At 46.1% G+C, this 140140-nt stretch overlaps 8 protein-coding genes across 13 annotated transcripts; 4 read left to right on the top strand and 4 right to left on the bottom strand.

The window, feature by feature from the left end:
* Positions 1–21737: 21737 nt before the first annotated feature.
* lcorl (ligand dependent nuclear receptor corepressor-like) lies at positions 21738–53808 on the top strand. Of its 2 annotated transcripts, XM_066718079.1 has the most exons (8): positions 21738–21909; positions 34298–34363; positions 34837–34916; positions 35616–35748; positions 36789–37019; positions 37240–37330; positions 45923–50673; positions 52353–53808. In XM_066718079.1, exons 1-8 carry the CDS (start codon positions 21813–21815, stop codon positions 52364–52366), a joined length of 5463 nt encoding a protein of 1820 aa, XP_066574176.1. In that variant the 5' UTR covers positions 21738–21812; the 3' UTR covers positions 52367–53808. The 2 variants fall into 2 exon arrangements, with proteins under 2 accessions (XP_066574176.1, XP_066574177.1); XM_066718080.1 differs by lacking the exons at positions 45923–50673; positions 52353–53808 and adding an exon at positions 38200–45892 and having other exon boundaries at positions 21751–21909.
* A 2182-nt stretch (positions 53809–55990) lies between these two features.
* Positions 55991–67721, bottom strand: ncapg (non-SMC condensin I complex, subunit G). Of its 3 annotated transcripts, none has more exons than XM_066718086.1 (22): positions 67569–67721; positions 64703–64820; positions 63716–63931; positions 63362–63590; positions 62750–62895; positions 62408–62492; positions 61983–62175; positions 61645–61794; positions 61424–61564; positions 61194–61317; positions 60553–60642; positions 60244–60423; positions 59945–60055; positions 59576–59695; positions 59178–59378; positions 58669–58850; positions 58409–58580; positions 58159–58323; positions 57921–58068; positions 57665–57712; positions 56376–56451; positions 55991–56206 (listed from the first exon to the last, which is right to left on the bottom strand). In XM_066718086.1, the coding sequence occupies exons 2-22, from the start codon at positions 64808–64810 to the stop codon at positions 56089–56091; spliced, it is 3003 nt and encodes a 1000-aa protein (XP_066574183.1). In that variant the 5' UTR covers positions 64811–64820; positions 67569–67721; the 3' UTR covers positions 55991–56088. The 3 variants fall into 3 exon arrangements, with proteins under 3 accessions (XP_066574183.1, XP_066574184.1, XP_066574182.1); XM_066718087.1 differs by having other exon boundaries at positions 67562–67687; XM_066718085.1 differs by lacking the exon at positions 67569–67721 and adding an exon at positions 67360–67511.
* Positions 67722–68349: 628 nt separating this feature from the next.
* Positions 68350–94177, top strand: fam184b (family with sequence similarity 184 member B). The gene is made up of 18 exons (XM_066718084.1): positions 68350–68919; positions 81234–82049; positions 83416–83551; positions 85036–85202; positions 85583–85789; positions 85966–86076; positions 86505–86612; positions 89025–89143; positions 89508–89658; positions 90579–90758; positions 90859–91012; positions 91453–91583; positions 91756–91940; positions 92203–92349; positions 92483–92600; positions 92699–92803; positions 92942–93144; positions 93890–94177. The coding sequence occupies exons 1-18, from the start codon at positions 68755–68757 to the stop codon at positions 93978–93980; spliced, it is 3294 nt and encodes a 1097-aa protein (XP_066574181.1). The 5' UTR covers positions 68350–68754; the 3' UTR covers positions 93981–94177.
* Positions 94178–94304: 127 nt separating this feature from the next.
* haspin (histone H3 associated protein kinase) lies at positions 94305–105284 on the bottom strand. Of its 2 annotated transcripts, XM_066718081.1 has the most exons (18): positions 105126–105284; positions 104002–104202; positions 103627–103779; positions 102895–103056; positions 102632–102793; positions 102061–102181; positions 100214–101755; positions 99492–99648; positions 97162–97304; positions 96703–96894; positions 96381–96466; positions 96218–96280; positions 96045–96136; positions 95868–95947; positions 95657–95745; positions 95357–95499; positions 95017–95119; positions 94305–94746 (listed from the first exon to the last, which is right to left on the bottom strand). In XM_066718081.1, the coding sequence occupies exons 2-18, from the start codon at positions 104184–104186 to the stop codon at positions 94542–94544; spliced, it is 3678 nt and encodes a 1225-aa protein (XP_066574178.1). In that variant the 5' UTR covers positions 104187–104202; positions 105126–105284; the 3' UTR covers positions 94305–94541. The 2 variants fall into 2 exon arrangements, with proteins under 2 accessions (XP_066574178.1, XP_066574179.1); XM_066718082.1 differs by lacking the exon at positions 102895–103056.
* A 4134-nt stretch (positions 105285–109418) lies between these two features.
* med28 (mediator complex subunit 28) lies at positions 109419–111632 on the bottom strand. The gene is made up of 4 exons (XM_066718078.1): positions 111447–111632; positions 110769–110835; positions 110485–110597; positions 109419–110204 (listed from the first exon to the last, which is right to left on the bottom strand). The coding sequence occupies exons 1-4, from the start codon at positions 111606–111608 to the stop codon at positions 110007–110009; spliced, it is 540 nt and encodes a 179-aa protein (XP_066574175.1). The 5' UTR covers positions 111609–111632; the 3' UTR covers positions 109419–110006.
* A 460-nt stretch (positions 111633–112092) lies between these two features.
* On the bottom strand, positions 112093–118165 carry LOC136764221 (dihydropteridine reductase). Of its 2 annotated transcripts, none has more exons than XM_066718075.1 (7): positions 117986–118165; positions 117474–117566; positions 116927–117023; positions 116385–116525; positions 114088–114196; positions 113216–113299; positions 112093–112713 (listed from the first exon to the last, which is right to left on the bottom strand). In XM_066718075.1, exons 1-7 carry the CDS (start codon positions 118076–118078, stop codon positions 112608–112610), a joined length of 723 nt encoding a protein of 240 aa, XP_066574172.1. In that variant the 5' UTR covers positions 118079–118165; the 3' UTR covers positions 112093–112607. The 2 variants fall into 2 exon arrangements, with proteins under 2 accessions (XP_066574172.1, XP_066574173.1); XM_066718076.1 differs by lacking the exon at positions 117986–118165 and adding an exon at positions 117858–117968.
* Positions 118166–121072: 2907 nt separating this feature from the next.
* On the top strand, positions 121073–125089 carry clrn2 (clarin 2). The gene is made up of 3 exons (XM_066718077.1): positions 121073–121617; positions 124004–124183; positions 124525–125089. The coding sequence occupies exons 1-3, from the start codon at positions 121365–121367 to the stop codon at positions 124791–124793; spliced, it is 702 nt and encodes a 233-aa protein (XP_066574174.1). The 5' UTR covers positions 121073–121364; the 3' UTR covers positions 124794–125089.
* Positions 125090–125208: 119 nt separating this feature from the next.
* Positions 125209–130496, top strand: lap3 (leucine aminopeptidase 3). The gene is made up of 13 exons (XM_066718074.1): positions 125209–125703; positions 125855–125970; positions 126103–126157; positions 126277–126382; positions 127071–127230; positions 127452–127616; positions 127817–127975; positions 128115–128239; positions 128539–128627; positions 128826–128928; positions 129217–129296; positions 129404–129516; positions 130100–130496. Exons 1-13 carry the CDS (start codon positions 125611–125613, stop codon positions 130284–130286), a joined length of 1551 nt encoding a protein of 516 aa, XP_066574171.1. The 5' UTR covers positions 125209–125610; the 3' UTR covers positions 130287–130496.
* The last annotated feature ends 9644 nt before the right edge of the window (positions 130497–140140 follow it).

Below are 140140 nucleotides of genomic sequence, written 5' to 3'. Positions count from 1 at the left end.
TCAGTGTCGTAATCGTGTGAAATAAATGCACGTCTCTGTACCAACACTTCAATACTGCATCAGTGGTTCACTGCATTACAAGCACCGTTAGAACAGAAATTAGATCTAAGCATATCGGTTTTATCCACAAAATACTGATGCATCTCCCTCCTTTTTCAAGACAATTCCCAGTGTGTCTGAATAAATGTCCAAATTGATACAAGTCTTTGGCTGTTCGGCTGGATAATTCATTCGCATTCATCCGGAGAAATACGCAAGACCGAACAGGATTTATACTGGTCACAGTTAATGTGTGTCTTTCACTTAAAAGGTCTTAAACTTGGATTCTCGACATATGTCAGGAATTAATATTCATCTACATGGAGAACAAAAAGTCTGGTAGAAAATGTAAGTGATTCTACAGCAAATTCTGTCTGGTCATTTTGGCAGCGGAAATCCACTGTCCAATCAGTGCCACAAAAAAAAAGGAAAATGGAAACCGCGGTGAATGGCGACGTCTCGTGAATGAAGCGACGACAGCCTCGGGGATCCTGTCCACTTCACAGGGAAATGTAGAGTCAGTGCCTGTGATCAAACTCAACGCTCACGGATGGTTTAGCCGCAGATGAAAGACTTGAATTCTGCAAGTTTGATCTTCTGAAGATTTAGTTTTTTAAGTCTTAAATTGAGAAGAACTTCAAAATACTGAACAGCAAATCTTATCTGTTATAAAAAAGATCTGAAAAAAGATGTCTGCAGATGAATTCCTACAGTACAACCTCATTACTCCCCGATGATTACTCATAACATGTTATATGTTATTAAGAAAACAGAACGGGACATGCCAACCATTGTCACGTGAAACACACACAGATATAATTCCCTTCCAGCTCCACTTACTCACAACTACAAGATCTGTAGTGTGATTACAGTTCAGTTTCACATCAGTCATTCTTTGAAAAGACACGCATTCATACTGATCCATTTCCACAAGGCAACTGATATTAATTACCACAAAGCCATTCCCCTCCCCCTCCCAGTCCTCCCTCTAACGTTCATGAACACATCGGCAGTGCATCACCTAAATTGGTGTCATGTGACTCAGTGGTGAGCCTGACTTCCCTGCATGAAACCCTCGATAGGATCTGGACCACAGCATCCTTCTACACAATGATCCAAACCTATCCTAACCTACCAAACCTTGCTACTTTGACCACAAGGCAAAGAAATATGAAAGAAAATAATACATAACTTTAAATATCTTTTTTTTTTTACAGAACGCTCTCCATTCAGTTAAAATGGGGCACCACAGAAACTTCAGGAAAATAGGAAACGCATTTATAAACGGCTCTCCTTTCAGAGCTACTGATCGTTTTTAATTGTACGCCACTACTGCTTATTACACTATTCATTATTTTGGCAAGAACAATAATTACACATGGAAAACAAGGACGTACTATAGCCTGGATGCAATAAAGAACCAGTGAAGAGCACAGGCACATTAAAACAGGGCATGCGATGTGACCTGCAGATGCAGCACAGAACGTTTCTATGAGAAAGAGCTATGCATGAAAAACAGAAGGATGTTTTGGGCCCGTTACCTCAGTGAGTGACTCTGAGAAAAGATTTATTGCGCTGAGATACAGCTAATAAAAAATTATGTATCTAAATTTACACACTGGGAATCACAGAAACATTGGGGTCACATGGACTCACAAACTTCCACTGTGAAACGTGGAGGAAATGAACGTCTACAAAACAGCAGCTGCACATATATACTCTGTTTAAAGTGAGCTGTGTATAAAATAATATAGAAAGAACAGATTACAAATGTGTATAAGACTATTAAGGCAATAGCAACGAAGAGCTGTGCAGCTTTATCTCTGCTCCTTGCTGCGAGAGCATCTTTATTCACCCTCTCACTCCTTCTGTCAGTCCTCTTCCCCTTTACCACTCCTGGCAAGCGTTTAAACGGGAGCATCTGCCGTGGTATGCGTTACGTCCTCGACTCTGTTCTGCGAGTTCTGACCCGGCACGGAGGCCTGCATGTTCACAGCGAGGAGGCGGTCCCGTGCTAAACACTTCTCCCAAGAGCCCCGGCGAGAATGATTACCAAGGCATCCCACCGAATCGCTGGCGTGTCATTCACAGATCTGCGGTTTGTGCCAGCGGAAAGGTCAATTAAATTAAAGAGGTGCTAATTATACTTGTTTAATTATTGCCTTTCCTCCCTTGTACGTCTGAAATAAACACCAACAGAGCTGTCAGGACCCAATCTTTAATAAAACAGAGACTTTATCACTGCTTTGAATATATGCGCTTTTGTTCTACTTGTTTATCTTGAACATGCATGCTGACTAACCAAAACAAATCCTAAAAACCCAGACGGGGACACTCTCATTCTTGTCTCCTCAGCACATTCTCAGTTTCTGTTTTCTGCTATTCTCAGTTTCTATCCCCACGGTGCCTGGATACCTGTCGTAGCGTGTGTCTGTTGGACTCCAGAGCTCTTGATTTATATTTTTTCTGCCCCTCCGCACTGTGTAGACAGCGGAGTGTGATTTGGGCCACTGCCGCCACTTATTGATCGTCCCTGTGGATTAGTCACTCGGCTCGGGGAGAGTCTCAGGAGGAGACTCCCTAATGGCGACACCAGCAAGCCATCACTGCACGACAATGAAGTTTCTTTAGTTTTCCCTGAAGCATCTGAAGCTGAAGAGGGGAAAATGAATTTTCCTAAGAGACTTAATGGCCCTCACTTTGCAGATGGGTCGGCGGCCAGGTCTGCATAAAGACAATAGCCGGGCTCAGCTCTGGTTTGCAGACCGGTTTGCCAATCAGGCCTGCAGGCGCATCGGGGTCGGGTGTGACTCCTATTTGCTTGCTCAGAGAAATAACAAAAGATCCCCGAAAACAAAAGGGGTCCTGCTATGTTAGGAATGTGACATCTGCCTGAGAAAATGGTCAACCAAGGCACGGAGCAGGGGAGGGGTTATAAAAAGGTTTCAAAGGCATTGGATATCCCTTGGAGCTCAGCGGATCATTGATGGGAGAAACAAGACATATACATACAGATATAAACTCACACACACACACATTGGCTTCTCATCTTAATGCAACCCCTTCAGTATGGTTTCAGGGTCAAGGCATGGAAAGGACAGTCTATTAAAGCTCAGGGGTGCAGAACAGCTGGAGTGAATACGTCTCACTTCACCTGCTCGGGTCTGACGCCTGGTCTCCACATCCCCGTCCCTCACCTGAGGATCAACTGCGGGGCCGAGGAGCACTGAAGCCCCCATGTGGGATCTCTCCACGGCCAGCGGGGCTCGGTCTCGGTCTGCCACAGTACCATCCGCCGAGTGACCATCACACCCCTCTGTCCCCACCGCACACTTCACTCGGCTGCTGGGAGGAAATGGAGTCACCACAGGGGTTCCAGAATAATGACCTGAATTTCAATCTCACCAGGGGACGATCTATCTATCTATATATATATATATATATATATATATATAAGGCAGGCTTTTATTTGCATAGAATAGGTTTTTTTTTTTTTGCAAGCTGTTCAGTGCATCTAATTGTTTTGAAAGATGGGATTTTGAGGTTTGAGTTTATGCAGTAAAAAAAGAGAGAAGATGTGTGTATCACTATGCTGCGATTCAGTGGTATGGACTCTCAAACATTAGATACACCTCATAAAGTGAAAAAGAACAGTCAATTTCTTAGGTTTGCGATGCATGTCAGCTGTTGCAGTATATTTTGTTCAAACATGAGTTAAAAAAAAAATTATACACATACAAATTCTATAGCGCCCTGTGCAACACAATTTATCAAAATCACTGTCACAAACAGTGTCTTGGCCTCTAGTTAAAATGTGTCTTGGGCCGCACTTATGACCATGTGACCATGAGAAAGAAATCAGTATCAACCAAGACCTCTTTACAACACTTCTTTAAAAATCCTTTAAAATGTCTGATAAGTTAGGTTTCTTATGTGTCACTATTGTACAAGTTACCATAATGATTAAATGTGATTTTTTTAAAGAAGATTATAGATTAAGAGTACCTTTTGATACACATGCATTTAAAATGAGTCACCGTTTTTTATATGAAAACTGTCATTGCCACAACAATTGAATGTGTTACAGCAGGACAGTACTGTTACAGTAGTGATATTTTTTTTCTTTAAATTCAAGGAAATACAGATTTACAATTCAATATGTTCTGGCAAAGAAATTGAAATTAATGTATTCTGTGTTGACATAGAGCAGCAAAAAAGCACAGATGAAATGCCTCAGAATAGTGCTGACATTTCAGAGAAATTAAGACAAGATCCAGAGAAATACAGAGAGAATCTAACAGGAAAGGGAAATAAATGCTTAAAGAAAAGGCAGGTATTGGGGGGAGCAAAGTGAGCATCTACACCCCCGGGTACACCTGGCGATGGTGACAGTGGTACAAGAAGTTGAGATTAAAGTGAAAGCAGATGAATAAAAAAAAACAACTTCAGAGGCTGGCAGTGAACTTGTAAAATGCAGTGTCCCCAAAATCAAAAACAGCAAATGAATTTCTTAGTCAGTTTGTCGTGTTTAGAAAGACCCATGTATATATATATATATATATATATATATGGATGTATATTAAAGAAAGAGAGAAATACATACAAGAATAATGATGCTATTAGCAATTCAAAAACCTGTGATGTGCTCTCTCTTGTACAGATGCATATGTAGTGAATGTGTCCTTTCTGCTCTAACTACGGTTTCCATCTGGACCCAAGAACTGAAGTGACTCGAAGTCTCGACTACAAAGGCAGTGGGAGAAGTTGTGCAACACGACGGTTTAGATCAAATTCAGCGTTTAATGTGATAAAGTTAACTTAACTGGCCTAAATTAACTTTACTTCTCAGACAGAAGCGGCCTGCAAAGGAAGCAAATTAAAGCCACTGTTAATGTCATAAACATTTCAGTAAATCGCATTTGCTGGAGACGGAGAGGGCACAGAGCTTGTGTTTAAATGTCCACCTGGATCTACTTACAGGTGTTTTATTAATTTTGGTTTTATTTCATAGCATACTTTTTGATGATGCTAATTTGGACAGAACAGAAAAAAAGTAAAATAAATGATATGCGTCTAAAACCATCACCAAAGACCTTTCAGTGATGTGTTTTATATATTGAGTCGGGCTCTGGGGGTTTGTGGTTCACAGATTACAGAACCCTTCCTTGTTTTCTGTGCAAGGCAGGACCGGACTGTTCATTGTGCAGCTATGCCATGATCTCCAAAGACAGAAATCATCTCCCATCATTTGTTCTGAACAAACAATCACAACTAAACATAAGTGCAATATTGTCAGGTGGGATTAGTGGATTGTGGATTAAATCTGGTCATGACAGTATTGCAAAGACAAAAATAAGCAGCGTTTGAGAATCCTGAACTAGTGTACATAAAGTGATTGTGTACGTTTAAAATCATACATTAATCTCTGGATTGTAAAATCGTTGACGAGAGACTTGAATATGAATATTGTTTTAACCATGCATGAGACTTATCACAATACTACGGTCATCTTTGAAGTCTAAGCAAATGTGTATGAATTTTAGAAAGTCCTCACTGACATGTATGTATAGAAACACATCCGTGCAGAAGAGCCAAGGCGAATCAGTTGTGTAATACTTTCTACCAGGTTTTGGTTGTGTGTGAAGCAGGTCTGGCTGCCCAATTTGTGATGCAATATCATGATATCTCCCAAAAGGGGTTCATTGCATTGATCCCTGTCCTCTTACAACAGTTAACATGATACATTTCAAAGAATGGAAATTGCAACAAAGACACCAATATGCGTCTGTCTTGCGCTTTATACTGAGACCAAGATTATTTTTTAAGTAGCCTAAGCTTTTACGACATACTTATGTTTTAAATCCAAACATCGAAGTCCAGCTGATTGCTTCTTCAAAAGCATTTAATCGATTTATTTGGGGGTTCTGATTCGATGTGTTTTTAGAAGCATTTTTGCACCAGATTTACTTCTGGGAGGAAGTTTGTATTGAATGCATTTGAGATGCTTTTCCAGAGCATTATCTTTATATTGGGAAACCACACTGTGTAGAGACAATAGAGAATGATTTTGGGAAAAAGCCATAAAGCAGATTACAGTTGCATAATCTTAAATCCGTGTGTGGAGGACAAACAATATCCTCATGACATTGGTTGTACATTTAAATATATTTTATTTCGAAACTATGAATTACTCTTATTAGTCATGATATTTTTGAGAGCATAAAAACTCGACACATCCTTTGATATTTTAAATCAGTTCACTTACCTTTTGTAGTCATGAACTTCCTTACTGGAAAACACGTGAGCTAATTACACTGATTGGTGGCGCATGTATTTATAGTCGTGGGCGCATCCAATTTTAGACACGGTGAGTTAAAAGAATGTAATAGCAAATGTTATTCGACCTTAATTTGATATCATATAAATATACAGGTTATTGAATTGAATGTGATGACGTGCGTGATGTGTCCGTTCTGTTAAAAGGGTACAATGACAGACTGAAACTTTCGATTTTTCTTTTTCTTTCCCTCTTTCTCTCTGAATGGTTTGTTCCGATGGGTGGGGCCAGGCGTGACGTAGTCAGCACTATGAGTGCGCATGCTCAGTGACCTGTTTTAATAGCAGGCTGTTCAACTATCTTGGTTGTTTCTGCAAAATTGATAATTTATATTTGGGGGTGATTATCCTTAGTGGTTTTAAAATAATGTATTCTGGATGCACACTGGACATTGCATTTCTGTGTGTAGAAGCTCCTGTTGAAACAGATGTCAACCAGATGTCTACACCTCAGCATGCAATCCACGTTATAGAAACATTGTGCCGTTAAAATAATAAACTCTTTGGCAGGTTTGCCGAAATTAGAACATAAAGGTAAATCTGTTTAAAGGAATAGGTTTTGGAGTATCATTTTCCAGGGCTGTTTCTGGTTATTTAATCCATACTACCCTACCCCCTTATAAGGCCCCCCTCTTTAATGTTTTAAATGTTAAAAAAAAATCACATCTAATACTTTTGAATTCATTATAACGATCTTCGACCCCAGAGCCACAACCCTGGTTTTATTTCTCCACTTAACAAAGGTTTGTGAAGACTGTCGAATGCACTTGCGCTCCAGGGTATTCAATCACTTAAACAGATGTATTTTCCCTTAATGTCACATTATCTTAATTTGCACCCCACCCTTCACATTCCCTGTCACAATGGCTGAATAAGAAACAAGGACTAACAGAGGTAGGAAGAGTAAACAAGATGTGACAGCACTGCATACACTCAAGACTTGAAAGAAGAATAGCCACGATCACCTAGTTGCTTGGAGACATTTCAAGTTACTGTTTCCATAGTACCTGTGCATTATTTTAAATCATTTTGAATGGGTACTTATGTGGATGGAAGGATGGATGTATATTTCTGGCACAGTAAAGTGTATATTCTGCTTTATGCAGGGCCAGATTGAACTTCTGCCAACAACCCCCATTGCAAATTTGCAAACCCATGTGCTTCTCTGTTGGGAAGAAGTAAGCAAACTAAAAGTCAGATTTTGTATTTAATTTGAACCTAAACTGCATTTTGTTTGGGCATTACTTCAACTTTAATTACTTGTATACTATTAGAGTTTGCATTGATTGTAACCTGAATTCAAAGGACAGATTTTCGGTCTTCAGTCTTTTATTTTTGTTGTTGTATGTATATGCAAATATACTCCAGCTCTTTTTCAAATGAAGTTGTTGCAGTGCCATTCTTCCTGCTGGTTCTAATTTAAAGAGCTTTCTTTTCATATGGAATCCACTTTTTCCCCTTTAATGCCCAGTTTGCAAGCACCAATCACTCACTCGGCTCCTTCGTTAGCAGGGGCACATATGCTCCACAACCCCCAATGTCAAAGCCATCTACAGCCATACTATTTTTCACCAAAGCCCTGCTAGGACATCGTTCAGCGGATGTAATGTGTCTGGAAACTGCCATTATGGAGAACTGAGGATCACCCAGCCGACTTCTCCTCAACCCCTTGCCTGTCATGGGACCTCTTCTCATGAGCCAGCTTTAAGAGAACCAGGAATGGGGTAAAGACAAAGAGCTGAGCTGAACAGATCTGAAGGAAGACACATCTCACTCTCTCTGAGATTGTGTGGTGGTTTCCCTTTTGCTGTTTTTTTGAGTGTACGCAGGAAAGGACTGCAGCTCGGCGAGGAATATCAAAGCTCCTGGAACAACGTTCTCCTTCAACTCGGCTTCAGTGCTGAGCTCCCACTTTACAATAATGACAGCGAACCCATAATGAATCAGTGGATGAAACGCACAGGAATAACACCTGACTACCTCAGACACTTCCCCTGAGCTCTAGTGTTGATCGTATGCACAACCGTTCAGGTGAGGACCAGGGTGAGTGATGGGGTTGCTGACTAGGTTTGGGGTCAGGGCTTACACACGTGATCAGCATCACAGCACGGAGGAAGTGTGTGACATTCAGGTGTCATTCCTTCGCTGTACATACCTTGGGTCATTAGACATTGGCATACTGTCGAGTCTTTCCATGTCAACATTTCTCTACATGTCTTACTCTTATCTAAACCAGTTTAATAAAATCATGTAATGCACATTGATTACAGTACAGACACTGTTGTTTGCAAAGCAAAGATTTTATGAGAAGCTGCCTCTCCGCACAATAAAGAGTCTTTTATCCTTCAGCCGAGTAACATTAATGTCTTGTCTTGAGAGATACTCAGACCTGAAACCTTCAGAACCATTGTATGAAACACGGCAAATGAATCGGAATTTAAATTATTTAAAATATTTTAAAGCAGCTGTTCAGCTATAGACCAGGATGTCTGGTATTGTTTCTTCAACACATTACACCACCACACAAATAAGCCCTGTCCAACAATCTGAGGGGCTTGTTTATTCACCTTTTTGGCTAAAATTGTTTCCTGAAAGCTGTCAAGTGTAACACAGTGTCTTAATTTTACTAGATTTCTCAGGATAACGGGGTTAATAAGAACATAAGAACATAAGAAAGTGTCCAATGGAGAGGAGGCCATTCACCCCATCGTGCTCGTTTGGTGTCCATTAATAACTCAGTCATCAAGGATCCTATCCAGTCTATTTTTAAATGTTCCCAAATTGTCTCTTCAGCCTCATCGCTGGGGAGTTTGTTCGGATTGTGACGCCTCTCTGTGTGAAGAAGTGTCTCCTGTTTTCTGTCTCGAATGCCTTGAAGCCCAATTTCCATTTGTGTCCCCGGGTGCGTGTGTCCCTGCTGATCTGGAAAAGCTCCTCTGGTTTGATGTGGTCAATGCCCTTCATAATTTTGAAGACTTGGATCAAGTCCCCACGTAGTCTCCTCTGTTCCAGGGTGAAAAGGTTCAGGTCCTCAGTCTCTCAGTAGGACGTTCCCTTCAGACCTGGAATAAGTCTGGTTGCTCTCCTCTGAACTGCCTCTAGAGCAGCGATATCTTTCTTGAAGTGTGGAGCCCAGAACTGTTCACAGTACACAGATGAGCTCTAACTAGTGCATTGTACAGTCTGAACATCACGGCCCTTGTTCTCAATTCTACACTTTTGACAATATACCCTAGCATTGTGTTTGCCTTTTTTATTGCTTCCCCACATTGTTTGGATGGAGAAAGTGAGGAGTCCACATAGACTCCTAGGTCTTTCTCATGTGTTACTTCATCTAGTTCTGTTCCTCCCATAGTCTAATTATAGTGGACATTTTTGTTACCTGCATGTAATACCTTGCACTTGTCCACATTGAATTTCATCTGCCAGGTGTCAAACTGAATATTATCTAAAGAGAGTTTGAATAGCAAGGAATAAGCTAGAGATAACACCTATGTGGAAATTTGAAAACAAGTAATTATTTCTAATGATGGCAGCTCAAAACATAAGCATAGAAGTAGAGTAGAGAGATATTGGACTAATTCTGGAAATGTACTGGCCTTTAAAAACACATGTGCCTGGGTGTATCATATTTTAAACTGAAATGACATTGTTAGTCACCTGTAAAAGGAAGCGGACCTTTAACAGAAATTCTGTCTGGTTAAAATGATCTGATTCGTCTTCAAATGGAAAGCCCTGATAAGACGACACGGGCAGGAATGCGCAGAACATCCACTGCAGAGACGGTTTTATTATTTCACCAATAATAAAAGGGCAATGTCCTGTGCAGATAAGAGCCGCTCTGTTTGAGATCCACATCTAAAGTCTATTCTGCTCAAGCCAGAGGCAAAGCAATATCACCGCCTGTTCTGACACAAACCCAAAATAACCTGAGAAGATTGATTTAGGTGGTATTTATATAATTGCTTTCTACACATGACTGTGGACACATGACTAAAGCAGCTGAATGAGAGAAACAGCCCTTTTGTTTGAACTCCTTCCTTGTCCGAACTGGGACTGTAAATGTGCCCTCCTGTGCCAAACCACAACTCGGTTATTTTAGGTTCATTCTCTGAGCTATAATCTTTCTATTTCTTATCTTTATTAGTTTTGCGGCAGGGTTGGATCCAGTCTTTCTAGGCTGAACCCTTCTCTGAATTCTTCCAGCTACACTGAAGGTCCTTCTGTGATCAACTTCCATGAAGCACAGCCGTGGTGTTGTGTTGTTTGTAGGTCACACACTCATTGCATTCATATTGGTACTTAATTTGAAACTAACAATAAAAACATTCTGATTATCAATGGGGAGGTGGGTGGGTTCGACCAGTTCATCTGAACCAATCTGAACTGGTCTAAGTCCACACCTGCAGAATCACGGCTTCTTTGGAAGATCAGATTTGCCAGCAAACAAAAACACAAGTTTTGAGAAGTAACCTTTACTTTGAGTGAGCAGATCTGACATTGAAGGAATGAACTCTCTGAACCTTTTGAGAAGGCCATCTGAACTTGTTTAGCTGTCGCAGTTCAGTGTCTTGTTGTCATTGAGGTTTTGCAGCCCTCTGACTGAGTATAGAGAGAAAGATGTTTACCCTCACTGCTGCAGACCCCGTGTTCGTGGACTTGTTTTCAGAGCCATTGTTGTGGAAAAGCTGTGAGTCTAGCTGCTCAAATTTGACCATGGGAAGAATAATATCCACTTAAGAAATCGACAGTGTGAAAAAGCAAATGGATCCGGCGAATTAAAAACATGGGGAAAGATGAAAGAGAAATAGGCTTCAAGGTGAGCCAGGAAGAAGCAGCATTTAATAAGCCATTCTTTTACTGCTATGTATAAAAGAACGACAACACGACTGTCCCATAATCTGTTTGTGTAAGGAAGTCTGGAAGCCTTTAAAACTGAACTGCAGTTTGATTTGGGTACTCAAAGCTCTCTGAGTGTTCGGTAACTACTTTTCTACACATATTGTAATTATATGTAAAAAGAGCAGAGAAAGGATGTGTTTAAATGTCAAGGATTATATGTTGTACACTATAGTAAATATTATGTTAAATCTAAAGTTGTTTTCTCTCCATTATTCAAATTTGTAAAAAGGTTGCAGTGCAAGGAGAACGGTTGCCCAAAAGCGGATGGCGTTTCAAATCTGCATGTCTTCCCGTTTGAGTTTCTCCATCCTCCGTGTATTCGATACCAAATACATTAGGATTCGCCAGTAATTTAATTCCAAGTAAGAAAAATCATTTAATTATTATATCTTGAAAGAACAGCAGGACTGTAATAACCCATAATCAAATAAAAAAAAATGGCTCTGTTGGGAATACATGGGCAATTAATTTGTCCAAGCACAGCAGCACTGTTTTACAAGGAGCTTTTGTGTTTGTTTTCGCTTTTCCACAGCTCTCGAACAATGCATGCTTTTTTTATTTTCAACAAAGGAACCTGCACAGATAAAGCACAGATGCACAGTGGTAGCTTTCATTCATATCATAAATGTGAGGAGAGAATTCGTGTTTGGCTGGAGTTCAGCAGAACAGAAGCCCCCTCTAGATGAACCAAAATAGAGGATTTTGGCATCTCAATGGTTTGTGTGTTTGTTTGGGATCATTCCTTAGTGCGATCCTGTGCAACACTAAACCGATTTGATTTCGAATTACGCTAGAGGACTGTGTGTGCGATCATTAAAATGGGTCAAGACGTCCTCTAATCACTGGGCAGCATTTAGCAAAGCAGACAGGAGACCCTATGGTGTCGTTTATGTGTGAGTTTCTGTCGTGGCGAATATCGTGCTTCAGCTCACAAATGTAAGTAGGTACGGTCTGCACAACTGTGGAGTAACGCAGACAGGTCCTTAACATTTGTGTCCAGATGGGCCGACTGATTAAAATACAGCAGTCTTCATTTTCCCTTCTACGTTGCTCAGAGCAGTACGGCAAGCCCAAGCAGACAAAAGCAGTTGTCTATTGTTGTAATTCAACCATACTAATTTAAATTTGTCAGTTCAAGCACGACCGAAACCCGGTATAAAACACGGCCTTTATTTGTCTTCAGCCTTCAAAAATAGGTGGTCATGAAACAATGGACAGAAATCGAGAAAATGAAAAGCAGAAACATGCCCCAGGCACTGCTGAGCCACATTGGGGTGACCCTTCCATCTGTGAGGCGAAGATCGATCTTACAGGGATTTTGCGTTGGCGAGAAGCTGGCAAATGTCACAGTCAGGTCGTTTCAGCCACGTCTCTCTGAAAGGCCTCCATCTTCCGGGAGCTCGAGATTTAGATTCACGAGGAACTAGGCGGTGATGTGACGTGCCAAGTGTGAGATCTGTTAGTGTACTTTATGTTTCTTTAAAACGTTCCACTGTTAACAGGCAACCTGGGCCGGGAGCAGAGCCAACAGATAGACCGTTCATTACTATTCATGACAGTTCGCCACCATTCATTATGCACTCCAAGTGATCGAGGTGTGCGTGTGAGCAATTCAATATCACGCAGAGTGCGACTGTGTTCCTCAGGGAATACAGTGCTTTAGGATCTGTCAGTGTTGGGATGCAACCAGACCGTTAAGTTAGCCTTGTGGTGATTGTTACAGGGCAACGGAGACACCTCGGTACACAGACACAGCTTCTCCTGGGACAGTTCTCCAGAGGGTTGAGATTTAACAAGGGTGACGTCATGGGAAAGGATGCAGATGAGTTACTATTCAGCTTTCCACTTGCATTAATTATACAGGTATGTTCAAGAGCATCCAGACGAGAAACAAAGTCTAATTTAGCTCTTTGCTTCAGCCACGGTGAATAAGAAATTGTTCATTTCAAGAATCATTGGTACCACGGGTTAAAAAGATGCATATTGAACAAGGGACGGGATGCTGCATGGGGAGGGGGGTGTAAATTAAGTAAATTATTACATTATTTAATTTAACAAATTCTACTAAGTGAGTTGATCTTCACTTTTGGCACACACTTTCCCTAAAACCGTTTTAAGTTTACTTATTTACGAATTTGGCAATGGCATATTAGCCTAAAAGTGTTTCCTAAAACTTTATGGTGCCAAAGTCTAAAAGCCATCAGACAAAGTATTTACCTTCAGGGCTGGCCAATGAGCACAAACACAAGTGCCCTGGTGCATTGTGAGAGGTAGAAAACGAACAGCTGTAAAACTTCGTTAAGGGCGTTTCTGAACAGGACGTGCCAACTAAACCAAGGCACGTTGGAGTGAACTACATGAGACTAAAAGCACATGCAACACATAAGGTAAATATGCATGCTATATGAAAGAAATCAGTGCACAAAAACCGAAGGACCAATTCTGAGTCTGCCTTGTCCACTGACAAATCGTTTTAAGTAGAACATATCTCCATATCCCGTACAGCACAGTAAGTCTATTTTTCTTTGTTGTTTATAATAAGCTGTTTTTAATGTAAGGCTAAGGCATTCTCTCTTACATGTCTAATTGGAAACTAATGACTTTCTCCATGCTCCCTCCGCTTGATACAGGAACTGGAAATGTTGTGTTGTGTCTCTTAACTATCTTAACAATTGTGAATCCATCTGTAGCCTATTACTCTATTATTTTTGTTGTAAATTACACCGGCACCAATACAGTTTCTGTTTGATGTTTTCAAGATCAGATTTCAGAGTTTTAGAAACATATTTTCCTCCCCTATCTCTAGCAAACCTTAGAAACTGGTTTATGTTAGTGTTTTGGGGAGAGCTCATTCTGATTGTGCAGTCGAACCAGATTTATGATGTCGAACTTTGAGCTCACCCCTCCTTTGCTAAACAGCCTTCCTGTGAAACGTTATTGAACCTAATTATCATCGCAAATATGTCACGAAGCACAAACCGTAATATAGTCCACATATTAGATGATATATCCAAAGATGGGGAAAGATGTGTATAATACAATGCAACGTCTAACATAAAAGGGTTAGAAGCTACTTCAGATGTCTTTGAACAAAGTCGGTGGACAATGGGCCGCTGGTATTTCATGTACGTCGAGTGCGTCGGCCGGGAGGCGAGCTGCTCTGTGTTTTATGGAGAGAGACACATTTTTATTTGGGTGGGGGTAGTAGCTTATGAAAAAGGGAAGTCTGAATATTATCGCATGTTTTGATATATTATTATCTTAGGCCATAAATATTTATTTCGATTTCTTCTCCATCCTCTTCTTATTTATCTAATTATTATTATATTAATTAGTAGTTGTAGTAGTAAAAGTATTTAGTTTACTTTCCTTCCTGTATCACAAAATTATATATTTTAGAGAGAGAGAGAGTTTGTGTATACATACACATGCGAGACACTGATAGCTAGGGACAGGACAGAGTGGCTAATCTCTTTGACCTGTGAGCTTCTCCATTAGGGAAAGCATCACCAGACCAAAAGACTGGATCTTGTTGTTGTTATTAATATAATTATTGTGCTCGTTTGGTGTCCATTAATAACTAAGTGATCAAGGATCCTATCCAGTCTGTTTTTAAATGTTCCCAAATTGTCTCTTCAGCCACATCACTGGGGAGTTTGTACAGATTGTGACGCTTCTCTGTGTGAAGAAGTGTCTCCTGTTTTCTGTCTTGAATGCCTTGAAGCCCAATTTCCATGTGTGTCCCCGGGTGCGTGTGTCCCTGCTGATCTGGAAAAGCTCCTCTGGTTTGATGTGGTTGATGCCTTTCATGATTTTGAAGACTTGAACCAAGTCCCCACGTAGTCTCCTCTGTTCCAGGGTGAGAAGGATCAGTTCCTCAGTCTCTTTGAGTTTGACTTAGCTCAGTTTGATTTTGATTAAGTAACTAATGCCAGAGGTGGAATAAAACCCAGGATCCCTGTTGACCCTCATGGACTGAGACTGCCCTGTCTTGTATGTAAGTGATCTGCTCTATGATCTACACGCAGAAATGCACAATCACTTATTTCTCCAGACAACCCCAGGAAGGGTCTTTTGTCTATTTTGAAAGCAGGGGTGACACAATTCTTTCTGCTCTCTCCCTGCGCACTTGACCGAGACCTGAGACTCGTACCAGCGTGACTCTCTGCAGATCCACACAGGTACCATCGACCTCACAGCAGGCTGACACCAAGGAGAAAAGTTTACCCTACCATCTTTCCTAATCATTGGAGCAATATAAATGTTATTATTTGTCTAATTATAATATAATAGTTATTTCAAGTTCATTCTTTCCAGTTCCAATCAGGCAACGTTGTGTGAGGTTGTTGTCCCTGACCATATAGTGTCGTTAATGTCCTCGGATGTCTGCTGAGTTCATAGGTCCATGTCTGGGAGTACACTTTATATCAAGCGCGTTTCTATAATTTTTCTTTCATATATACTGTATGAATATGTGATTTAATTCATTTAATGTTCTCTGCACTTAGTTTCACTGCAATGTTGTTTATAACTTTCTAACTCTGGAGAGAATCCCCTGAAGTTTACAGATTTGTTTTCCCACAAATTCCACAATGTCATATTGTTCCTAGTTCACTTAATTAGCTAACCAAAAAAACACAATGTAATTTGGTTTCCTGGGTTGTTACAGAGACTGGAAGGTAGGCAATGACCTAGGCATATCTTTACATCCTCAACATTTCTATTACAATCTATTACATCCTCACAAGGTGGCAATCCACTGCTATCAGGTCTGAGTCACCACATTGGTCTCCAGTTTCTGTCATTATGTTAAACGTGAATGGACTGTTTTACCAAATTCACCTTTGGTAATTAACAGCAACACTGACAGCAACACTGACTGTATCTGTGAACGGTGCAGGCGGATTACCAGTCCAACAGCGAAGTCTTTAACACCGAGTTCATAAAACACAATTCTCAACAGTGAATCACTGAGGGGAAATAAATGCCTGTTTTAAAATATTTTTCTCACAGGCAGGGAAATGCGTCCACGGGCTTTAGGAAGATCAAACAAGAAGAAAAAAGAGAAACAATACATACATTACAATATTAAATAGGAAGAAGACATGGCGTAGCAATTTGAGACTGGGGTAGCATTCTCATTATTTTGCTCGAGAGGTTTATTTAATGAGGTTTTGTTTTTCTGCATGTGAGGAACATGTCAAAGCAGTCTTGAGTGCTGTCAGAGACCGAGAGCATGCATATGAATAAACACACACACACATATACATACATACATATTTACAAACAGAGTTAATCTATTTTCTTATTGTAATTTGCTTACATCTAGAAGTGTGGCATCAGAATATGAGTTTTCTGTCGTATGATCTTCTAAAACATCTGGTTGGTGCCACATCCACATTAACAACTAAATTTCTAACTGTAGGCAATACGTGCCAATGAGTAGAAATTACAGATGAATACAACTGTTAGTAAAATATATATACTATATGACAGTTGGGTAAGCATGTTTTTATAGTTTCTGTATTTGTTTGAGATTTCTGAATGTATTTTTTGCCATGAGATTTTGATCACATGGATTTTGTAGCGAGGAATAATAATGAATTTTCTTATAAATCAGGTTTGTGTTCCATCTTCCCAGTGTCACCATGAACATATTTTGAACCATTGGTGTTAATGAAAGGCTTTGGTTTTATATAAAATGTTCAGAAACAGTATTAAATCGAAAACAAAAATACCTTTCCCATTGGTATTTACTTTTTTTTATTTATTTGTATACAAAACCTTTGGTGTTGAAATACCAGGGTCTGGCGCCGTGATTTCCTGTAGTCAACTGGGATAAATTAGCTGTTTTCTCTGTGTTTCTTCCTGCACTAATAGCTAATAAGCATTATTAGCAGAGAGAGAGAGTGAATGAATTGCTTTAATTCCTCTGTGCTAATGTATGTCTTCATTGTTTACATCCTACATCCTTCTAACCAATTATGCTGCCATCAGTAGACTCCCTCGCAAACTGTCAGTTAAAAATGTTTTTGTTTGTGTTGCTGTTTTATCATGACTACTGTTCCTTATTAATTCAGTAGTAGTAGTAGAAGTAGTAGTATAAGTAGAAGTAGTAGTAGTGCCATATTCCAAATGTATTTAAATTGCTCACAATTAATCTAATGGGTTGCAATGAAGACTAACTGACATGTAGGTTACTTTCTATCTTTAATGCTTCTATGTTGCCTAAAATTAATGCATTTCATATCATCGCACTCTTGAAATAATGTCCGACTGCATATGCCATACAAACAGGCATTGCGTCTGCACAACCATTGTGTGTTATCAGTAACCGAACTAAATGCTAGAAATCGTGCACATTAAACGGGGGTTGCATATCACAGCGTCAGTCTAGGCACAGACATTTATTATTCAAGTAAAACATACTGTAGAAATACTGAACCGCGCCATTTTACACAAGAGGGTGGCAATGTATGTTTTGCAGTGTTTTGTAGGCCTAGTGCATTCAGATGGAACAAACTGAACTGTTGTTGCAACATTATCCCCTTCGGCATTTCTAAGCTCTCTTAACAGTAATCAGACAGAAATTCAAAATGAAACTAGCTTAACCTTGAGGCTAAAATATGTGCATTTTGTTGATCTTAGAAATAAAGAAAGGGGTTGAATCTATTAATACTTCAGTCCTGATATATTTCCTTTCATACTGTGTGCGTATGAATAACGGCTTTATATATATAGTGTACACACACACACACACACACACACACACACACACACATCAAATCCGATTACTTATGTTTTTAAAACGAATATGGCCCATCTCTATTATACCCCAGCAGCTCGTTATGTATTTTCCACCAGCGATGCTTGTTTTAAGACATTATGGGGGTTATCTACCAAATATTTGATGAGAAGTGTAATTATAGTCTCAAAAATGATGCCCGTTAAAAGCACATCTGCCACTTGCATTGGGTGCTTTTATGCTTGTCAGTCATTTATTAGTTTCTTAAATAACACAGAATACGCTTAGTCAGATGGCATTTTCCAGTGTTTTAATTGCCTGCTGTGACATAATTATTGTGACATTTCAGGATCTTTTTAACATCCGGAATTAACTATTCTGGCATCCCACGGAGTTCCAAATGAGGGGCCTCAAACTCGCCTGGACTGCACTCGCTGCTCTTAAATTAAAAACACTTTGGATCGGATCGATAGCAAAGCCTGCGCTTCAGAAACCGGTGCGTTTTCAATGATCGGTCAGCAGGCGTAGGCCTTCTGTGTCTTTTCTTCTCTCCTCCCGAAGTACATATCTATACCTGCTGGTATTAAATCAGCTGAAATCAAAATAGTAAAATAATAAAATTTTAAAAAATCTGTCTGAAAATTGCAGTTTCAAACCAGTTTTATATTTTTGGCTCTTCCATTAATAATTTATTTATGAAATTATGACCCAACTAAATTCTGGTAATGCAAGCTGACCTGGAGTGCAATGTCAAGTCGTCCACAAAGTGTACAGCTCAGGTGTCCCTAGATATCGAAGTCACTGTCTGACTCGAATTAGAAACGGTTTATCGTGAAATAACCATACATATTAACATTTAACCCTCAATAATAATATGTATGTGAAATTCTATTAAACAATGATACTAAAAATAATGATATCAATAAATAATTAAACAACAATATAGTGGGGTCAGACTGGGGTCATTGTGTTGTTTGTGTAACAGCTGATAATGTCACAAATGACGATTACCCCAGATATACCCACGAAACAAACAAAACAATCTGCAGAGAAGTTCTAAATCCGTCCCGTTAACCTTGCAATGAATGAATGGAGAGTTGGGAAGGAACAAGAACCAGAAGACCCCCGGCCCCCCAGGGCAGCAGTCTGACCGCCGACTGAGGTGTTTCAGTAACCTGATGAATCTCAATTGATTGTTAATAGTGCTTTAAGTAAAGAAAATCCCTAGATGCTTGTTTTCAGTTGAAGAAGGCTGTTGCACTGATAGGCTACACTGTTTCTTAATCTTATTCAATGCAGCTAGAAATGCTATGTTGATATACAGACGAGTGACAAATTAAAGGAAACTCCTGAATTAATAAGTGCAGGAACATAACAAATGCACATGCCTCCAAACAGGTGTACTGCATGATACAATTAAGCAATTAACATCCCATCATGCTCTGTGGCATGTATGCAAATGCTGAGCAGGCCAGTTGACCTCGATTTTGGATCAAGATGGCAAGAGGAAAGGATCTAAGTGACTGTGAAAAAGGGGGCATTATTGGGGCACGAATGGCAGGAGCTTCAGACACACAGACACTCAACTGGCAAGTGTTTCAATAGGAACAGTGATTAAAGTTACACCTGTATTTAGATCTATGGGAAAGACATTTCCCATTTCTCTTGGAAGAATGGTGTTCATCCCTCCAGTAGAGTCCAGAGACTCTACAATCTGTGCCAAGAGCATTGAAGCTGTTCTGGGGCTCGTGGTGCCCAACACCTCACTGAGACACTTTATGTTGGTTTTTTCTTTAATTTGTCACCTGTCTGTATGTGTGTGTGTCTGTACAATATAACTGTACTAATTAAAAAGTAGAAAATTGTGCTTAATTGGATGACAATGTGCAGAAATGGTACATGAAGCACCTATTAAGCCTTTTCTGAATGTTAAACAATTGTACAAAGTCGGTTTGGTGGGCTTTGTGTGTTTATCCTCAAATATTTTGCCCTCAAGAAAAATAGGCTCCCAAGACTGGCATTTGAGATTGTCTGTGCGATATTAATTAGGGTTTCTAATAATGTAGTGGCTCTACATTACATTTTTAATGAGCCTGAAATGACAAAATTAATCTTTATTAATGTGGTTGAAACATGACAATAAAAGCATAACAAGAACACTACCAGTCTTGTAAACCATACAACACATAATAGAAAGAAACCGAGCATTGCTTCCCTGTTTATGTCTTTTCCTCTTCCTTTCCCACTCCCTCCCCCCGCCCAACATCCAGTAATACAAGTGAACGAGCTGTCATGAGAGAGGACAGCACCTCGCCCACAGAGAGAGGAATCAAAACTGTGATCAGGCGGCGTACTTTTCTTTGCCACCAATGGGAGGGTTGGATGCAGGGGAAGGCACTGAGCATAGTGACACGTGTGCCATGAACACTATTTTCACAACAGCCAATTGTGCACCAACCAACCCTCCCCCTCCATAATGGTTGATCCATATTGTGTCGTTGGTGTAGATATGTAAAGGGACCATTGTGCCCTATCCCTGGAGTATGTTGCCTTCTGAGTCACTGGGTATCCATACAGAACATTATATATATATATATATATATATATATATATATATAAACACATATAAATGAACCTCATCTGATATTTCATATTATTAAATGCACATACAGGAATACAGACTAAAATATATTTCAAATATGTCATATTTTAAATTTACAAAAGGGACACGATTTTCCAGGAGATCCTTGGGTTGACCTATCGCGATACTCACTTTGAATACGCCGATCCCGATATCATGCTTTCCCCAGGGAAAAGGACAGCTTAGTGCTTCCAAAGCAAAGGAAGATCCTCGTCATGATTTATACGTATATACCCTACTCATTATTTTAAATGTATTCATACATGTCCATTTAATTGAGGCAACCTGCTTAAAAAATGTATATAGTTATTGAACTTTCTGATTGCTATGGGATTGTATATTTTGGTATATTGTCAATATATTCTATACTGCTTTAAATATGACTATGTGAAACAGTAGAATATGTTTTTCTCTTTAAAAGTCAAGGTCGATTATAACCACCAATTACATAAGATCAGAGAATCAAGATTGCACTAGTATGTGTCTTGTGAATGCAAACTACATTAAACCCCAAATGGCGATTGTTTTATTTAATGCATCTTAATTCTCCTGGATTATACGTAGGCCTATATATCTTTAGTTTATCCAACCAACAACCGGCACACACACACAAATAAAAAATGCACGGCAATATTTGATTATAGTTTATTAATCTCTACAGGGAAAATAGTAATTAATTTCGATAAGCATGCAAAAAACCAAAGGCTTAAAATAAATCTATGCCCATGCAATAACACAAGCGCTGCTCTGCAACTGTGCATTATTAGGTGCAAAGTACCAGGAAATCCTGCCTGCAGCTCTGTGGCTGTGCAGCTGTTTGTACCAAAACAACAACACAGAAGGCAGCGCTTGGGGGGTGGCACCCATTTCTCTCTGCGCTGCTGCTCCGTTCATTTATTTGGGCAGAGAGAAATGGATGCCACCCCTAGCCCTGCTCCAATGGATGCCACCCCTAGCCCTGCTCCAATGGATGCCACCCCTAGCCCTGCTCCTGTATCACCTCGCCGCCCTAATGGGCTGAACCGCAGCGCCCGCCCCCTCGCGCGCCGCCCGTCCTGACACGTGTCAATCAAGGCCCCTGCGTCGCCCTCGCGCTATGTAAATGACGCCGGGTGACGTCACACGCAGAGCGAGAGAAGGACCGACAGAATGGCTACCCAGTGCCGTAGCTCCAAATGCACGGCGGAGAGGAAGGGATTCCGGCGGGAACTCGATTCCTGGCGGCACAAGCTGATCCACTGCGTAGGTAAGCGAAAGCCGACCCCCGTCCGCCCCGCTCTGGACGCGCCGGCCCGGGCGGAGGCGGGCTGGGGGGCCGGAGCGGGTCCGGGCAGCGGCTCGGCGGCGCCGTCCAAGTTCGCCGTGCCGAAGTTCAATTGGAAGAGGTACCTTTTTCCGTCTCCATTTTCTTTTGTCTTGACTGGGCGGCTGCTCCGGTGGGCGGCCCGGCGGCCCTCGGGGCTCGGCGGCGCTGCGGTGCGTGTCCCGGGGCTGCGTGCGGGGCTGCGGCTCGGCGGGGGGGGGTGCGCGCTGCCGGCGGCCGTTGGTCCCGCGCGGGGGTTCTGGAACCCGAACCCGGCTGCCATGGCGACGGGGGGGGGGACTGTAACGGCCGTCCCGTGCGGGGGGGGGGTGGGTCACGTGACGGGTTTGTTTTCTAAACATCACCCCCCCGTTACAGCCCCCGAAAGAGAGTGTGTGTGTGTGTGTGTGTGTGTGTGTGTGTGTGTGTGTGTGTGTGCACACAGTGTAGTGTGTGTGTGTGTGTGTGTGTGTGTGTGTGTGTGTGTGCACACAGTGTAGTGTGTGTGTGTGTGTGTGTGTGTGTGTGTGTGTGTGTGCACACAGTGTAGTGTGTGTGTGTGTGTGTGTGTGTGTGTGTGTGTGTGTGTGCACACAGTGTAGTGTGTGTGTGTGTGTGTGTGTGTGTGTGTGTGTGTGTGTGTGTGTGTGTGTGCACACACAGTGTAGTGTGTGTGTGTGTGTGTGTGTGTGTGTGTGTGTGTGCACACACAGTGTAGTGTGTGTGTGTGTGTGTGTGTGTGTGTGTGTGTGTGTGTGCGTGCGTGCGCACACAGTGTAGTGTGTGTGTGTGTGTGTGTGTGTGTGTGTGTGTGTGTGTGCACACAGTGTAGTGTGTGTGTGTGTGTGTGTGTGTGTGTGCACACAGTGTAGTGTGTGTGTGTGTGTGTGTGTGCACACAGTGTAGTGTGTGTGTGTGTGTGTGTGTGTGTGCACACAGTGTAGTGTGTGTGTGTGTGTGTGTGTGTGTGTGTGCACACAGTGTAGTGTGTGTGTGTGTGTGTGTGTGCGCACACAGTGTAGTGTGTGTGTGTGTGTGTGTGTGTGTGTGTGTGTGCACACAGTGTAGTGTGTGTGTGTGTGTGTGTGTGTGTGTGTGCGCACACAGTGTAGTGTGTGTGTGTGTGTGTGTGTGTGTGTGTGTGTGTGTGCACACAGTGTAGTGTGTGTGTGTGTGTGTGTGTGTGTGTGTGTGTGTGCACACAGTGTAGTGTGTGTGTGTGTGTGTGTGTGTGTGTGTGTGTGTGTGCACACAGTGTAGTGTGTGTGTGTGTGTGTGTGTGTGTGTGTGTGTGCACACAGTGTAGTGTGTGTGTGTGTGTGTGTGTGCACACAGTGTAGTGTGTGTGTGTGTGTGTGTGTGTGCACACAGTGTAGTGTGTGTGTGTGTGTGTGTGTGTGTGTAGTGTGTGTGCACACAGTGTAGTGTGTGTGTGTAGTGTGTGCACACAGTGTAGTGTGTGTGTGTGTGTGTGTGTAGTGTGTGTGTGTGTGTGTGTGTGTAGTGTGTGTGCACACAGTGTAGTGTGTGTGTGTGTGTGTGTGTGCACACAGTGTAGTGTGTGTGTGTGTGTGTGTGTGTGTGTGTGTGCACACAGTGTAGTGTGTGTGTGTGTGTGTGTGTGCGTGCACACAGTGTAGTGTGTGTGTGTGTGTGTGTGTGTGTAGTGTGTGTGCACACAGTGTAGTGTGTGTGTAGTGTGTGTGCACACAGTGTAGTGTGTGTGTGTAGTGTGTGCACACAGTGTAGTGTGTGTGTGTGTGTGTGTGTGTGTGTAGTGTGTGTGCACACAGTGTAGTGTGTGTGTGTGTGTGTGTGTGCACACAGTGTAGTGTGTGTGTGTGTGTGCACACAGTGTAGTGTGTGTGTGTGTGTGCACACAGTGTAGTGTGTGTGTGTGTGTGTGTGCGCACACAGTGTAGTGTGTGTGCACAGTGTGTGTGTGTGCACAGTGTGTGTGTGTGTGCACAGTGTAGTGTGTGTGTGTGTTTACAGTGTAGTGTGTGTGTGTGTTTACAGTGTAGTGTGTGTGTGTGTTTACAGTGTGTGTGTGCACAGTGTGTGTGTGTTTACAGTGTAGTGTGTGTGTGTTTACAGTGTAGTGTGTGTGCACAGTGTGTGTGTGTGTGCACAGTGTGTGTGTGCACAGTGTGTGTGTGTGTGTTTACAGTGTTGTGTGTGTGTGTGTGTGTGTGCACAGTGTGTGTGCACAGTGTGTGTGTGTGTGTTTACAGTGTTGTGTGTGTGTGTGTGTGTGTTTACAGTGTAGTGTGTGTGTGTGTGTTTACAGTGTAGTGTGTGTGTGTGTTTACAGTGTAGTGTGTGTGTGCACAGTGTGTGTGCACAGTGTGTGTGTGTTTACAGTGTAGTGTGTGTGTGTTTACAGTGTAGTGTGTGTGTGTTTACAGTGTAGTGTGTGTGTGTGTGTGTTTACAGTGTAGTGTGTGTGTGTGTGTGTTTACAGTGTAGTGTGTGTGTGTGTGTGTTTACAGTGTAGTGTGTGTGTGTGTGTTTACAGTGTAGTGTAGTGTGTGTGTGTGTTTAGTGTAGTGTGTGTTTACAGTGTGTGTGTGTGTTTACAGTGTAGTGTGTGTGTGCACAGTGTAGTGTGTGTGTGCACAGTGTAGTGTGTGTGTTTACAGTGTGTGTGCACAGTGTGTGTGTGTGTGCACAGTGTAGTGTGTGTGTGTGTGTGTGTTTACAGTGTAGTGTGTGTGTTTACAGTGTAGTGTGTGTGTGCACAGTGTGTGTGCACAGTGTGTGTGCACAGTGTGTGTGCACAGTGTGTGTGCACAGTGTGTGTGTGTTTACAGTGTAGTGTGTGTGTGTTTACAGTGTAGTGTGTGTGTGTTTACAGTGTAGTGTGTGTGTGTGTGTGTTTACAGTGTAGTGTGTGTGTGTGTTTACAGTGTAGTGTGTGTGTGTGTTTAGTGTAGTGTGTGTTTACAGTGTGTGTGTGTGTTTACAGTGTGTGTGTGTTTACAGTGTAGTGTGTGTGTGCACAGTGTAGTGTGTGTGTGCACAGTGTAGTGTGTGTGTTTACAGTGTGTGTGCACAGTGTAGTGTGTGTGCGCGTGTGCACAGTGTGTGTGTGTGTGCACAGTGTAGTGTGTGTGTGTGTGCACAGTGTAGTGTGTGTGTTTACAGTGTAGTGTGTGTGCACAGTACACGTCAGTGTGCACGCAGTGTGTATTTAGTGTGTGCACAGCGTTTATATAGTGTATCGACAGTATGTACAGTAAGTGTACAGTGAATTTAGTGTATATGGTGTACAGTGTGTTTAGTTTGTGCACAGTGAGTGTGTACACAGTGTATTTAGTGTGTAGTGTGTGTGTATGTAACGGGTACAGTGTGTAGTGTGTATAGACAGTGTACATTGTGTGTCTACAGTGAGTGTGTGCAGTGTGCATTTAGTGTATTTACAGTGTATGTGTCCACAGTGTGTATCTACAGTGTATTTAGTGTGTACACATTGAGTGTGTCCACAGTGTGTATTAAGTGTATTTACATTGTATGTGTGTGTGTAATGTGTGTTTTGTGTGTGTAGTGTGCATTGTGTATTTACAGTATGTATGTGTAGTGTGTATGTAGTCAAGTGTAGTGTATTTACATTGTGTATGTGTAAAGCGAGTGAGTAGTGTATTTAGTGTGTTTAGTGTACACTGTGTAGACTGTACAGTGTGTACAGTGTATTTACAGTATTTAGTGTATGTACACACAGTGTGTACACTGTGTGTGTGTGTGTGTACACAGTGTCTTGACGGTATACACACAGTAGGTGTGTATATACAAGGAGTGTGTGCGTGCAGTGGGGGTGTGTGTACGTACAGTGTGAATACAGTGTGTGTGTTGTGTGTATACAATGCCAGGCTTTGTTGGTTATTGCTTTGGTGCCGGTTTGCAAAACTGTGACAAAGTGAAGTGATTGTATCGTGCGTGTTACTGTTGTGCTCGGCTGCAGAGCGTCTGCCATCCTCGGAGCTCGGAGTGATGGTGCAGGTGAGATAGTGTAATCTCTGGGTTGAGGAGTATGTTAATATCGACACAGTGAAACGCAAAGCATGTCGAGCCTCGGATTATATTGTACGCATTAAAATCGAGCTTCAGTATTAAGCCTCCGTGTGGGTACCTTGCTCTGTTGTGCAGCTTTGCTCAGTAATGCCCCGGCCGATGCCTCGGAGCCCCGGGGGCTCGGTTTTATCGGACCGATTTCATTTGCCTCGCTGTACAGCAAAAACACGATTACATCTGAGCTGGGGTTTGGGCTGGTGTTTGTCTGACTGTAGCGTAGCCTGTAAACGGGTCAAGAAATACAGCATTGCATTGCTGGCACTAGTCAGTGTTTAGTACCATTTTATTTGTGTTTATTAAAGGAACAATGACAAGTACCCCCCCCCCCTTATTTTTCTAATGCTGATTAGATGTCCCTTTTCTGTGAATTTAAGTGCCATCTGCCAGTGCCTCTCCACAGGTTACAACTAAGGAGCTTACAGTCCCTGTCCCTGAGAGAGCCTGCGTCTCAGGTGGAGCCTTTCTTACCTGATACTTGATTATTTTAATGCCTCGTAAACAATTTTAAGTTATACCTTGTGGAATATGACAAAAAGCTGTTTTCAAATTGTGTGTGTGTGTGTGCGCTCCTTCGTCCCACTGCTGTCCCATGCTGGTGTATTCTGTAACGATCCTCTTCTACACAACATTTCAACACCCTGATTTGTAGCAGTGACAACCCCCCCCACACACACACAACGACCTTCAGCTGTTGTGATTTCTAAAGCTTTTTATATGTATAATATATTGCATGATATGAAGAATAAGCACTCGATCTGACAGTGTGTATCTAGTGCACATTTCCTGTCATCTGTGCTGTGATTGTTGGAATCTTATTACAAACTGTAAAATCAGGCAGGTTTTCAAGGCTGGCAGCCGTTTCATAAAGATGACATACTATATCTATATATATCTATATATTTTTTTAAAATTATTAAGATAAAAAATTGTACCTTTCCTTTTCTTGCCCAGTAGCTTTGTTGGAAAGTCTAGATATGGATGGCAGTCATACATCAATGGTCATACTATACCTGGAGTGATAAATTATTCATGTAAATTATACATTTTCTTTGTGGTCGAGTGCCGAATGGAAACCGCCTGCTGTACATTCTGTAGCCCCCCGTGTGATCAGCTTCTCCGTATGCACCCTGCGTGCATAAGCTTACGGGAAACCAAATCTATAGCGGTGTGGGGGGTGCTCTGAGTGGATCTTGCAAATATACCCTTCATACACTAGTAACCACTTGTTATTTCTGCAGTGACTGAGCATTCAGCCTTAAAAGGTTCACTGTAACCTTTTATTAATTAAAACAATATTTTGCTGTCCTGTCGCGGACACAAAGAGGGGGTTTAACGTTCTTGCCTGGCGTTCCGGGAGGCGCGTGCGATTGCGGTCTGAACGGTGTCCTGCTGGCCTCGCACCCGTTTCACTACCCATGGGTAACCTTGGAGCGCGGAACACGCCGTGCTTATGCTCCGAAAAGCAGAAACAATGCGTTGCATCAAACCCCTGTTCAAGGCCTCGGCGTGCGTTTTCAACTATATTCCTCTGTTGCAGACTCTGAATGGATTAATCTGCCTGCTGGAGTTAGAGCCCGTCCTTCTGCATTGTCTCCCGTGTGTGTGACTATAGTACAATATTTTCTAGTTTGCTGTAAAACAGCCAGATTTGCAAATGTGAAATTTTATCTTCTTCAGTTTCAACTCGGGAGACATAGTTATCCAGCTAGGTGTGGGAGTATTCTCTGCAATACATCTAGTCCAACACCGATCACTTGTTTAACTGTAGGCCACGTGAGTGAATGAAGCTGACCTTGAGATTTTAAGGCTGCTTTCTGAGGTGCTGATCTTCCTAGCTTTTGCTGGCTAGGGATTTAAATCTATTTGGAAACCATCAGAAGGCCGTGGCACAGTTTGTGGTAGGCAGTGCTTGTCAAATTTTTCCGATCAGTATACTTTATTCTGTTTTTTGTTTTTTGTTTTTTAAGTGTTAAAAGCACATGCACTTTAAAATAACTCTTGACTGGAGTATCAGAGTGCAGTGTTCTCTGGTCCATCAAGACCGGAGTTGGACCCAAAGCCATGGACCACCCATGAGTTCGCACTTCAGCTCCGCAAGGCCTTACATACGGAAGAGCAGCCTATTGACGGTTTATTCCGATTCCTTTCCAGTTATTACGTTACATCTGGTTAATGTGATAGGTGGTTAAATAGGAAAGTTACAGACCTTTGCTCTCCGCAGATGCGCAGTATTCATATGTGCTGCGTTCAGAGCGGTCACTGCAGAAGATTAAATTGTTACCTTGATGTGGATCCATCACTGGCACATTTTTTCCAGTGTAACCAGTTTTGTTTATGTGATGGATATGAAAACAAGCTCACTGTCTTTCTAACAAATATATTGTGCATGTACTGACCGATGTCACCGATTGGTTTCCACACACATTCAATTGTACACATTCAAAGATGCAGGGTACCACACATCTATATACAGAGCGGTTCCCTGTGTTTTGTACTATGAATATTCCTGTTGAGCCAAGGATTTGAGATCAGTTTTGCATATGAAATGGATATGGACACAAATGGAAATTGGTCTTCAAGGCATTCAAGACAGGAGACGCTTCTTCACACAGAGAGGCGTCACAATCTGAACAAACTCCCCAGCGATGTGGCTGAATTTTGGACGATTTGGGAACATTCAAAAACAGACTGGATAGGATCCTTGATCACTTAGTTATTAATGGACACCAAACGAGCACGAGGGGGCGAATGGCCTCCTCTTGTTTCTGAACATATGTTTCTTATGTATAACATAATGGTGATGAAAGGCACAGAAACTGCTAGTCATTAAACCTTTAAACTAGGCGATGTGAGGTGAGCCCATTCGTTTTGAAAATGAGCAGGATATATTATCTCTACAAAGCTGTGCCCTGGAAGCTTCTTGTAATGTTTATGAGCCATTATGGGTACGACACAGAGGAAAACTGTCATCCTAGGTAGTCGGCATATTTTTCCATGTCAGACAGTTGTCTGGTGTGTTAAGACTTTTCCAGCAGAGTAGTACAGTCAGTTGTTCCTCTTTTTGCCTTCAATATCCATTTGCTTTTGTAGGTGAAATCTTGACGGGAATGTAGGTGAATTGTCACCGATGCAGAAACTGCTGTTTAGAAATGTAATGCATGTGACAGAATCAAATAATCACACAGAGAGGCGGTACAGACCCAGAGTTGTATTTATTTTTATGAAAGGCTTTCTGAAATTAGGTTGTGGGTGGTGTAGTGGTGCTTAAAACTGGAAAGTTACAGCCCAGTGCTGTCAAGAGTGAATTCAGGCCAAAGCAGCAGAAAACTCGTTTAGTGGAGAAATGCACAATTAAGACCTGGTAATGAACAACTGATTTGATCTGACCTCCACCTCTCGGCCTGTGGACGTCCCACACCCATGCACTGTGTAATGAAAAGAGCATCCAGTAAATGCATGTGTTCAATAAACTGAACATCTGTCTGATTTATCTGAAAACAAAAATGTTTTAATTAGTATATCGCCCTCTGCAGGGTACCCACAAAAGCACTTTACTGATTGAAAAAATATATAGACAGATAAAATAAACAAACCATTAGGCACAGAGGAGAGAGAAACAAACTCCAATGAATGGTAGGTTGTTATCAGAGAAAATAAATCTCTGGGGGTCCATGGCTTCAGGCCCAGACCTAATGGCTGCCTCCCCTCCAGGCAGTATCATTTTATCAGATGGGCAGCTAGAAAATCAGAAAGTTGTTAGGTGGTGTTGCTAGCTGTGGTCTTGTCTCTAGTGAGGGCTGTCATCAGCTCTTGGGTGGGGGGTGCGTTATCTTCCTTTGGTGTGGGGGTGCCTCGTCAGCCCCTCGGAGGGGGACATTTGTTTGAACACAGAAAGAGAGATTGTACTCAGCTACTGATAGTGAGATGCAGGAGATGACTGACCGCATTGTGCAGAGAATGTCCAAGGCACACCAGTGGCTTTATGGGTTATGGTGACTAGAAAAACAGATTTGAAAAGATGAGTCTTCAGCCGTGATTTAAAGGCAGAGACAGAGAGGGCATCTCTTACATAGACTGGAAGATCGTTCCACAGTTTCGGGGTCCTGTAACTGAATGCTCTGCCACCTGTGTTTTTTGGTGTATTTTTGGGATCCCAAGATAACCGACTTCCTGTGATCGCAATGGCCAACCTGGAGTGTATTCGATAAGGAGATTTTTTAAGTAGGGAGGTGCCAGTCCTTTTAGTGCTTTGAATGCTAATAGGAGTATTTTGAAATCTGTCCTGTAGTGCACGGGGAGGCAGTGAAGAGAAGCGATGTGTTCATACTTCTTTGTTTTGGTTGAGATTGCAGCTTCATTTTGAATTAATTGAAGTACAGAAATAGCATGTGTGATTCAAAGGATAGATTATGGCTACAGAAGACACCCAGGATCCACGCTGTCTCTTTAGGGGTGAAATGAATGTGGCATTATTCAGTCCTGTCAGCGCAGATTTCTGTCCCCTAGAATTAGAGCGAAGCCATTTCATATTCACCATTGTAATGTGAGGTCGTATTACTCTAATCCCATTGAGTAGGATCTGCAGGAATCTTTCTGCAAGCTTGAACACCACCGGCTGATCTTGCACTTCCTTTGGAAAGTGGAGATATTTTCATATTAAGTATGCTACAAAAAAACGGCAACAGTTTCCAAATCGCGCCTATTAACTTCAACACTTCGTCTGCCAGTTCTCACCCTTAGCACACCAGTTCATCGTATCCATCAAATGGTACTCCAGACGCCGTGCAGGAAAAAGGCACAGAGCAACAACCGTGAGGTGACGGTCATTAGTTTGCGTGTAAAAGGAAGTGTTTGAGTTTTAAAACAATGTACAGTTTCAGTTTCTCGTGGCTGAAGCGGCTTGGGTCACTGGCACTGTCGGCAGCTCAGTGATGTCACAAGAATAGTGGCTTGTAACACCAGTGCTCATAGCAGACGAGCTACACTACTTCTTCACTGGGGAGTTGTTGTTGATAATTCTGACATTGAAAACAATCTGCACTCCTCCTGGGTTTCACACCCTGACATACATGTGCGAGAACCTGCTCTCTGGCTGCTCCGTTACCAGGCTAAAAGGGTCAAGGGTTTTGCAGTACAGGTTTAATGCTGTTAATCCCTTGTGTGCACCCTGCATCTTTTTCTCTCTCTCTCTCCCTCTCCTTGGCCTGCCTTGCTACCAGTTCTGAGCTGGCTTGAGTCCTAGAACGTGACGCCGTGTGCAACAAGGCTGTATTACAGGTCACTGTCTCTGGTGTCTGTTTCACTGTGGCCTTCTGGTGATCCTGCAGACATCGCAATTAACCGCGGCACTCTGTCCTTACTAAGATTCCCGGCTAGCACTGGAGCCAGAGCCCGCCACTGGTGACCCCCCAGGGAGGAAGCCTGGTTATTTTGGGTGCAACTCCAGTACTTGTGGCCAGTGTCTTTGTGTTCCAGTTGAGATCTAAAATTACATACTTGATTCAATTATCTGCTTGCTTGAAATGGTTTAACTCTCTTCAAGGGTAATTCCATGAGAAGGTGGACATCCTTTGCACATATTTAAGGGGCTCTTTTTCATTTTAGTTTTTTTCTGTTAAATGGGAATTCAAGCTTCATGCAGTAGTGTGCGGAAGATTGTGTTTGTTTTAAGAGGTGGTTTCATTACAATTCAATATTCTTTTGTGCATCACCTAAATGTTATTTGTATTGTGTGGTCCACTCAGAAGAGATGCATCTTAAACCTTGTCTTAAAGTGACAGCATTAGGTTTGCAAAATGCATCATGTAATGGACACGCAATGATGTATAGAGGCATTGAAGGGATGTCTGTTACAACCTATGCAGTCCAAGTTGTTTTTCTCTGCTGTAACTGCTAAAGCTAGAAATGCACGATTTGGTATTTTTGAACTTCCATGTTATGACAAACGTCCACTCCCCCGCTGCAACTGCCATCATAAATTTAAATGACACAGTTGCATTCTAATGTCTGTCCTATGCAACATTTCTTCTGATATATGCAAGCATTGCAAGGAAACCTGTACAACTTATCTGTGATAATGTGGATGCTTTTTTAGTTCTCCTCTTCTTGCCAAATGAGTTATTGCTGCTTGAAATGTTTCCTTCCCATTTATTTTTTATTGGAATCCGTGATGGGGGGTGGGGGGGGGAGTTGTCCTTTGACTGTTCCATATGAGACTAGAAATGTAAAATTATTGAATGAATAAATAGTTAACGATTAGTCTCTTTGGTTAATGATTAGCCCTGACTGTGTGTGCAGAATGACACTGAACGCTGCATGTTCACTACATAACGGCACTGTGGTGTCCTGGCAGATTTAGATCTCGTTAACTAATATGTATTTATTAATAATTAGAAATGCATTCTAACCTCGGTAGCCGTGTTATAATTTATTAGCCTAAAGCACTCTCTCTCCCTAATCTGTGCTAAAAACAACTCTGCCAAATCACAGTGCCTCACCTCCCCGGCTGCATGCTTGGTTTCACTCCTCTCCCCGAATCGCTTTCCAGAGTGTCAGAGTGTCGCACCTTCAGGGCTTTTCAGAGGAAGCGGAGAAACCCTTCAATGTGTGAGTGTCGTGTGAGCGGCTCCTCCGCGATGTCCGAGCTTGCCGGTGCCAGTGGGACAGGGTGTCAGGCCCACTGCTCCCCCGGCTGCTGTAACACCGTGGACTACAGAGTTGCGGTCAATTCCACTTTCTCAATTCCAGTTCCCTTTGTCAAACCCAGTACACGCTGCGGTTTCAGGCCTGCAGACGGAATGGATTTCAAAAATCTCTCAGTGCGCTGTCTGAATTTGTATTATGTATTTTTTAGTCTAACTGTAGAAATCAAAGAAAGTACACATAATTGGCAGCCAGCTTCAGAAGAAAGGGTTACAGAGGTCTTGGAAATGTAACTCAACCTCTGTGAAGTAGTAATTATAGTGTATTGGACAAAATAAATTGGAAAGAATTCGCTGTTATGTCTCGTCATCTTTGAGATGGAATTAGAAAACCTGAAAAGAATCTTGCACACTTTTTTACAAGAATGAGCTTGTGCAGATATTGCATTTATATCCATACGCAGGCTAGCATTTCATTAGTTACATCAATGCAGGTATTGCAAACGTATCCTCGTGCATCCAAAGGAAGGATGTTTATTTCACGTCAGTTCAGATTGTGCTTATTGCTATTTAAATGTGAGTTTAATCATAGTAGGCATGTCAGAATTGTCTGTATGATTCTGGGCTACTACATGTAAATGTTACATAAAAGAGGATGCTTTCCACACACACTGACAGCTGGATTTACTTAATGATGAAGGAATTACTCTAATGCTGTAAAAGTGGGAATTTCCTCTATTTTTAGGGAACTGTAACATGTTGCACCAAAACTGGGTCACTGTTGCAGGATTTTACTTTCTAGGAAATCCAGCAGAGTTTAGTGATGGACAGCTTGTCCTCCTTGAAGATTGCATTATTGTATCCTAATTTGGGGATTTTTTTTTAATTTATTTTTGTCTTCGAAGGACCGGAGCCGAGGAGTTTTCTTTACACAGACGACAACAGGAAGGCCTCGAGTTCAGCCATGTGATGTTGGGAATATCTATGAATCAGCTTGGTCACAATGCCTTACTTTACCAAAGGGTCAAAGGCAAGCTAGTGGATGATTTGTGTTGTTTTTCCCCCTCCACTCCCTCTCTCCCTGTCAGCACAAGCGAGTCCAGGAGTTCATGTTTCACAGAACTGAAAAGAGAGACTCCTAGGCCTCAGATTGTCTTTGTCTCTCCCCCTTGTAACTTGAGGAATCGGTTTATTCCTCCGTGAATGGAAATGGCGGGGGGGTAAGAAGCATGCTGGAAGTGGCTGTTAGCAGATCGCAGTGGTTGTGGACATTAGGTTGTGATGCTCTTAGCCTCTGTGGTGGGGGAGTGTGCCGGGTGTGGCTGTGGTGTTGGACCGGGCTTGCTCTTCTCAATCGGTTGCTCTCTGGAGTCAAAGATTAGGCTGATGTCATCGCTCAGGACTGGTGAACGCTACAAGTGCGTTTCTAATCCGTGGGCATTCATTGCGTTGCTCAGTTGGTAACGCGAGATTCTGTTGAGCTCGCTTGTCTGTTTTTGTTGGGGTTTTTTGCAGGTAGTTGTCTACATAACCTTTTTCTCCACTGAGACACAAAGTCTGCTTTTGTTTTGTTCTGTTTGAATGTGAACCTCACTGCTCCCTCTCTTTTGTCTTGGTAGGTTTTGAAAGTATATTGGAAGGGATCTACGGTCCACGGCTGCTTAGGGATCTCAGTATATTTGACGGTAAGTTTTTATTATTTTGAAGTGTTTGCAGCTTCATATGGAAAGTTTTCAGCGTTTTTCTTAGATTTTCAGGTGTTTGATTAACAGAGCACTCCTCAAGTTAAGACAAAAAGAAAGGTGTGACTGTAGATCTAAGTGTTAATAATGATGATGGCAGAAATAATACATTGGAATAATTGTGCATCTCCCATCCAGAGACTAATTCCGGATGTCCTGATTACTTTGTTCATACATGCAGAGAATTGCAAGAAAATGTAGATCTTTAATTTAGATGTTTCTTAAATGTAGGTCGAGCCAAATCCACACACTCACAGCCTTGCATCTTCTCTTATATGGTGTACAGGGCTATTGAGCTGCTATTGAGTGTCGGGCTGCTTTCCCCGGCCTTCTCCCGAATGAGTTCCAGTCCTAGCAGCTGTATTGCCTTCTGATGGTGTGTATTTTAATAACTCGTTTTGTCTTGTTCCATGCAGACTGTGAGCCAGAAGTGGTAAATGACTGGTCAGTGGATACATGCTGTTCGTTCTGCAACCTGCAAGTAGAGAAACTAAATGTAAGTCTGGCTGTGTGTATCTGGCGTAATCATGTACAGACATGCTGCTGATCAGGGTGTGTGGAGCCTCGAGTGAGACGTGTTTAGGACCTTAAACTGCGGGTTCTTCACTTCGGGAGTGCAGTTGTGCATTTTAAAATGACTATTATTGCCAAATGTAATTACAGTTCAAAACATCAATTAACAATTTAATATTCACAGTATAGAGGAGTAACTGCATCTGAAAATGAATTTATATTATTGCCAAATACACAGTATGAAATATCACAACTTACAATAACCTCCCAGCACATATGAACTGTGACTTAATCAATAATAATTATAATAATGCAAGATATTATAGCTCCACATTATCAGTGGCTATTATTTTACTTATTTAGTATAAACATGTTGATTTGGCCATGGCTTCTAGTTTAACGAGTCAAATCAGGGGAGAACGCAGATTTCAGGAGTTCAGTGAATGATGTGCGTGATATTTATAACCGTGCGTGGCAGGATGAGGCGCATGTCTGCTGGGGAAGGTACCGTGAGAGAGAGGGAAAGAGAAGCACCATCAGAACAGCTTAGTGTTGTATTTTTTCCAGGTCTGGAATTTTCTCCCAGGTTTGGAAATCGGATTTCAGTTTAGGGGGAGGGCAAAAGCACTCATTCAGGGCTAATGTGCTCTAATAAGCATTCTGGGTTTCACATCTCTCGCAGGACCATCTTGCCACTGTCGGTTCATCGCAGTCGACTCCAACTCAAGAAGAATCTCCATCTCAGGGCCAGTCTAACACTGAGAAAATCGAATGCCAAGCAGACAAATTTCTTCATGCAATCTTTCGAAAGAAAGGTAAAAACAAATGCAAAATGTCATCTTGCATCGTGATCTGTGTTTTATGTCCCCTCCTACGTGAGGCACTTTCTGTCCCTCTTGTTCAAAGAGGGAGACGAGACCCTCATCTGTAGGCGTTTCACACAAAGAAATTTGTCACGTGATCCCGACGCCAGCTTCTCATGCAAGAGGCCTGTGGTCAAGATAAAATCAATACGAGGGTATGTGATCAGGGCTGGTCACTCATCGCGGTCGACATCTTTGTTCCCGCTCGTGATTTCCTCCGTTTCTCCCGGGCTTTGCTTCGAAGGTGATGGGTTTCACTTAGGTCTGGAAAGGAGCTTTTGAAAATGGGGGCAGTGGCAGAATGTAATTTCCTCTGTCCAGTTTCTTTTTCAACCCCACAGATTGGGAATTGGCCAGTCTTAACGTCACCATAACAAATCACTGCACTGAGAATATAAAGAGACAGCCTGGCCACATTCCCTGAGTAGAAGAGACTGAAGCAGCGCGTTTCGGCAGCAAACAAGCCGACCATGCTTTCTGCCTTTGTTCTTGCACTGTCAGAGAGGCAGGGGTGGGTTTACCTGGTCTTTAACTTGCATGTCGCAGCCTCGCTTCCTGTGTAAACAATCTAGCGTGTCACAGCCTCGCTTCCTGTGTAAACAACCTAGCGTGTCACAGCCTCGCTTCCTGTGTAAACAGCCTAGCGTGTCACAGCCTCGCTTCCTGTGTAAACAACCACGCAGATGCAGTGTTGTCACTGCTGCTTGGTTCACTTCATGCCGGCCTCATGGTGCTGGTTTTCAAAGGAGAAAGTGCTGCATGCGTGCGTGAAAGTATAGATGTTTGATTACCTTTGAAACCTTTAGGCTGAATATACCAAATATAGAAACCTCTTTGGTGCAACATTTGTGATTAATTAACTGCCGAGTCTGTATGAAGGCCCCTACGTGTTCTTTTATGGTTTTTTGAGAGTGAGTGTGAGAGAGAACATGCGTAGGTTCGGTTTTCTTTATTTCTGACCCAAGTTTACATTCCCTTCTCTCCACCTCCAGACCTTCCTCAGAACTGTGATCCGAACATTCCCTTAGTTGCTCAGGAATTAATGAAAAAGATGATCCGCCAGTTTGCCATTGAATACACTTCAAAGAGCCGCCAGATCCAGGAAGCAAAAAACGGCTCATCCGTGGATGTGGAGGCGGTCTGTAGGACTCTCCATCTCCCCGAAGATCAGGACGGGCCCCTAGACCTCACTGTGAGCCGGAACCATCTGGATCCTGGACAAGGTAATGCACTTCCAGCCTCCCCAAACCGGCCGCAGGTGCTAATAAGTGTCGACAGTCAGGACTGAAGCCTTCTTTTTAATATCTTGTCTTGTTCCTGTAGGTGCCTCTCGATTTAGCATCTGATTAACCACTGGAAATCATCTATAATCGCTCTTCTACATAGAATTCAATTCCCTGTACAAGTTCCTTCTTTTAATGCCATCTTTTTATGGTTTTGTAGCGGATGGCGTGCTCGATCTCTCGAAAAAGAACAGTGCTGGCTCCACAATGTCAACGCCTACAACTGCGTCCAGTAACCACAAAGCTTCAGGGTGAGTAGCGTTTATCCAGGGTTTCTCGTGTGTGTGTGTGTGTGTGGGGGGGGGTTCTATCCCAATGGGGCAGTATTACGCACTCTGGTCGCTAGTCAACTGTAAAAGATAAAAGATTGATTTGAGCTGCTTTGATTGTATCGTTTGGACACAGACAGACAGTGGAAATTGCAGTCTTTGGGGACTGGGAGTGCCGTCACTTTGTCACTTCTACTGCCTAGTTTAGGTCTTGCGTGTCGATGTTGATGGAGAGAGACTAGCTTGAGGACTAAACTGTATCTGGAGCAGGTGGATTTGCTTACCGAATCTCTTCTCAAAGCTTAATTGATCACAAGAAACACGCACCACCTCCAATCGTGTGTAAGGACACGCGAGTGCTTCATTGTTAACTCTTGTTTTCTCATCTGCTGAAGCCAGTGTTGAGACGTGTGGCTGTTGTCCGTGCACGTTGCAAAGGGGTTGACTCTTTTATTACTCGTTCAGCGGTAACGTCACAGTTCTGACCAGCAGTACGAGCAGCGTCCTACAGCTTCCCTTTATCCTAAGGTTTTGGTACCGAACCTTGGCAGTGCAGGAGTCGTGCTGTGCAATTCATTAAAGCCCAAATTCTGCTGAGTTTTCCAAAGCTCCTGGGAGCGCTACCGTAGCAGCAGCAGTGTCCGCACGATTGACAGACTGTCCGTCCAGGACTCCTAGCGTTTGAAACTATAAGCAGTTTGCGCCACAACTCAGAGACCCTTTTAAACAGTGTGAGGAGCAGTGATGTTACCCAAAGCAAGGACGGTAATAAAGGAGTGGACCCTTCCTTCCATAGCTGTGTGCCAGTCTGTCATGCGTCCGCTTACCACCGTTTCATTCCATCCACCTAGGAGACCGCAGAAAGAGGACTATGTGGAACGCAGCACCGAGTTTTCGGAAGGCTTGCTTTCCAAAGCCTTGAAAGACATTCAGTCAGGAGCACTGGACATTCACAAAGCAGCCATACTTTACGGCATACCTCAGAAAAAACTACTTTTCCAGTTAGAAGCCTTATCCGAAGGAAAGCTGGCCGCGCTGAAGAGCTTCAGCCAAGACGCGGGGGACGAGTGCCTCTCCAAAAGCAGGGAGACGCACCTGGTCCTGCAGAAGGTGGCCAGTTGGGCGCGGGCCCAGGCTGAGCACACAGAGCAGGGCAAGTTCGGCCTCCTGGAGACCTCTGAGTTCAAGTTCCCCCCGGCTTCCACATACCTCCACCAACTCACTCTGCAGAGGATGGTCACTCAGCTGAAGGAGAAGAACGAAAGCCTCTACTCCGAGAACTCGAACAATCCTGCTGTTCAGTTAAAAATCCCTCAGGTACGAGTCAACGCTGTGCCCAAGTCACAGTCCGACCTCTCTGGGCTCGTGGATGTAATGTACCAAGTGTCTAAAACCTCGGTGCTGCCGGAGGGCACGGCGCTGCAGAAACTCAAGACGATCCTCCCGAAGCAGAACAAGGTGGACTGTTCTGTACCTCTGTCTCACTCGGGTATCGAGTCCTGCCTCCTGCAGGCGGACCTCTCTCCGCTGTGTCTTAACTTGAAGAACGGGTCGGTAGACGAGAGCGCCGACGACCTGGACCGCCGAGACAAGCAGCCGCGGAAGAAGCGCGGCCGGTACCGCCAGTACGACCACGAGATCCTGGAAGAAGCCATCACCATGGTCATGAGCGGCAAGATGAGCGTCTCGAAAGCACAAGGAATCTACGGAGTACCTCACAGCACTTTGGAGTATAAAGTGAAGGAGAGATCCGGGACGCTGAAGACGCCGCCGAAGAAGAAGCCCCGGATGGCCGACTCCGGGCTCTTCAGCGTCGCCGATTCAGGGACTAGTAGCTCCAAAACCTTTTAAACCGCATCACAAGTCTGGACTTGAACACTGCAAAACCGAGACGAGACCGCTTTTACAGACGAGTTCAAACCACTTCAGAAACGCAACACATGCCTTTAAAATAGTTTATTCAGGGTTTTCACTGTGGATATATACATATAGATATATAGATGCATATATACATTTTATATATATTTATATATACACACTGTGTGCATGTGTGTGTGCGTGTATGTTTATTATACGTGTGTGTGTGTGTGTGTGTGTGTATATATATATATGTGTATATATATATATGTATGCAGAGAGAAATGTTTCACTGCAGTTTCAGTTGTATAAATCTTATATTTACTCAGAGATATTCAGGTTTAAGTTAACTTAAGCTTCTTAGAGCATTAATGATTGTTATGTGCAGCTTTCACACTGGGTTGAAAATCCAGACTAATAAAGTGACTTACTACTAAAGAAGGAGATAGTGATGGATAAGTATCTCACAGAGAAATCATGGGACCGTATGAAAGGAACAAAGCTATCAGGAAAGAATACACTATCTGCCGGGTACTGGCTCCCCAGCGAGCCTGTACGTCCGTCTCAATGCAGCAATGCAAAAAGAAAACGACAGCCACCTCAAGAGTTCAAGGTTGAAGTTTAAAAAGAGAAAAAGCACTTGAGTTATTACATTTCTGCGTGATTAGCTTCAATCTGAGCACACCGTAGAGGACTTTTTTATAGTTTGTATTTGAACAGAAAGTGGACCCCCCCTTCCCTTCTTTCTATTAACGCAACTCTGCAAAAGTGTCATGGGTAAGTGGAATGCGACCTACAGCATGTCGGAAATGTGCACAGAATGAGCCTGACCATGGTAAGTTTTAGTGAATGTGTGCTGGTTATATTTTATTATAAATCTGTATTTATGAAGGTTTGTCTCACTCCTACTACTGAAGACCTCACTTAAAAGAAGAAAAAAATGAAAAAAAAAAAACTGCTGCTGTGATTTTTTTAATTTATTTCCTTTTAATGTATTTATTTTTTAATGTATATCTCATTTCAAGACTTGTCCAAAAACCACAATGCTCAGTTAAACGATAATACTGCTTAAACCAAATGTACAGGGCAGGGTGACCCTTCACTCCACAGGCAGTCGGCCATCGCAGCTGTTTGAAAATGTCTTTTATGGAAAATCTGGTTTGTTTTTTTTGTTTTTTTATTTGATTTGGGGGTGGGGGGGTTAGGAAATTGAATATTTCTAGTCGGAATTGAAATTGAAATGCTTTTGAGAACCACGTCGGTGTAACATTCGCGTTCTGGAACTGTCGGCCTGTCCGCTGTACGGTTTGGCGACGAGTTCGGCGACCTGGACCTGAAATTGTGCAGCACTGTAATTTTAGGAAATGTTTGTACACGCTATTTTGAGAATCATTTAATAATTTTTCTAAAACAAACTAACTATATCTATATCTCGGTTAGAAAGAAAAGAGAAAAAGCTTCTGATGTCCAGCATCGGAAAAAAAACACGAACTACTTCAGACTCATGGATATGAATTAATCCCAGTATCGTGACTGTTTTTGTAAATTTGTTTACATGTTACTGTTCAGTTAAACGGCCACCAGCTTTCCCAGCTACACACAGGTGAACTGAGGTCAGCCGAGGAGGATTGAGGCCTGCTTTTAAATGTTCTCTCTTTCAGCTTATTTGAATGTTTCCTAAAACATTTTCGTATAACAATACAGTGCCTCTGTTTTTAGAACTTTTAACACGGCAAAGTTGTTTAACCATTTTCTGGTCGTTGTTGACAATTTTATATTCAATTGTAAATTATCTTTCCGTGAAACTTTTTTTTTTTTTTCTTTCTAGGTGTTTCCAAACAAAACAAACCCTTTTTAATTGCAGTATTTCCATTGTCACACAACCTCTGCATATTGTGACAGCCTTGATTTTTGGTTAACATAAAATGATTTCAGTCGTTAGTTATTTATGCATAAATCAATTGCACTATTATTCATGGGTTATTTATATTTTCTAATTAGTACACCTAACCTGTCTTGTGTTGTAAATGTACTGTATTTTTGTTCCCCCTTGTGCTGTTCAGAATCTAAATCTGTGGATTTCATTGTTCAGTTACTGTGTTTATAGTTTGTAATTTGTATTAAAGCACTTTGATGCTTTTGCACATAAATTAAAAATGGGCTGTGACTTTTTTTTTGGTGTAGCATGGGCAGTTAGGCTCATTGAGTGTGCTGTACATACATCAAATGACAAATTGGACTCCTGGAAAAATAATTCAGTGTATCTTTGTTGACGGACGAACACTTGTAGTGGTTGGATTTGAAATGTCTGTTAAAGGAGTGGAAGTTATCTACACCTACACAATGTTACAATATTGAGACGTCACTCAAATGAGATCTGGATAGGTTTCTTATACATCTCTGGTGTGGCTGACTCGGACCCTCTTTTCCCCGACGCTGGAAGACTAGGACTCTAATGCTGAAGTGAATTATCTTGTACTTTGTGGGTGTGGGGTTCAGGTTGTCCCTCAGCTTGATCTTTTTTACTGGCTTCTGATGACCACACCCTTAAAATGTTCTGGGTCTTGCTGGATTGGGCCTTGTAGTCCTGGTTTTTCACTCACAATTTGGCATTTATGACGATTCCCTGTCTCCTCATTTAAAAAAGAGAAAGTTCTCGTGATTATGGGTGGATTCCTCGCACCAACCTAATGCAGCTTTCTGTAGATCTGGGCAAAAGGATTTGAAATATTTCATGATCCGTCCAGTCTAGAAGATGGAAATGAGTCCTGCTTCTCATTCTCGCCATGTTTTCTTCTAGAATAGGGGAGCCAAGAGTGTTCAGCGCCTTACTGTTTTAAATATTTTTTGTGCAGAGAGGAGACTCTCTCGATTTGTAGCTTTACACATAGTAACTACCACTCCCTGTAGCATCACGATGGCAAGAAAATGATCTAACTTCTCATCCAGGTCTTGTTTGCAAAGAGTCCAACCCTAAAAGCCTTGCTGCTTGTAGAAATCACTGTTCAATTAGGCCTTCCTGCGTTCTTCTCAAGCTCAGACTCCCAGCTGCATGCCTTTTCGCCTGACGGTCTGTCCGTTTTAATTTCTCGCTCCAGCCGTTTGTCATAATCCTTTTGAGCACGTGTTTACCATGATAAAGGAGGTGTAAATGTGGCTGAGCTACAGCAATTGCACTGTCTGTATGAAGAAACATTTCGGCAAATTGGAGTAATATGATCTGGATGATAATGTCCCCTGTTCAATGTCCTGTATTTGTCCCTTTCTGAAGTGTCTCAACCTCTTGGAGTGCTTAATACTGTCCTGTGTTTAGATGCTATACCCAGGCTATATATTCTGAGCTTTAGGATTATTGGGATTTTTATATATCTATGTTTTGCTGTTAATCACTTATTGTAATTTGTATTTCAGGTTTGTTTAAATGAAATGTAAAGTTGTTTATTCAGAGTTCCTGGTGTACTAAAGGAATTTGAAGTTCAGCCCCAGTTAGTGCAGGACGGAGCCTAATTCAGGTTTAGATCTGGGAATATGAAGTGCAACTTGCCTTGGATCAACATGCACTCCTGTTTGCCCAAGACCACTGATTACCAAATGCTGAATTCTGTAATTGGTTCAAAACAAGCTCATAAAAAAACAAGACCGTAGGTCCAAAGGACAGTTTATACTTGTCAACGGGGTAGCCTTGCACACTCCCGTTATTTTGTGTGTAACAATAACATGATTCAAGGAAATCACGGACACCACCTGGAGTGGCTTTGAGTACATTTGAGGTCCAAGCCAATATACTGTTTTTAGCTATTCCTGTTGCCCCCAATAATGACTTGTACACCAAATAAATGTCCTTGGACGTATTGCCCTGCCCTTCCAATTTCACCTTAAAGAACTATATTTAAAGGAGAGCCCAAACGTGTTTGAGCATCCCATTGCTTTTTGCGTTTCTATCAGTGTCAGCCCCTCGGAGTGAGAATTGGCCAGTTACTGGTTTGTATCGGTATTGATGATGAACTGTACATGCCATTGATTTAAAACGATCTAAACAGACTGCACAGCCGCACATTCGATGGATGTAGCAGGGCATGGGATCGCTCACTTCCATAAAATGGATGTAATGGCAGATTGGCTATCAGCACTTAGTGTGAAGTCCATCTTGCTATTCCTTCAGGAAAGATAATCTGTCTGGGTTTCATAACTCCAAGATAAGGACTCCAAACACGCTTCCAAGAAACCCTGAGCTGAGTCAGTTGTTTTTAGTTGGGTGGGATTTTTTTTTTTTCTTTTCTTGCAAAGCTCAAATGACTGACTCCTTATACACTTAAACACTATTGTGAAATCAATTTCAAAGTCTTAGAATAACAGGTGCCTGATAAGGCAGGATTTCAGCAAATGCTTCCTCTCAAAAAAAGTTTTAACATGTAAAGTAAAGCAGTATTTAAAGTCTAAGGGTTCGGACTTGACCCTTGTGCAAAGTACAAAGCTGTGTTCTATTGCAGTTTAATTTATTGTCAGATGCCACTTTCCTGTACTTGTAAATCAAACTGATAGGGCATAGGTTTGTGATTTGTGAATTGTGGGTTGGGAAAGGGTTTCATATACGAGTGATTAATATTCTACATTTACTTCAGTTGTACATTTTCCTCCACAATTGGTTTAATTTTGTCAACTCACACACCACTTTGCACGGCACCGTTATGTGGATTTCTTAGCGCACATTTTAGAAATATATATAAAGACAAAACAAGTGTGAAGGTTCCGAAACGCAAAGTTATAAAATGTTTTTAATTATCTACAGTAATCCCAAAATACATAATTGTAAAACCAGAAGTAAAAACTCGGTGTGAAAACTGAGTGTGTGTATGCCGTCTGATTCGGGCCCCTGTGAGAGAGTAAGTGCTCCTTTAGTCAACAAAACTGGCTCTTTTTTTAATGCATCTGCTTTGCCATTTAATATCGCCTCCCTTGGTCTTGCTTTGTCTATTGTACACCTTTGAATGAGTGAACATTCAAAGTGATCAAATATAATGAAACATGGGCCCTAAGCATGTAGCATGTTACAGCACAGAGGGTAGGGAGGGAAATAAAAATGCATCCCTTCAGATTATTGAAGTTCTGACATTAAATTCTGAATAATGTAGGCCTACATTTTGTTAAAAGAATTGCTGAGCTTTCTTAGAAGCCTGTGTGTTTTGATTTTCTCTATAGAACTTTATTATCCTTGCTGGCAAGTTATCACTGCTCAAATTTTCCTTGCTATTAATAGTGATAAAGATGCTATGGATGCTTTTCACTTTGCATTTGTGTGGTGGTCTTGCGAATGTCTATCAGCAGGCACTGGGGGCTGCTGTAGAAGATCTGTCCCTGCAGTAGGAGCTGTTTGTGTGCCCTTCATGAACCTGGCTTATCTGTATTCAGATCAGATCCTATTCAGATACACAGACGGTGCTGTCTGGAGATGGGGAATTGCCTTGCCAGTGTCTAGCTACAGCTTGTCCAGATCTTAATCTTCATCACCTGAAGGCTTTTGCCTGTGAGGTAAATGGCAGTAGTAGAGGGTTTTGAAGCGTTGAAGTTGCCCTGTAGAAACCTGGTCGAGAGCCTCGTGGTTTCCTGGGGGACAGGATAAATAACGGGAAAGTAAATCACATCCCATGAGCCCTGGAAAGCTAGTTTGCAGGACGGTTTGCACGGTTTCTCCACTGTGAAGGTTTGCGTTTGGACGGTTGAGTTTGATGGAAAGCTCTTGAAAGCCAAGCATCTGTCAGTTAAAAGCTTGGCTGGATCAGACGCCTAGAGGTAGGTCCTCGAGTTCATTTGATGCATGACCACTTCCCTAAGCCTTCAGACGAGACCTGGGGGGTCCATTACAGTTGTCTAATGGTAACATTTTATAATTAAATCAACTTTATAGTCCAGTGACGCCATTATTGTTTAAGATTTTTAGATTGGATCGACATCATCCTCTCCTGACTCATTTGTTTTCCATTGACCTGTTTATATCCTCTTTGTAGATTGCCTTTTGTGTCATTTTAATTTTGCATAATGGCACTTGAATTAAATATCACTATAGTGGTCATTCAGACTCGCCAAAGCTACTATAATTGTTGACCCCGGTTGTGCTAACAGTAGACCATCGCTAATGGGGCAGAATTGGAGTCCGAGGTCTACTGCAATCTTTAGTGATAGTCTGGACAGAGGCTGACAGTATTTTTGTTGGGGTTTCTTCTATAGAATGGTATTTTCAGGAAATGAATGGCAAGGATACATGGCAGGTTTGATTTGGGTTATCGCTCTCCTACAAGGCCATTGAGGGAGAAACTTAACACTTTTTGAGTTTCTGTGAGCTACGCTACATTTATCTGGAAGCCCATGTCTGCGTGTTTTTCACTAAGGAAACTTTCGGTTTACATTTGTAGGTGCACTCCATTGCAATTCTCAATTTCTCAAAGCTGCCACACTGACAAGAAAGGAGGAAAGAAAAAGGATAGATTTTCAGGTGTAAATTGTCTGAAAAAATGACCTGCAGGAAAATGAAAGTATTTCTAATTACATTCAGGCAAGATAGGACATTAATCTACAGGTTGAATTTGAATGCATCCCTCAAACAGATATTCTCACCCGCATTCATTGATCACTCATGCTGGGGTGCAGTTTTGCAGAGATTACTCTGTAGCACGGTTGTATTGTTTACTTTGTAATTTATCTTTATTTATTTTAATATAGCTCCCAGGTGCCAGCTGACGCAGATCCGCAGACACACTTGCACAGCAGAGAAGACGGCCTGGCAGTGAAGCGCACGGCCCTGGAGCTGGTCCTCTCGTCGCTGTGTACTTGCCACCAGAAGCTGCTGTACCATTTCTTGAGGTGCGCATACGAGGACTACAGAAGCTCAGCTCTGGGGAATAAAGGGACCTACGGACATTTCACGAGCGTCCCCCTTGTGTGCGCTCGCTCGGGGAAGCAGCCCTGTCGAGAGCTGTACGGTTTCGGCGACTGCAAGACGACGGACAGGTGCTGCGTCCAGTCGTGCCGCCTCAACACGTACTCTGTGCCTCCCCTCTGCGTCTGCCTGAAACACCTGCACTGCTTGTCGTGCCAAAGCACGGCGATCGGCTGCCTTAACGGGATAGTCGGCCACGGCGTCTGTGGTTGCTACCCTCCTCAGCGGTACCCGTGTTCGTACCAGGGCTATAACGACTGTCCCTTCGTCACTCCCGTCGCCAGCATTGCAAACTCCCCCTTCTGCGATCTCTACGAGCCCCCCAGCAGCCCCTCTCCTCCCCCACTCTCGCCGATCGCAAATGAAAGCCGCGATAGAACTGGAGAGCAGTGCGCCCTCCGCACAAACACGGACGGCAAGGTGACCGCCAGCCAGCCTCCCTCGCTTCTGCCGAACCAGCCGGAGGAGGGTTCGGACCAGGACGCGTCTGTCGCAGAGAGAAGTGCCAGCGTTCAGGACTCCCCGACATCCGGTGAGAGGGATACGGTGTGCTGTGCGCAGCCCGCCAGGCTTTTTGAGCCGTCCCAGAGTGGGGCTCTGATTCAAGACCTGATGGAGCGAATAAACGAGAAGCTGAAAACAATTGAACCGCTGGAGACGGAGCCCAGTCTGAGTTCGTCCGCTCAAGAAAGCCCAGAGAGCAGCAACGACATCCACCTGGGAGAAATCATAACCGCGTTCCTGCCCAACGATGACAATGATGATGATTATAACCTGAAAGAGCTCCTTCATCGGCATGACACCAGTATCGAGAACAGGCCCATTCAGACGCGTTTCCGTAGAAGGCAGGAGACTCTGATTGCCATAAAGTGTTCTCCGGATTCTCCCTCCTCACGCCGACAGGCCTTACAGATCAAGAGAGAAATAGCCAGCCTGGACGGCTTGCTCTTCAGGAGAAGTCCTGTGTCGGAAAAAACTGGAAAGAAGAATCTCCAAGCAGATGATGTAGCTGTACATTCCTCTAACCTGGAACAGCTGCCTTTAATTCCAGATAGAGAGGGTATTTGTAGTGATGTAGGCAATGAAAAGACATTGACTTCTGAACCACAAGGTGTGGAGCATCCCCCAGAGCTTGATCCCGAAACGAGCAGCGTGGCCAACGGGCAGGAAGACGGCGAAAAAGATGAAACCGCCTCGGAAAATACGCCCGCAGACTCCGGAGAAGACATGGGAGCAGAGAGTGATGATGCCACCGAAGAGCAGCAAAATCCTGAAACCGAAGCGTGCCCCCCCTTGCAGACAAGCAGTTGTCCGGTGATGGTCCGATCGAGAAGAAACCGAGTTCCACCACAACGTTTTTCTGTATACGTTACCGAGCCTAGGAAAATGTACTTTGCTGCTTGCTTTTCCGAAACAATTTTCCTTCCGAGATCTGCTGACACGGACCGGCATCCAAAAGCCAAGGATAGTCCACTAGTCGCCCCCATTTATTCAGGAGAGGAAGTTTCAGCCGGGCTGCACAAGAAAACTGCGGCCGAGACCTCAGATGTCGTCTCTGAAGGGCCTCCTGTCTCTGAAAAGTGTCCCGAGTCTGAGCGAATAAGTGAAACCGCTTCTGAAGGCCGAGAGACCAGACGGAGTTCCCCAAGAAAGAGGAAGCATCCATGTGAAGCAATTCCCAGGTCATCAGTGTGGTTGAGGTCGTCGGTCAGTCAGGTCAAGGACCATTCAAGTTCCGTTTCGCGTAACGAAAATTCGAAGAGAAGTTCACCTCGTGCACCTCCCAGCAAAACTGTGTTAGTGTCCAGTGGAAATGCACCTTGTTTTCCGTACAGCAGTCCAATACGACTGATGTTCGTTTCTCCCATCCGTGGAAATGGTGAGGTCAAGTATACTCTTAAATCCTCCATTTCCGGTTGCGTTATGCAGGATGAATTGCCCAAGCTTTGCAAGGAAACTTTAGAAGCCGGAGCCGTGGAAAATCCATCAAGAGAGATTGAGCACAGAGAAGGGCTCCTTCCTCTGCAGGCTCAAGGGTGTGAGGTCCTAGAGGATGTGGAAGACCTGAAAGAACGAGACGTGACTACTGATGCTTCAAGTTCCTTGTGTGAGCTCTTGAAAAGTAACACGGTTGATGAGCCAATGCAGCCAGCACGCCCCATCGAGCTGGAAATGACAAGCAAAGAGTCCCCTCTGAAAAGGAAACCTGGTCGTCCCAAGAAACTTGGTCCCCAGTTGGAAAAGCTAGTGAAGAGGCCCATTGGTAGACCCCCTAAACTTAAAGCAGAGTGCTCTACATCTGTAACTGGCCCGAGGGCAGCCCGTGCCGCCCCCAAGGACACCGCAACCCCATCACCGGATACAGAAGGAGGGAGTGCGAACAGGAATATTAAAGTTACTGTACTGTATGGAAGATCCAGAAGGATAAGGAGACTGGTGTCAGAAGGCAGCGGGAATTTTAAGAAAGAACGACAGGAGGCTACGAGATTGAAAATTGAACCAACAGCAGAGAAGCGTGAGGGCACCTGTGAACCAAGAGGAAGCCTGGGAGGAACGAAAGCAAGTGAAGAGGCAGGTGTAGAAAATGACCGTTTTAATTTAGTCAGGCCTGTAAAAGACAAGGGCTTGGTACCTCATCCAAGCAGCAACATTAAATGTCACAACCCCAAGGCAGTGGCTGCGATGAGGAGGAGGGGGAGACTAGGGAGACCTCCAAAGGTTAAAATTTCAGGCATCTCTGTCACCGTCAACACTGTGTCCCCGAAGCAGAGGAAGGTCCGTATGAATCGGGATGTGCCAGTTTTGCGCACCAAGATGTCCCCCCAGGAGCGGCAACTCCTCGCAGGTGATGCCGAAACTCCAAAAGAGTCTAAGACAATCAAATCGCCTGCGGGTGATTGCCATAAAGAGTTGTCAGAGGATGCAGATGACCAGTTGGCGAACAAAAGGAGATCTGCCATGCCACTTAGATACTCCGTGAGAGTGAGGAAGCCTTCAGTGCACTTGCTGCACTCGGTGGCTACGTCGAACGCCTTCTCATACAGCAACGCCTTGTTGCGCAGATCTCGGAAACTGTTGCTAACTAAAGATAGCGATGAACCTACACAACAACCGTTGCCAAGCCTTGAGGAGCCAAGCAAAGAAACCTCAGAAATGTTACCTTCAGGGAATGGGAAAACGAGTCGACCTACGCAAGACTTCAGCCTTTTATCCGAGGTGTCTATGGATTCCATTTTCGCTTCCAATAAGGCGCTCAGGTGGTGGGCTACCTCTGCTTCCATGGATGCTCTTCGGGAGGAGCTGAACAGGAGGATTCAGCAGATGACAGACAGCTGGCTTTCAGACGGGGCAGAACCAGAACTGTGTCGCCGAAAAACAGACGTGAACCATCTAGGAAGACCTCGGCACGCAAAACGGAACAATCTTCCAAGGAACCCAGTTTCTGCTGTGAAAATGCTGTTTCAGGGGCCCTGCAGCACCGATAAACTGTGCACTTGGTTCATGCAGACCACAGAGACGCAGTCTTTGGCGATCGTGAAGAACTCAAGTGCTCGAAACCCATTTGAAATTGTCCAGTACAATCCCTACAGAGCCAGGAGCATAGTGAGTGCCTGCCCCAGCCCCCAAGCGGAGCGTTTGAGGAAGCATGTCAAGAAGTTTGCACAGGCTGTCCCCAAGAGTCCCGCGCAGCATCTCGAAGCACGGGAGCAAATGGGCCTGGCCAGGAGGCCTCGTGCTCGGAGACGGCTGTCCTTGCCACGATCGCGAATCAATGCATTAATGACCTTTTGCCAAAAACGCCTGAAATTCAGATTTGGTAAAATCAGGAATATTCCCTGGCCGTTGAAATCCAAATTCACGCACAGAAAGAAAATGTTAGAGAGACTCTTGAGAAGACATGACCATGTTCTAGCAGTACCACTAGATGGCTTTTCTCACAACCAAGAAGGTGCACCAAATCTGTTTCCGCAGCCAGTGGGGAAAGTGTGGTCAGCTTCTGCAGAGGCACAAAATGAGTCGCCCAACTTGTTCACCCTGCCTCGAGAAGTTACTTTGAGCCCCCAAAAGAGCCAGAGCGATCCTCTACACAACTCTGAAGAGCATGTTGATGAAAGTACCTGGAGCCCAGAAACCTTAAAGAAGTGTCGAGTATTCCTGACAAAGATGAGCTCTCCTGAAACAAAGGCTGAGAAATCAAGCCCTGTGATTGGAGAATGTAATTTCTGCACCGTGAAACTGTATGATGTTCTGTCTGCTGGAAACGGCATAGTGCCTGCAAGTACAGAGAAGGAACCGAAAACGAGTGAGAGCGGGAGCCAGGCCTCGTTCATGACCAGGTTTTCATCCAAGAAACAGTTTGCACACACCGATACCCAGCTGTCTCCTGAAAAGAAAGCCCCCGGTCCCAGCAGAGAGGATCAGTGGATTATAACGAGGAAAAGAGCGACTCTTGGTACATCCGGGACAGAAGCCGCCAAGCGGAGAAGACTCTTGTTGAATGAGTGGCCATCAGGCAGCCCTGCTTCCGTGCTAGGTAAGATGCACTCCCGATGGCATAATCCTATGAACTTTAGTCATGTTTTGATCTGGTTTCCTTTTCTAGGGCTTCTTACTCTGCGTCCGAATCCGGCACATATAGAAAATAGATTTTGTACAAAGCGTGTTATTTTAAGAATGTTTATTCACGAAATAAGAGTACTGTATGTATGCCTTCAATTAAAAGCAAAAGAGTGAGAAGCCATGCGAAGCTCAACAGCATAAACTCGCAAAGAGGGAGTGAGGTCAGGGGTCAGAGGTCATTCTAGTCTAAACAGAAGCTGCTGCAATAGATGCATTACAAAACATGCACTTAAGGAGGATTTTCCAGGCGTTCAGAGTCTGTTATTGTGAGGAGGTAAGTATAGTTATAAATATACATGACCACATACAGTGGCTTTCGGAAGCATTCACCCCCTCTTGGACATTTTGTTACAACCTGAAATCCGGATGCATTTAAATAGATTTTTCCCCTTTGATTTACACAACACTTTGAAGAAGCAAGTGAATGTTTATTATGAAACAAGTTACTGAAAATAAAAAACTCAAATGTCTTGGTTAGAAAAGTATTCTCCCAGTACCGCTTTGGGGTAAATCTGTACCATTTTGCGCATTCGCCCATTCTTCTTGGTAACATTGTTCAAGCTCCATCAAGTTGGATGAAGATCATTGGTGGAGGGCAATCAAGTCTCGCCGCAGTTTCTCAATCAGATTCAAGTCCGGACTTTGACTGGGCCACTGCAGGACATTCACGGTGTTGTTTTTAGTACACTCCAGTGTCGCTCTGGCTGTGTGCTCGGGGTGAATCTCTGTCCCAGTCTTGGGTCTTCACAGATTGCAGCAGGTTTTCCCATTGGGTTTGCATGTATTTGGCTCCGTCTGTTTTGCCCTCTACCCTGATGAGCTTCCCCCATAACGCGATGCCGACCTGGCTGATGAGCTGTGTTGGGTTTGTGCCAGACAACGCTTTGCATTTAGGGCGAATAGTTCACTTTTGAGTCTTTTGCCACACCTTTATGCAAATTGTGCAAGTGGGATTTTGCATTTTGTTTCAGAAATGGCTTCCTTCTGCCACTCTTCCATACAGGCCTGGGCTATCGATGACCCCTGTATACCACTCCCCTGCTCTGGGCCAGAGTTGTTTTGAAAGCTCCCTGGTCTTCATGGTGGTGTCTTTGCTTTAAATGCATCAACTTACAGAGACCGTGCATTCCATCTGAAAACATGTGAGCCACGTTTATTGCACACAGATGGGCGCCATTCAGCCCACTGTGTTGGGGAACTGGCTGCACCTGAGCTGATTTAGCATTCGTAGCAAAGGATACTAGCCTCTAATGATTACTTTCCAGCTCTTTATTCTCCATTTCTCCCCGTTGTTAAAGTGTGGGATAGGTTGTGTAAATCAAAGGGGAAAATATGTGGCCCTTTTATACATCGGTGGGGGGGATGCTGGTGAATGATGGGACAGGAGTTGAGCTGAGCTGTTAATCCTGCGAACGAAAGGCTTCTCCGTTGCCTCCTCCAGCGTTTCACTGACCAGTCACTCAAAACCCCAACAGCCCTCTGTGATGCAGTTATTGTCGTTTTTCCCTCTGTGATTGAAATGTGCCTTTTGAATGTTGTTTTTTCCCTCAAACTAAGACCCCTATTTTATTTTATTTTTTCTCCCCCTTGTAGAAAACTCCAAATAAAATGACTGGGATTAACTCGTCTCTTCTCCCCGAGAGGATGAGCTGCAAGATCTGTGAATCTCTCTCAATGTGCCTTGACTTTCTGTGGGCCGACCGCAGTATCTCAGTTAGCGTCTTTGTAGCAGAAGCTAAAAAAAACAGGTTGCACTATTTTGTATATATATATATTTTTTTGTATTGGTTTCCTTCCCATTTGATGTTTGTTTTTGTCTTGTTTTGATTTTAAAAAGGGTTAAATAGGGGTTTTAATTGAAACGAGAGTTCAACTGTTACATTACCTTAAAGCATTAGTCCTCCTGCCTGCTCAGCGAAAGGACAGTTACACACGAAGTGTCAAAAGCAATTGGGGGGACGGGGGCGAGAAACCACCTTAGAACAATATCAACAGTATGTTTTTAGGAGTACTGTGCGCTGCTTTGGATGCTCATGTGTTAAAGGGACGAGCGCCACATGCGTGCAGGCGTGTCTTGTGGAATTAAAGCCCCTATGCCTCCTGTATTGACAGACCTGTTCAGTGGGAAAGTGTCCGTCGGTGTGAAGAAGTGTTTTCGTGTCGGGGTGACCGAACACTTCCCCAGCTATACTGGCTTCATTTCTAGTTCTGAAGATGAATGCAGTTTTTTCTTTTTGCACTATCCAAACCCAACGCCTAGTTCTGAATAGTTTTTATTTAGTAATTCAGTATATTTTGTTAAATTAGATGCAATATATTTAAAGCTGTATTGACTTGATGAGTCACATCTAACATAGCATTAATTGCCATTCGTTTTGTTACAGAAGCTTTTGGGGTTTCATTTGAGGAAGCAATCATTCATTATTTTCTTTGTACTTTTTTTTTTACCTCTGTGAAGCTGTAATGTTTGATGGCTGGTAGGCTTTTGGACCCTTATACTATCGTTGTTGCATTATTCATAAAAATCACCTACCTCTTGTACAAAATATTGCACCTTAAAATTGAAATTGTATTTCTGTGGCTTCTAGATTTCCCTGTATTGGTATACATGTGTTGCCCATGTCTTATAGCATTACCCATCACCCCTGTATGTAGCGTGTCCACGGAGAGGCCTTCGGTTTGGACCCCCCTGCCCGTTCCCCGGCCTTCTCTTCCACAGGGACCGGGAGAGGAGCGCCGGGATGAGCTCAGACCGGTTCAGCACCAACGTGGTGGAGCCGGGGCTCAGTATTTTGGATCTGATCTGTTAAAACGTTGAACACTACTCCACTGTGGGGGGTCCTTTAGTAGCCCGTTTGTGCTTCCGAAATGGAGTGTTGGATTAGAAAGGAATACCCCCCCAACAAGAAGAAGAAAAAAGTTTTTTCTATTGTTACCGAATGTAGCTGAGAAATGTACAGCAGTGTTTTTTTTTTACTGTATCTGCAAAAGTTTGTTCTACTTCTGACTGCAATTTTAAGTTTTGTTTTTTATTAAACGTTTTCATGTTTCCTGCTGTCATCTCTGTGCACGGGCCCCTGTGCTCATACTCCCCCGCTCACACTGCGTCTCACAGAGCCCTTATACCCACGGGCTCCATAAACCCGTCACTCAGGCCTGCCTCCTCCCTGCACAGAGAAGAGTGCTTGACTAAACGCTCCAGGCCGGCCCTCGGACGCCTTTAAAAGTGCGTGGGGAACAGTGGAAGACAGGAAAACTAATTGTTTGTGCTGTGGGGCACCAGACTGGTGTCCTCCTCGTTCAGTAGCCCGTCACAGGACCCACCTACCGCCCGCTCGTCTGCCGCTCCCGCAGGCGCACAGCGAGGCGGGGGGAGGGAGGGTACCTAGTGCCCAGTGCTGGTGGAGCGGGCCTGACCCGGCCAGCGCAGCGTAGTGGCTCTCTCGCTCTCCTGGAAGACTTCTGTCCACGGCTGGCAGCGAGGGTTTGAAAGGCAGAAGTTAAACTAGATCAGGGGCAGCTGGGTGATCCTATGAAAACCCTTGGGCCCCTGTCTCGTCCCCGTCCAGGCCAATAATCCAGGCCTGTCCCTCGGCACAGCGGTCTCTTGAGAAACGGGTCTTCTTGTGTGAGTGAAAGCCTGGGATTTACCGCATCCCTTCCTGTGGTCAGGGCCCGGGAGGTCAAACGTGATCTGGGCTATCGGATTGGATTCAATCCTGCAAATGGGTAGTTCAAAACCAAAAAAGTGGATTTGGATCACTTAAAAATCTGATCAGATCAGGTAGTCAAATCCAAGCTATAATCCAGATCAAATCTTCAAAACACGTAGTTTACAATTTATAGGGTAGGATTGGGATCATTTTGATCCACAGAATCAGGATTACCCAGATCCCAGTAGAAGGGTGGATTTAGAGTGGATTACTGAAACAAAATGTACTATACATAAGAAAGTTTACAAACGAGAGGAGGCCATTCACCCCCATCGTGCTCATTTGGTGTCCATTAATATCCAAGGATCCTTTCCAGTCCCAAATGATCCCAAACTTTCAGCATCTACCACATCGCTGCGTAGTTTATTCCAATTAATATGATTAAATAAAAGATACATCTCAATATAAATAAGGTGGAAAAGATTGTAAATAATAAACATACAATTGTACTTGTGATGAAATGGTTGATGAATGCATATTTATGTTTTTATGTAACATTTACTGTAACACAGCAGACAACATGCATATTCTGAATAGTGGAGTCAACCAAATCATGAGTCAATCTGCACAACAAGAATAAAACCATAAAGAAACACAAATATTTATAACCCAAACATCTTCATCATGGTCAAACTTAAACTTGTTGAAAGTAATAGCATCTCTAATTGCACGCCCACTAAGTGTCATTTAGAGAGTCCACAAGCGGGCCTGGATCCTCGACAGGAGCAAGGGCCGCTGGAAGATCCTCATTTTCACCAGAGAGGAGCTCTGCGTCGGATAGCAATGTTGTGCAACACAATACAGGCCAGTATTTATGCTGCATGCACATTGCGGCTCTTTAGAATCCCGTTATACGCTCAATAATGCAATAAAAGGCCTCAAAATTAAAATGGGTTTATATTGATTTTTGTTTTTATTAAGATAAATATATATCCATCCAGTAGGGGGAGATTTGCAAGATCTGGATCAGGGTGATCCGATCCTCAAACTATTGGGACAAGATCGTGCTGGATTTTCTGATCCTGGATCACAACAAATGGGATTTCCAAATCCGATGCAATCTGATAGAGATTAAAAGTTTTGAACTTCCGGGCTCAGTGTGTTTAAGACGTCTGAACGCTTTCCCCAGCCAGACTGATCACTGTGCCGAGAAGCGCTTGACTGGTCCACACGCTCATCGGTTACTGTACGCAGCCCCCTTCCCTGTGCAACAGGCCTCCTGCACCCCAGACCCCGAGAGAGCTGCTCCAGATGCCCGTCTCCGCAGTAAGGGCGTGCGGCTGGGACCAGGGTGGTATTCTCCCAACAAGCCGTGTGATGTCAAAGGCAGCAGAAGTGCTGTGTCGAGGCTCCACATCCTCGGCGTGCCTGTGCCTGTGCCTGTGCAACGCAGGGATCTGGGCTTCCGCTTTGGAAACTTTATATTTATGTTTTTATACGGGGCTGTACAGGAATGAGAGGCTTGTAACAAGAAGCTGCTGCTGGTAGGTAAATAAAGACAGAGGAGGAGGCTTCACCCACCGCACACATCTTCCTTTATTTATACACGCGTGACAATAAAAACAGATGATCACGACACACAGGCGCGGTGAGGACCGGCGGCCCGCGGGCAGCACTCAGGACCCGGTGGCTTCCAGGTTGAGCAGAGCAGTCAGGTCCATCTTGGTCTTCTCCAGCGCCGCGGTCTTCGCCCTCCTCGACGGCCGCGTCACGACCACCTTCTCCTCCCCGTCGCTGAAACCCAAACACACACACGCGTGTCAGAGCGAATGGGACCCACAGCAACAGGGCCGGCGCTCACAGCACTGCTAACACAGGTAGGGGGACGGATCAGGAGATTCATTCACACAGCCGCTATAAACGTGGCTTTAACCCACGCCTTGTAAGAAGCCAGTTATTCTACCTCTCCACCGCTGCCTCCACAGCTTTGGCCGCTCTGCTCCTCGTGGTCCGAGCTGCAGTCGAAGCCGCTTTCCTCCCTGGCAGGAACAAGTGAAAGTAGATGTTCAAGCAGAAAGGATCAAAGCTCCCCGGCAGGCCGTGCGCTCGGGCGTGGGGCAGCACATCAGCAACACGAGCTCAAAGCCCAGGAGAGGCCGGTTGTGCTAACGGGATCAGATCCGGGCTCACTGGATCCGGATCATAAAAAAGCTCTGTAGAAGCACATCAAGATCAGGATCCGCTAATCCGATTATGAACGGTGTAAGCAGTTTCCTCTGGACATAAACTGGATCATCCGTCTCTGCGGCTGTTTGAGCTTCTGCTCTGACGACACAATGACAATCGTAAACCTTTCACAGAACTATACTGGGCTGTATTGCTGACACGTTTATTAATTAAACATTCAATTAATTAGTCCGTAATCCGAAGAGTTGTCCGTCGAGGATACTGCCCATTGGATCTGTTAAAACCGCACACCTTTCCAGTTTCTTGCACTGGTGTGCGTCTCACAAGATACGCCAGTTTCTTTAACTCCCCAACTACAGACCAGATCAAACAGGCAACACAGCAGAGCAACTCAAGAGTATTTAAAAACACTTGCAACTAAGACAGATCCTTAACAGCTTTTTAATAAGGTGAGTTTTAACAAATGTCTTCAAACTGTGCAGGGGCGCGTCTCAGAGCTGCGCAGCCGCGGAGCTGCTCTGTCACTTTCTCTTCAGTCTGCAATGGGGTGCTGGAGAAATAAGGGCTTTTACATGATGATTTACAATACTGTACATAAATAACCTAATCGCTCACAAATTACACCTCACCATAAACACACAACAGTAGAAACATTATATTGTTTATCTGAAAGTGCAAATCTGTAAATAATGTCACATTGTCGTTGTTTATCTGTGCTTAACCAGACTTGTCCACACCGATAATGTTACCTATTTGCTGATACTTGCAAAATCTCTCGACGCTTTCATACATCCTCCTCCCGAAAAACCTCTCAAGTCTTCTGCCCGTCATTAAATACCCGGGTCTGCGTGTTTGACGCAGTGAACTATTTCAAAAAGTCGGATCAGTTTTGAGCTCGGATCTGAGCTCACAATTGAGGTCAAGACCAAGATCGGATCCCGTTAGAACAACCTGCCCCAGGAAGGGCCGGCGGGTTACAGGACTCCTCTTTACAGCAGCCCCACACAGAGGCCCGAGCGGTCCCTGCGTTCGTCATTTCACAGAAGAGCTGACAATGAGACACACCTCTTTTAGCTCCGGTCTTGTTTAACTGCTTTCCATCAGTCTGAAGTTCTGTAGAGGAAACAGAAAATTAGCCAAGTCTGTTCCCTCACCATGCATAAATAAGACCGCGCTGAACAAACCCACTCAAAACTGGCATTCAGTCCAGTCCCACACACACGTCAGCTTGGCAAAGGTTTCTAGTGACACACACACTCACACAGCAGAGCTCAGAGGACAGATGTCCACGTGGGACCCCGCCACTCCCAGCAGAACCCACCTTCCCCGTTCTCCACAGCGGTGCGGTCCACTGCCATCGTGGCGTCCTGGCTCTGGGTGCCGTTCAGAGCGGCCTTCTCCCTCTCCTCCCCCCTCAGCTGGCCGACGACCTTCTCGATGGCCCTCAGACACACCCTGTCCTTCACCTCCTGCGGGGCGAGTCAGACACGGTTAGCGGAGGCGCTCTGGCAGCCGTCCAGGGTTTAGGTTCGAGGGGTCCGAACACGACCGGCTCTCACCCGCAGGACTTCTCCCAGAAGCAACAGCAAGTCCTCGCTGGCCGCCGAGCCGTCGAGCTCCAGAAGCGTCAGGCACTTGGCGTACAGCCGCACCTCGGGGGCCGTCGGGTCCTTCAGCATCTCGTTGCACAGGCGGAGGGCGAGGGAGTCGTGCACCGTCAGCACCTGGAGCAGGAGACAAGCGCGGGACATTAGAAACGGCACGGCGAGGAAAGACGCGGACATCTGCGGCGTCAGGAGCCCAACCCGCCTGGAGTTCGGCCCGCCGGTCTCCCTGTGCCAGCCCGCTGGGCCGCGTCAGATCCACGAACAGCTCGGCCACGTTCAAGGTGTCGACCTCGGCCAGGGGGGAGGTGGCGGGGGCGTTAAACAGGATCTGCAGGGTGGGCAGGAAGCTCTCCTCGAAGCACTCCTGGTTGGACCTGTCCAGACGACGCAGAAGAAATGGCGTTCAGCGTGGCGGTCGGGGGAGTGGCACTTGTCCGCAGCCCCTCCGCGGTCTCCCCTCACCTGCTGGCATAGGCGTACAGGGGGAAGAACACGCCCAGGCAGTGGCGCAGCCGGGTGTCGTCCTCGGTCACGGGGTTGTACCACATCAGGAGGAGGCGTGAGAGCAGCTTGGAGCTCGTCAGCCGTCCACAGAACATCAGCTTGGCCAAGCCCTCCGCCGTCTCGGTCCGCAGCTCCGGGATCTACAGACACAGACGCTTGAAATCTGGCTTAAGCATCGCAACCCCGTCGTCTTAACTGGACCGAGGTGTTTATTCAGCCGAATCCCAATATACTCAGACCCTTATGTATTTGTTCCTCTATATTATGATAGCCTGGCACCTTTCCTTGTGACTTCACTCTAACAGAGCACGGTTACGTCACAAAGGCATCCATAACGATTCTTCATTTTTATTTTTGTTTATACATGTTCTTTTCGTGGGAAAGATATTAAAGCAGGTAAAAAACAACTTAAAAAAAGCTTTTCTATCTTTATGTGCTCTAGACTTGATAATACGCCCGCCACACACCTCGCTGTCCAGGAACCCCGACAGCAGCGCCAGGATGCCGTGCGTGTTCTCCTCTCCGCTCTGCGGCTCCGCGGCGGCGCCGTCGTCTCCGGCGGTCGTGGCGGGGCTGCCCTGCGCCGCATCCATGCCATTGAGCAGCAGCTGGTCGATCACGGCCTTCAGGGCGCTCACCCTGATCTTGGGCTCGTCCAGCTGGGCGATCTGCGACAAAGAGACCCGAGCGCACGCGTCAGACGCGCTCGCCGCACCACGCCCCCCAGACCGGGAGGCCACTCGTAAGAAAGAATAAAACCACCCGTGTCTGAAAATCATAGCGCGTCAGTTTAAAACACGCAGCGTAGGTCACCGGAAGGGAGTTTAGTCCGTAGAACGCAGAATCTGCGGAGAGGCGGCGCTACCTGTAACAGCAGCAGCAGGTGCGTGTTGGCGATGTCCCGGCTGTGGAGAGCACAGGTGCCCAGACACACCACAGCCATGTTCCTCACAGCGGGGTGGGCGTTGGCAAGACTGGGCAGGATCTAGAGAGAGAGAGACACACAGAGAGAGAGAGGGAGACGCACAGAGGGGGAGAGAGACAGACATAAAATAGATTAACCCCTTTAGCAAAGTTTCCTAAATAAAAAAGTTCCCAAGCAATTGAAACTGTAGTAGCATTGGATCTCTCGTCGTGGATTCTTCGAGTGGCAAAAGCTTTTTTCATTTTATATATATACACACACACACACACACACACACACACCATCGTTTCCCGAATGCGAGACACATACCAGGGACTCCAGGAGGCTGTTGACCGTCTGGCCCAGGCGCTTGTCCATCGCCATCTTCTTCAGCAGCTCAGCGCACATGGTCAGACACTTCAGCAGGGTCTCGGGGTCGCTCTGCAGAAATTTAAACGAGCGGCATGGACACGGCGCACCCAGCACACCTTCTCGACGGGAACAAGACCCTCCCACACGAGTCCCCGAGTCAAACCCGAGTGATCATTCCCTCCCGCAGGGTGCACGAGGAAAGCCCGCACCACCCGAGGTGAGATGAAGTCGGAGGAGTGCGATTCCGTGGGCCTTACCTTCTCCACGCGGACTTCTTTAATCTCGGGCTCCTCCGCCTCCTTCCTCCACTGCCTGCTGAGAGCCTCCAGCTCATGGATCTCGTCCTTCAGCTCGGAGGCGCGGCAGAAGTCCTGCGCCGCCACACAGTCCTCCAGTGTCTGCTTGGCCTCAATCATCTTCACTTTGATCTCGGCGAGCTGTTGACAAGACAGCCCTTAAAGAAGCCACTGAGACCACGATTCACAGTAAGTTACCCAGAATGCCCTAGACATGGCCTTTAAGACACTTCAGAACACTTATTAGATTGTTTTTAATCGTTTCCTTACCTTGATTTGGCGCTTTCTAGCCTCGTTTTTATCGGTTGGCGCCTCGACCGCGACGATGGGCTCTCGCACGTCAGAGACGATCTCCGCGATCTGTCAGAGCCAACCAAGAGAGTCAGCAGTTTCCTAACCTGACATTTACTCCCACCACCATCACCTTTTGGAGAGATGTCATGCATTTCTCGGTTTCTTTAAGAGAAGCCCGTCTGTTCAGGGACACCGGGATGTTTCTATATTAAGGATTAGAGCCACACACTGCCCAACCCCAATCCCACTGTGTACACTGTATAAGTTAAGCTGTGCCATTTAAAATACATATCTACTAGCACATATCCAAACCCACAATCGCTCTGCGCCTCCCACAATGGGACGGACTTCCGACAACGGCCTGCTTTTACAAAAAGCTCTTGGACGCGTCCGGCACGGCACGACACGGACGCTTAAGCCAGTGGAACCAAGGCATAATAATGTCTCTCAGGCTTATAGTGAAACATCTCCACTCAGCAGATCATGAACAGAGCTTTCTCCAACGTGCCAAGACTCAGCTTTTGAAACGGCACAGTTTCAGTAGTGGGGTGGCAGGAAAACAAATCCAGGAGGACAGGGGGACATCCTGGAAAACTGAAGGAGTCCGTTCAACTCACCAGCTGCACCCGGTGGTCGTCATCCTTCAGGATGGACAGCAGCCTCTCCACCAGCAGCGAGACCAGAGACATGGGCATGTTGGGCAGCGCCAGCGTCTCCTGCAGCACGGCCAGCACACGCTTCCTGACGCGGGAGAAGACACGAGTCACGGGAAGCAGAAGTGGGAACAAGCTGCGCCCCGACACCCCTGCCCGGAGGGGAGACGGCGACGGAGAGGAGCCCCTTGTACCTGCCGCCCTCCTCCGTCGTGTCCAGACAGCCCACCAGCAGGACCAGCTGCTGGCCGATGAACTCCTTGGTCATGACGTTCTCCACCTGCGTGAAATCCATCTTCTCCTGCTCGTGCAGCACCGGGATGCTTTTCAGGTACCTGTGGGTCACACGCACGGTCCAGTTACTGCCCGCAGACCCCCGGCTGCCTCTCAGGGTGTGGAGGAAAGGCCGACCTACCCGTAGAGGTACTCTGCAAAGATGGCCGGCTCGGGTACGAGTCTCTCCAGCAGCTCCTCGCCCTCGTCTCCCTGGGAGCGGACGAACTCGCAGAGAGCCCTCCAGTACAGCGCGTTCTCGCAGGTCAGGCCCGCGACAGGGATCAGCTTCCTGTGGGGAGGGAGAAGTGCGATAAACGAACAGACAGAGAAACGGAAAACCCCACGTATGGAGATGAGCACAACCGGAGAGGTCAGAGTGAGACGAGAGCGCAGGCTGACGCATCTCCACTGAGTGTATCTAAACCACGAGTGTTCCTGGCTCCCGCCCCGATCAGGGACAGAGGGGACGGCGCGTACCTGGCGTCCAAGTTGCCGCAGTCCTTGAGGAGGTCCTCCAGAGGGGACAGGGAGAACATGGCGTTCAGGGCCTTCACGGCCGCCTCCTGGCAGTTCTCCACGTCCAGGCTGTGCAGCAACTCCAGCACGTTGCCCTGCGTGAGCTTCAGCCAGGCCTGCAGCAGCTTCTTCTGCACCACCTCCCTCACCGCCTCTGCAGCGACAAAGCACGCCCGCGGCACGGTCAGCGGCACAGCAGCCGAATGGGGGTTGCAACCCCGGGCCTGCAAGACCTCCGACACTGCAGCTAACGGAGCCCGACCGCCTCAGTCCAGCGGGTTAACAGCGGGAATAAAAACACAACCAGGAGGCCCCAGGGCGCTCCACCCCAGGGACAGTAAAACCACTGACACTTTACACAACACAGCATGGAGGAAGCGCAGTACCTGAGCGGTCGTTCAGGCCCTGCTCCAGGAGGTGCACCCTCTGTGCGATACTCAGAGCTCTGATGTGCACCTTGTCCGCCAGGACCTGAAACCCACAGCGCAGAGCAAGACGTTCAGACTCAGGGCTATTAAAACAGCACAGGTTATTAATATTAATGAGACACACAGAAGCGATATCTTGAGAATTAAGAAGCAACAACAGTCCCCAGTCGATGCCAGGGGACGGCACAGGCCCGCAGCGCCCTAAATAAGGAAGGGCAGCGACTCTGCGCTTTTCTCGGCGTCCGTTCTCCGGGTTCGCAGGCCCCGCTCGCGGTGGGCCGGTCCCCGGGCGCTCGGTACCTGGTAGGCCGTCTTCCTGACACTCTCCTTCACGTCCCGGGTGCGCTGGATGATTCCGGGCAGCGTGCGCACGCAGGGGGCGATGCAGGACAGCACGGCCCGCCTCACCTCCGGGTTCGAATCATTCCCGAGGATCAGCATGTAGGCTTTTGAAGGGATCAAGAATAATGAATAATCACTAGGGTAAAATAAAGTAAAGAGCTAATTTATTGTATAATGCTTTATGAAAAATAAAACCTACTATTAATCAATTTGAATCAGAAAAATGTCACGTATAGGATTTAGAAAAGCGGTTTAGTGTTATAAAGATGAAAGGTTGTGTATCATTTGTCATTTAAACATTAAAAAAGCTTAATACAATGATAGAGGTTTTATAGACTTGGCAAATCTAAGAGGAACTTCAAGTCTCCTTCCCTCGTTTTTGATTTGAGGATGAACAAAACGAAAAGGAGAGGCTTAGCGTAGTTCAATGACAGCCGAATAAGGAATTAACAGAAATAAACAGCCTACACTTCTCACAGCGAGCCTGGGTTCTGTCACCACGTTTAGTTAGTATCTCAGACCGCAATAAAACACACAGAGCGCCCGGTACTCGGCCCCGGCAGCACCTACCGCTGATGGTGCGACACTCGTCGTTGTGCGGCTCCTGCAGCCGAGCCATGGCCAGGGCCGCCTGGATGCGCACGTTGGGGAACTTGTCCTTCACCCTGTACAACATGGTGTCGTGGATGCGGTCGAACAGGTCGTCGTCGATCTGCGCGTTCTCGCCCATGTTGGCCAGCAGCTTGTTCACGAGCTGGCAGACGCGGAAGCGGACGGCGTGGCTGCTGGCGTCGTGGGACTGGAGCGCAAAGGAGAGAAAGAACAGGGGGGAGGTAAATTACAAAACCCACCGGCAGCCACCGAGTTCACAAGTCAGCCGGCTTATTACGAGAGAGACGTTGGAGGGCATGCTGCGTTGGGTACCTCCAGCAGAAAACCAAACAGGTAGCTCAGGAAGGGGTTGTCATCCTCATCCTCGTCCTCCACACTTTCATCGGTGTCTGCAGGAACGTCAAAACTGGTTGCAAATTTTGCCACAAAGTCGATGACGTTTTCAACAGCTGGCTCCCTCTTATAAACGATCATAGGGAACTTCAGATAATGCACAAACTCCTCGTGGAAAATGGTTTTGTCTTCCAGCTGAAGGAAAACAGTGCAGATGAAGAATCTTTTAAGTTATTATAAAACAAATCATTGCTTGAATATATGCTTAAATATACAATATAAACCTGGTGATTGTGCTAAATAAATAAAAATATCAATATTACACAAATAATTACAAGCCAACCAACAAAAATCTGCTTTAGCAATCATTAAATGACACTTGACTTTTTGTGAATTGAAGAATATTCCTAAACTTGCCCTTTGTTGTACCAGATAATACCAGACTAATGCAGGAATTCATTTTCAACTCTAAACCTCCACATTATATAATTCGACTGTAAATCTTGAATGGTGAAATGATAGCAGTAAATTGAGAGGTTGGGTCAAGAGGAGAGACTCCTGACATTTGAATAAAGGGAACAGAACAGCTCTCATAGCGATATTAAAATTATGAATGAAGTATGAAATCAGATCCAAAAATATTTAAGCAGAGCAGGATTGAAGTCTGGCTGTGCTGACCCCTCATTATACTTCTACACTGTCAAACCAAACATAATGCGTCACTTTTCTATGCAATACAACCCTTGTATATGTACGTATATTAGAAAATGTGTTGCGGTGAATGTCCAGCAGCATGCTTTCTCCAGAAATGGTAATTTACCATAAAAGACAACGCACACATTGTTGCACTCATTGTACAGGGAAGAGACAAACAGGGCTGTAAGGTACACAAACAATCAAACAAGAAAGCAGGATTAAAAGGAAACTCAGCAAGCTGGAGCTGGGATCTCGATGTGGAAGCATCACCTTGTTGTATTTGTTTTTCAAAGCAGCCACCAGCTTAGCCTTGTTGTTGTGACCCCTCTGGGCCTTTTCAAAGGCCTCTTTAATCTCCATGTCTTTGCATTCGGTCATCTCTGCAGCCCTGGGCAACAGAAGGAGGGGATATTCATCAGCACGGACACAAGGGAGCGCCAGGGTTACAAACTGTGTGCAAATGTCACGGTTATCTGGAGTATCAGTTACAATGTCTGCAGTCAGGATTTAAATACATTTGTTTCTAAGCAAAGAAGGAGATTGGTGAACTCAAACTAAAAACAAAAGTGTTTATATATAGACTTATATCTGCAGCTAAAATAACTCATTTTTAGTTTCAAATGCACTAAGCAACATCAGGAAGCATGTTTATGCCACCCCAGAAAAAAAAAAAGATTTTTGTCACTGTTCTTTCTAGGTTCACACTATCTTATTCTGATCTCGTTTTATTCAGCATACTATTGTGAAAGACTCTGGATAAACCCTGTTAATTAACTAATTAGCACTAATTAGAAGCTGGCACTTAGAGTCTGCTAACAAGAACGTGAACAGATCCTTTATCTAACAAAAGGAGGAGCACCGGGGATTTCCGTGTGTGAGAGCACTGACACGATCGGGTCTTGTCATTTGAAGCTGGGTGTACTCCTGCTGTAACTATACAGAGTAAACTGTAGATACACACACATTGCATGACCGGAGCTGAGCGTGGATCTGCAGAGGACACACAATAGTCATTTGTTATAGTAATCGCTTGAATATCAGTGCAGGTGGTATGGATTTTATTACATTTTCTTTGCAGTGGATGTGTCAGACCCTATCCAGCACACTGGGACCCGATGGTAACTTCACTGATTAACTCATTTACACCTATAGTTTTGAGATCCCCTGTTTTTACCAACTGTGCATTTACAAACTGTCTGTAAATACAACAAATAAAGGTCCATAATACACTTATACCACTAAGCATTGGTCTTCTTATGTTTGCCATAATTAATACAGTAAAGTTGTTGTAAGATCTCCTCTTTATGAGTAATAAATTGCCATTTCAAAAGCTAAATCACATCCTCTCTCAAAGTACACTATACAACAAATGAAGGTTTATTACACTACAGTTAATTTGAAATAACGAGACACCATGTGGAAATAAAGAGATACAGACAGCGTGGACCCCCAAGAAAGGGGCGGAAGTGAGCTTCCACAGCAACATGATATCACTCGTGTTTTACTCTCTCTGTGTCCTAGGTGGCGCTGTTGATCAATTTTACACAAACTGCAGGGACAAATACGCGTTAAGGCCAGGGATGGCAAACCTTTTCTGGCTGGAGTGCCCAAAGTCTGGTTTGTATACTTTGCTAATTGCCAAAGGGTGCCAATTATTAGGGATATAAAAGTTTATACAGAGCTAAACAGCATTTCTTATGTACATTATTTATTTGTTGTACTTAAGTTATTAAGCAAACATACTAACAAAACAAACCGCAACACAGAAAAATCTAAAAACTATGGACAGAGGGAACCATCCCAACCTCCCCCCACCTTTAGTTGGAGAGCAAGTGCAGCTCCAGTCTGCTGCAGAGTATGAGCTGAATGAAGAGGCACATATCCTTCCCAAAAATATTATAAATATGCAGGTTCCATTTTTGCTCACAGATTGTCAATGTACATACTGTATATACAAAGCAACCAATCCTTTTATTTTGGACAATGAGAATTTATATCCCTCATTCAAATTAAATCAATCTTAATTGTATATAGTGGAAGAGCATGCCAAAGCATGTCACACCATTGAAGAATAAAGAATAAGTGCATCATACAGTTAATATATAAATTAAATGCTGCAGTATTGCTACAGCGCAGTAAAACGCATGCATCACATTTCATCACGCATTAAGTTTGAGGATTATAATGCTAAAGTACATTTAAAAACCCCAATAAAATCACAATCTACCCCCAAAACAAAGTCCCACAGATTGTCATTGCCTGCCGGTACACAAGGTTTGCTCATTTGGCTGCATTAGTGACCCTTCATATTGTGTTGCGTTTTGTTTGCACTCAGTCAGTCAGGCAGTATCAATGCACCGTCGTTGTTTCAGTGTATATTTACTTAATATCTACTGCCTTTACATTTTGTAAAATAACTAAAACTGGTAGATTAATATACATTGTGTGGCACTTATGTTTTAAGTCTAAAATAATGCAGTGGCGTTAATATACCGTGAGTATGAGTGCACAAATGTACATTTATTTTTGAGAATTTGCAGCTTTCTTTTACCTACTTTGTGAAGTTTTAAAGTGTTAAATATGAATGTGTGGCCATTTCTCCATCTGATACAGGAGATCACGCTAAACAAACTGCAAAACCCGTCCATTGCTGACAGTGAATCACAGCAGCATCATCATCATCATACTGACATCACGCAGCTCTGCGCAGCTCCGCCAATGGGAGCGCAGGATTCTGCAGTTCTGCGCATAACAGCGAAAATCTGCGCACAAGAAGCCGACCTAAACCATGAATATTCAGACAATAACGTGGAGCTGCTCAATTAGTTGTGTGCGGCGCCGTCACTGTGAAATACACTGGTTTCTCTTCTGAAGTGCCGATCAGTTCAGACAATTGAGCGGCGGGATGGAAAACAACAAACACAAACCCGCAACCGGCTCCGGCAGCCGCGGGCCGCATCCCTGCGCAGGCGGCCCAGTATGAGCACTGTGACCCGGCGGAGGGGTTGAGAGACTGAGCTCCTGAGCGGGAGTGATCCTCCGTACTGATTAAAGTAATACAGCGCGATGCTCACACGCACGTCGTGTTTAAAGCGGCAGGTCCGCACACAGACCCGGGACACAACGCACCGCTCACCTGCGCTCCCGCTCCGCAGCCCGGCGCCTCTTTTCAAACACGATCCCGTCGGCTGCTGTCCTCTCGCGAGAAGTGGCGCTTCCTTTTCCGCCTGTGACGTCACGGACCCCGCCCACTATGCAGTTTGAATAGTTGCAAGAGCATCAATAAAACAGCAATAATAATGACAATGATAATAACCACACACATAATTGTTATTTATAGCGACCTCTGATAAATGTATCACTTTATGTATATATTAGACCATTGCTATCATGTTTAGGTTGCATATCAAGCTTTGCAAATTACAGCTGACTTGGATGTGCTGTCTGTCATGTCAAACACTTGCCACTGGCTGTGCATGGAGGCTGCAGACCCCTGTGACTGCAAAAGTGCGCACACACACACACAACACACACATGCACACACACACAGAACAACACCCGTGTAGTGGCAGCTGTGAAAGCGAATGAAGCTCCCGCCACTGCTTGTGGGCTTGTTCAATTGGAGCACAAGTGTCTTCTCTTTAAGTGACACATTCATTGCATACCCATCAAAGACGAGAGAAAAATGCCTGATTCATACATGATTGTAAATCATAGCTATATTTGTTGAAACAAGTAGGGTCCTATACATGAGTAAAAACTAAAAAAGAGAGAGAAAAAAGATGAATAGTAACCCCAAGGTGTGAATTATTATGATCATTGGTATGGTTTTAAGCAAGAGATGATGCATGTTGTCCTGTAATCCCGGCCCCCTGTGTAACTCATCATGCTCATGCGCCCTGGACGGGTGACAGGTGGCTGCAGCACATGCTCGCAACATGCATGGCAGTCATGTGGAGGACACAATAAAAACAGTTCCTGGAGCGATGTCTACACTGCATCCAGCTCCAGTGCAACAAACTTGGCGACTGTGTCCAACTACACAGCAAAGCCTCCCCCGGCCTGTGCGGGCAGCTGCGGCTCCTCTGCCCGGCGAGATGTAACGCACCTGCAGAACAGCACCACAGAGAGAGAGAGAGAGGGAGGGAGAGAGAGAGAGGGAGAGAGAGAGAGAGAGGGAGAGGGTGAGAGGGAGAGAGAGAGAGAGGGAGAGAGGGAGAGAGGGAGAGGGAGAGGGAGAGAGGGAGGGGGTCGCCAGTGCACTGAATTAGCTCTGCAGTCGGACGTTTTGCAGCAGCGAAGGGGAACTTGCTGTGGAGGTGATGGCTTCAGGCTCCAGCAAAGCCGCGTCGCAGCCGCCGCCGCCGCCCGTGGGAGCCCCCTGCAACGGGACCGCCGCCGCAGAGCCGCCCGGCACCGTGGAGCAGGAGCTGTACGACTACCAGATGCACACGAAAATGTGCAAGAAGATCGCCCAGCTCACCAAGGTAGCACCGCACCGCACCGCACCGCACCGCACCGCACCGCGTCTGGCGCTGTACCTGCCGTGACGGGTCGCCGGCTGTCAGCCTGGCACTGCGACGTCACGCAACCACGCAAGCCAGTGCGGGTGTCGTTTTTAAAGTCGCCAAGTTTAATATAGTAGGTTTTGGACCTTGTTGTTGTTGTTGGCCCTGTCCTGGTCATGTGAGCAGCCGACACAAGTCCTGTTCAGGACTCTTAACAGGGCAGGACTGTCGCATTGATTGATCCGCCAAATATGCAAGCTGTATATTGTGTATTTTGTGTTGACGTTATACGGTAATTAAGGTTACAGTCAGAGTCAATGATAATATAATCGCGTACATTGTCTCTGCAGCAATCAATCAATCACTCAATTAATCAATTAATCAATCAATCACGGCACCTTGGAAAAAGTTGCGCGTATTGGCCGGTCAGTAAAGGGATCCTGTGAATGTTCGAGTCAGAAACACAAGATGGAGATGACAGACGGGCTGTTTCTTGTGGCACTGAAGTGAAGTCCCACGTTTCGGGTTGAGAAATGGTCTTAATCTTTTCCACTTCATTTGCAGGTGAAACAGCCTTGGGGTCAAACATAGCAGGTCTTATTAAAATGAGTCGGGTCTCCTGATCTATAATGAATCTCTCAGCTCTTAGCCGCCTCTCAGGTACTGATGATCCCTTCCAGAGTAACACCAACCATCTAAAAATGTATTTTAAATTAAATGAATAGGAAGCAAATGGCTTCTCCGCCAAATACACTAAAGAAAAGCAAACCTGTAGTCAGTGAAACCGAAGATTTGCAGAGAGGCTTTGCAAGTGATCTTTTAAATGATTAGAAATGCTTTTTCTTAATTTTTTAGTGTGTGTCATTCTGTATAGCAGTTTTTATTCGTGGTGGTCCCCTTCACATTGCAGTGCGCAGAAAGCTCACCTTCACCCAGTTCTAGCACAATCAACATAGTATGTGTGTAACTGAGCACGGGAGTCCGTTTGAATGTTTCTTTGGTTATTAGTCAGAAATAGAAAGCTTGGAAACTGGAAAATTAAATTTCTGTTCACTAGTGTAGCAGCATTGTGCAGAATCCTTATGGCTCCTTTCTGTGGGAACAATATCAGCTTTGTAGGAAACTTGCATGGGTGCCTGAAGGTGGGAGGCCGTTTGGAGGAAAACTAGAATGCCTTTTATATGAAGAAACGAACAAATTGCCTGCCACTTAAGTCCTCCACTGTAAGGCAATAGGGGCCGTCGGCTCATGTGGTCCCATGTGGTCATGTCTTTGGATTTCATTTCACCCTAAACTCCTAACTCCTTATTTGAGTATCAGGACCCACTTGACAGCATTTCTTGCTTCTTAAGGTGTCGATGATTCAGAGACAACGCCAAGCCCTATAGAACCGTGCGCCCCACGTTTATACGCTTATACAGAAAAAGCTTGGAGGCAAAGACACTTGACATATTATAAATAGGGGATATGTGGCTCGCCAACTGTAGAGCTATTTCAGTGGTGTCCCACCGACAAATACGACTTGACGAACGCCAACGCCGAAAAACAAACAGTGACCAGGCGACGGTAACAGTGTGTTTAAAGGGAGAGGCCAGATCCAGTCCTCCTGTCCCTGCAGAGTCCCTCAGTGTCCCAAAACATCTTCCCGAAACACATGCTCCTGCAGAGAGTAAATTGGCTTATGTTCATTAACTGTCAACTCTCCCATATCTGACTGGAGACTCCAGTAATTTGACTCCTTCTCCCGGACAGCTCCTGTCACGGTTCCTCCTTTGACTTAGCAGCCCCTCAGGTCTGGCCCCCTTATCTTTCAACCAGACTGTGAGTTTCCGCCGTGAAACAAGGTCCCAGTCATCATAAAACTCTGTAACGATTCCACACGGCTGCGTTTGGTGTGCTGTTTTGTGTACTGTGTGAAATAGGCTTCCCCTCACGGCAGCCCTGTGCGGTTATATAATAGCAGAGTAACTTCCAGCTGAAAGAGCTGCCACCTCAGAGAGTTGAAGGCAAGCAAGTGTTGTTCTCAGATGGATAAGATCTGGGCCTCGCTTTCATCTATGCCTTATTCTTTCTGTATCTGAAGAAAATGGCCAAATACATCCCACATAGGGAAGCAGCTTTTAAGCTTTATTAATATTGTTATTAATAATAATATTACTAATATCTTAGCAGATGCCCTGAGACTTATAATTTTCAGAAAATATACTTATTTCAGTTCAGAAGAAGTGGTGATAAAGCCGCTTTTGCAGTGAAATAATAAGTTCAGGGCTTCGCTGCTTTTGAATATTCCCTTTCACCCGCTCAGCTTTTGATGCACATTTAGAAATGCATAAAAATGCGACAGGCTTTTTTGTTTTTTTTAATATTCTATTATTTATTATTTATTTTTGAAGGAGTGTTTCCATGGAGATGTGTCCTAATTACAGCAGCAAGCTTTGAACACGAATGCCTCGGTGTGGTCCAGGCTTAGCTCCTCAGCAGTTAAATACAATATGAGCCACTCGTATGGCAACCCAGTATCCTTCATTGGCGATTGGAGGCACTGATTTGGGGAATCAAATCCGGCGTATTTAGTTTTAGAGCAGTTTCTGTGTAGATAAAGAAGTTAACAAGGGCTGTATCCGTCTGCTGGGACAGTATTCTCCACGCTGGGAGGCCTCTGGAGTTTCCCACAGGAAACTGTTGAGACTATCTTGGATAGAGGCCTACTTGACGAAAGATGAATAAGGGGTCCAAATGAACAATTGTGCTCTTATTTATCAATTATAATGACACTTTTGTTTTTTAGTAGATTCACCCTTAGGTATTGGATTTCAACAAAAAGACAAAAATAAGAGTTGTGGATTTTAAAATTGTATGTGCAGCCTGATCAAGACAGGACAGGGATCACAGACTCTCTGCTCTATGGTGGATGATGTTTGTTTTTGTGGCGGGGGTAGGGATAAAACTAAAAGTCCTGGAGAACCAGGACATTTTATTGGTGCATTTAAATCTGACTCTGAACAAGGGTAATTTAGAAAAGCAAAATCGATATCTGACTCCCTTTTGTCATCACAAGGGAGTCTGAAGATCTTGCAGCTCTCCAGACCACTATAGGAGTGAAGATAACTGGGCTAGGACATGAAAATTGCCAGCAGTTAAATTGATCCTGGCTTTTAAAAAACACACATCAATCCAGCTTGCTGTTACTTCGAGGCGACCGCGAGAGAAAACTGGATGCAACGTCTAACGATCCAAACCCCGCAAGTTCGGGACTACAAAGGGACTTGAGAATATTTTGTCCGTTCGCCACATTTTGGTATCCAGATTATTTTCAACTGTCAATTCATAACAAAATATATTGCCTCTCAGCTTTGCAGGTTTCTGCTATTATTTTTAAGCATTAGAACCGCAAAGTTACTTTCAGTGAGATTGTGTTACTTGGTCCCCAAACTTGGCACAATCGGAGTTTGTAATTAAACACGAATGGTCCAGGATTTTGTCACCAGGAACTGAAAGGCTTAGATTAGATTAGCAGTGTGTGAGAGCCTTGCTAAGGAAGAGGCACCAGGCGGCCATGATAGTGCTGGCACAGTTAAAGAACAAATAAATAAAACCATAAATAAATCAGTGAGACTTCATTCCCCCTCTCGCTGCTCCCTGCGCTGCCGTGTTTCAGCTCTTTCTGTCCTGAGAACAGGATCCCAGGCAGGTCAGGACAGAAACGGCAGCCGATGGCCCGAGCAGTCAGTTACAGTGGAGCTATAGTTACCCAGCGCGGCTATGTTTACACCAGGGAAATGGGACACCTGCCAGCTGTTACAGCCCCGTCCCCAACTCCTGATTACAGAGCAGCAGATGTTTATTTTTTCCCCACTCGGAGCTGTCATCCGTAATACCAGGTGGGATTTAAATTAGCCATGGAAATACACGGCACGCTCGCCCGGCCTGAACCGCCTGTCAGGGGAGGAGATCCAGTGCCACCGTGCAGGCGCTGAAGACCTGGCATCCGCTGCGTGAAACGAGTTTGAGCCGTGAGCAGATGGAGAAAAGGAGAAGGGAATGGATTTGTGTGGAGTCATGGCTCTCAGACCTGCTCCAGACGTTGCTCGGGTGTCTGCAGGTTTGCGCTCCCCCGGCTGAGCTCCCGACGCCGAAACCAAACTCAACGTGAACCGCTTGCTGGGATCCTGACAACTATTCTCAGATGTGAAACAATTAGAGCTAGTGGGGTTAAATGTCATTGAATGGTCGAGTCCAGCTGAAATAAAAGACAGAAAGTGAGAAAGTGAGAAAAAAGTCATGTGCAAAGGATAGTTTCCAGCCCCAGCTTTTATCTAGTGCCTGGCACTCACACTTTGGTTTGGACCCAGAGATGGTTCATTTCACACCTGAACTTCAACAGTGGGAGTAACTAGTGATGCAAATACACACACACTCAACAGTCAGGCTGTGCACGCTGTACAAGACTTATAAGAACCGGGCAAGAGTAATTCTATATTGCGCTTTATTTAAAAAATGAAACCACAGGATTCCCAGACTGCAGACCCCCTTCTGTTCGGCACAGCAGGGTTATTGCTTGATGAGTTATAAGAATGCCAGTTGGTTGCTCAGGCCTGGGGTCCTACGAAACAAAGGCCACATTTGAAGCCAGTCTTACACAAAAGCTTTGCTGCCTTCACGAGGAAGCAAACCGCTACGATCAACAGGCTACGACCGGATGGCCGTTACACAGAGAAACACAACGACGTGCTTTTAGCTCCTCAATGCCATCTGGAGTTACATTAACCAAGAACAGAGAAATAATCGTAATATCGGCCAAGTCCTGTTCTTTATTCAAAGCCGTCCAAAGATGTGATTGGACTTCAGGTGAACCATTGTGAACACAATACCTCAGTCGGAAATGTTTAACATGGAAGCTTTTGAATGGGAAATATTAGTCGCTCATTGATATAAATATGATTAGCATAGCGTGGGAATACTTGTGTGTGATCTGGGGGAGCGCGCTGTTTTGACCAAGTGATGTTATTGTTGTAGTTGTTGTTATTGTGCTGCTTCTTCTTTGAGGTTTCTTTTGATGTCTGTTTTAGGCATCAGTTAAAAAAAGGTCTACCTGTAGAAAGCTTTAATAATGTAATTGTTTTTGTGTATAAATATACTGAAGAGGTTTGCATCCTCCAGGTGAAATACATTATTGAGGAACTGGGGGGGGGGGTTCTATTAAATCGAAAAGCCCCAAAGAGCTTAAATTAAGGCTTAATTTCACTGGAGTTAAACAACCGAGGAGCTAATTAGAGCAATGGCTTGTATAGCAGCATGCAAATACTGATTTCCATAAGCAGTCTTCAAAACAAACAAACAGAAAAGCAGTTGCGATCTCATATTTGTCTGTGCGATCACAATTATAACACAGTACAATCTTTACTGTGTCTGTGCCTCTTCAGAACAGCCTGACTGTTTTTTAATATAAATGAACAACTTTCTCATATATGTTAATACTGAGAAACAGGGTAATTGAAATAAAGATTAAGAAAGAAACAAACCACATATTACTCGTCTACATAAAAATTATCTATGAGTTTGTCTTGTCCTTTTATAGAGCTCTGTGTTGTGCCTTAATTATATGGACAGATCACACAAAACACAGGGCTCTGATCATTTGATATCATATTGATACAGTGGCAGAGACATTGTGCAAAGGATGGTTTGTCAAAAAGGCACAATTACTTTATATTTAGTCTGATCTTACGAATCCAGTCACCGCTTACTTTGCTTATGGTTATTCTTAAATAACACCACAACAAAAAACAGTTCTGTACATAATTTAAAAGCCTGACTTCAGTTCTCACCATGACTTTTAAAGGTTAAAGCATTTTAACAGTCTCCAGCTGTCTCGCCTGGTTTATTAAGTTGTTTTCAGATTCCGTCTCTAGCTGAGCTGTTAAAGTTCACAGAGCGACTCTCTGAAATATCTAAAATCACAGCAACTGTCTCCAAAAATAATAATCATCATTCGATCCTGCAGTTCCGCTACACAGAAACATCTCCATTGACGAGGGAGTTGCTCTCTGGTCTTTCTCTTCGCCCAGGGAATGTGGCAGCAGCATCACTGACTGACTGGTAAATGACTCTGTATCCACTGCTAGTGTCACACTAATGGAGATGTTTTCTTATTAATTAAGGCGTGAGTCCACAGTTGTGTTGAGAGGCCGAGGCACGTCTGCCCGTCTTGTGTTTCTCTTGTATGAAGGTCGGAGTGGACAGCTCAGGTTGATGAACAGTTGCTCGTTTCTGAGTTAAAAAAAGGCAGGAAAAAATAATCTACATTTTGATTTCAGTTTAATTAAGAGAAACGGAGGCTTGTCCATGGCTGCTTACAGACATCATGTTTAAATAAATAAATAAATAAAAGGTAAATGTTGAATTCTGCTTGATGACTTTATACGAGCCTAGTTGAAAGCGTGGTGGGTTTTAAGTACTCATCTCCATGGTTTCTGATAATACTTTGAGCAGCTCAAGGTGATGGGATCTGGAGTGGTTGTGTAATACTTTTAACATCTGATTGCATGCTCTATTAGTACGAAGATAATACACAAAGCGATACATCTGACAGCCACTCGAGAAATCTATGCCTCCTGTCCCCAGACGCCTGGAACACCAGCCCTCGCAGAACACGATATCTACAAGTGCTGTCAGATATTGGAAATCGGTTGCAAACCTGACAAATCCCTCAGCAAAGGCACGGAGACGTGGCATCTCTCTCATCGCGGACATGTCAATTATCCAGAAAGAAATTCCCTTTGATGAGAAGCATTTATCTTAAATGATAAAGGGTCTCGATTTTACACTCTTCTCACAGATGTCCTGTTTCTAATGTGCTGGTTAACAGTTGCCATAATTCCTCACTCCTAACCACAGATTGTTGTCTAACGTGTTGCGGTGCTGAGAGCTTTGTGATGGTCCATTCCCTCGATGCGCCTTTGAAAGTGTCGCCACAGAAGGGCAGTGCTGGCCAGCCGCAGATGCGTTTCCATCACAGAGACTCGCTGTCAAGGTTTGCAGTGACTTTTCTCTGGGAGGCTTTGCGGCCTTGGAGCAGAGTAGAGAGTTGGGAGTCGGGGAGAGGTGAGAAAGGACAAAGTAGGTTGGTCAGTTAGTAAGAAACATAAGAAAGTGTCCAATCAAGAGGAGAACATTCGCCCCATCGTGCTCGTTTGGTGTCCATTAATAACTAAGTGATCAAGGATCCTATCCAGTCTGTTTTTGAATGTTCCCAAATTGTCTCTTCAGCCACATCGCTGGGGAGTTTGTTCAGATTGTGACACCTCTCTGTGTGAAGAAGTGTCTCCTGTTTTCTGTCTTGAATGCCTTGAAGCCCAATTTCCAGAAGAAGATCTAGGGAAGATAGGAGGATTCAAAGAGTGATTGGAAGTAAGACTTCTTGGCCGAGGTGAGCAAGGAGGAGACTGTAGACAGTAGAGAGCGGTAGAGGTTGAGGGCAGCTGGGAGTTTGGACCTCTTCCACTTCTGTTCAGTGGCGCACAGAGTGGATCGGGCTGAGCGGAGGACAGAGGAGATCCAGGGCTGTGGAGAGGATGGACGGACAGGATGAGACATGAGAGGACAAAGGGATCAAGGGAGGAGCACAAAGTAGAGGTAGCACAGTTGACAGAAAGATGGGAAAAACAGTCAATGGGACGGAATAGTGGAGGGGGAGACAGAGCGGAGATTTAATTAGAAATTGACAGTAGGAGCAGGTGGGGATCCATAGAGACCCTCTGGAGAAGATGAGGTCCAGCTGTTGGTCTGCTTTGTGATTAGGGGTGATGGGGACAGGGAGGATGTTAGAGGAGGAGAGGAAGGGGGAGGAAACTCTACTTCATCCAGAAAGGTAGTGGTCAGCCAATACATATATAATAATCTGGCGGAAGACTTGACGTCATGCCACTCTCTGCATGGCTTATTGATATTTCATGATCCGGATTTCAAACTGTTTTGATACGAAGGTAAAGATTTGTTCCAAAATCTGCTGCATGATATTAAAAATGACCCCAACGGGCACCCTTTGGGGTAGAAGAGTCGTTCCCGCAGATCGAGCCAGTCTTCTGATCCGGCAGTGAGGAGACCAGAGAGATGTACAACACCTGACGAAAAGAGAGAACACAAAAGACCATCGCTTCTCACTTTCTAGGGGAAATCTCCTCGTATAATATTCTCCTTCATGTGCGGCTGGCAGGAATTGATGTACTGTATCCAGGGTATAATTTCCTTATCAGCAACAACTAAGCAGTAACCTGAGGGTGTCAAAGCTGGGCAATTGCTGTCGAAGCATTTCATCACCAACTCTGCTGGCCTTCAGTGATATAACAACTTAACTCTTTGGATGCAGACAGTAAAATACAAACCTGGTATTGGCTCACAACGTCTATGTTCAGCTCCAAACAAGTGAATCCGACTCGGACCTAGATAGACCAAATAAAAACATTGACCTATCCAAATCTACGCAAATCATAATCTTGCTACACAATCTCGTCTTTATGTCCAGCACTGCAAGTGGCTTCTGACCACATCTGGGACCAGGATAGGGTACAGATTTGTAACTTGAGATTTGTAGGTCAAAGTTGTGATTTGTGATTTTTGTCCTTCTGTAATATGTAGGTTTGGGTGCCTTTTCAGAAGTATCTGTAAATGTATTTGACAGGTGGCAAGGCAAGTCTTTCAGCTTTAATCACTTTAATTATATTTGTCATATACTTTGCAGGGAATAAAATGCACGTCCTGTGCCAGTTTGTGCTGTATCCCCTATCACACACCTATTGCAAGTGTGGGATTGCGATGAAAGATAAATATGGCTTCAATTTGTCAGACTATTTGAAAAGGCGTGACACAATTAATAATGCCGTTCCCCAATGTTACTTTGCCGAAAGAAACGATTTGACGTTCTTTTTGTACTAAACTGAGACATTGCACCTGAATCCCTATGCGCTTGCTGTTTGAACCGGTGGTTGTAAAACAAAAAAGACACACAACAGAAAGTGTAATTGCATGCAATATTGTTATGTGAAGGTGTCTTTGTCCTGTTCCAGGGAGGAATTATAGCAGCTTCTGCTGAATTCCTCAGACGCGGCTCAATCTGAATCATTGTATACAATTACGAGCCCCTGGAGGGTAAACAGACGCTGGTAGTAGACATCAAAGCCTTCAGATGCATTCCTTGTCTCCGCAGAGGAGAGAGGCGAGGCGAGAGCGCGCTCTGCGTTTATCTGCTTGTCATGTTTACAGCGGGGTCTGCTCCCGACGGAAGACAACGGCGGTTTCTGTCTTGCATAAGTGGAGCAGTGAGGCCCAGTATACAGGTCGGACTAGAGGCGGCGCAGGACCAATGTCTGTGTTTTGTTAAGTTTCTTTCACTTTTCTTCTTGACGTTGACGTTCCTGCATCTTTTAAACTTGTTCTTTAGGAGTCTCTGTCGTTTCGTTCCTCTTTCAATTCCGACCTCCCCTTTTCATCCAGGTTTTGAAAATAATCCTGTAAAAGTGTCCGTTTCCCTTTCATTTTCTGTCCGTTTGGGTTCTCACTACTTCTCATCTCTTAACATCCGTTCATTGTCATCCCCTGTGGTCTTTTTTCTTTAAAGAATATATTCCTGTCCTTCTTAGAAAGCCCTTCTGATTGACATGAAGTGTGCAGGAGAGAAAATCTAGAAAGATTAAAGCCGGGACCCAGAACTGGACAGAAATGTGCCAGGCTGAGGGAAATTAACTTAAAACACACAATGCAGGTGACATGCATGTAAATCGAGCATCATTATTATTCTGATAATGCTTTAATCCAATTTACACAGGTGCTGTATTTATACAGTTGAGGCTTTACTGGAGCACTGCGGGTGGACTCCCTCGAGGATACGCCACTATTCTCCCTCCTGGGATTAAAACGCACAAATCTCTGGTTACAAGTGCAGCGTCAATATATGTCATTTGTAGTGCCGGACAGAGAGACTAGACTGATCCCAGGACCGAAAGCAGTGTCGTACGCTGGCAGGTTGAGAATGTGGATGGAGATTATGAAAAATGGCGACAAAAGTCAACCCAAACCAGTGCTCTGAATTCACCGCAGTAATGGGAAGATGGGTTTGGCGCTGAACGTAGGTTGCACCCCTTGATGCAAAGAGTTGTGGATGCAGAGCACAAGATAGAAAGCCACGTGGTTGACTGTTAATTAGGGCACTTAGGTCTTCTGAAAACTAGATTCAAACGATGGGGCCACATTTCTCGACTCCTGTTAGTAAAACCTCTTTTGACTGCACTTTTTTTCATAACGGACCAGGAGAAAGCCTGTCACGTGACCACACAACTCCTTTCAAGGTCTAGCACTGTGTAGGGCTGTGAAGTGATTGAGTAGTGCATCTGGACAGGAGACGTACGGTGTGTAAACCCCAGATACCACTCCCTGGCATGCTTAGCATTCCTTGGAAGTGAGCCAGATACATGACGGAGTCCATACAAGCCGCCGTGCATATAGCTGACTGTGGCAGCTCTAGTGGCATAACTCCAGAATATAAAGGGTTGGGATTACAGTAGGGCCTTTAATGAAACCTTACCTGATCGATATGCTTGTTGATTTGTTTTATTTCCATTTCTGCTAAGCTCTGTTCGATGAAAGTTTGTATGAGCAGAACCCAATGAACCGATTTGAGACGTGTCTGTCTGACTTGGAAACCATTTTTCTGTCAGTGTTCTTTTCGCCCCGCTTTTCTTAATTGTAATTAACAGGACTCGATTCCTACCACTTGCCTGAAGCAAAGTTGGTAACACGAAAATGGTTGGGGGTGGAACTGCGACCGTGTTACAAAGCGAAGGAAATCCCTTCTGGGTGCACAACATGTCACTCTGTGCAGCCCTAATTGGGGCTGGTGACTTAAAGTGTGTCCTGATTTCCTCCTCGCTGCTTGTTTTCAAGTGGAATTATGTATAATAATTTGTGCTGGGGTTGTTCAATTATTAAAGGAGAACTCCATTCCGAGCCTTGTAGCCTGTCAGGAGTGCTTTTGAAATGTAAATCAGCCTGCGTGTGTTAAGTGCTGAGCTGTGCCACTCAACTGCAGCAGCGCACACTGAGGGCCTGGCATGTAACGACACGGCTGTATGTTTCCCAGACGTCACTGTATTGTTTTCCTTTATCTCTGTATACGTTCAGTATGAAACTGTCGTCTGTGTACAAGCTAAGGGAGGCTTCTGTACGCTTCTCATCATGTGCATTAAGTTCTGTGAGGAGGCAGCCCATCCGCTGGAAGAGACAGAGGGGGAATGGGGGCTTGCATTTCATTTTGTAACACTGACAGCCTCTGTTTGTGAAAACATCTTCGTTACAAAATAACCGAAACCTTGACTTCCAATTCTAGAACAGAAATTGTATTTGTGTATCGAGTTTTTGTTTCCTTTCATTATTCGGAAGTACTGGCACATCAGTTTGTTTTGTTTTTGTTTTACATGATATGGCAACACTGCTGTGAAATTCAATCGCATGAAGAGGAGACCACCTTTGGCACCGTGACCAAGTTGGCTGGGTGGGGGGCGGGGGGCAAGCAGACTGGGTTGCGTCTTTGGCAGTTGATCGCAGACTGAAAGGCGACATCCAGAGTGGCAGGCGAGACACTCTTTCAGGATATAATAGTGGATGATATCAAAACACGTTGCTATAAACGTCGACGCGCCGACACTGATACAGTATAGACCCCAGCTGTGCTTTGTCTGCTTTTGGAAACAAACCCGGTACTTCACAGACTGAGGTGACGCGGGTCGTACTCTACCTCTATAATTATCACTCTTTTAGCAAGTGTCTTATTTTAGGCACACAGTTCATATTGTGAAGGTCATGTGATTTAATATCTAATTAGGAACGTCAAGGATAAGAAAATCTTGCCTGTTATAGGAATAGTGGTTGAATTATCTTTGCCTAAATGTAGTATCTTATTTTAAAGTGGGTCAGACTGGGCCACGTGAGTTGAGCTGAGCCGGTTCGACCCTCCGTGTTGGGGCAAAGTTGTCTCAGCGCTGCTCGGGTTGGGGTGGGTTAAATTGGCAGGGCAGGGCAGGTCTCCTACCGGCTTCCTGGGAGCAGATGGGATATTGCTGGACGAGGACTACGATAAGAACCACTTGTTTTTAACAACATTTTTATTAAGTTAAGTACGAGAAAAAAGTGGCTTCTGACTAATGAAAATGCAGTGGGATACAGGTTTAGTCCCTTTGGGTATGTTCAGAGTTGTGAATCGGTCTGAAGACTGACTGAACTCGGACTTGTTTGTCTTGCAGGTGATCTACTCCCTCAACACCAAGAGTGAGGAGCACGAGGCGGAGCTGCAGGGGCTGCATGAGGCCCACAGCGAGGAGCTGCAGCGGCTGGTGGAGGAGAACCGGGAGGCGGCCCAGCGCCACCAGAGCCATCTGGGCGAGGAGACCGCAGAGCTGAGGCAGCGCCTGCAGGCTGCGGAGGAGGCCCTGGGGAGGCAGGAGAGGCTGGGGGCCGAGGCCAAGGCGGAGCTGGAGGCCCTCCACTGGGAGACGGAGGAGCAGGCGAGGAGGGCCGAGGCGGAGCAGGGGGAGCGGGTCGTGGCCCTGGTGCAGGAGGTGCAGGAGCTGAAGCGGGAGCTGGAGGACAAGGCCCGGGGCCTGTCCGAGCTGGCGCAGGACAGGGAGGATGCGGAGGCCGAGCTGCGGGGGATCAGGCAGCGGTGCCAGGGCCTGCAGGAGGAGTGCATTGAGCTTCATAGGAGCAGCCAGGACGAGCGGGAGCGCCTGGAGGAGGTGTGCCAGGCCAGGACACAGGCCCTGAGCGAGGAGGTAGAGGCGCTGAGGGCCCAGAGGGCCAGCTGGGCCGAGGAAAGTGATAGGGCCGTTCGGGGCCTGAGGGATGCCCACCGCCAAGACCTGGAGTCTCTGGAGCGGACACTGCAGCAGAGCCTTGCCGACGCCCTGGCCCAGCGGCAGCAGCAGGAGCAGGAGCGCAGGAAGGCCCTGCAGGGGGCGCTGCAGCAGAAGCTGAAGAGGGCCGAGGGCGAGCTGGAGGTCCGGGACAGGCAGCTGGGCGAGTGCAAGAGGCAGGCGTTGAAAATGCAGGAGAGGACGCAGGTAGGGGCCGCAAGTTAGGACTACACTGAGCTATGAGAGCGAAGGGGAGAAAGGTGCCCTACAAAGGTGTGGTCTGCTGCCTGGGAGCTGTTGTCATGTGGGTGGAAGAGCCACACAAAAGAACGGCTGTGACAATACAAATAAATACATACATATTTAAAACATCTGTAGCAACAAAACGACACCTGGTTCTCACACTGCGGCACAGGCACCTGGTGCTTTGACGATTTCCCAGGACTTTTTTACATGAGATAAGATTCAGCAGTGCTTCACACACACACACGGGCTGCATTAATCTGTAATTCTATGCAAATGCAGCACAAATGCACAACTATTTCTGGGATTGTGGAGCAGATGGTCGAATGAATCATCATCCTCAACAACTTCCTGCCACTTTGCAGACACTGCTGTTTGGATGTCATCAGTGCGTGTGCATCAGTTACTCTTCTGTCGTCTTTAGAGGCCCCCCTTGGGTTCGATGAGGGCAGATGTACCCCCCCGAAGACACAGATTGGTTTAATGAGACCGGTAGACACCCTTCAACACATATACATATACACTCTTCTCAACACTTAGAAGAGGCAAGATACGTTTTATTGTAAAGCAGTTAATGAAAACAAAAGGAGAAAAACAAAATGTCTCCCATCTCAGCCATGGATCGCTGCAGGTCTCTGAGTCGTATTGGGCTCTTGATGGCCTCTCTGAACAATCCCCTTCTGGCCCGGCCGCTCAGTTTGGGGGGACGGCTGCTCTAAGCTGTATACCGTCCTCTTCTCATCGGACTGTACTCAAAGGGATATTCGATGCCGTTTAAATAATTGTATACCTCTCCCCTGATGTGCCTTTCCATAACTTTATCCCGGATTTGTTTTGAAAGCTCCCTGGTCTTCACGGTAGTGTCTTTGCTTTAAACTATGGGACCTTACAGAGACCAGTGCATAAATCTGAAATCATGTGAACCACTTCTATTGCACTCATATAGACTCCATTCAACCTACTGTGTGGTTTCTGAAAGACCGCAAAATGCATTTAAACGCAACAACATTTCAGGCCGTAACACAATACAATGTGAAAGTGCAGGGGGTTGGAATACTTCCTATAGGCGCTGTATGTGCTGATCTGGTCCTGTGCGTTTGACAATGGCGATTTCCGCACTGCATCACCGCCTCTGGGTTGCAGCGCAGACGGACAGATTTGTGAAATGCTTGTTGCTCCTGTGAATATATGCAGTTAATTAGCAGCTCTGAACACTGATTTCAGGTCTGGTTACATCATTAAGCGCTAGCTGGAAGCCATATTCTCATTCATTCATTTATGTATTGCTCTCTCTCGTTCTTTCTCTTTTCTTGATGTTTCTGATCGGTAGGACTTGGAGAGGCAGCTGGAGGACGCCCGCCGCAGAGCCGCAGACGCTGTGGCGACTATGAGGAAATCAGAAGAGGAGCTGTCGGTCGCTAAAGAGAGACTCATACTGCAGGAGAACGAGTTGCTGAACAAATCGGGTACAGAAAGAGCTCTGTCCGGACACTGAATCCCCCGTCCATCCGTCTTTAGTCCGTAACGGAGCGTGTACCTCCCATCACACCGTTAATATCATGGTTTATTATAGCTCCCCGTGCTTCACCACGCTCTGACTACACACTTTCCTGTGGGTTTGTCCTGGCAGGTTTTTAAAAAGGGAAATTTAGAATAAACGGGGAGAAACAGAAGACGCCCAGGAAAGCACTACTGATGGTAAGAGCACAGGTATCGTGTTTGACTCTTCCTTTTGGTTCTTCTCGACCCCTGAACTGTACAAAACATAGATGGGTAGTCTGGGAAGAGAAAACCTGAACACGAACGCCAGTCTGCTGCAGCTCGGGGGGGAGAGCACTTTGCTGTAAGTGGTGCCATCTGTTGGGAGGAGTGCCATCTGGGCCTCTCACTTCAGAGATGCCCTCGTGGCGTTTCACCGAGGTGCTGCTTGGTCACCTCATCTTAATGGGGGCATTGGCCGATTTTCCACAGCTTGACGTAATCTGACCTGCAGAAACTGCCGCCTCCCGTCTCTGTTGCGGCCTCCAGTTTAATTTGGCTTCAAGATCACCAGTCAAGGGCGTCCATGCTTTACTCCAGACGCAATGTGGAGGCCAGTGCGACGCTCGGGAGAACCTGGAGGATACTTTCAAGAACAAGCTGTCAGAACAGGTTTCTACATTTGAAGTAAAACATATAGGTTTATTGAGGGGAAAGTATTTAAATGCACCCAACGCAGAAACATCATAATAAGTCACTTCATTATGAGAGACAATTATCTTTTTCTTATAGCGATGGCTATGAAGGTCTCTTCTAAATGACTTGATACAAATTATAATCGTTACCCAAGCTTAAACACTTATTCTCAATATTATTAACCCAGTAAGAGGGGCAGGGATCTTTCTGTGATATAGGGTGGCACAGTGTATTTAATGGGAAAACAAGCATGGGAGAATGAGGCTCCAAGTTTAGCCCTCAATTAATCAATTTTGATTTTGTATAGCACCCTTCGCTTCTCAGATCGGGACAACAGTGCGAGATTGGGGGGTTAGTTCAGTCATCAAACCTGACAAGGGCATGAAAGCGGTTCTGCGCTGATCTCTGTTCCCGTCCGCTCCGCTCGCTGTGCTTTCACGGACTTGGGGCAGGATTAAACAAACGATTGACTGATGGCAAACTGCTAACAGGCTCTTTATAGTGGTTATGTTTATGAGTAGAAGAAAGAAGCCTCTGACAATAAATGAAGCCCCTGCTCTGTTTCCTGTGAGCAGGTGGGTCACAAATTTGACTGAATCCCAGGCCGCGACCGAACCGTGGTGTCGGGGTCCGGGTAGTTACTGGAGTTTGAATATTCGAGACGAAAAGGAAATGATGTGGGTCTGCCAGCAGTGCATACATCAATGCCTTTCTTGTTTTTGTGTGTGTTTGTTTGTCTGTTCTTGCTTTCTGGTTGGGTTCCCACACAAAACAGAGGAGCTGCAGACCCAGACGTCGTCCCAGAGCAAAGCCAGCGCCGAGGTGGAGGACCTGCGCAGCCGTGCCGTGCAGCTGCAGAAGCGCGTCCGGGAGCTGGAGCAGCGCGTTGGCGGCGGCGGCGGCGGTGGCAAGACGGGTGACCACGCGCAGCAGGTCAGACAGGTATGTGGGGACGGCGCCCGGGGTGGGGAGGAGGGACGGGCTGCTGGACGTCAGACTCGAGAGATGATGCGACACGACCGCCAGGCCACGGCACAACCTCCTCTGCTTCGTCCTCGCTTAGTGGTTTCTGATTCGCTGAGATTACAGTTCACCGGCGCCCGTCTCTGTTCCTGGAAAGCCACAGGTCCAGCAAGTCTCTAAATCATCAGTCAGGCACTGCCTCGCACACAAGGATAGCTGGGAATAATTAGCCCCAATCATTGAATCGGTTAAGTTGTTACCAGCTTGGGGTAAACAAAAACCCGGAGGCACTTTCATTTGTGTGGAAACTATAGTTCTGTCGCTACAAAGTACCATGTGTCTGGGCCCTGTTATTCCAGCACGTGGAGGCCCTCTCCGCTCAGAAGCAGGACCTACAGAGGAGCCACGTGGAGGAGCTACGGCGGCTGAAGCGGCAGGCGGACGAGGAGAAGACCAGCCTGAAGGAGCAGCTGATGAAGGGGCTGGAGGAGGTGATGAAGAGGCACGCGGCCGAGCTCAAGGCGGTGCAGGGCTCCTTGGAGGCAGAGAGGAAAAAGATACAGAAGGTATGGAGCGGCTGGCGGCTGTAACCACGTCTCCCTTTGTCTGGAGAGATGCAGATTGTTGTTCGATTAAGTATTTGAGGGCTGAGAACAGAAACCAGAAGAGACCAGGGAAAGCATAATCCGGTTCTCAAATAAAACGGTGCTTTTCGCCGTCTGCACTTCTGGTGCCGTTGCAGGATCTCCAGACGCAGGTGGAAGAGTTCAAGAGAAAGATGGAGATCGAGAGAATGCAGCTGGAGAAGGAGAAGGAGGAACTGTCCCGGAGGCTGCAGGAGTCTGCGACCGAGGTAGTGCCGCCAGAGTTTCCGTTTCCGGAGTGCCGAAGCAGGGATTGTGATGAGTTTGTCTCGTTTCGTGTTCGGTTAGCTGGTTGATTGTTGTAAAGCTAAGATTGTTCTGAGTAATAGAGTTAAGGAACATGTGTAGGGTATACTAATATCCTGAGACAAAATTGTGTTGAGTTTTAATACTAAGAGATACACTGGATATTTTAATTGCCCTCCTCCGTACGAGTGTTGAAAAGGCAGATCTCAATTGTTACATGTGTAATTGATTAGTTTGACGTGTATTTGTGTGCTATCATCCTGTGTTTAACTATTTTAATCGAGGTGCGAAGGCAATTCCTCAACCCTGAATTTGGCACGAAACTATTTTAAATGCAATGGTGAAGAAAAGGCCGATGCTAAGCTGCGCTGTGTGACGCATTGCGGTGCAGGTGTCCAGACTGGAGGCGCTGGTTCGGCACGGCGAGTCCAGCACGGGTCGCGGCGAGAGGACGGCGGAGGCCCTGGAGGAGGCGCTCGGCACCATCGCAGCGCTCACGGTAACTCAGCCGCCGAGGTGAAAAGCTGCAGCAGTCGGGGGACCTTGAGCTGATGAGGCTTCTTTATTTAACGCCTGTCCTTCAGGCAGATGGGGGCGGGGGGGGCTTTTGTTAACAATTGGTGAAAGGAAGGAACCACAAATAGCTCAAGGGATGTGTATGTGCTTTTTGAGTTATATTTGTGTGATTTTGAACCATTTCATCCTCTGTAAACAGAACAGAGCTTAACAGAACAGACAGATTTATTGTTTCCTGATTTAGTCTTTAGTGGATTATTTTTTTTATGTTTGTTGTTGATCGCATGTATTTTCTTTTGGGCGAACCTAATGCCATCTAAGCTTTAGTTCTACTGTACATTAAATTAAATCAAGCAGTCTGATCTCTTGGGGGAGCTTGCCAACAGGAATTAAGTAGATTTGTATTTGTCTCAACCAGCACAAACCTGTACAAAAACACTACACAGTACTCAGTCAGTATGATGCAATGTATTTTAATGTAATGCACTGAAGGGTTTGTACATGGCAAAATCTCACAGATCACACAAACTGAGTCTGGTCCAGGGTGTGCCCTGCTTTGCGCCCTTGCCAGGTTAGGTTCTGACTCCCCGTGACCCTGTACTGGATGAAGTGGTTATTGATAATGGATGGATGGACTATTTGCACCCATTGAACACTGGTGATTGTGCTGTGTATTGATCTGGGAGTATTTCCACTGTACAGACAAGAGTTCAAAGTTGATCGAAGGGGGAAATTGCTCTGTCTCCTCATTTGCAATCACACCAAACTATTCAATACTACGAGAAAGCACTATACACTCACCTAAAGGATTATTAGGAACACCTGTTCAATTTGTCATTAATGCAATTATCTAACCAACCAATCACATGGCAGTTGCTTCAATGCATTTAGGGGTGTGGTCCTGGTCAAGACAATCTCCTGAACTCCAAACTGAATGTCTGAATGGGAAAGAAAGGTGATTTAAGCAATTTTGAGCGTGGCATGGTTGTTGTTGCCAGACGGGCCGGTCTGAGTATTTCACAATCTGCTCAGTTACTGGGATTTTCACGCACAACCATTTCTAGGGTTTACAAAGAATGGTGTGAAAAGGGAAAAACATCCAGTATGCGGCAGTCCTGTGGGCGAAAATGCCTTGTTGATGCTAGAGGTCAGAGGAGAATGGGCCGACTGATTCAAGCTGATAGAAGAGCAACTTTGACTGAAATAACCACTCGTTACAACCGAGGTATGCAGCAAAGCATTTGTGAAGCCATAACACGTACAACCTTGAGGCGGATGGGCTACAACAGCAGAAGACCCCACCGGGTACCACTCATCTCCACTACAAATAGGAAAAAGAGGCTACAATTTGCACAAGCTCACCAAAATTGGACAGTTGAAGACTGGAAAAATGTTGCCTGGTCTGATGAGTCTCGATTTCTGTTGAGACATTCAGATGGTAGAGTCAGAATTTGGCGTAAACAGAATGAGAACATGGATCCATCATGCCTTGTTACCACTGTGCAGGCTGGTGGTGGTGGTGTAATGGTGTGGGGGATGTTTTCTTGGCACACTTTAGGCCCCTTAGTGCCAATTGGGCATCGTTTAAATGCCACGGCCTACCTGAGCATTGTTTCTGACCATGTCCATCCCTTTATGACCACCATGTACCCATCCTCTGATGGCTACTTCCAGCAGGATAATGCACCATGTCACAAAGGTCCAATCATTTCAAATTGGTTTCTTGAACATGACAATGAGTTCACTGTACTAAACTGGCCCCCACAGTCACCAGATCTCAACCCAATAGAGCATCTTTGGGATGTGGTGGAACGGGAGCTTCGTGCCCTGGATGTGCATCCCACGAATCTCCATCAACTGCAAGATGCTATCCTATCAATATGGGCCAACATTTCTAAAGAATGCTTTCAGCACCTTGTTGAATCAATGCCACGTAGAATTAAGGCAGTTCTGAAGGCGAAAGGGGGTCAAACACAGTATTAGTATGGTGTTCCTAATAATCCTTTAGGTGAGTGTATAATACACTATGACAGTCTCAGAAAAAGCTAAATTGAAACACTTATGACAAAACAGAGGAGACTGTGGGGACTTGATCCAAGTGTTCAAAATCATGAAAGGCATCGACCACATCAACCCAGAGGAGCTTTTCCAGATCAGCAGGGACACACGCACCCGGGGACACAAATGGAAATTGGGCTTCAAGGCATTCAAGACAGAAAACAGGAGACACTTCTTCACACAGAGAGGCGTCACAATCTGAACAAACTCCCCAGCGATGTGGCTGAAGAGACAATTTGGGTACAATTTGAGAGCTGCTTCTGCGCTGACAGGCAGGCGCACAAAGACACGGAGGCGCTCGGGAGGGATTAACTGAGATTTACGCTTTCTCTTCCAGGAGGAGCTCGGGCAGCAGAAACAGAAACACTGCGCTGAGCTGTCGGCCCTGAAAAAAACGATGGAGGAACAGGAGAAAGCAGGGAGCCAGGCGGACGTGAACTGCGGAGACAAGATCAGGTACTCCTGCTATAGGGTGGAATTATCTGTAAGAAATAAATCTCTACAGATGTTCCGTTATTTTATTTTACAAAATAAACATTCAAAAACAGACTGGATAGGATCCTTGATGACTGAGTTATTAATGGACACCAAACGAGCACGATGGGGCGAATGGCCTCCTCTCGATTGGACACTTTCTTATGTTCTTATAGCAATGCAGTTAATTGAATTGTGAGTTTCACAAGTGAGTCGTCTTGAAATAAAGTGTCAGGCGAATAAAAAAATCAATAATGGCGAGTCTGATTGCAGCTCATCCTTAAATGAGCGTTGTCGTGATTTTAAAGGAAGTCTTCAGAGACATAACCGAGTCCCGTCCCCGCAGGCTGGAGTGCGAGCGGCTGTGCGAGGGGCTGCGCACAGAGCGCGCCGGCTGGGAGCTCTCGCCCCTCGGACGGGTGCAGCGTGACAAGGAAGCCGAACTCAAGGAGATCAACGAGAGATGGCAGAAGAGACTGCGAGAGCCGCAGACGCAGGTCAGGGGTCGGCCAGGCACTGACAAGTACGGTAGACGATGTGGGATCCTTGTGTTTCCTATTCAAGACTCAACGCCTTTTTGGAATATTGAAAATAAATGGCATATAAAGACAATATATTTTAGTCTGTAATCCATAGATTTATACATAGTAGACATTTATTAGACCAAATATTTGAAATGTATGAAATAATATATTGGTTAATGACAACAATACATTTTCAAAGCATTCCAGGTATTTGTAGATACACAAAAAGCGTCTAATCTTGGTATATGACAAGTATAAGGATCGCACATCATGTATTAGGTTATATAAAAACAGATGTCTGTTCCATACCCCGGCATTTTGTAAAGGCTCTGACCGCATGTCGAGGGACAGGGGACATGTTCATAGCCACTATTATATTGCTTTATTAATAATTAAATAAAAATAAAAAGATACTGGTCTCTCAGCACAGTTGTGCTGGCAGGCCCTGCGTGTGGGCGGACGTATCTACATCCGCTCCTCCGACTGGCGTGACACAGACCATGGAGAGCCGGGGCTCATCGTGTGACACGACAGCAGCTGCAATGTTTGCGTCAGAAGACTTGTATTTAATGTTTTATATGAATATAATGTTGTGCCTTTAAGGGCAGCTAAAATAATGTAAAAGATCAGAAATCTTAACTCTTAACGTAGTGCAGGTTATGTCATCCGATCCCCTCAGATCATTACAATGTTGCCCCCTTGTTTTGGTTTCGAGGTGATGCTTCTATGAATACATGCCAGCGGTCTCGGTCAGAGGCTCGGGTCATTTCTAGTGTAGTCATTCATGTCTGGGGTCTGGGTGGCGCGGAGGACCTTTTTGGTGGGCCCGGGATGTCTTGCTGTGAAATTGCAGTGCCCACAGGTCGCTTTGCCTTTTCTCTCCTGCTGTGAAGCTGGAGGGACAGCCGCTGGAGTGCGGAAAGGACAGAGGCCACAAAGAGGAAGTCCTGAGTGAAGACAGGGACAGGGACAGCCGGAAGCAGGAACTGGAGGAGACGGGAAAAGCAAACCAGAGTCGGAGTTTGCAGCTGGAAAGCGCCCATCCAGGGAAGCAGAACAACTCAGAAAACCAGGTAGGCAAAAAATACCTGAACGCACACAATCCACTTCCTGTAACGCACTGGGGCTGCCTCGCGCTCACCCGAGTCCCGGGCCTGGCTGTGTCTCGTGCAGGAGGCGGAGGAGCGAAAGCTGCGGCCCCGCGACGAGGCGCTGAGGGCCGAGAGGCACGCCCACCAGCTGGCGCTGCGGGCGCTGCAGGAGAGGGCGCAGGAGGAGCTGCAGGCCGAGCGACAGCGGCAGCAGGCGCAGCAGAAGAGCCTTCTGGGTAATCGAGCTGCACGGGCTTCAGAGCGCTGAGCGATGGGGTGGCAGGGTCACCTTGGCCACTGAGGGCTACGTTTGACCCTGAAAGATCCCGAAAGTGGGGGGTGTGACTCGGCTGAGGGGCGTAGAGAGGCAATTAATAAAAACGGTACTGTATCCGATTGGATCAATATCTGAACAGATGGCAAGTCACCTGTTAGCAGATACGCCTCTGATCGGCATGAAATTAACAACCTGAAGAGGAACTACCCCCATTCCTAACATCACTTTCTGTGTTGTATGAGTCAGATACAGACCACTCTACTGGATAGCAATGCCATCATGAAACAGAAATACTAAAGCCTTTATGTCCTGGTTTTGATGTAGAGTAGGACTCGGGCGTGTTTGTGAGATCTTCACATGTGTCAGTAAGTCGTGTGTGTGTGTGTGTGTGTGTTGCAGAAAGGCAGAAAGCCGAGCTGACTCAGCAGCACGCGGGCTGGTGTCGACAGCTGGCCCAGAGACACATGAAGCAGATCGAGGAGCTGCAGGGGGAGCTGAAGACCCACACCGAGCTCATGGCCCTGCAGCAGGTCAGTGTCCCACCGTGGAGCCATGCGGGTGAAGAAGCCCAGGGCCTGTCTGTGCGCCTGTGGCCTAGGCTGACATATTCATCTTAGAAAAGGTAGTACAAGTAGTGGTCGGCCTGGATTACAACTTGAGTGCTTGGGTCAAGACCTGTCCTTTCTCCGTTTGTCATCTCAGGACTTCAAGCAGCAGAGCCAGGTCCAGGCCTTCGCGAGGCAGCTGGAGGAGACTCGGGGTGAGCTGTCAGCCCTGAGGAAGGAGAACGCCGAGCTGACGGAGCAGCTGGACTCCCTGAGCTCGGCGCTGGAGCTAAAGACCCAGGAGGTCCAACGGCTGCAGGACTCGGAGCAGCAGCAGCGGAGGTGGGTGTGGCCGGGTTTGTTTTCAGCCTGCAACTGAACGTTTGCTTCAGTCAGTGAATGAAAAGCTCAGGTGGAGTGACAATCAGAGGCGTCTCGGGAAGTCTCTGTAGATCCCAGATTTAAAGAACGCTTTGGGATCGGTCAGGATGAAAGGCGCTATATAAACATGACATATTGTTTTGTAGTTCTTGTTATTAGCAGTGGTAGTATTGTCACTTTTGTTGTCATTATTGCGGGCTTGTGCTTCTCCGCTGCTTCTCAGGTCGTGGGAGGAGGAGGTGTTGGCCAGACACTGCCTGGAGGCCGAGTGTGTGAACCGGGAGCACCGGCAGGAGATCCACACCATCGTGTCGGACTTCAGCAGCGCTCAGACCCGCCTGCAAGCCCGCATCGCTGCCCTGGAAGCCGAGTAGGTGCCGCTCGAAATACTCTCAGGAATTCACAGGAACGAGGAAACTGGATCCAACTCTGGAGTGCCTAGCATCTCTAGCAACTATTAACTTGTTTGTTTGGCTGTGTTTGGTTTCTTCACTCAATAAAAGGTTAAAGGAAAAAGAGGAGAAATCCAAGAGGCGAGAATCCAGAATGGAGGACTTGCACATCATTGGGAAACTCCAGGACAAGCTGAGTGAGCGAGAGCACGTTATTAAGAGGCTTTTGGTGAGCTGCCTCTGAAACACGTTAAAGGCACCTTCTGAAACTCTTAAAGCATCTGTAGTAATTTAAAGACACTCCTCTGTGATTTTCTTTTGCGACAGGAGGAACGCAGATGTCACCCGCCGGCCCAGGGGACCAGCGATGCCGCCGCCGTCAAGTGCTACGAAAACAGACCTCTTCCAGGGAGCCTAACTCCGACTCTGAAGGTAACAGATGTTCGCCATGAAATGCAGGGTTAGGTGGCGTCACAGCATGAGAGCCGCTCTTGCAGTGTGACGGGGGGGTTGTGACTTTCTCTCACAACGCCACTGAAGCCGCCGCTCCTCCCGATTTCCTCGTTGCAGAAGAAGAGGATGGAGGAGATGCCCCCTCGTGTCACCAGCGTCCCCAACCTCAGCTCCTACGAGAGGAGCTTCCTGGGCTGCGAAGGGGCCCCGGGTGCCCGGTCCCCCCAGGCCACCAAGTCTCCCAGCTTCGAGCACGGGCGCTGCGTGTCCCGGATGAGCAACCCCCCCACGCCGGCTGCGGACCCCAATCCAGGCATGAGGTACGGGAGGGGTCCCCTACTCCTGCAGCATGTTCACACCCCAGTCCTTAAGAACAGAGCCCCCGAAGCCTGGAGCCCACAGTCTGCCGTTTTGAGTTCTAGATGATTGTTCTAGATTGTTCAGAGTAATGGAATTGATCTCCTATTTCAACTAGTCCTTTACTTAATTTGACTTCCAATTTGTTTTTTTGATATCGGCAAAAATGGGAGAATTCAAGTGACTTCAATAACGTTCTATAAATCTATAGGTCAGTGTCCACGGCACAACCCAGCAGGGTTTACATATGGGTCTCTTTGAATCCGGGGCGGGCAGTTCTGACCCAGCGTCCGGCAGGAGTTAGAGCAGGGATCGGTTTTCGTTCCAACCTGAACTCTCAATTACTTGATCAATTAAGACAAACATCACACTGTCTTTAGACCTTTTAAGGTTTAATATTTAGGATTAATTTAATTGACGGTGCGATGCCCGTGACAGTATTAAAATTCAGTCAATCAGCGAATTGCACAAATTACCAAAGAAACAAAAACATTGTAGTCCTCTAGGAACAGTTTACTTGATCCTGGACACTATTACTAAGAGCTGACAACAAACAAGCCACAGGGCTGAACTTAGACGCCCATTAGTCCATCAAGGGGTCCAACGGAGAGCTCAGTTGGAATGAAAACCATCTCGGGGGAGTGGAGCGGGGAACCACAGATCGTCACAGGTGGAAGCGAGTCTCACTGACCGTCTCGTCTCTTCCAGGAGCCCAGCGGAGCCGAAGTTCCTCCAACAGGGCGCCGAAGCTCCGGATCCTCAGCGGCAAGAGTGGTTCACCAAATACTTCTCCTTCTGAGAGAGTCGTCCACGCCTCGAAATCAAATCTACAGGCTTGGGACGAAACCCTGTCTTCAATCCCTCTCGTGGGGATGGAGGACAGTTTGAGAATTGGGCGCCTCGCCCCGGCCAGGGCAGGAGTCTCATTTCGAGGGCCAGCTGAACGGCATCAAACTGATGCGTAAATGAACCGTAAATAAAGTGCTGTTTTCAGTGGCTCTGGTATGTTGTGTGCTTTCAGTGGAGCGGCCGGCTGCAGGGCAAATCGTTGTATTCGGTTTTGGTTTTTAAAACTTTCCATCATTGTCGACCTCAGCCATCTATCTTATAGGAGCAACCGACACGTTGTAAAGATGACTTTTATTTACGTGCTCTTTTTAAAAATGACATAATAAAACAGTACAGCATATTCTTTTGCACAATACCTTTAGGGGAGGAAAATCCCAACCACTTTATATTTACAATTTAGATTTCAGGAAATTAAACAAAGAAAACGGCTGTACTATATATATAAAAACAAAACTGTACAAGATCCGCCTGCATTTTTTTTCCCCCCCTTTCTAAACATTTTGACCGCGGCTCACTGAAACAGGCCGCTGTGCCGCAGCGCGTCGGTGGCCGACTCGTACCGCAGGACGTGCCGGTGGAAGTCTGCGATGCTCTGCCTCAGCCGGCTCATGGGCCGCGTCAGGCCCTTGGTCTTGTAGCTCATGTTCAGCAGCTTGTCGGACAGGTAGTGCAGCCACAGCACGTTCGAGTGGGGGTGGAACTCGGCCCAGCTGTTGCTGCAAAGACACACCGAGCACAGCGTGAGCGAGAGTGAACACAGTGCGGATTCACACGGAAACATCTCATATTCATATGCAACTGCATGGATAAAGACTAACACCATTCTGTACACAGACATCTTCAGATTATATCGCACTGTTGGATTACCAACCAGTATCCAGATGTATCCAGCCCTCCTCGGACTCTCCTACACGCGCCCGAGCCTGGCGAACGGGTGGCTTAACCAGAGCGCGGCAGGTGGGTGCCAGACCCTGCTCAGTTCTTACTTGTTTTCCTCCCGCATCTTGCGATAGATGTCGAACTGGTAGTCCCCACTGCCCATGAAGAGCTCCTCGTCGCTGGAGATGTCGCAGGACACGGTCAGACCGTCTGAGAGAAAACGAGAGGCCGTGGTCAGGTTTTAATGCTGGTAAATAAGTCTCACCTGCAGAGCTACTGTCCCGACGGACTGGATGTGGTTTTGGTGGGTTATAGTTTCTCATGCCAATTTAAAATAAACATTAAACACGCAGCAACACCGAAATGGACGGGGGATCTACAGAAAATGATTCTGAATGGAACAGATGACTGACAGGACCCAGGGAGGGGTAGCGAGATGAAACCCACCTATTTCCAGCCTGGAGAGGGAATAGTCGATGATGTTGACGTGGACACCCTTCGTCTCAAAGCTGTGCGCCGTCCCATTCAGCACGAACGTCCCCTCTTTCTCCTTGACGCTCTTCACCAAGATGTTCCCCCAGTGCAGATCCCTGGGGGCAAGGACACGCCAGAACGTTACGAGGAGCGGCGCCCGTTCTCATCTTACACACATTCATTCTCTTCCCGAGCAGAGATGGGCGTCCCCGTCCCCGGGAATGCGGGCCTCCGACCGCGCTCATCAGGCTGCGCTTCGAGACAACCACTCACCTGTGTTCGAAGCACAAGGCCTGCTCCGCCACGGCCAGGGCGGCGGTCACCTGGTGCAAGATGCTTCTCGCTGTGGCCACGGAGGACAGCTGCGGGGGTGAGAGGAGGACAGGAGAGAGAGAGCAGCGGATCAGGGTCTAGGGGAGACCAAGCGCACATCCCCTCCCGGGCACAGACGGGTCCTCCAACAGACGGACCGACCGTAGCCTACCTTGCCCTGCAGGTTCTCCAGATCGCTGCCCCCGAATTCGAACTCCAGAATCAGGAAGATCTGATCCTCCTCAAAGAAGTCTGGATTGAACGACAAAAGGACATCTCAGGAGACGCCGGAAATGAGAGATTTTCAAACCTTTACGACGGGGCTGTCTTCAGTGCGAGCGAGCCATACCTGGGCGATCGTTCTCAGAGGTCTTCTGCTTGTCGAATTTATCCCAGGCTTTGAGGAGGAGCTCTGGGTAGCTGCCACGAACACAGTGCAAGCTAAAGAAATAAAAAACGCCGTCAGAAGTCTACTACACCAATGAGCGTCTCAGAAAGGTGTGATTTGTGAGGGCCACTCACTTATTCAGCGTGATAAACCCGTCCGTTGAGTTCCTTTCCAATCCACTCAAGCTGCTGAGCTCCCTGAAACAAGATTGTCCCAGTAGGTTAATGCGTGCCTGCGTAGATATACAGGCTATTGCCATACACAACTTCAGAAACAAAGACACGCCGGTAAACGCACTTCGAAATGATAACCTCGTGAAGAATTTCTCCGAAGGTCTTCTGGTGTTCCCCATTCACCTTCCGGTCCCCAGCTATGGGGATGATCTGCAGAACAAATGACGATGGTCAGTGATCTGCTCTGAAAAGGCGCTATATTCTCAGTCAAGTGGATCACAGACGGTTTCTTAGATGCCATTAAAAGCCAAGGCGAGAGTATTTTCAGTACAGTAGGTAGAACTGCTGCCTAAAAACCTTGCCATGACAGATTTCTTACAAATAAAGGTCAGTCGAAATAGCCATTTAAAGATGCAACGATAATACCGGGCATACACAATAAAGACCTTCAAGGCTACGGGCTCGCCGCACTCGTTCGTGGTGGAAAACACTTCCCCGAACGTCCCCTCGCCGATCTTCTTGCACGCCTTCATCTTGCTGGGCGGGATGCACTGCTCGAAGGCGATCGGCCCGCTCTGCCGACACTCCTGCAGCACCTTCTCCTCGTCTGTGATGTCATCGGCACCGGGACTGGCGTTCTGGGAAGACAAGGACGGCTGTTTCAGGTGAGCTTCTACGCCGTCCGCCCCGTAACTGGCTTCCCATCACTCGGGCTCTGGGCAGCACCGGCCAGATCGGGAAACGTAAAGCCAGTTAGTGAGCAACTGCTACCAACCGTCGTTTTTCTTTCTGGTAGCCACACACACCGGTTTATAGTGCTTTCACACAGTCAAACCTGAATAAACAAAGGCCTTCGCTGAGCTGGAAGAAGAAAGATCTACAGAGGGCAGGCAATGAACTCTCACCAGGAAGGAGCCTCCAGTGTCTCTCAGCAGAGCAGAGCGCGGGGTGGCCAGCGGAGACGCCATCAGACGGGGACTCTGGTGGTGGGACGCGCGTCCGACGGAGTCCGGGTGGGACAGGTTCAGCTTCTTGGGCGTGAAGATGGCTGGAACAGAAACAGAGGAACAGAACCTGACGTGTAGAAAGGGAAGTCGTCTGGGGCCTCGTTTGAAGCAGACATTGCAATATAACGAAGCTCTGAGCATTTCGGTGTGTGCTCTGGCAGTGAAACAAAGGGTGATTTCCCATTTCCTGGGTTTTACACACTGAATAAATGTAACACAAGATGAAGAGGAAGGGGATATATTAAGCCTCTTTATCAAACAATATATTAAAAGTTTGTTTTCCTCAGATCAACAAAAACTAGTTGCAAAATTACTTAACTATGAAAAACACTACAACTTCACCAGCCTAATTGTATTGTAGTTGGTTTAGCCTAATTATGGGATTTAGTTAGCTAGATTGCTACTATTATTACCCGTCCGACATGTTTGTTTATCATTTTTCCATTGTTTCTCGTTCTCAAATGATCCGATTTCACAGCAGGCTGGTATTTGAACAATAATATGTATCTATCATTGTGCCAGTCATTTGTATTCATACATACACTGATGTAGCCGAACTCACATTTCCAATTAATGTTCAAATTGTTTAATCCTATATACACAACCAGCTGGTCGTGCCACCCAGCCCATACTGGCAAGAGTTCACTCCAGGCTGACTTCGCATTTAAAAAAGTGAAATAGTTCTACATCTACATACTCCACAAATTATTTTAAGAAGTAAAACTGACAATCTGAGTTATCCGCCTAAAGATGAGCAAATTAATTAATTGATAAAGGAAGAGTCCTACTACAGGAATGTAATTGTTTGAGTTAAATACTATTAAAATACTAACCAATTATTTTAAAGTTGAAATGTAATAAACTCTGCATGCATGGTGAGTATAATTAACTATTTAACTTTCACCTACACAAGATACGAGGTTAAGTGAGGCATTGCAAATTATTTTTTCAAACCTGAGATTATGAACAAGATGAATGAAATGAGCCACACTACGAGTGACTCTGCTGTTCGTATCGGGTCATGCATGACGTATCTCCATGTGGTACCCAAATTCCAATTTTATATTCTAATACACGGTTTTGTCATAAACGTGCCGTGTGTGAAATAACGGTGTCCATTTCGGGTCTATTCGAGTGCCTGGGCTAAACCGAGACCATTACTTTTTGCACAGGTTTTATTTTTAACAAACACAATGTAGGATCAGTAGCTGCACCGGGTCTGGATGATTGGTCCAATTAAGCCCCGATTGCCGGGCTTTTAAAACGTGCGCAGGCACAGTGGTCGAGACGTGGCTCACTGGAGCACAGTCCCCGGTGTGAGGTTTGCAGTCGGTGTCCCGCCGGCGGGTCGGTAAGTGAGCGATGTGTAACGTTGCGCTAATTGGTGTTAAATGTCTGTCTATGACGGGCGTTTGCAGTCATTCCCGCTCCACCGACGCACGGTTTGTATTATAGGTTGTTTGTTTTTTAATAAACAACGGCTGGCGTTTATTTTTATTGCAGGAATACAGGCGTATCAGACACTTGTATTAGGGTTTTTTATGATCTATAGGTTTTCTCTGCGCAGCCTCCGTTCTGAAGCCTTGTTCATCCGGGCTCTTGTCCATGGATACTCTGTAACGGGTTCCTTCACACATGCGCGGTTCAGGGCTTGTTTTTTCTGACCAGGCTAGATTAATTTACTTATTTTACACTGTGTGATTAGATTGTGGTTTGAGTCCTAAGCTTTTTGGCTGTATTGATTTATCTTGTCGCTTTTGGCTGCTGTGTGTGTTTTTCCTCTCTTGTATCTAGTTGCCTGATGGTCGTGAGCTCGCAGCCCCAGTGATGCCGCCTCCAATCGAGTACAGAGGCACCGTTAGCTAGCAAAGAAGATCCTGTCTTTAATTCTGTCTTATCTGGTAATAAACTAATGTACTGCACTGCTGTCTCGTTTCTTCATTAAATTGAGGGGGACCTAACAGTTAAAAGCCTTTACCACCTGGGCAGGGGTTAGAAAAAGACATTATTGAACAGTCAACTGAGTTTTTTATTTGGAGAGCATGTGATTTGCATGGCGCATCCTTTCAGTAAGGGCGATACAGCTCAATTACAGTTACTATTAAATAAAGTTGCTTGATTCCACTACACTAAATTGAAAACAAACAGCCACTTTCTTAAATACAGGACAGTCTGAAGCCACTCCGCTCACAAGCTCACTCCATGCAAGGGTCTGGTCAATACTGTACCCGTCTTCTTTTTGTGCACCGACAGGGCAGCTTTCAGTCTGGACCAGTGCTGGGTGCTCAGGGTCCCAGGGGTGAAGTTCAGCAGCAGCGAAGACACTCCCAGCTGCTCCTTGGTGCCCAGGTCCACTGAAGTGTCCAGAGAGGAGTTCACAGGCTCCTAAACCAAGACCAGGAGTGCTTTAAGGTCTTTTGATCACACTGCTGGACACTCTATATCCATTGGCATTGAAAACTAATCTACTCCCAACACATGACAGCATTTTCATTTGATTTTAATCCACAAACCTGCAAATCATTGCTTCTCTTGCAGTCAAAGGGAAGTAATGATAGCGTGGGAAATCGCTACTGTACACATTCACACTGAGAAAAGACTTTAGAAATCCCAGCCGCAGGTGTAGAATATAACTTGTAATGTTTCATGTAAATTATGGATTGAACTCTGGGATCGGTTAGCAATACTAGGCTCTCTCTCTACAATCCTCAGGTATGAAATGGGAATTAAAACTGGTAATAGTTCTATAATGCAATGTGTAATGCATTATTGTACAGCATGTTCGTGGATAAAAGTGTGTGTTTGATTAATTATTAATTGGTGTCTAAGGCCCTGGTTTTGCACCAGACTTCTAAGGCATAAAAATACATGGACTGACTCATTCTACGACTGACTTCCCTACAAAGAACCCCGCAAGCGTCCTCGTCCAAAACAGGCGGAAGGGACTCACCCTGCGATGCTTCTGGAGAAACGTCCCGCAGTTAAAATCCGCCAGGGAGTAATCTGTGCTGCTGGAGCACAGCGACTGAGTGGGGCCCTTCTTGTGCTGCTTCTTCAGGTCTCTCTTGGCCCACCGGCTCACGCTGAGCCCGCTGACGCCGGCCTTCCTCCCCGTGCCCGGCTTCTCTCTGGGCACCGCTTGGGTCCTCCGCTTCCCAGGCCTCGGCCTCCGTGCAGGTGACGGGGCCGGCTCGTACCGGGGCGGCGGCGGCGCGTCGGACGAGGAAGAGGAGGCCGCCACCGCTTCTGCGGAGAACGAGGACGTCAGCCTCCTGCGCAGGCCACTCCCCCTCCTCGCTGCTGGACCACTTTGCCCTGGAGGTCCGTGGGTGCCGGACGGTTGCGTGCGAGCCAAGTGGCCGGAGGTGGACAGGTGGCCTTTCACAACGTCTTCCTCGGAGCAAAAGAGGTTTGTCTTTTGACCTCTGCCCCGGTCGCTTCCAGAATTCACATCTTTTCCTGGGAATCTGTGCGCCAAATCGGACCGGTCGCCATCCCTGAGGGAGCGAAGATACTCGGATGGGTCTAGGCGTGTCAGCAACACCACGGGCCGCAAAGAAGCAAGCCTGTGTGTCACACCGACACTGGAGGGACCCACGCCGTCTCGGGCCAGAGCAGACTCTATCCTGGGAGCTAAAGCCTCACAGGGATGATTTCCTAAACCACAGAGAGAGTGACTGGCCTGAGAGCCTCTGTTCCTCTGTTCCAGGCCAGAGGACAGCCTCGCCTCGGCCTCCTGCACCCAGTCGTCGATGGGAGAGCACAGATCTCCTGCTTGTCTTTTTAGGTCGTCTTCCATCAAGTGCACGGCTTCCAGGGTATTGACCAGAAGAACCACAGGACTCGAGGTCCTGCACCTTTCCTTCACCGCTTCGATCACCGAATCCAAATGAGTCTGGGCCGACACAAACTGGGAGTCTCTGCCGAACTGGGTCGAGACGTCCCCCAGAGAGGAGTCGCTCTGCCCGGGACGGTCTCTGGTAGTCAGTGCCGAACAGCTGACATCCTTAGAAAAGAGTTCCGCGCTGTACTGGGCGGTACTGCAGGTTCGGTCTGTGATCCTCGGCTGCTCAGCCCGTCCGCTGTGCAGAAGGCCGCCTTTTGAGATGCTGCTGGGTCTAGTTTTCAATCCCGAATGATTTTCTCCTGCCGGCCCGGGTCCCTTCTGCCAGGGAGAGACAACGTCACACTCGTCGTTGCTCAGAGAGATTTCAATGGCCGAGCGCACGCCGGGGCGGTATCCCAGGTAAGAGGCTGCGGACGGCGTGCTGGCCAGGAGCGGCTTTTTGCAGCGCTTTCTCAGCAGGCTGTCGGCCGTGCCGTTCAGGGAGACCTCCTTCAAAGGGTCCGTCGTCCTGCCGAAGGAGGTGAAAGTGCCGCATAGTTCGGACCTCGTCTCCTCAGAGGGGAACTCGTCTTTGCGTCGGGTGCGTCTCCTTTTGGAGGCGCAATGAGCCACGAAGTCATCGGATGAATTCAAGCTGTTCTGGGGCTAGGAAATAAATAAGACATTAATAAGAATAGGGGAGAGGAGAGGTTATGTTAGGGCAAAAGGCATTCAGAATGATCGAGAGTTGCAGTTTATGCACAAATAATCTCAACACTAGATGGTACCCTGATAACATCTGTGTTTTCAATTTTACACAGTGGGAGAATTCAAGGTCAATATAATTAGACTGGTGTCAGGAAGGGCCTTCTAAGCACAAGACTTTACAAATCACAATTGTGATTTAAGAGACTAATTTAAACAAGCCGATTCAAATATGTACACAGCGTTTCACCACAGCTTCATCTTACATTTCTTTTCTTCTTTATTTCTCTCGTCTTCCGGACTTGTGGCTTCCTGTTCAGCCCCTTCCTACGATTAGTGACAAACTTGCCAGAAAAGGATGGTGGTAGAAACAAAGAATCATCTGACCTGAAGACATACAAATAAGCAATTAATTCACCTTCATACTAACATGGGAGACGTACAGATGACACAACCTCCTCCGACATACGAGCTGGCATGCTAGCCACTTCATTAAACACTACACAACATACATAGTGTCCAATCGAGAGCAGGCCATTCGCCCCATCGTGCTCGTTTGGTGTCCATTAATAACTAATTGATCAAGGATCCTATCCAGTCTGTTTTTGAATGTTCCCAAATTGTCTCTTCAGCCACATCGCTGGGGAGTTTGTTCAGATTGTGACGCCTCTCTGTGTGAAGAAGTGTCTCCTGTTTTCTGTCTTTTACCAGCTGAGCAGTTCAGAAGACCCTCTCATTGTATCATCAGTCAGGATTCCTTCCACAAAATTGTATTACAATGACACCGACATACCAATTGCTTTAAAAAGAGCTGGGCGATCGAAACTAAACCTCAACCTTTTGAGCGAAGCAGTCCGACTGCCCTTCCCAGCCTTGTGGGCGATCTGCTCCGTCCTGGATTCGTCACTACTGGAGGATTTGGAGAGGCACAGGTTGACAGTGGTCAGGGCCCTTTTCCTGGAAATGCGATGTGGCCTTTTTGTGGCAATGCTCTTCTTTCTGCGTGAAGAAAAGCAGGGCATTAATATAAATAAACACAATGAAGACCAGGAATAGAGCTGCGACTGGCTGGCCCTCCCCTAGTCCAGTAAAGATCCCACCTGGGGTACACATCACGGGCCACATTGGCACTATTGTTTTCCGCTTCCGAAACCCTGGTGAAATGACTAGGTTTCCCAGCCTCCCCGTTGTCGGTGTCTGCGATGCATGACGTGACCGCCCTCCTCTCCGCCCACCATGACACAGGGTTTGGAGATTTCCGTCTGGTGACAGGGAACACGGTTACAGCCCGAACGCTTCGGCAGCCTGAAGGAGTACCACATCGGAGCTAGACCAGCGATACATCAAAAACTAAATATATCAACATCATGATCATACAGTGATCAGTGATTGGCTGCTATATCGCAGAATTACACTGCCTGGAGGGGAGGCAACCATTAGTCCAAGGCCTTGGACCTCAGATATTTGTTTTCTGTTTTTCTCTCCTCTGTGCCTAATGGGTTATTTTAGTTTATTAGTTTTTTATGGCTGAATGAATTGTTGGTCTGTTTTTCAATCTGTAAAGCACACTGTGGCTACCCTGCAGAGGGCGCTATACAAAAAAAAAAAAAAGATTGATTGATTGATTGATTGATTGATTGCAGTGCCATAGTAAATGAAACCAGGATTTGGGGAATGCTAATCGCTAATTTGGCTCCTGAGACTAGTTTCTCCAAAATGTCACCTGGATAACAGTGATCCAGATTAAGAACCCTGCAACTGACTAACGAAGCTCACTAATCAAACCCCTCTCCGACACGGGAGAGACAGAAGCCCGTTCTCTGGACACACACCTCTCCTCCTCGGTCCTGGCCCTCTCTCTGCTTCCCTCCTCCGTGTCGACGGGGATGTTTTCCTTGGTCGAGTCGTTATCCTTTAAAGCAGCCAATGCTTTCCGTTTGGCTCTCCTGCCGGGCCTTGCACTGGCGGTGCTGACTTTGCATTTCCTGAAAACAAACGCAAACCTTTTTCATTGGGCGACATTAGATCTTGTCAAAGGCAAAATAACTATCAATAGTTGCGGAGTCACATTCCCGCAGGTTGTCGTTTTTCTAATGCATTTACACAGAAGCAATTATATTGAGGGGCAGTGAACACATACGTAAGACACCAAGTGAAAAAGACCAAAGGCATCCGGTGCCATCGGGGATGAATGCACGGCGGCTCACCTTCCTCTCCCCCAGTCCAGGCTGCTGTCTTCAGTGCTGGCAGACAGGTCAGAATAGGACGTGCTGGAAAAAACCTTCCTCCTGTTGTCCGGGGTAAGCCATGTTTCCACCTTCCTCATGTGCTTGCCATACGTCCTTAAAACCAAGGGACCATTTCTACCGTAAGTCTTCATTGCATTCTTCATCGACTAAGTGCTGTTTCTGTAGTGAGCAGAACACAAGATAAAATCATACAAATACAGAAAAAAATATATAATGTACTTCAAGCAGACAATATTGTAACTCTAAATAAGGCCATGTTACATAAAACACCTTAATTGTTGGCAAAGGTAGCTAAGAACTACAAATAGCAGCTCTTTTGACTTCAGTGCATTGAAGGACTTGGTGCCATCTTTACACTTAAGCGTCACTAAAGGAGAAACCAAATGGGAAATTCCCTTAAAGCACCTTAAGAACTGCAGCAAAACCAATAGATTATTGTTCACCCACTCAGCAATCAGGCTGGCACTTTTTGCCTGCTGGCTACGTCCAGAGGATCTATATTTACCTACAGTGGGGCTTTTGTGATCACTTTAATGATTATTATACAGCAGCATCAGTGTAAATAAGAGGTCTAATGAAGAGGGACTGCATTGTTCCCAGTCATTACAGCCTTCCAGTAAAGAATGCAGACAGAGCAGACCCGACCTGGACAGTACAGGAGTGAGAGGCAGCTCGGGGTTGTGGCACATCCGTTTTGTGTCTGTGCCTGTAACCCTGCTGGGACCGACAGACACGCAGAGGTGAAAGGTCACATGAGACACGGATTGTGAACCCATGCATCAGTCCTGTTCAGGGCCAGCTGTTCAGTGTCCGTACTGCGCATGCGCTATCACTGGACTGAGCGCTTCCTGACGTCACACGACTCCCGCACATCACGGCTGCGGGCTGTCAGGTCGCTGTCCCGCAACACACGGGTGACGATTATTGATGTGTGCTGATGACACAACCGCGCGTCATGCTCTCCAGACAAACGGCTGTGATTTCAGTGCCGAACTGCATTGCTTTTCCAGGAATCGTTAGTCAGAGAACCGCGGAACCGAGACCCGACCCATCCCAGATTCAATCTCCTGAGGGCGACTTACGTGAGAGTGGGTGCTCCGTCCCCGGCAGTTACTGTTTATTCCCGTGTGGGGACGCTAGTGCAGACATAACACACATCAGGTCTTCATGCCTGCTGTTGTCTGAGAGCCTCTTCATTTGGTGCCGATACGCGCCTTCCGCTGTTCGAAATCTACTCGCCCCCCGATTGGTCCGATGAAACGTCATATCCTGTTAACAGCCGACGTCACGTCCTCCGCTGTCACCGCACTGTAGTCCCGCCTCCGAGCTCTCGATACTGGCAGCTGATTGGTCCCCCAGCCCGCCTTTGTCATTGGTCTGCTTTGAAAGCTGTTTTACTGGAGAATACAATATTATTTCGCAGCTGTAAAGTGGATGCTGATTAAATTATGATACTATTATTATATGTAAAATAAATACATCTTGTTGTAAAATTATGTATGTAATGGTTTTCGTATTGTAGTCGAAGTAATTTAAAAAATATATGTGATGTTATACGTTTGTAAACTAGTAATATTTATTGAGTTTTTGCCAATGCAAGTGCAAATTTGAATATGCATACAATGTGACCTTTTATACTGTAATGTTCTGGGGGTGGGGGGGCATGTGTATGTATTCACGTGTTATGTGCATGTTATGCTTGTATTACTTTAGTCTGTGTTTAGCTACTTCCATGGTCAGGGGTTGTAAGTCGCCCTGGATAAGGGCGTCTGCCAAGAAATTATAATAATAATAATAATAATAATAATAATAATAATAATAATAACACAGGGGCGCCGTGATTGGGGGAGCCAGTCAAGGGGTAGGAGTTAATAAAGAGGGGTGCCCCGTGAGTCTGTCTTAGATGCAAGAAAGTTTCGAGTTGCATTAAGTGAGATTCAGTGTCAGATAATCTGACACAGGTTTGATGAGAGATTTGATTCAATTTCAGTGTAGTCAGTCAGTCAGCTTAAAGTCAATGCTGTGCTCCTGTTCCTGTTTGACTGCATCCTGTGCCTCCTCTGTTATTGCTGCATGGTGAGGCGAAACAAAGATGAGAGCAATAAAAGCCATTCTCCTTACAGTGGCGATCAGAAGTGAGAGATAGAATCCATGCTGCCTCCATCCACTTGAAAAGAAAAAATGGATTTGCCACGCACAGCGAGGAGAGAGGGGCAGTGGGGGCCCGACTCGTGGGGGAGCCCTAAGGACGGATTGGGGAGGTTTAGGCTGTGGTTCGGTGGGCTGTTCCAGTTGCCTGGACAATCTGATGCGGAATTCATCGGGCAGATCTGGAGAGCACAGAGCAGAACGCTAGACTGGTCCAGGCGCAGTTTGAAAAGGGCGCCAGCGACTAACCTCAGCTGCAGGAAGATAACGAACTGGAGACTGGGCTCTAAGGACAGCGGATCGGTGGTGACAAGCGCCCGCTACAGGCAGTTGAGTCCAGCTGGGAGATAGTCAAGAGGGACTGGGAACAGAGAGCACAGGCAAGTGGCTGCAGCGACAGGGAGAAGCTGATACTGCTGACGAGATGTTAGATTGAGGAGGCCAGCCACAGCTCTCCACTGACGAAAAGGTAACTCAGTTGGGGGAGCAGCGCCAAGGGCACCGGCAGCGACCGAACTACAACAGCGGGGCTCCACCTGAAGAGGCCTCTACAGAGACGATGGGTCTTGTGGAGGAAGAGGGCATCGGCAACCAAGAGTGGAGCGATGATGTCATCGAGGCTACGCAGGAATACGGAGGGCACAAGTGCGGCCATCTTGATGTTTTTGTAAACAAGACAGCCTCCAGAGCTCCGACGGAGATAGAGCCATTGTGCACGGCCCAGTTACAGCTCCCCGCTGACGAAGAGGGCCCTCAGCCGGGGGAGCAGTGCCAGGGGTACCCACAGCAGCCCGGCCACGATGATGAGGCTTTCCAAGAAGACGCCAACGCAGCGCCGAAGTGCCAGGAGCAGCTAATGACACCGCAGCAGACAGGTGGTGGCCAACCAGAAGCACCACCCCAGCAGAAGATGGTGGTCGCCCGTGCAAGGGGTCCACACAGGTGTAAGATGAGTGGCATTCGAGGAGGGGGGCCACTCTAGCAGCAGATTCTATGTGCCCGAAGGGGAGGCACAGCGAGAGAGCAGATGGGTGGTGGCCGGCCGAAAGCACCACCCCAGCGGGGGGTCCACCCAGGTGCAAGGTGAGAGGTGACCGAGGAAGCGACCCAGTGTGGCGGTGGTGTCTGATACAGCAGAAGGCATGCATGCAGGCTGTAAAGATCCTGAGAAGAGTGGAGACCAGAGGCTGTTTTGCAGTCAGTGGGCTCAGGCCAGGCAGAAAGAGAATTGCCCGGCCGTGATTCACAGGAGAACTGAAAGGGGGCCGCCAGGACTTTCTCTACTACCAGGGCACCCTACCAACCAGAGGCTCCTTCAGTGCTGGGGCCATGATCTGGGTTTGTTGGCCTTAGCCTGGACAATTGGGCAGGGGTTATTGAGCTCTTCAGTAAAGCCCATTCTACTGCCAATGTTTATCTATTGAGATCGCATGACTGTGTTCTTGACTTTATACACCTGTCAGTAATGGGTGTGGCTGAAATGGCCGATTGTTTGATGTCATTAAACAATCTGGGTAGCTGACTGTGCTCTGTGCTTCCAGATGGGATGAACAGACTTGAGCCGCCATCCCTTTAAAAAAAAAAAAATGTTAGTATATCTATATATATATATATATATACACACCAATCAGCCATAACATTATGACCACCTGCCTAATATTGTGTAGGTCCCCCTTTTGCCTCCAAAACAGCCCTGACCCGTCGAGGCATGGACTCCACTAGACCTCTGAAGGTGTGCTGTGGTATCTGGCACCAAGACGTCAGCAGCAGATCCTTTAAGTCCTGTAAGTTGCGAGGTGGGGCCTCCATGGATCGGACTTGTTTGTCCAGCACATCCCACAGATGCTCGATTGGATTGATATCTGGGGAATTTGGAGGCCAAGTCAACACCTTGAACTTGTGATTCATCAGACCAGGCCACCTTCTTCCATTGCTCCGTGGTCCAGTTCTGATGCTCACGTGCCCATTGTAGGCACTTTCGGCTGTGGACAGAAGTCAGCATGGGCACCCTGACTGGTCTGCGGCTACGCAGCCCCATACGCAACAAACTGCGATGCACTGTGTGTTCTGACACCTTTCTATCAGAACCAGCATTCACTTTTTCAGCAATTTGAGCTACAGTAGCTCGTCTGTTGGATCGGACCACACGGGACAGCCTTCGCTCCCCACGTGCATCAATGAGCCTTGGCCGCCCATGACCCTGTCGCCGGTTCACCGCTTTTCCTTCCTTGGACCACTTTTGATAGGTACTGACCACTGCAGACCAGGAACACACCACAAGAGCTGCAGTTTTGGAGATGCTCTGACCCAGTCGTCTAGCCATCACAATGTGGCCCTTGTCAAAGTCGCTCAGATCCTTACGTTGCCCATTTTTCCTGCTTCTAACACATCAACTTTGAGGACAAAATGTTCACTTGCTGCCTAATATATCCCACCCACTGGTCATCATGTTATGGCTGATCGGTGTATATATATATATATATGTGTGTGTGTGTGTGTGTGCGTGCTTTCAGTTCATTGCAATTGACCTATATGGACTGAACACGATTTACACTTTGTCAACAAAAACACTCCCAGATCGGATCCCTGCAGAATACGCCAAGCTGAAAAACAAGGCCATGTAAATACCTGTTCTTTAATCCGATTTAATTCCATATTTGTGTGTGTGTATGGAGCTTATAATGAAAGCTGATTTACGAGGTTACATGATGTTTAAATACTGAAAATACATAAGCAAGAACTGTAAGATTGATAAAGCGCACTGTTAATGATGAATCTTGTAAAACACACACGTCTTAACAGTGTTTTTAAACAAGGAATGGCGGCTCAAGTCCGTTCTTCACATCTGGAAGCACATAGCACAGTAAGGTCAAGAGAAACCCCAACACTGAGATGTTTTACTCATGTTACACATCTGAACAGGTAACTGTACTGTGAGTGTCAGGCTTATATTAAAAATATATTATGCAATATGGTAAAGAAACTCGTATATATGGCAATTAAATAGACCTGTCTTCAGCTGAAAACAACATGTAACTACATAGAGACAGGTCAAAACTGTTATAGGACCTTTTAAATACGTTAGTTGAATTATAAATCAATAAAACAGAATATTTTGAACTCTTATAATTTCCCCCGCAGCATCTTTACATGAATTGCATTCACAATATACAATGTAAAAGATTATAACCCCACACAAGAAACACAAACCACATGTACGCCCATGCTGCCCAAAATCTTTTATTTCTACAATACAAAAAATATCATCAGGACTATTTACACGTCAAACATTTCACCCCAGCCCTTCTCCTGGCTCCAGCACAACAAAAAGATCTGCTGGGTTGTACTGGGCCGAGTCCCTTCAGATCCAGTTCTCAGGGTCCCAGATATTCCTTGTCTTCAGTCCACCTGAGCTGTCAATAAGCGCAGAGTCTTATGGAGCCAAACTGAGCTCTTTCCCCAGGGCTAATGCAGGGGACGGTTTAAAGAGAGTTGTGAAACCTGCTTTACTGCAGCCCCCCGGGACTGAAGTTTGCTGTTCTGGGGGCCACACTGTCCCGCTTATTTGCTGTCCAAAGCAATCTATCAATTACTAAACCCAAGCATTATTCAAACTCTATGTGCCCTGACGCGAGCCTCTTTTTAAACTGTTTAAAGTTCGATATAAAGCACATGAATTCTCCAAACTTACTGTAAACTAAGGCATTTAAAAAGTCAATTAGGCAGGTTATCAGTCCAATTAAAAAACTGGAAGCTAGGCTGGAACGAAACCCTGCAGGGCAGTCGTTCCCCAGGACCTGAGGGAGGTTTATACACTAGTTCTGCTTCATGGGAGCGGGGATGTTGGCGGACGCTTGCTCCAGGTAGGCCAGCGGTCCCTGGGGCAGCTCCGTGGGTTTCTTGTGCTGGACGTTGATGTCCTCCAGGACCTGCTGCCAGTGCCGTATCTTTCCCAGGTGTTTCTGGATCAAGGCCTCTTTCCGCTGGAGTTCGTTCCTCAACTCGGACACATCCTTACAACAGGAAGCAGAGCGCAGGTTACAAACTGAGTGTGAAACTAATTATATCCACAGGTCTGCTTACACCTGAACTGGAACTGGCACTTGTCTTCAGTTTGAATTACTTCAGGTAGAACTTACATTACATAAGGACCTTGTCGCTCTTTTGTAAGATGACTTTATGAATTGTTTATATTTTGGGACACTGTAAGCTGTCCCAGGTAAATCTATCTGCTGCTAACAATTATACTCAAACTGCGTACCGAAAACTAGGCTGTTTTTTAATCCACCGTACCTCTTTGACAACCTGCTCGGGTTTCTGTACCGACAGCTGTAGCCTCTTCTGCAGAAAAAAGCACTCGGTCTGTCTGGCGACGTCAAGGAACTTCTGGATGCACTGGTCAACACCTCGGCAAGAAAGAAGAACAAATATACGTCAGGAAGGCATTGTGAACTGGCGGAACAGACAGAGACAATGGTCCATGGGTGCAAAGCTGTAGACGGCACAAAACTGGCGATGATAATTCATCTCAGTGTATGACAGAATATGACATCACAAATAATAATGTGAAGCCTCACCTGTTCTGATCTCTTCCTGGTCGGTGCCATTGACATAGTCCTGACTCACAAGGGACGCAAAGCAAGCCTGAAAACACCAACACGAGCATTACAGCCTTTAGCAGTGCATTCAATCCACCCCAGTTCAATGTGTGGGGGGAAATATCCTTCCCTTCAGAAGAAAACGCGTTTGACCCTCTTCGGGAAACGGCTCCTTGTGAAATTCCCTCACACTTTCTCCTTCATTAGTGCATGCATGTGTTTATGAATGTATAGATATCTGATCAAATCAGTTTGAAAGCACACAAACAACTCTATACATTTCCCAATGGCCATTATTGATGATGTCGTGAAAGCAGATATGCTGGAGCACTTTAAAATAATCTTGAAAACACTTATAAATGTGCATTCTTTAAAAAGCAAATGCATGGTCATCTGGTACCTTCAGGTTTAGCTACACAATAATATACTGACATGTGTATTTCAGCCACAGCAGACAAAGACATGGCTCATCTACAGACCAGCATCCTCCCCTCAGCAGCACAACATGCATGTGTTTTATTTTAATCATGTATGCAAATCACGGTTCACTCCGCAGCGTCAGTGTGGAAACCATGTTTACAATCATCCGCAACAGTTACAGCGCGACTGCAGCTCAACAGAGGCCACAAGACACCGTCCCCTGCGGCCCAGCTGTACCTCAAAGGACGCCTCCAGCTCGTCCACCAGCGTGTTGTTCTGGGTCCGGGAGCCGGCGGGGGCGGGCAGAAGGCCGGGCTGTCCTGGGGCACCGGGGGCTCCGGTAGGATGCGGCCCCGGCGGCTGCTGGCCTGGAAACATCCCGCCCATGGAGGAGGCCATGATTGTTTGGGTGAAAAGCGCGAGTCTGCGCAGTGAAGCCAGCGACAGTCACGTGACGCTGACGTCATGCGCCGCTTTCGACGCAGAGCTGCAGAATCCCGCCGCTGCGATTGGTGGAGCAGCGCACATCTGCGCACATCTGCGCACAGCTGCCAGAGGAATGCACGTTTCTGCGCAGATAACCCGTCGTCTGCGTTAACTCAACTGGTGTAAAGGTCACGCAAACGTCGTCCTGAACTTTGATAGTGCCAGATATAATGTAGTAAATATCACTATCACCTTCCTTGTGAGTGACATCTAGGATACCATACTAGAATATAAAATCTTTAAGTGTTAAAAAGTGACATTTTTGAAAATCTTACTTTAAGGGAGGAAACGATATTGATAGGCACAATAGAAAGAACTAAGAAGCCGTGTTTATTTAAAAGCAGTGAAGGAAACACACCAACACAAACTCAGGCAGAAATCAAGACACACACAAACGTGCAGCATTACACCTTTATTGCAACCAGTTTCAACATTTAACACAAAACAGCACAAATTCCAACACGGCCTGTAATCACGTCGTCACGGATGGCACAGGTGGACTGGGCTGAGAAGGCGCGACACCCACACACACAGACCCACATCTTCACAGACAGACTCTCGGTCCACACCCACAGTAAGGCCACTACCAGGAAGAACTGCACTGTTCGGTCAATTCGGGACGGGATGGCGCCTTTTTGCACACGTGGTTTCGAGTCCATTAGCAAATGCTCGTCCGACTTCCAGTTTAATTCATGTAATCGGTCAAGGAACTGTGGCAGTATTTGCTAATGTATTCGAACCCAAGTTAGTGCTTTTTCTCCCTTTTTTTTGGGGGGGGGGGGGGCTTCCATACCTCGTGTAACATCCACACAAATCCACTAAAACACTACTGCTCAGGCCCTGCAGCGGTCTAACTCGCTGCAGGATCACGGGTCGGCCGATCTCCGCGTTGCTGCTGTTCGGAGGCTCCTCTCAGGGCCGGGCCGGAGAAGCCTCAGTCTTTCCTGCTGTGGTGACCAGCTGGACGAGGCTCCCCGAGGCGGGCCGACTCACTCCGGTGCTCCAGTTGTAGAAGGTTCTGGAATACAAGCATAAAGGTTTGCGGAGGTTAAAGAGTAATTTCTCCCTTTTTTTTGCACTACAGTAGGATTTCTCTGTGCTTTGGTAGGGAGTGGCAGTGACAGGCAGACTGGCTGGCTGGCGGTCTTTAGGGGTAACTGTCTTGAGATGTTTAAAAGGTTAATTTAAACTGCAGTCCGTTCATGGACGCTGCGGTCTGACTCCATTGACACAGGCACCACCTTCTGGTGAAAAGTATGACCGCATAGGTATTAATTAAGGGTAAGGATTCAAGAAAATGGTTTATTACCTGAAATCAAACGAATAACAGTTTAAGAATCCAGTGAACAGCCCACTTACATCCTGAGATATACAAGTGCTAGGCCCAGTAGTGACACAAATATACATTGTGTTTTTATTACCAGGCACTAGCATGAATGAAGGACAGAAGCAAGGCGGGCGCCAAGCCGGGGAGATATGATCAAGCAGAGCACGTGGCTATTAATAATAACCACACTCACTCTGCGACAAAGTCCAGCGGAGTCCAGGCGCCGAAGTCTGCGTCCGGCATGGATTTCCTGTTCATTGGCGTGTCCAAGGTAACGCTGAGAAAGACGGGGACGTTATTAGTTTCTGAATGGCACGCTCGGAAAAGATGCATCCCAGAGAGGAGTGAGACCAAGGCTTACTCATAGCTCTCATTTAATCTGGATTGTACCTTATTTCAAGTTATACATTAAATATGTGCAAGACTATCATTAATCAGGTTTTCCGCTCTCCAATTATCAATTCAAATAAGGAAATATAATCCAAAAGCTGAATACCATAAGGTGAATAATGCCACAATGCTACAAGTCCACCTGTATTAAAACAGGTAGGTTTACACTTCTGGTTTTAAGATACTATTAACATTAACTTGATAACCAGAATAAAATGTCAGTCTGGTTATAAATTGAAAGTCCCTGAATGGGAAGTTAAAACTGAAACATCAGCCAGTTCCAATTTAAATTCTGGCATAGAGAAACAAAACTATAGAAAAAAAAAAAACTGAAAAAAAAAAAAAAAAAGCATTTTCAAAAGGAAAGCGGCTTTAAAAGAATCCACCTGGCCACCAAATTAAGCAATCTGCTTTTCATTAGGAGAACTGCAAAGCCATCGCAGTAATGATATTCAGATGCTTTTGGGTGCCACTGCATGATCAAAACACCCTCAAGAGGTACAGAAAACATGCTGGGGAAAGCAAGATCAAACTCCTTTCAAAACCGCAAACACATGCACACACACGCAGTCGCAGTACTTTACCATTATATCGTAAAAGCACAAACCCAGTTCCCAAAACAACGACAGGACTAGGTTTGCCATCTCCGTTCGTGTACTTTCTGCGGATACTTACGGCAGGATGGCCACAGCCGCGGCGCCGGCCGGCAGCCCGCTGGACTCTCCCGCCAGACTCTGACACAGCTGGTGAATGGCGGCTTTGGCCATGCCATACCCCACCATGCCTGAGGGGAAGAGGAAGAAGAGCTTGAGTCCGGGCTTTCAGAGCAGTGGGGGGTCCGGGCCCCGGTTCCGGACACTGGAGCAAAGTGAAGAGAGTTCGACAACCATCCCTTGACATTTCAGTGACTGTCACGGTACAGGTCAGGGGTTTATGATCTTGTGTGAATCATTTTAAGAACCAGATTATATGCAGTATCACTTCTGGAAGCATTACCAGTGATACAATTAAGGGGAACTATACAAGTGGAATGAAAAGAGGCGAGAAGATGTCTTAATCAATCTCACAGACGGACCCGGGTTGTTTTAAAGGAGAGGGGAAACCATAATGCTTGAATTATGAAGCTAAATAGCTGATCAAAGCATATAGCCATAACCTCAAGGACATTTTAATTATGTACTATGACATGTAAAGCTTCCCCTGTAGTCCAAGAAGATTGGCCTAATAATAACAATAATATATGGCATGCAATCGAGCACGTTGTATTTTTAATTGTATTTAAGAAGCGCACACAATAGAATGTTCTCAAAGTTGGACTAAAAAGGTTAAGTTCAGGGCCACAGGATCACGTTCCTCTCGCTCAGAAAATGTAGGACGTCTGGAATCAATTTCCCCCCCGCCTTTCGGTCCGCCAATGGGAGCAGGGGGAGGATTGCTCATTCCTTGAATATTTCGTGAGCTTGTGAATTAGTTTGCAAGGGTAACAAACCATCTAAAATCTTTGCTTTCGGACTGGCGCGAATATCAGGACAGCTTTCCTTTTTTGATTTATTTTTTGTAAAGATTATGGCCACTGCATTTTGCAATTAGCCCTCTCAATGGAAAAGCCCAACCTATTAAGCTATTATTAAGCAAGTAACAGGAAACTGCTGTCAGTATATGGTGCACTGGAGACAACTTGCAGCTTACAAAAACTGAACAAAACACTTTAGTTGGGGGTTACATATTTGAGGACTAAACTACTCCAGCCAGTGCAAGCCTGTGCCATTCACAGTTTCTTAATCTGCTGGAAAACGTCTGTCCGGAGAACGAGCTTAAGGGATTTCTGGGCATCCACAGCCCTCCTGAAACTTGTGATATCATTCAGGTAGGCTCTCCGAAAAAGAACATGAAACGGTAGTAAACTGGATAAGACGCCACGCAGACCTGAGTATTTTGAGGAGGGGAAAATGGTTTTCATGCTACCGACTCGGATTTTAAACTCCAGTGCAGACGTAACAATGAGGTTACATTTCCACAGCAAAACTGAAGTAGAAAATAAAAACGTTCACAACGCATTCTACTAAATCCGGCAGTTTTACCACCACATTGAAGCAAAATGTGTTTCTCCTCTCTCTCTCTCTCTCTCTCTCTCTCTCTCTCTCTCTCTCTCAATGTTGAAAGGATTTGTTTCAGTCTCTGGTGAAAGAGGCAGCCAGGCTAGATCAAACAGAACATAAATGCAAACACATGTGCCGTTAAAAGTGTTGAGTCACACACCTTGCGTATTATGCCCAACACAATTGGCTCCTATACAATTCCTGCTGAAAGGGGGATTTTGGGTGCTGTAGCTTCCCCTATTGTTCTCTGGGCTCAGCAAACATGCTCTTCGGCTTCAAATACATTTAAAACCAATCCAGAGGCTGTTTATTATTTGTAATACTGCCACTACCAAATGAATCCCAACTCGAATCATTCCCTCCTCTTTCCATGAACGATTACAAATACTGTGCAATTGTCTCTTACTGCGCCTTTATTAAAATCTTTCATCGATCGGTAAACTGAGATATGATTATATATGAAACTATTATTTCCACTGTTTTTAATTTCCTGAAAGGTCTTTCTCCACTCGAATGACTTGCAAAACCTCATGTTTGTTCTGGCTGCCTGCCTGTGTGCACATAACCCCCGACTGCACTTTGTGCCTGTGTCTCTGATAAGAGAGGGCCAGCCCCGTAAAAAAGGGGAAAACACTGTTAAAGGAGTAGCCCTTTGCGTTATAGATGACATCCGGACACCTCGTGCCCTCCGTCTGAGCTCTGGCGTCGATCACGTCTACACCCCGACTCCGAGGCCCGTCCGCAACCCCGACCCTCATCCGTGTGATCAGAGCTCAGAGCCCATGTGACGTCTCCGCGGCCTCCAAACACCGGGCCCCTCAGGAATCCACACCCGCGACTCCAAAGCCTCGCAGCAGACGGACGCAGCCCTACCTGGGGTCCCGGACAGGGCGGCTTTAGCTCCGGCGAGCGTCAGCAGGCCTCCCTCCTTCAGGTGCTGCGTGGCCAGGTGGCTGGATATGGTGGAGGTCCAAACGCTCTGCTTCCACATGAGGTCGCTGTTCTTGTACAGGGCTTGGGGGGGGGGGGGGGGGGGGGCAAGGATACTACTTTATTCAGACACGGATCAACAGAATACCACTCGGGCTCAGTTCGCCGCAATGTAAAGGACCTAGCAGGCCCTGAAAAATCAGTAAAAGGATCCTGTCTGTGGGAAACAAAATGGATTTCATAGAAACTAAGAAATATATTTACGATTACTGTCAAACTGTTTTTGATATAAATGTGCAGAGACACAAATTAAGACTCGTTGTTGATTGGTTTGTGTTCGTGACTTTGTAAAGTAATCCTTTTCTAGAGGCACCAAGGCTCTAAATATTAATATGGCTTGATCTCGATCTCCAAAATGCAGTTTGCAGAGTCTGGTCATCACGGGTGGGTTTTCTTTCCCACGGCATGCTGTACCAACCACCTACCCTTAGCTTTAGCGCTGCCCCCAGCCCAGCCCCCCGCCACACACAGGATCGCATCCACTTTGTTTTCTCCCAGAAGCTGAGACACGTCGGCAGTGACCTGCGGCAGAAGGACGTGAAAACGCGGTAAAATAAACAAGGTTTTCTCAGCACATTCACAGATTCAGTGATGCTCAATATTTGGAAAGCCATCAACCCTGCGTAAGGAAAGTTATGTACCTGTATGGCATTGTGTGTAGTAGTAGGCTAAAGCATTAGAGGGAAGTCCTGTTCTAGGGGGTTATTTCTTAAAAAGATGAATCCAATCTTAATTTCCACTGTGTGCGCACAGGCTGGGCTGTTGTTAAGGTGGCTAACGGTTACATTGTTTCCCATTGATGTACTCTCGATGATGACGCCATACTAACAGCCTCCCTTTCACTCTCCCCCATGAGCGGACAGCTGCAGCTGCTGCGCAAACAGCACACACAGCGCAGATCCCCACAGCGCTGCGCAGAGCTGCAGGATCCCGGCGCTCCCATTGGCGGAGCCGCGCAGAGCTGCTCCCTACCTGCTGCGCCTGCTCGGTGAACGACTCCGTCATCTTGACCAGCACGTTGGCGTTGGCCTCCTCGTTGGCCGTGATGTCGATGGACGCCACCCACTGCAATCAAGAATAATTATGAATAATGTTATAAAGCAAGGGTTTGCATACGATACAGATATTGCGCGACTCTTGCACAGACCCGAAAACGAGGCACGTCACGGATTTACAATCTGCACATGAATCGATCTCTCCTCTCAGTGATAGGAGGGAGAGTTTGATCTGGTTTTAAAATATGAAGGCGCTGCACATTGCGACCGGAGAGCAGGATGACGTCGCACATGATTTTCAATTAGGAGATGACAGTAAAGCAAGGAAGACAGCATCAGTAATGCACGGAAATGATTTCACCTGCATAAAGCACAGCCTATGTTAGTCCGGGTATAAATACATAAACCCGGCTGAAACAGCTGCGCACTGAGCGGTTCTCCCGGGCCTCGGTGTTCAGGCTGATTTGCTCTGTGCGCCGACGCGCTCACCCAGCTCCTGGCCTTGAAGAACCGCACGCACTGGGACCCCAGGGCGCCCTTTCCTCCGTAGACGACGACGCGGCGCGCCTCTGCAGCTGCCATGGTCAGACTGGTGCTCCTGCTCGCCCTGGCACCGGCACCGGCACAACACAGAGGCTACACTAACCCCTCCTGCCTGCTCGGCACAGCGCTGGCCAATGAGCGCGGCGCACATGATGTGGGCTGACACTAATACCTGGAGAGGAATCCGGGCATGCGCAGAGTGGACCTGGGAGAAGCGGCCGAGGTGACGACGGGCACCGGGTCTGGGTGAGCGGATGTGCGCCTCCCACAGCACCGTGCACCAGCCTACTGCCATCAGCCGGCCCTGGACACCCCCACTCTGCGCTTTTTTGCTCCAGCCGAGCTCTCCGTAACGGAATTGAACCCTTAATTTAATATTTTGCTTAAATTTACTTTTTAAATTGTGTAACTGATACAAAGTTGGTTCCTTAATAAGTTAGGAAATCCCTTATACAATGTTAAACTTGACTTAATGAAATAATTAAAAGGCTCTGCGTGGGAACATTTTAGTTTAATTAAAGGTTCAATTAAGTAATTGAGGATTGAAAAAAAAAAGCGGTGTGGGAGGTCCTCCAGAGCCAGGCTGGAGAAGCCCCGGGTCAGGGCTTATACATGTGATTGACAGCAGAGCTCAGTGCTATGCAGGGTGACCAGTGCCAAAATTAAGATGAACGTGATTATGAACAATGAAGATGATTATGAACATGAAGATCAGCCTCTCCAAATCGGATCTCCTGTTTTTCCCTCCACTCTTCCTCACCTTCTGCTGACCTCCCCATCTCGATCCCATTGGAATCCACCACACTCTGTCCTTCTTCTTCCGCTATAAATCTAGGAGTCACCCTCGACCCTGTGCTCTCCTACCCCCAGCACATCACCACGCTGACACGCACCTGCAGGTTCTTCCTGAGCAACATACGCCGGATCCGTCCCTTCCTCACCGACCACTCGACGCAGCTGCTCGTCCAGTCCCCGGTCCTCTCCCTCCCGGCCGGCCTGCCTGCATCCACTACCCGCCGCTCCGGCTCATCCAGAACTCTGCGGCTCGTCTGGTGTCTCTCTGCCCGATTCACACGCTACTCCACTGCTCCGCTCCCTCAACTGGCTCCCGATAGCGACACGAATCCAGTTCAAGACACTGACCCTCACCTACCGCTGTCTGGACCACACTGCACCGAGATACCTTCAGACCCTCGTCTCTCCATACATCCCCTCCAGACCACTGCGCTCCTCCAGTGCCAGAAGACTAACTCTGCCTCCTCTCCACTCTCCTTCCTCCAGAGCCGCTCCTTCTCATCCCTGAACCCTAAATGGTGGAACGACCTGCCCACCGAAGTCAAAACAGCGAGTCCTTGACCTCATTCCAGCGCTTATCAAGACGCATCTCTTCCCACAGCACTTGTAATATCAGTCCTCTATCCCTGCTAGATGCACTTCAGCTTATTATGCTCCTCGCGTTCTTGATTGTTCTCCTCCTTGCTCCCTTTCCCGTAGCCCTCGTCTGTAACCCGACATCTTGACAGCACTTAGCTTTCACCGTCCGTTCAGGATGTAGGAAGTCTCTTACTGTACTTGTGTACATTGTAAATTGGAATTTGTAAAATGTATTATTTTGAATTGCTGTTTTAGCTAAATTGAATTTGTAATGATTGATGCCTTGTACTTCTCTGTATGTTTGCACTTATGTTGTAAGTCGCCCTGGATAAGGGCGTCTGCCAAGAAATCAATAATAATAAAAAATAAATTAAAATAATTATGAAGATGATTATGAGCACTGGATAGGACAATAACGCACTGGTACCGGAATCGTGCATATATACTGTTTGTAATGGGAAAGTATTTTACATTTCGAAATTAAAACCATACAAAATTGTAATACTTATGATAATTAAAAAAAAAAACAATTCTAAAATCACGAATAATTGTTGTTTTATGGTTTGATTGGTTTCTTAATAAATGTGTAAATGTTAATTATTGTACATTCACTATTGTTTGAGGGTACAATGTATCTTTACGCACCAATGTATTTATATTCGTGTTGTCAGATTTTTCTACCCTAACTCTGAACCCATGTTTTGAGTCAAGCGCAGACCACGATGGTTGGCTAATCATCGGTTTGTGGTGGTGCCTGTAAGCATGGCCTGTATATGTCTGACCCGTTTGTGTGTTTCATTGGGTCTGGTATTCATTTACTGAACAGGACATTGTAAACCAATATTTATTTTCTCTCTCTAACTGCTAGATTGTAATCCACAGTATCAGTTCTACACATGCACACATTTCTGATCATCCAGAGAGTATAGAAGCAGATCTTGTGGTGATGCTAGTTATAGTTTGATTGATAATTTGACAATTGAATGGAGTAACAGGGTGAACACTGGAGAGAGCGCAGTGTTAAATACAATAAACACTTGTAAGAGCTGCTTATTTAACTCCCTGAGAGCAGAGTAAAAATGCCAGCTCTGTGGAAAGTGTTCATTTTACTCTGGTGAGTGCGGATTATATAGACACTTTTAATTGCAACGCTGCTGGAGTTAGTTCAACCCTGGACAAGTTACTGTGCGAAGCATGGGACCTTGAACAAGCATGACATCACAGCACAGCGGGGCTGTGTTATATCCTTTATGTTGCCGCCAGGCGAGTGTAAATCTCGCACAGCCTCCCCACTGTATCTGCGCACCGAAGTGTCCCCATGTCCACCATGTCCCCCCATGTCCCCCAGTCCCCCCATGTCCCCCAGTCCCCCCATGTCCACCAGTCCCCCCATGTCCCCATGTCCCCCAGTCCCCCCATGTCCACCAGTCCCCCCATGTCCACCATGTCCCCCAGTCCCCCCATGTCCCCCAGTCCCCCATGGCCACCATGTCCCCCAGTCCCCCCATGTCCACCATGTCCCCCCAGTCCCCCCATGTCCACCAATCCCCCCAGTCCCGCTGTCCCCGGCCGCCTGTGCTGCGGCTCTGCGCCGGGGCTGTAAGCGCACCTGTGATATCTGATCGGGGCAGCGGCTGCAGCCCGTGACGACTGAACCCGCCTCGGAGACGCAGAGCCCCGCAGCGCCGCGCCGCCTCCCCCCGACAGCGGGCCGGTTCACTAGCGGCACAATAAGCCCGAGTGCGGGCAGCGCGGATAGGATTACCTCGCTGCTGCGCGGCTGCTCTCCGGCTCCGGACCCTCCCCGCGTTAGCAGAAAAACTTCCCACGCCAGCACCCCTGCAGCCGCGGCGATGGCGGGCCGTGTGGGCGCCCTGCGTGGAGCCGCAGCCCGGCGTCCGGTTACAGCCCGCGGGCAGCCGGGGCTCGGGTTCCCCGCCTAGGCGGCGCGATGCCCGGACTCCTGAAACGCATCCTGCTGGCGCTGGCCTCGGCGCTCAGCCTGTCCTCCGCGGTGCTGCTGGCCGTGGCGCTGACCACCGAGCGCTGGACGCGGGGCAGGATCCTGTGCAAGACGGGCGCCGAGCTGGTCAACGCCTCCGCCCCGGAGCTCGTCCTGTTCCTGGGGGACATCCACTTCGGCCTCTTCCAGGGAGCCAAGATCCGGCAGTGCGGGCTGGGCAGCCGCCGCTCCAGGATCTACAGTACGTGTCTCTTCTTCTTCTTTAATATTAACCATTATTTAATAATAACAATAATAATAATAATAATAATAATAATAATAATAATAATAATGATAATTGACTGGGACCTCACATCTTGTCTGCACTTTCAGCTTTTACAATCTAGGATGCAGGACCTCAGATATTGTTTGCTGTATATCTCATGTACACTTGAGTAAATTGTAAAACGTATTATGTCTTGAACTGCACTGTATTATTGCACTTTGTATCGCCCTGGACAAGAGCGTCTGCTAGTAAATAAATAATAATAATAAATAATAATGTGTATTGTTTGACAGCATTTCTTAGTAATTTTTTAGTAATGTTTCATGAAGTATATAAACATACTCATCTACAAATACAAGCTCTGAATAACTTATAATTTGTGCTATTATATGATGAAAACCATTAGGAATTAAGTTTGAAAAGGGAAGAAAAAGGAAATTTAATTCCAGACCACAGAAGGAATTAGGGTGCTAGAATTAGGGTCAGCTCAATGTTGACCTTTATCCGAGCCCTTACACCATGACCGTATCCTTTGTCGTAACCTTAACTTGACCACTGTACACAATAAAGGTGTAAATTCACCTGTTTTCTTTACAGTACAATCCAGTAAGTTACTGTACATTAACTCGGATTTCTAGGATACCCTTTCTCTGGTAAGGAAGCCGTGTTATGTGGAAATCCTGTAGTTTTCCACGTGTATATACACTCACCTAAAGGATTATTAGGAACACCTGTTCAATTTCTCATTAATGCAATTATCTAACCAACCAATCACATGGCAGTTGCTTCAATGCATTTAGGGGTGTGGTCCTGGTCAAGACAATCTCCTGAACTCCAAACTGAATGTCTGAATGGGAAAGAAAGGTGATTTAAGCAATTTTGAGCGTGGCATGGTTGTTGGTGCCAGACGGGCCGGTCTGAGTATTTCACAATCTGCTCAGTTACTGGGATTTTCACGCACAACCATTTCTAGGGTTTACAAAGAATGGTGTGAAAAGGGAAAAACATCCAGTATGCGGCAGTCCTGTGGGCGAAAATGCCTTGTTGATGCTAGAGGTCAGAGGAGAATGGGACGACTGATTCAAGCTGATAGAAGAGAAACTTTGACTGAAATAACCACTCGTTACAACCGAGGTATGCAGCAAAGCATTTGTGAAGCCACAACACGTACAACCTTGAGGCGGATGGGCTACAACAGCAGAAGACCCCACCGGGTACCACTCATCTCCACTACAAATAGGAAAAAGAGGCTACAATTTCAGAGTCAGAATTTGGCGTAAACAGAATGAGAACATGGATCCATCATGCCTTGTTACCACTGTGCAGGCTGGTGGTGGTGGTGTAATGGTGTGGGGGATGTTTTCTTGGCACACTTTAGGCCCCTTCGTGCCAATTGGGCATCGTTTAAATGCCACGGCCTACCTGAGCATTGTTTCTGACCATGTCCATCCCTTTATGACCACCACGTACCCATCCTCTGATGGCTACTTCCAGCAGGATAATGCACCATGTCACAAAGGTCGAATCATTTCAAATTGGTTTCTTGAACATGACAATGAGTTCACTGTACTAAACTGGCCCCCACAGTCACCAGATCTCAACCCAATAGAGCATCTTTGGGATGTGGTGGAACGGGAGCTTCGTGCCCTGGATGTGCATCCCACAAATCTCCATCAACTGCAAGATGCTATCCTATCAATATGGGCCAACATTTCTAAAGAATGCTTTCAGCACCTTGTTGAATCAATGCCACGTAGAATGAAGGCAGTTCTGAAGGCGAAAGGGGGTCAAACACAGTATTAGTATGGTGTTCCTAATAATCCTTTAGGTGAGTGTATATAGCTGGTGGGGTGTGCAAACCTCGACAAAAAGATACAGCAGTACCCTGAGCTGAACTAAACCTCAGTCTAATGCTCGGGGAGGACGGAGCGAGGAATTATTTAAAAGACACCCACATTTGCTAGTGTACTGGAATAACTACAGTAAAGACAATATTACTGTGATAATAATGTTAAGCCACTTTACAGTAACTCTTGTGTTATTATAATCATTTGCATTGACGTACTGGCAGATCAAGCTACTGTAAATGTACAGATTATTATTATTATTTTACACTGAAGTTATTGCCTTTGATGCAAACATTATTTTATAATTCTCTTCACTAAAACTTGAATCTAACCCCAACTCTTCAGCCTTGAACCTAACCCTGTAGTATATGCTACACAGTCTTAATCGTCCCCTGGCCCTCACGGTGCAGAACACGGTGCCCTGTAGATACAATGTGTCGTGAAATCCTGAGTGACGCACCAGGAAAGGAAAAGAAAGTGTAACCTAATTGTCTTTCTTCCTCTTTCTTTTGCAGTCTTCCCAAACCTCGTGAAAACACTGAACACCGCTCTTCACATGACAATTATCCTGTTTCTCTTCGTTGCCATAGCCTTTGCTCTCGTCAGTTTCGGATTCTGCGTTTATAACGTCAGGAAGATCCCGTACCAGTCGATCAAAGGCCCGGCCGGGTTGTACCTGTGGAACTTCGTCGCAGGTGAGGCTAATGCTCACTACTGTTTCCGAGTGTGAACAACAGAGCCGGACTGAGAAAACACGGAAGAGAACCGCAATAATGGACCCCAGTACTTTCCCAAAGGGCACTTTTGTACCCAAGACAAGTGTGAAAAACGAGTACAGTTTCAAAACACATGAACCGAACTGAGAATGATAGAAATGAAGCCGTAATAATGTTCCTTTATTTCTATTGACTGAATACGGCTCAGTAGACGTATAGTCGGCCTACTGCGTTATTAAGAATGGCTTTGGATACAGCACGAGTGTGTTTTATGTTTTTGTTGTGTAACATTTTCTTTCATTCTCCTCTCTGCTCTGCAGGTCTGTTCGGGACGCTGGGAATCGTCAGTTTCATCGCTGCGATGAAGCTCCACCGTCTGACGGAGCGCGTGGCCAACTTTCGAGAGAACGTCTTTCAGTTTGTCGTGCTGGAGGAGCACTACGACTTCTCTCTCTGGCTGTGCGTGGCGAGCGTGGCCACTCACGGGACCAACGTCATCGTCGTGGCCGTCAGCGGGATCCGTTTCCCGAAAGTGCAGACCAAGAAACCGGAGGAACCCGTAGTGACTGGCGAGGACCTCCTCTACTGAGCCGCCCGCGAGGTCGACCCATACTTCGGCGGCAACGTTTTGGGCAGGAACCGCTTATGGAATCGCCGGAGCAAATTACTAAACATGCAAAAGGTTGAGTTTGAGGCAGACGGCCAGCAGTTTGAAACTCTGGACAGACGTTTTCTCCTCAGACTGTAAACTCACTTTTAACTGGCTGCTTTGTATCATTTTGGGATTTTGAAGACTCTGGCCTTCTGTTTTATTTGCTTCAGGATCTATAAACTGAATTTCACTGGTATTTGGGGAATATTTGGATAAATTAATACATTACAAAATGCCTCTGCAGTTGTTGCATGTTATTTGATCACATTTAGGCCATCTTTGAATGCTACCGAAATTGAGGATTATCTTCATTTTCAAATCATGTATTAGGTGAGCCCCACATGGAAAGAACTGGCCTATATTCATCAACAGTTTACCCACTTTGCAACTACGGACACTTTTTCTAATAAAAAGACACACACAGCAGTTATGGACACATGGAGGTACACAGCCCAGGCCGTAGTCCTGTAGGATTCATAACAGTGTTCCCCCCAATCTGTATTCTCTGCTGTGCCACTGTGTATGTTTGCAACAACTGGAAATAACAACAAAAACCTGATCAGATCAAGAGAACAGAATAACATTTTATTTTCATGTGTCTGAATAAGTGTATGATTTTACGACTGTCCCTGATCTGCGTCGCCTCTTGATGACGTCAGCACGGCGCCGTGTGTGAAGGTCGGAAGCGGCGGAGGGACACGTGTGGGGCTGTCAGTGCCGGAGCGCACACCTGCAGCCGACTCGACACGCCGCCATGCTTCCCCTCAGAAGGGCAGCGCTGTGGGGGCTGAGGAGGGACCACAGCCGGGCACTGTCTCTGTCCCCAACACACCGGGACGCCCAGAAGGTAGAGCCGTCACCTGCGACGCGTTTCACAGCGGAGATGCTGACGGGACAGCGACGACACCTGCGCCGATGCATGACGCTCTTTGTGTACTGCTCCCACATACGTGTCATCCCTGTGCATAGACTTCATTAATGAAACCCTTCCTCCGCAGGGCCTGGTCCTCGGGGTCTACGAACAGGAGCAGGAGGACGGCGGGCCGAGCTTCACCGAGTCCGCCGAGGCCTTCGACCGGTCCCTGTCCGGCGGGCTGCGGGAGCTGCTGGCCGTGTGAGTGTGTGCGCAGGCACGTCTGCAAACGTGTGCATGCATGGCTTGACCTCCTTCTGCATGACATTACCTCACTGTGCAACATGGGTCAAAGTGGGTGTCAATCTATTTGTTGCGTTGCTCTCTCATTAGATCTGGACCAGCTTTGAAAAGGGGGAAAAGCCGGATATTTTATGGTGTGCACAAGGTAAAAACATGCGACTTCCCATTCATTGTAAGATCTGTAGCCTCATATGCGTGTGCTGTTTCGCTTTTGAGCTGGTAAAGCAATGCAGCAGGCTGATGATCCCGATGCTCTTCCTCCAGGATTTCCCCAGCGTGGTGCTCGTCGGTCTGGGGAAGCCCTCGGCGGGGGTGTGCGCTCAGGAGAGCTGGGATCAGCGCCGAGAGAACATCCGCGCCGCGGCGGCAGGTAAAGCGCCCCGGTCCCGCAGCCCCGCCGTGGGCTCGCCGGTGTCTCGCCTCTCCGACGGATACAGTGTCGGACGCGCACTCCGTCATCAACGCTGCGTTACTCATCAGCGCATTATTTATAAAGTAAATCGCAGCAGCATTCATTCACCAGTGCACTCCAAAAGAAACTTTAGATAAAATGTACTGCTACCAGAAATTCTTAATAATGTACAGTATTTGGTAGAGATTGCTAGTAATGTCCAATGTAAGTAAATCTATCACTTGTGTTTTGGTTACTGAACATATTTGTTGTTTAATATAATACCTGAAATTACATTTAAAACAACAAGAAGTCGTCATTTTAATGATTGGCTGAGTCACCCAGTCACTTGGTTTAATGATTCCTGATGGAAACACTAAATCCAAGTAAAAAAAGTAAATAGCAATTCATAGTACTGCACAAGTAAATGTTTTAATTGTTATACATATAATACAAATACGAAGTAGTGTGTGTGTCATTTCCCCATCTTTCACAGAAAAAACATTCTGGGTGGTGTTTCAGATTGATTTAAAACATGTTAATCTGTATCCTACATCGATCTGTGTACCAATTAAGAAACCCAGATTAGGGGGGAGTCTGTCGTTGATGTGTAGTGACTCTTCTATGCCACCGGAACCCACTCCCTGTCCGCGCCTCTTTCCCCCAGTGGGCTGCCGGCAGCTGCAGGAGCTGGAGGTGTCTGTGGTGGAGGTGGACGCGTGCGGAGACGCCCAGGCGGCGGCGGAGGGCGCGGTGCTGGGCCTGTTCGAGTACGACGAGCTGAAGCAGAAGAAGAAGACGGCGGTCGATGCGCGGCTCCACGGCAGGTGAGAACTTTTTCAAAACCTCCGACGCGTTTCTTGCGCTGTTTAAACCTGAACCGGCACGTTCTAGAATTCAAATCGGTAGTTCCATTTTCCATTGTCACGCATTACTAAGAATTACATGAACTGACAAAATATTTCTGCAGTAAAATAGCTTCCTGTGTAGTCTCTCCTGCATGTCGTGCAGCGGCTCCGCGGCGCTCAGTGTGGGCTCTGTGTTCCAGCTCGGGGGCTGCGGACTGGCACCGAGGGGTGCTGTACGCCGAGGGGCAGAACCTGGCGCGCCACCTCATGGAGGCTCCTGCCAACTACGTCACGCCCACCGCCTTTGCCGAGACGATCCAGCAGAGACTGTCGCCTCTGTCCGACAAGGTCACGGTGCACATGAGGTAGAGTACAGCGGGAGACAGGTGTGTGAAGCCCGGTCCTAAATACGTGCCATTAAAGAAAGTGATTTGAAGGCCAAGATCTGCACTTGAAGCTGATGGGTTTTAAAAGCCGGATGGCTGCCCTCCCCAGCCCTGAGCATTGTGTCTGTGGTCACTCCGAGGCCATGCCCAGATGTTCACAGTGGTTTGTTGTGCCGCAGACCACAGTCCTGGATAGAAGACCATCAGATGGGGGCCTTCTTGAGCGTGTCCAAGGGCTCCGAGGAGCCGCCCGTGTTCCTGGAGATCCACTACCGGGGCGGCCCCAGCGCCAGCCAGCCTCCCCTGGTGCTGGTGGGGAAAGGGGTGACCTTCGACAGGTGAGCGGGCGGCCCGTCCTCCTCTGCGTTAAACCTAGAAGTTGACACTGCATCACCGACGCCGCAGATCGGAGCGGTCGGGTTAGTGATGCGTTTCGTTCATCTCTCTCTCTCTCTCTCTCTCTCTCTCCCCCCGCAGCGGAGGGATCTCTCTGAAGCCGTCTTCGGGCATGGACGCCATGCGGGCGGATATGGGGGGGGCGGCGACGGTGTGCTCCGCTGTGGTCACGGCGGCGGCCCTGAACCTCCCGCTCAACATCGTGGGTGAGGGCGTCACTCCGGGCGCACCGAGGCCGTGAACGTACTCCGCAGCGAGACGCGCATTGTGTGCTTGTTTTTGTCCGCAAGCCGCCGAAGAACGCGCACGGCCGCGTCGAGTCAGTGCTGATCAGCGGTGTCTGTCGTGCTTGTCTATCAGCGCTGCTTCTCTTCATTGCCGTATTTGTATTAAACGAAGATTTGGATGTTAATAATTTATATATACATCGTCAAGCTCAAGATTGTTGAACGAAAAATGAATGGACGGGGCAGACGGGAATTTTAAATTATTTTTTCCCCTCCAGGTTTGGCGCCGCTTTGTGAGAACATGCCCAGTGGCAAGGCGAATAAACCCGGAGACGTGGTGCGGGCGAAGAACGGGAAGACGATACAGGTATGGTGCCGTGATCATTTCATCACTGATACTTTGAGGAGAGAGAACGTGTATTTTTGCAGCTGTGGCGTGAAGTGAAATAATGACGCAGAGCACCTTGTATGCGGGGAACCGTGTGCACCGAAACACAGCCTTGATCACGTGTGTTTGGTGTGACAAACACTAACTTCAAACTCCCGCGCTTCCCGATTCCCGCAGATCGACAACACGGACGCAGAGGGGCGTCTGATACTGGCCGACGCGCTGTGCTACGCGCACAGCTTGAACCCCAGGGCTATAGTGAACGCTGCCACGCTCACAGGTGCGAGTTTCCTGCGGACGCGGCGCACGGGCTGAAGCTCTGGTGTGAGATGTTATAGCCGGGACCGACTGTCCTGCTGGTCTTAATTCCAGCTGAGCTTTCTTAATGACTTAATTGAAAGCTTAATCTTTCTGATTTGCATAATTTGACATTTAAAACTGTTTAGCTTGGAAAATTCTTATCAGTTCCATTATTATAGTTCAGATAGTATATCATTATATTTAACAATCTATCTCTCCAGCTGTTCAGAATGATTATTAAGCAATGTTTGGACTTCCTGATTGACAGGTGCCATGGATGTGGCCCTCGGATCTGCGGCTGCCGGCGTCTTCACCAATTCAGACTGGTTATGGGATCACCTGCAGAAGGCAAGCACAGCCCGTCTGTCCCCGCGTCTGTCCCCAGGCGTCGTTATTGTTCTGTGTCTGGTGCTGTCCGGTGCCCGCGTGTTGACCGTCTCTGTGCCCGACTGCAGGCCGGCGCGGTGACGGGGGACAGGGTGTGGAGGATGCCTCTGTTCCAGCACTACACCAGACAGGTGACCGAGAGCCAGCTGGCCGACCTCAACAACGTCGGGAAGTACAGCCGGTAGGTGAAGGGGAAAGGGCACCAAAACGAGAAACGGGATCGAGTCCAAGACAGGTGCGCCACGTGCGAGTGTCGCTGGCCTGCTGCACATCGGCTTGAGAGAGTGTGCATTTTGACATCTGTGAAAAGGTAGATTTGATTGTTTTAGTGTTTTCGTTTGTTAAACTGATCCGGGCTGGGGTCTGTTAGGGCTCGATTCCAGTGACGGCACCGCAGACCTCGGCGCTGGGGGCCGGGGGTCAGAGCAGTCTCAGTCAGCGATAGCAGGGGGATTTCAGGGTTGTCTGAGGGCTCCCCTGGTGTGTTAATCCCATTTTGACCTGGTTAGCCTTCCGGTGTGTGGAAATCTCTTCCAAATGACATTAGGGAGTCTCCTGCATCCCTCTGAATCCCAAGCCTCCTCCATGTGGGTTCGTTCTGTTCCTTCGCCTGTGCCTCGAGGGTGTTATATAGCCAGACATATAATATCTGATCCATTTCATATGTATACGTGGAGATGGAAGCACTCAAAAGATTATTTATTTATTTATTTATTTATTTATTTATTTTCCCCCCTCCTTTCTCCGTTCGATGGCTCGCCCAGGTCGGGGGGGGCCTGCACTGCCGCGGCGTTCCTGCGGGAGTTCGTCTCCGCCCCGCACTGGGCGCACCTGGACATCGCGGGGGTGATGTCCAACAAGGACGAGGTGCCCTACCTGCGCAAGGGCATGTCGGGACGGCCAACCAGAACGCTCGTGGAGTTCGCCGCCGGCCTGAGCAGAGAGGTGTAGAGGTTGCATTCCTCAGAGGCGGCGGCTGAAGACCCCGCGTGGGCTTTTGTAAACTTTTTCCAGTCTGTATCATGGATGTATTTTGTATGACGCATGACTTGGGAGTGTTTGTGAGTGAAGTGTTCAAGCGAAGACGGCGGGGTTTGTCATCTTGTGGATAGAGGCAGTAATTGCAGAACGCTAATAAAATTAACCTGTAAATGGACAATATGCCGACTCATTCAAATGTATTTATTTTCTACTGACTTAAGCCCAATTCGGACGGTTTGAAAGAGCACTTGCACCCGTTGATCCAATTACACTTTCAATGCACATCTACAGTAATTGCTTAAACCACTCGATCCCATGCAGACTGGTGGATGGGGTATAAGACGGGGCACAGCGGGCTCATGACTGCGAGTCGATGTAGAGTAATAATAAATCGGAATGAAGAGCAGCTGCTGTCTGAACAATGAGTGGAGTGCGTTCTTTCTCTGACAACCCCCCCAGTTGTTGCAGTATGTATGCATTTATTCATTTATTTAACATGCGTGTATATCAGGGTGCTGTAGGTTAGAGAAAATACATTTTGCAGACATAAAATGGAAGCTATAGATCGAAGCAAGTGGAAACATCTTGGGGAACCTTCCTCCAGCAGTGGATCGATACGGGCTTCTGCTGCTGATGTGTAAGCGATTTAAAAAGACCTTCATGGTAAAGACCAGATCCGATGAATCGTCTCCACTCCGCTTCGGCGCAGTAACTGAGTTCCTCCACTAGAGGGGGGTCTGGATATGCTAATTAGCATCGGGGGGGCAGGTGTGTGAAATCAGCGCAGAAGCAGAACGGAAACAGCCACACAAAATAACCATCTTTTACCATGTTGCTCCTTGAAAAGTGAAATAAAGTATTTTGTGTTACACTTCTTGATATCAAGCTGAGGACTTGTGTGAGGACAACGTAAGACACGGGCAGCTCGGCTGGGGCGCCTGAGAGAGACGGACCGGCCGGCAGGAGAAGGAGCAGCACGGAGCAGAGGGCCCGGGTCCAGACTGCGCCTCCCCTGGACGCCCGGGTTGCTCCCCCCACCTCCTTGCTCTTGCTCTTGGGTCCGACTCCACTGCTGCTGCAGCTGCTCAGGCCTGGTCAAACCATATTCATGGGCCTGCGAGAGATTGCTCGAGACGTTAATGTCGATCTCGTTCTTGTAGCGCAGATTTCCGCAGTTCAGAATCCAAACGATCCCATTGGTTCAGCCGCGTAGAGCTGTTGGAATCTGCGCCACACGATCGTCTACACTAGTAGACTGCGGCAGCTCAATTTTACACATTGCATACCATCCTGAACAGCCGAGTAGTGCCGCCGAGATTGAAACTATACCTCCGGCTTCCCCTGGCTCTTGGAAACACCTACATCCACCCCCCTCCTTTTAATTAATAAACTCCAGCAGAGTGCACATGACGTGATCCGTTATCATAGCTCAAGCTTTGGGGGCGGGGGGGCGAGTGGCACCATCTCGGATCTTGTCACTTATCTTGTGAAGCCCAAACAGTTTGATCGAAGGTTATCAAAAGTTTCTTGTCCATAGACGGGTAGATCTTTCTTAGTTTAAAAAAGACTTGAAGGACTGTGGCTTTCCATGGCTGGATGAAAGCAAACGTTTCCGGTCGCAGATGCACGTTTTGAGAGAACGGCCTGGACTGGCATTTGTTTTCAGTTCTGTAGGCCAACGATTGCAGCAGACAGTGCCTGTTAGGGACGGTGAGCACACTTGTGACCTCATTAGATTCACAATAAGGTTGGCAAACACCCTGGATCCCTTGTGCCGGGCCTCCCCTCTCCTCTGTACAGACCCTGGCTGCGCTGCGGACTTCCTTAGACTTGGCGTTTGCATTTGCCGAAAGTCATTGATTTCAGAACTGCTGGACAAAGCGCTCGATTTTACTGATAGTTTGCCACTGCGAGTAAATCTCTTTCTAATTCTGCCTGGCCCCTCTCCGCTGTGTGTTTTCTGGAATGATGTTTGAGGAGACTTCTTTGCCACTGTTGTTAAATGATTCGAATAAAATCAGAAACCACTTTGAGTTGAGGGTCTTAATCTGGGCCTATTCTCTGGAATCTAGTCTGATATTTGCATTGTGGACACTGTCCTAGGTCAGGAGTTGTGATATAAGCCAGAGCTTTAGTGTTTTTCCTTTTTAGTAGCTTTTAAGGTGGGAAGCAGCCAACCGCAGAGAAGAGATCATTTGACATTTGAAGATGTTCTGGTCTAATGGTGTATCGTATCCTTGGAATGCTGTCAATCTCATCTATTTTTTCTGCATGTCATGTTATATTATAGGATCTTCAAAGCACAGTAGCTTTCTTCAAGGAACAAATCGTTTACTTGTAGCTTGGCTGTTGTGTGGCTCATCTGAGCTCCTGTTTCAGAGATCCTTTCAGAGAGCCGACCTTTTGGAAGGTGTTAACTGTATTAGGAACATATAACTGCATTACATTTCTGTACAAAAGAAACATGGACCTAAAAGGAATCTTAGTCTTTTCTGAAAGTCTTTTCTGTATGTGTCTGTATTGCCACAGTGTATCTACAATTTATAATCAAATTAATGCAACAGTTAAGTGACAGAACGGTACTTTTAATTGAAGTGTGTTTTCATTTTAATGATGCAGTTGTAACAAGGTCCATAGTGGGTGAAACTCACACAACTCACACCATATCTGGGGGAGTTCTCGCTCGGGTAACAAACTACAGACAGGAGAGAAGCACAGTGCTCGTGTGAGTGTGTGGATGATCCTTATCGGACAGACGTTCCCCATTGCAGAATCACTGGAAGGCAGGATTGTTGGTGTGTTTGTGTTCCAGACAGCTTATCAATGTTCATAACTGCTGTGCTTTAAGAGGAATATGTGAACTTCGTTCCTGCATACGGTATCTTGAGCCTCACGTGATTTCACACAGAGGCGTCACAATCTGGACAAACTCCCCAGCGATGTGGCTGAAGAGACAATTTGGGAACATTCAAAAACAGACTGGATAGGATCCTTGATCACTTAGTTATTAATGGACACCAGATGAGCACGATGGGGCGAATGGCCTCCTCTCTACTGGACACTGTCTTATGTTCTTATGGAATAGATGAGCCTTGCCATTTTGAACCAGCAATAAGACTCGTTAGCAGTAATGCCATGCCATTGGAAGACAGCTGTGTCAGACCTGCTCTTGCTGTCTTGTGTGATTGAACTAGTGGCGTGATGTGTGGCATGTGTGATGGCTGCAGTTTCTGCTCGACTCTCGAGCTCAAAACTATCTGCCAATGCAGTTTGCTTGGAAACATAGTATTATAACTCCCCCAGATAAAGTCTGCTCCTTCATTTGCATGCTTTTGTCTTGGGCTCTTCCCCGTCCTCATTTTCAGCTTTCTGATGGATGGGATTAGCTGACAGTCTCCATGATGGATAATATCAGTGCACTTCATTTTCGGCAGGCACGTTTGAAATTCACAGATCAATCCCTTCTTCCGTTTTTTTCTCCCCAGGACTCCGGTCTCCGTCAGCCACATCACGAATGTCTCTCTCGGAATGATTGGCTCTGAAAATGTATTTATATATTTATTTTGTACTTGTCGTGTTTTGAGAGAAGGGGGATTTGACAGCCAACATGAAAGGTGCTTCTCCAGTACTTTTTTTAGTATCCTGCATAATCAGGGACTGAGTTTTCCTCCTCTAGTTGACAGTACACCTGTTATTTTACTGAATCAAGTCCATGCCATTAGCAAAGTATTATTATTATTTCTAGTTTAATTGCAATTAGTGCCGTAATTACTTACAATTTTGAATAAATCAGATGTTCACAGAAATAAATGTGTTTAGTGCGAGCACAGTGTATTAATACAGCACCTAAGTAGTAATGGATTAATGCAATTCAATCGGGATGCAGACTGTATCAGGAATGCAATAAAGAACGCTTGGGGGACCCTTTAAATCATTCACTCAATTCATTAGAGCAATATGTAAATCCTGCATGGCGGCACTTCCTTCATTAATGCATTATTTAGGTAAAGCTTGGGAAACTAACTAGGTTAACTTCACTGACTACTTAAAGGCATGCTTTATTAGAACAAGGGGGGGAAGACAGACGGAGAATTAAGTGATAAATGATCCCCGTCTCCAGCATTTCGTGTCCCAGCATCTGCATCAATTTTTAAAAGGCAGGGAATAATTAATTGGGGAATATGAAGAAGTTTAGAAGACAATGTTATTTTGTTTGTAGTTTAAATTGAAATGTTTTGTGCGTTTATTAAGACTGTGCTCATGTAGTTGCACTGAAATAGGTTTGCAGTTGCATTTAAAACTGGGAAGCTCACTTCATGTCTCCACTCGAGAATCCTGAACTTCCTTTTCACCACCTTTTTTCCCTTTTCTTTGTTTCTTCTTCAAATCAAATCAAATCAAATCACAGCCAGGACGAAAAAGAGCAAACCTTTTTTTTTTAGGTGTCCATATTATTGTGACCAGCAACTTGTATGTATGCATCTAGTCAAGGATAACAAAATGCCCCCCATAAATGAACAGTCCACATGGTCTTTGTCTTCTAGTAGCAGAACATGTACAATCTATACAGGTTTTAATGTTTATTATCCACAATCCAGCTTAGCAGCCTGCTGTTCTCAATGACTAACAGGAGAAACAGATGTTGTGTGTATTATCTCAGCCTCAGACAGACCGACCTTTATACAGGCGGGGTCGTTTTGCAAAGCATTTAAGACACAGGGAAAGCACTGGGGTACTTGAGCATGCTTTGGATAATTGTGAAGATGCTGTGCTTTTTGAAATGGTCTTATGCCATGCTACAACATACTGAAACAACGCAAACTCAAAAACTTGTTTTGAAATTGAAATTGGGAACTGTGCACTGTGTGCACTAATGGGATATTAGAGACTGTATTTATGGCAATGGTCAGAATTAATAAAAGTCTTGGGCACTGGTCGGGTTTGGGTCGGGTTTTAAGTGTATATCCCTAATTCAGAGTCCTGTCCATAGCCACCAATAAACCCTCTTTATTATTTCAGTCTGTATAGATACATAAATTCTAGCACAGACACCCAGACCAGTGTGCATACAAGTTATTTACATTAAATATAAATCACAACATTGCCGCTTAAAAGGCAAGGAGATTAATATTTTATTAATAGTGTTACAGAATAACGAACCCCGTAAATATTGCATTAAATGTGTCACCTAAAGAAGCATATGCTGGTTCTCCGAGTGAATACATCATTGGGGCAGGGGAAAAAACAGCATCATTCATAGGTTATCGACTAGATTTAAGACTGGGTTTAATTTCAGACGATCCTTTTTGTTGTGGGGGCTGAATTGGAGGGATATTTTCACTAGGGGGTGCAAGAGTGACAGAGATGTGTAAAAATGAACCACAATGGTTCTCCAAAACACAGGGAATCACAAAAAGACATCCAAGGTGTGAGATTATTATTATTCAATAAAAATCAAGAAAAATAAGAAAAAGCATCTAAAATTTAAAAAGAGAAACCAGTGTTTCTACTTGTATCTTATATAGTGTTCATAATTTCCCAGGACGGTTGTGGTCTTGACCCACAACCCTGATCACTTTTCACATACAGGTGTTGTATCACCATCCTATAATATCCAATATTATTATTTCCTAATTAATGACAATTGGGTAGTCTCCCTAATAAATAAACACATGAACTGGGGCCTTGGTCTCTTTAAATGCGCTCGCTAATTCGAACCCCAGCTCTTGATGCAGCTCAACACAGACATCTCCCGTGTGGCCGTGTCGAAATTGCTCAGCAAAGCTTGTTGTTTTTTTTAGCCGTGTTTTGTTTTCGTCCTTTAGTCCCCGGGAGGTTTCTTTCGTCTGCTCTTCCCTTCTGTTGGCAGTTATGAACCCTGTAATTGCATTAATATCTCCTTGCGTTTTTAGAGGTTAAAGTCAAATGCAGACAGATGCACACAAAGGAGAAAGCCGGGAAGACAAAGCTTGTGTAAGGAACATCGCGGGGCTTTGGAGGACGAGTACAGTAGCTTGGACAGATGTGTTCGGTGTGCCGTCCTTAGTAAGACTTGGATGCTTTTTTTTATTTTAGGCTATGAACCACCTTTATATATGATGCCAAGCTAGCCAGGACTAATGGTGCGTTCATGTGCTAGTGTGAATGTGTGAGAGAGGTGTGGGTCAAGAGGTTAGATTCGTGTGTGGGCCAGCATTGCACGAATCACATTGTTTTCATGCTGCTACTGACGATCGGCAACACAGGTGGATCAAAATCGAGCCACGTTTTGGTGGGATATTGTCGGCTCAGCAACAGCCTCAACGATAGAGCAGTGCAGCAAAGGGGGCTGTAGTTACTGTACACCAATCAGCCATAACTTTATGAGCACTGACAAGTGAAGTGAATATCACTGATAATCTCGTTATCATGGCACCTGTCAGTGGGTGGATATATTAGGCAGCAAGTGAACATTTTGTCCTCAAAGTTGATGTGTTAGAAGCAGGAAAACTGGGCAGCGTAAGGATCTGAGTGACTTTGACAAGGGCCACATTGTGATGGCTAGACGACTGGGACAGAGCATCTCCAAAACTGCAGCTCTTGTGGGCTGTTCCCGGTCTGCAGTGGTCAGTACCTATCAAAAGTGTCCAAGGAAGGAAAAGCGGTGAACCGGCGACAGGGTCATGGGCAGCCAAGGCTCACTGATGCACGTGGGGAGCGAAGGCTGGCCCGTGTGGTCCGATCCAACAGACGAGCTACTGTAGCTCAAATTGCTGAAAAAGTGAATGCTGGTTCTGATAGAAAGGTGTCAGAACACACAGTGCATCGCAGTTTGTTGCGTATGGGGCTGCGTAGCCGCAGACCAGTCAGGGTGCCCATGCTGACCCCTGTCCACTGCTGAAAGTGCCTACAATGGGCACGTGAGCATCAGAACTGGACCACGGAGCAATGGAAGAAGGTGGCCTGGTCTGATGAATCACGAGTTCAACGTGTTGACTTGGCCTCCAAATTCCCCAGATCTCAATCCAATCGAGCATCTGTGGGATGTGCTGGACAAACAAGTCCGATCCATGGAGGCCCCACCTCGCAACTTACAGGACTTAAAGGATCTGCTGCTGACGTCTTGGTGCCAGATACCACAGCACACCTTCAGAGGTCTAGTGGAGTCCATGCCTCGACGGGTCAGGGCTGTTTTGGTGGCAAAAGTGGGATCTACACAATATTAGGCAGGTGGTCATAATGTTATGGCTGATCGGTGTATAACACTGAAGACAACTTTCGTGCTTCTTAAAATGCACTTATTGATGTATTTGTGTTTGTTTTTAGATAATTTCATAACATTCAGGTTGCTCTGAGATTTCTTATTTTGTCTAAAAGAATGCTAAAAGAAAAGACTGACCTCTTGTCAGATTTAAAAGATCTGTTTCATCGGCCACTTAATGTTTTGATTGAGAATTACAGATTGCACAGCCACAGAGGAAAGCCACAAGTATTCGTGTTGCTAGACTTGTGGCCTTGGACTACATGCTGAGGGTAGATGCTGAACACGTTTGCAAGCACAGACACGAGAGCTACATGCACATGATATGAAAAATGAAAATAAAACCAATAAATGACAACCGAGGTGGCCGGCGCTAACATTTGATACTTCCGTAAAGTAGTCTGATTGCATCAACGTGCACAAGAATACAAGGTTATATAATCATAGTACTCGGTTCAGATTCTGCCTGTTGTGCATGTGGGTGTTGTGAAGGATCTGTGTGTTGTTTCGTTGTGTCAAGAGCACCAGGATGCCAGCCCTAGTTTTGATTGCAGGACCTTCGTGATAAAAAACACAAAACAACACAAAAATATGCAGAGATGAACTGTGGTAGTTCCCAGCCGTTTTAAATCTAGCCCCCCTTGACTTTAATTGCAGCGTGCTACAGGGGATTTGATTGGACCATAAAGAAACGCCGGAATTGGGAGGGTTTGCTCATAGCAGCGCGGCTGCAACCTTAAACCACGTAAAATGTTAATCCTGTTTGTAATCCCCTCGGGAATATTCACCCCTGCTGTCGGCACTCGCAGTCTGAGCAGTGAATAGGCTGAAAGTGTTAAACATTTACACCTCAGGCTTCCCTTCACCTGCCTATAATCAGATCATCACTGTCGTAGAAAGAGTCTAATTAAATTACTAAATAATTATTGCACGACCTCGAGATGAGTGGGCCTGGCGCTCTGATCCGAGGCAGTTCCACGCTTGTGTTAGTTAAACCACGATTTAGGAATTGGTTTCGCGTTATAATTGGCAACTCCCAGACCAAAGCATCAGGCTCTCTTTACGTCATGCCCGGCGTCAGAAACGGACGGCTTTTTCTGAGTCATAATACAGCGTTTCTGTCCAGCGTTGTGTGTTTTAATTCACAACCAGCCTGTCAAAGAAGAGACTGAGGCCTAGTAATGAAACGGATGACAGAAAAGGCGCCCGCTTTCAGACACAAGACTTTCGTACGTTTATTTTAAAAAGCGGGTTCCCAAATTTGAAATCTAGCACGTTCCTGGTTGTTTCTTTCCTTTTCTTCCAGTTATTTAAATGAATATATATAAAAAGCAACGATCTATTAGCTTGTAAGGGCTGCATATGCCACTTTAACAGCTTGGACAAAAAAAAAAAACATTATTGCTTGTTTGAAATCCGTTGATTGCTTTACAAAGGATTTTGCTCCAGTACAAAATGTGCATTAGCGTTTATTACTTATTGTATACCTAGGCTATAGTCTAGTGCTGAATTCCACCTTTTTTCAGCTTTCCAACATCCCCCAGTCAGTGTTCAAACATCAAGGCACAAGATCTTGTTTCAGGTTAAGACATATCCACAGCAAAGACTCCATAATGCAGAACTCTCCATTCGATGGTGTGGAGGGGGGGTTTGTTTGACAGAAAGACAACAAATATTGAAGTGATTTTTTCCGTGTCTTTGTTTCCAGGGTCAATTCTGCATGACAGGACAATGTAAATGAAAGGCAGATGCGCGCAATCCACTTGCATGTCAAAAGCAATTTGCCTGGGATTGAATCAGCTATGCAATCCCGAAACCCATGTGTAAGAGTGCATGGATCGTCATCAGCATTTTCAGTGGGTTTTACATTTTCCGCTTCTCCTGTGAGGAAAAGACAACGGAGACGAATGGTGTTTTGCACGCAACCGATGTCCCTTCCAACTGAGGTGCTTCTAGGGAGCCAAGCCGGTGATCTTAAAACACAACTCGTCTGAACTCTAGCATCTGTAAGCCTTTACCACGGATTGATGGACACTCTAGTGATTTGTGTACTTTTTTCTCACAAAACTTTACATGCTGCCACTGTGCTTATTATATCTCTACATAAAAAGTCAACACCCCCTTCAACTTTTTTCACATTTTGTCAGTGCCTCAGAGTTTCTTTACATTTATCTACACACCGTACTTCACACTGTTAAGGGGATAAATATTTGATTGTGTAAATTTATATACAGTGAGGGAAAAAAGTATTTGATCCCCTGCTGATTTTGTACGTTTGCCCACTGACAAAGAAATGATCAGTCTATAATTTTAATGGTAGGTGTATTTTAACAGTGAGAGACAGAATGACAACAAAAAAAATCCAGAAAAACGCATTTCAAAAAAGTTATAAATTGATTTGCATGTTAATGAGGGAAATAAGAGGTTTGTGCTTTGTATTTAGTGCAAAAAGTTCCATTTTAGTTTAATCGGACCACAGACTTTTTGCCACACGGTGATTTTTTGCAGACTTCAAATGGGATTCAAGGTGGGCTTTCTGCAGTACCATACAGGCCAGATGTACGGAGTGCTTGGGATGTTGTTG

This window comes from Amia ocellicauda, chromosome 12 (genome assembly GCF_036373705.1).
Source record: "Amia ocellicauda isolate fAmiCal2 chromosome 12, fAmiCal2.hap1, whole genome shotgun sequence".
Classification (NCBI taxonomy): domain Eukaryota; kingdom Metazoa; phylum Chordata; class Actinopteri; order Amiiformes; family Amiidae; genus Amia; species Amia ocellicauda.
This window is presented reverse-complemented; position numbering and strand designations above follow the sequence as displayed.

Excerpts from the sequence above, each read along its gene's own strand:
- haspin (XM_066718081.1), bottom strand. The coding sequence starts at position 104,186 with ATGAAGAATGCAATGAAGACTTACGGTAGAAATGGTCCCTTGGTTTTA. Across the intron at positions 103,780-104,001 it reads CTGGACTGGGGGAGAGGAAG|GAAATGCAAAGTCAGCACCG; the intron begins GTGAGCCGCCGT and ends GTTTGTTTTCAG. Across the intron at positions 102,182-102,631 it reads CGGACTGCTTCGCTCAAAAG|GTCAGATGATTCTTTGTTTC; the intron begins GTTGAGGTTTAG and ends GTATGTCTTCAG.
- LOC136764221 (XM_066718075.1), bottom strand. The coding sequence starts at position 118,078 with ATGGCAGCTGCAGAGGCGCGCCGCGTCGTCGTCTACGGAGGAAAGGGC. Across the intron at positions 117,024-117,473 it reads TCACCGAGCAGGCGCAGCAG|GTCACTGCCGACGTGTCTCA; the intron begins GTAGGGAGCAGC and ends CTTCTGCCGCAG. Across the intron at positions 112,714-113,215 it reads CCGCTGGACTTTGTCGCAGA|AACCTTCTACAACTGGAGCA; the intron begins GTGAGTGTGGTT and ends CTTGTATTCCAG.
- ncapg (XM_066718085.1), bottom strand. The coding sequence starts at position 67,391 with ATGCGGCCCGCGGCTGCCGGAGCCGGTTGCGG. Across the intron at positions 62,896-63,361 it reads CGAGTGTCGCACCATCAGCG|CCTACATGCTGATCCTCGGG; the intron begins GTAGGTGCTGCC and ends TCCCTTCAAAAG. Across the intron at positions 61,565-61,644 it reads TTTGCAGAGTACCTCTACGG|GTACCTGAAAAGCATCCCGG; the intron begins GTAGGTCGGCCT and ends TGTGACCCACAG.
- med28 (XM_066718078.1), bottom strand. The coding sequence starts at position 111,608 with ATGGCCTCCTCCATGGGCGGGATGTTTCCAGGCCAGCAGCCGCCGGGG. Across the intron at positions 110,836-111,446 it reads AGCTGGAGGCGTCCTTTGAG|GCTTGCTTTGCGTCCCTTGT; the intron begins GTACAGCTGGGC and ends TGGTGTTTTCAG. Across the intron at positions 110,205-110,484 it reads CCGAGCAGGTTGTCAAAGAG|GATGTGTCCGAGTTGAGGAA; the intron begins GTACGGTGGATT and ends TCCTGTTGTAAG.
- clrn2 (XM_066718077.1), top strand. The coding sequence starts at position 121,365 with ATGCCCGGACTCCTGAAACGCATCCTGCTGGCGCTGGCCTCGGCGCTC. Across the intron at positions 121,618-124,003 it reads CCGCCGCTCCAGGATCTACA|TCTTCCCAAACCTCGTGAAA; the intron begins GTACGTGTCTCT and ends TTTCTTTTGCAG. Across the intron at positions 124,184-124,524 it reads CCTGTGGAACTTCGTCGCAG|GTCTGTTCGGGACGCTGGGA; the intron begins GTGAGGCTAATG and ends TCTGCTCTGCAG.
- lap3 (XM_066718074.1), top strand. The coding sequence starts at position 125,611 with ATGCTTCCCCTCAGAAGGGCAGCGCTGTGGGGGCTGAGGAGGGACCAC. Across the intron at positions 126,158-126,276 it reads TATTTTATGGTGTGCACAAG|GATTTCCCCAGCGTGGTGCT; the intron begins GTAAAAACATGC and ends CTCTTCCTCCAG. Across the intron at positions 129,297-129,403 it reads TATGGGATCACCTGCAGAAG|GCCGGCGCGGTGACGGGGGA; the intron begins GCAAGCACAGCC and ends GCCCGACTGCAG.
- lcorl (XM_066718079.1), top strand. The coding sequence starts at position 21,813 with ATGGCTACCCAGTGCCGTAGCTCCAAATGCACGGCGGAGAGGAAGGGA. Across the intron at positions 34,917-35,615 it reads TGCAAGTAGAGAAACTAAAT|GACCATCTTGCCACTGTCGG; the intron begins GTAAGTCTGGCT and ends CATCTCTCGCAG. Across the intron at positions 37,020-37,239 it reads CCATCTGGATCCTGGACAAG|CGGATGGCGTGCTCGATCTC; the intron begins GTAATGCACTTC and ends ATGGTTTTGTAG.
- fam184b (XM_066718084.1), top strand. The coding sequence starts at position 68,755 with ATGGCTTCAGGCTCCAGCAAAGCCGCGTCGCAGCCGCCGCCGCCGCCC. Across the intron at positions 86,613-89,024 it reads GCACCATCGCAGCGCTCACG|GAGGAGCTCGGGCAGCAGAA; the intron begins GTAACTCAGCCG and ends TTTCTCTTCCAG. Across the intron at positions 93,145-93,889 it reads GACCCCAATCCAGGCATGAG|GAGCCCAGCGGAGCCGAAGT; the intron begins GTACGGGAGGGG and ends CGTCTCTTCCAG.